The following is a 143,508-nucleotide window of genomic DNA, read 5'->3' on the forward strand; positions in this document are numbered from 1 at the left end:
ACAGCTAGCTTTACAAAAGAAGCCATCTTTGATCTTGTTGAAATCTACAGCCAAACTCCTAGCGGAAGACAAGATTCAGCCCTCAAAGAACAGATGGGCAAATTTCCACTTAGAACTACATATTAGCTTTTAATACATATGCAATACATATACAATAATACATACCATGTATTAGTGGCTTTTGGAACATACGGTGGCTACTGATTTCATTAACTTTTTTATCAGTATCTTGCAGCATACAGTGACAAACTAACCTCAGACAAAGGCTTTGCTTAACTACTTTTGAATGATAAATTGAGGCAGAACTGAACAGTATTATAATCTTTTTATGATTAGATCCGAAAATAAGGTGGGGGAATAGTGCTTTCCGCAAAGCTTGTGGATGATGTATATATCGGAACTAACTAAAATGGTAAGTGACTTTTAAATACTCAAAAGGCTGCAGAGACCAATTCTTGACTGACCACATTTTCCACATCTAAATAGATGCCAGAATATTTACTACCTGCAGTCATAACTCTTTCTTTAAGATTTTAAAGTATCACTTCTCCTTCTGGCACTTGTCACTTTTTCCTGTTCTTTCTAATCTATAGCTACTTACAGGTTTCATTTATGGGACAGTGAACAAGGACTTATTTTCCTGGAAATGTTTGTAGGTCTTTCTTAATGTCCTCCTTGCTTATTCTGTCTTGGCACATACTATATAAATATCATTTTCCCAGGAACTTCTGCTTGATGACTTCCTGACAAAAGTTGAGCTATGTCACTGTATAGTTTTAGAGATAGTGTGATACTAGGTAACACAAATATGAAATAGTGCTACACAACATCCTGCCATGATGGCGTTATTATGGCAGGATGAACATCAGTGTATAGTTTGGTTAACTGTTATTCACTTGCATTGATGAGTCTGGGAATCAAATAGCATCGGAATTCATTTTTAAGGCCTCCCAAGTCCATATAGATTTTTTACACTACTTTGGAGTTGGTTAACCCTTCCTTAATCTTAAAGGCTTGTGAAGTGATCATGTTTCTGTCTGAATTGAAAATTTCCAAGTAATATTTTTGATACATGCATGTGCACAGCTTGTTTCACAAGAAATCTTGATCAACCTGTTTTTTATCCAAGAAGCAGTTTCTCAAAGTGAATTCTGAGACTGAAAGGAATTGCTGCACTATGCTATTAATGCTACACTGCTAACACAGCATGTCAGGTATTTATACTTTGTAAATTTGGTCAAAGTACTTAAGCATTTGCATGAGTAAGACCAGCTTTTAGTAGAATGGTGACCTCACGATCTTTAAGAAACTGAAAGCCTCGGAGTAAGTGCATTTTCTTCAAAAATGTTATAACAATCATCCACACTCCTAGACAATCTTTTATGAGTGACTATATGAGATTAGTGTCATTTTGATTAGATAAAGGTAAAGAGGTATCTAGGCCTTTAGCAGCTTTTAAATAGCATTTTGCATTCACTTCACTGAATAAATGAGAGAGAAGCAAGTATAAAAAAATGCTATTAAATCACATCAAATTGTATGGAAATTGCAATGTAAATAGTAAAATGCTTTTTTATTATGGCAAAACATCATATTATGCATTTTACTTTTTTATTGCTTTTAATGCTGCTTTATGGAGCAGTGTAAGTAATAAGATTTTGCATGTAAGCGTGTCTTTTCTGAAGAAAAAATGTAGAGGGCACAGTTAGCATTCAGTCTATTTCTAGAAGCTATTTCCTTATTGTATCTCTTAAAATATCTTTCGAGCTCTACTCTACAAAGAGTTTTTATGAAGCTACAGGAATATCACCATAAAGACCTGCCAACAGAAGGATCATTGCAACACTCTCTCCATCTACACCCACTAAAATAAAACCATCAACTGTGTAAGTGTCTGTGAACTGTTAATAAAATGGGTTGTGGGCCTATTCAGAGTGATTCCAAAGAACGTTTAAGTTCCTTTTTTGAAATATTTGTCTATAGTCACTCACAGCCAGAGGAGGCACTGAGGTATGAAGCAATAACTGACATACTCTAATTTGCAAGTTCAAGAGGAAAAAAAGTCCATGGACATTGGTGAAGGGTTCTGTGCTGCCCTGCCTCACAAACTGAACTACCAGCCACTCCAGAATATGTTGTACAGATGCCTGTGTGTACAACTCAGATCCAGATTTCCTTTCAGGGAAGATTTATGCAACTTAGAAACTTAGACAAAAGCCCAGAGTGCCCTATCTCCAGGAAACGTGCATTTTGAAGAAGCTTATGACAGCAGCGGAAATACTGTTGTTAATTTATTCTCAAAATGCTTGTGTATCTGTGATTATCTTTTCATCTAATGTTAAGGATACCATTAAAAAATATTCATTTTGACTAAGCTGTTTTCTAATAAAGCAATTAAAAAACAGGATAGACTCAGTGGCTCTCAGCAAATGAGGTAAAGACACACAAATAGTCCTAGCACTCAAGAAAATCAGATGTGCTAACTACTGACTTGTCTGTACAGCTTTCCCAGTGTTTTACAAACAAAGCAAAGCACGTATCAGACAATTATAATGCTGCCTAAGTTTTAACTAATAACACGATCTCTTAGGAGAACTGATATTGTTATGGTTAGGAAAGTAGTTGTGATCTGATGAATGTTTTCTGTTAGAAAGCAAGAGAAGTCAGTGGAACAAAGCAATTTGTTTCCTGTTCTCTCCTCAGAAAACAAATGAGAGTCTTGTCTAGAGAGACCCACCACATTGCAGAACCATCATGCCAATGTCCACACAAAGCCAAATGGCACAAATGGAATAGATGCTGGAATATACTTCTTTCTTCCTCTTCATTTTTAGATTCTCAAGATTGTAAATCACATTAGAGATATGATCCTTTAAGTAGTACTTTTTTTAATCACAAAACTGTTGACGTAAGGAGAGAACAGTTATCTGAAAATACAAATGCTTCTTTCAGAACGATCTCACATCTTGCAGCTGCCCATACTGATTTTTAAAAATAGGAGAAACATTTAAAGAGCGTGTGCATGGTCTGCATTTCTGATAGCTGTGGTTTATGTTTGAATCATAGAACTTAATCACATTACAACAGTGAACCCCTTCATTTACTTTGCTAGCTACAAAAAGCATCATAAAGCTAGCATAAGAGCAATAATTCAGTTCAGTCTGGTGAAATTCCACTCAAGTTACACAAAGGATGAAATTAAACAAGAGGACACATGGTCTGTTGTTGTTGATCAGAGCAACTTTGGTATTCTGAAAAAAAGGAATTGCACAATATAATTCAGGATAGAATTTCACTTTGTCATGTCACTAACTTTAGGTGATAGAAATATGTTTTTGGAAGTACATGACTTTTTTAGGCTCTCCAACTGCTGCTGGAAGCACTGACACAGAAGACTGTACAACTTAAGAAGAGAGCTCTACTAAACAAAAGCAACTCAGACTCTGAAAAAAGAGTAGTTACCGGTCTTATCTTGCAAACATAAGCTAAATCACTGCAATAAGCAGGAAATCAAGTCCATCTTCATGGTGAGAATGACATAACCTGGAAAACAGAGCTTTAACCAGGAATTACAGAATATTAATGTACAGCTTCCAGTAATTTGTATTAAACTGTGCATTTCAGCTGCAATTTTTTGAATGTTAATGTCATGATTTTGCTCAACTATCATGAACTGTCTTTTCTTTAGTTGGATTCCACATACTCATTTTGTTGCTTTCTTCTGTTCAAAAAAAGACAGTGACAAGTTTGTGCTACACACAAGCTAAGCACTTACTTGCCATGTTTTGGCTGAGGGAAAAGGAGCAGGGAAGAAGGAACATCCCTCTTTACTGTCAGGAGTTGAGATTTTTTAGCTAGTTTGAGGTAGCTAATTTGAGTTGATATGAACCTTCCAGCTACAACTGCGCAAAAGTTACTGGTGCAAGACTTACTGATATTTTCCAGCTCTGTTTTGGTGTCTTCCTACCCTTGACATGTGTCTTTTTTTGTCAGGAGGGACTTTTACACACTAAAGTCTAAGAAACCCTTGTATGTAAAAAATGATTAGAAAGCTGTTTCATAAGCAAGTGTAAGTATACTTCAGCAAATCACAAGAGGAGGCATCACTCCAATAACAACTCAATTTTAGAAAGAAAATATTAGGATATTAAATATATTGAGAATATTAAATATATCTATAAATATATGGATGCTAAAGCATCCATTTCCTTTTTCTTTGCTTCAGGGGACTGAAACTTCCCTTTAATTACACCACAATCACGAACCACTCCTCTTTATCCACCACAGCTGCCTCCAACATTAGGACTCAGGATTGCTTGCTACAATCAATGACTGCATCAAAGACTTGTTTATATGCAGCTTAAAGGAGGAAAAAGCTCATTGATATGTGACCTACAGTTTTATAAAGAGAAAACATATCACTAAATGATCTTCAATAGTAACTACAACATGCCAGCTGGAAAGCTAAATGTTACAATAAAACATACTTTCCAGACACTAAGATAGTTACTTCTTATTGCATTAAAAAATATATATATAATTTTTTCCAAGATATTTTGTGAGTTCATGGTAGCCATCTGCTTGATATATTCATTTTCAGCATAACTTAAATTCTGGCAGTGATATCATGAGTTTTTTTGGTTTTATTTTTGCAAGTGATCAGTCTTGTAGCACCACCCACTGTAGATATCAAACAATTAAATGCATTTCCCCATTCCAGTACATTTTTTTTCTGTCTGCAGAGAAGCTTTATCTCTGAAGAAGGTGGTTAATTTTGCACAGGTAGTAAAAGCAATAGATTCAGGCTCGAATTAACAGACCACTTAATAGATGCTTAGGTCACCTCTTTAAGGGCCTGATTCCAAGTACATTGAATTCAATTGTAAGCTTTCTTTTTAAACTATGAGAGATGAACATGGATACACCATTGTAGATGCTCTTGAATTGGGGTGTACTATTGCAGTGTGAAAAACATGACGCCAAGAAAATCACCATCATTTCATATGAATTAGTTTTCCTCTACTCCAGTAGTGTGCAAAAATATTTTGTTTTCTTGTTGGATTGCTTCTGTCATACTTCCTAGCATGCTAAATCTGCCTGTAGAACAAAGACCAGCAGTCTCGAGCTTAATAAATACATTTATTATATGAGTTCATTCACATAATTAGGTTGTAAGTAGTTTGAACTTCAGAATCCTTAAAAAAATCACCTTCCAAAGGGAGATTGTTAACAGAAAAATTAGCTAATCCAGGAACAAAGTTTAAGATCACCTGTGGAAGAATAAATTATCTTGATTCCATGTTTTCAGTATTTCAATACTTTCAATATTCAGAGGATTGAGGCCCTTTTCATACTAAAGAAATTTGCATTAATAGCGTTACCATATGGTATAAGATTAAATTCAGCACTCATCAATTATAGCTTTTATCAATGCTGCAACTATATTCTAGAGTTTTGCATTCTTTGTAATCACAGTAGCATGAATTCATTTCATGTATTATTTCATGTAGTCAGTTTCTTTTTGAATTTATAGTTGATGCCTGACAATGCAAAAGGGAAGTTTAAGGGTGATAGCATAAGGAGGTTGCTCTGAGGTGGTTGCTCTGAAAACAGTTAGCTTCCTCCACTGTTACAGAAGCAGAAAAAACAGAATGACTATCTTCTCCCTAGCTACTGCAACTGTCTTAAATGTTTCACCAGGCTGTCCTGACTCCCAATAAAACATTTTCATAGTCACACCTGACAAGTTTTGTTCAGCTGCTAACTCAAGTCTCTCATATTTCAGGAGACTGTGCAGTATTAACAAGAAAGTCTGAGCAGAGACTAAAATGATTACTTAAATTTTCATTAATATACACTTCAGCTACAGTTGCTGTTTGACTTCAATCTTAACGTTTTCCATAACATTGTGTTTTGTTTCTTTAAATGTAGGAATTACAAAACTGGATTAAATCAATGGTCCACCTAAATCTTGTTTGATTAAAAAGGCTTCAGAAGTTGGCTGCTGAAGTATGCAGCTAAGAAATAATCAAACTTCTTCATAATTCTTCTCCTGAACTTTAATAAACATTTGTTTAAACTCTTTGTCAAAACCTTTACCTTGACAAAGTTTAACTTCTGTTATTAGTTCGTAACTCTGGATAATCCAGATAAATATTTACAATTAAAACCCTTTTAAATTCTTGACTTCAATCATTTCCAGTAGCTACTAGTTCCACATCATCATGACACGTTTTTTGTTAGTTTCAATCTTCTCAAAAATGTAAGTTCCCCAGTTTAGTTTTCTAAGACATCTCAGTTTCTTTCTACGTGTTTACTTTCTGAGCTAACCTCCTTCCAGTTTTCACTTTCTCTATTTGGAAGAGTTTTTCCTACGACTTATTCTTGTCATCATTCTCTGATTCATTCACAATACTTCAGAAAGAACATATGTGGCCATTGCAATATGTACTTATTAGTTTCTTTTTTCTTTTTGATCTATACTGTGTTAACTGAAATATATTTTATTAATTTCCCTACATTGCAAAAATTTCTCTGATAATTAGGTGGAAAAAAAAAAATCAATGAAAAGGTTTTGAATAGCCTAATTAAAAATAATAACTTCATTGCTTGTCCAGTTACCATAAAATAAATCTGTATTTGTAATCTGAAAAAAAAAATTGTAAGCTTTATTTTCCTTTTGATTTGACAAACACTTTCAGACTTTTTCTGTATGAACTGAGGCAAAGAAGTACACAGGTCCAATTTTATTTTCAATTGCAGATCACTTTTAACCTTCAATGACAATAGTGCATTATTTAAAATTATCCAGGGCAGCTCTGGGTTAAGGGCAGTGGCATATGATCGGAACTTGCATTGATAATTTAGAGCAGAAAATATTTTGTGGCTGCCCCCATGAGGTAAAAGCGTGCACTTCTGCTGTCATTTATATTCTCTGAATAAAGCTGGAACTGAATGATCAAACCCCATTATATTCTAAGCATAGCTCTTTGGACTAGTCCTGAGTTGCTCAGAGGTATATGTTTTATAGACAAAGTCTACATATTTATGAACCTCTTAAAAACCTACATGCATTATGTACCTGATAGTCCACCGTTGAATTGTGTCAGCATTCTTGCAGTCTGGATCGGAATAAATTGAACTGCAGCTTTGCATGAAGGGTTATAAATGAGTAACCTTGCTTATGCTGAAAAGTAAGGCCATTTTATGAGCACCGATTTCAGAAATGCTATCCTACTACAATGCCCTTTAGCGTCAGGATTTTTAATGTGAGAAGATACCCTCCATCTCCACATTATTGGAAGTTCCTCTCTCCCCGCTCGGCTCCGCCTGTAGGTTGGATGCTGACAATCTATAATGGTTATACACTAGAAGAAAGCCATTTTCTCCCTTAGACAGATCAATGGCAATCTGGAACTTACTTAGCCTGTTGTGCCCTGCTCACATAGGCATTTGTTACCTTTATTCATACAATAGTCTGACCAAAGTAAATGTATTAAAATACTGTGCTAGTAACTTTGCATCTGCTCCAAGTAATTATCAGAAGCTTTTTCTATATTTTCCCATTAGTTTTAACCTGCGTATAAAGCAATATCATTTTACAAATAATAGCAACCTTACATTTGAAATTTCTAACATACCACAGACACATATGCTCTCCAAACTTGATAGGCAATGTTAACAGCTTAACATTAATAAATATGAAATATTAAGGCAAAAGAATCTAATACACACACCCACAAACTCTTCAAGGCAAAATAAGTATTGACTTTTTTGGTGTTCTAGGGGAAAGAAGTTTAAACAGCACTGCCATGCATACAACACTGTGACACAGGCATCACCCAATTCAAAGACGAGTAAGTCAATAGTCTTTTAAATGATTCAGTTTTAAAGGATGAAATTAGCGGAGTGCTGCTTACAGCATTGCTTATGTATTTTCATGCTTCTTCAAAAAATCATTTATTTATGAGATATACAAACTTGAAAGGAATTACCACTTTCTTTCCCAGCAAGATGGAGAACCCTATATACATACAGTACATACTTACTCAGTCTGTATGCCATGAAGGTGAAATATAAATGAAGATCTGTATAGACAGCAGGAAAGCCTGGAGAACCAGGATCTGTCATCCTCGCAACAAAAAGGACATGAACGTGGCCTAGAGACGGACTCTTGCTTGAACAATCTTGCAGCTAATTGCTTGCTGCCAGGGGTTTAACAATCTGGCTGACAGAGTTCTCACTCGTGGCAGCTCGGCTATCTGCAGGGTAAAGTAGTCTCAGCAGCAGCAGCAAGGCTGCAGCAAAGAAACAGATAAAAGTGCTTCGATGCTCCAGTGTCAGCAATACAGAAAATCCTTTGACTAATATTAGATGCAACACAAATTGCCTGAAAGAAGTCTTTGAATAATGAACTTAGTGCTCACAATACCACTCTTTGAATTTCTCCATTTTATTTTTAAAATGGTGATATTTTTATTCACCTTAATTGGGTAATTCCTTCCACATCCAGAATTTATCAGTGAAAAGAACATAACATACTGTGGCATGCAAGGCTACCATGATTTAGAGTCCAGATAATCTCGCGGTATTTAAATAGCCTTGGCATTAACAGCAAGCTATCAGTGTAATTTCCAAGGCTACATAAGAAAAAGATGCAAACGTGTGGCCTTTGGGAAGCTATGGAGAGAAACTGTCCAATTACTCCAGCAAAATTAGGGTCAGCCTAAAGCAACGCATTCCTGATGGGGACCAACAGTCTGGAAGCTCACAGCTGTTTTCCCCTGCTCTAAACTGAGTTCTCTCAAATCAACCATTTTATAGCACCACTCTTTGGTGAACTGCTAAAGATATGGGACTGTACATTTTCAGTAAAGGCAGCTAGCATTGATTTTTTTTTCTTTCAGTATTTGTATTAGTTCTTTTCATTAATAGGAGTACAAAGTTTGAATGTTCTATCACAGCAAAACATCTATTGCCAGGGTGTCATCATTGTCGCAGTAATTCTTCCTTCTAAGGTACCACTTCAGATAGGCTACTTCAAACAAGTTTATAGGCACAAACATCTCCAAAAGCATCATTAAATTGCAACAGCCCACCTGGTACCAATTGCTGAGGTTTCCAGCTCACAGACTGCAAAGTCGCTGCATTTTGTACAGGGTGCTACATAGAAGAGATTCTGCTTTTCGCTTCTGATGGGCGAGAAAATGGTGTTGCCCTCTCTGAAGTGGAAGTGCAGGTGAAATCAGAAGATGCAGGAAGATGAGGTACAGTGATCTTTGATGTTAAGTATTTGTAAGAGCTGTTATTGCACTGCATTACTTATCTGAAACGCTAAAAAATCCCTAAAGCAACACGCAGGCCCTAGAACACCTACCTTATGGTAAGATTAATGCACAAGGGTCACACACAGAAAAACTGAATTGTACCTGTGTAAGCACCAATATGACTGTAACTCTGAATACATCCATCAGGTTTAGCACTGCCAGTTGCATTATCAATTCAGTGTGCTTAAACATGTGGGTTTTAAACAGTGTCTGGCAACATAATGACATTATGAAGTTTGTAACCAGCTTTTTACCAGACTCACCTAAACAGCTTTTTATTCCATGGGAATACTTTGGGATTTGAGAGTGGAAATTGCTGCTAATTATTTTATTGAAATACTGCTACCACTTATCTAGAAAAGCTCACAGATCCAAGGCTTTCATGTCTTTGCATTCTCTTTCTCTGAACACATCCACACCACTAGATAAACTTGGCTGATCCCCAAGTACTGCACCCCTCGCCCAAGACCCACAGGCCTCAGACTGTAGTGTGTGCAGGCTCACATCCTTTTTGTGCCTCAGGACCATTCAGAATCACAAAACTAGGTTGCCCGTTCTGCTGACACAGCAACATGGTGAGCAGCAGGGTATTTCTAACACGCAACATCTGCGTTCTGGTAAGGAATTGGAAGAGTTATCAGATGTAGCTCCTCCCAGCTCCATGAAGATGCTCTCAGGAACAATAGTGTCTTGTATTGAAATCATTATCTGCAAAATGGTGATAAAATAGTTATGAGGTCTACAGATGGTAGTGACACTACAGTTAGGTTTAGAAGAACTATACACACTTATGCATCCAGCTCCGAAACAAAGCCAAATGACACAATGCATTTATCTTCTGGGTTTTGAGAGAGACTTTTTCTGGCAAACCTATCCTTCCAGGGAGTACAGCAACAAAACTAAAACACATACCCACCAACACACCTCAGTCAGAGCTCCCATGAACATTCTGCAACTCCTACAAGAAACCAGTTGACACAATTATCTACTTACTGTAAAAGCTAGCTGTGTATTTATGTGTGAGAAATCTGTGTGTCTTTTCTATTTGTTTCTCCTTTATCCATTGTTGAATCAGCTCTTTGGGGCTGCATTCTTTGAAGAGCTTTGAATCCTGCAACTTTAAAAGATAACTATGTGATAGGAAAAAAAGAAAAATAAAAAGAAAAAAAGGAGGGTTCTTTTCAGTCATGAAACCAGGCATTTATTTCTTAAAGTTTTACAAATATGATTTTAGGCAAAAATGATAGGGGACCAAGTTTTCTATCCACATAAAAGAATTCAATGCATGCTCAGTACCGTTGCAAAGCAAGTTGGTTTCAGTATCAAATACTGCTCACTTGGTCATGGACCAAGCTCTCAAGTGCTGTAAACAAATATAAGTATTCAGCTATACCAATTTACATCAGCTTTCGGCAGTATTTCTATTAGCTTATACCAGTCTTCCTGCAGCACCAGTTTAGGATCAGGTTCAGTATTTCCCTAGTTAACCTCTTGAAAAGCGACAAACACCACAGCCTTCTTTTGAGAGTTACTAACTGTAGATCATGACTGTCACAGGCATAACCTGGGCATAACCTGTGCATAACCATGTTGCATAACTGCTTTCATGAACAGATCAAGCACCTGTTTTCCTCCACTCCTATCTCACTGGAAACCAGTTCGAGAACCCTCCTACTCTGAACAGTAAAGCCTCCTCCCAGCATAGGAGAGATTTCAGGAATATGAATACATGCAACTTTTCTTCGATTCCAAGTTAATTTTGAGAGGGGGGGGGGAAGGAAAAAAAAAAAAGGACCAGGTAAAACAGTCTTATAAAAAGATCAGGCTATTTCAGTGCCTCATTTACTTTACATACAGCGTGACTGGTTACTAGAAACATGTTCTTTAAGTACATGAAGAATTGCTGTCCAGCTACCTTTTCTCCTCCAGAGCATTAAGAGTTTCCTACACAACTGGTTTTGTTGGTTTAACTGTGCGCATAAGCTCTTTTTGTATCCAAAAAAAATTTCTTTTTTGTTTCCCCTGAATTCTGCGTTAGTCTTAAAATATTCCTGGTATTAGCCGGTAAGGCACTTTAGTAGTATAGCGCTTCCAATCCTTCCCGTATTTGCTGAAACAACGGTGTTCATCCCTAATGCAACGGTGGGTTAGCAGAATAGCCATATAAACAATGTAGAAATAAGGCAAAATATGCACAAACCCACAAGTCAGGCAGTAGGCTAGGGAGCCCATCAAATCTCCTGTGTAATTGAAATGGCGAGCCCATCCCCAGAAGCCAGAGGTCATCAGTTTGCTGTAGTACTTTGTCCCATCCACGGACGTGTAGGAGCACTCAATATATTCCGGCTTCTTTCCCCATATCTTGCAGTTTCCATTTGTACGTCGAAAGAGATCTTTCTGGTGGTTGGTCACTCTGAAGATATAATAGCCAGCCAATCCCAATATCAAGATCCCTACAGCATTAGCTGTGCCAAGCTGGACAGGATGGTAAACCAAATATAAACCCTAGGGAGTAGAAAAGAGACAATCAGTGATTTACTTCAAATACATCTTTTCTCAACCCTGAGCGCATGCTCAGGATGCCAGACTTGGATTCCTTGACCTACAGCGACCCAAAATAGATGAGTAGAAAGAATAGGAAGATCCACTGTACCAGTAAAACCATGGAGATTTTTCAAAAAATTCTGCATCCTGTATTCCCTCTCCCTTTCCAAAAATCACATTTTTTAATGTGGGAACAATAATGAGGGAAAAGTAGTGAGGATGCATACCAAACACAGCAGAAGAAAAGAATCGTAAAGGGATACAAAAAAGAGACCAAAAGGATTTAGAAAAAATATACAGACATGACAGACAGTGACAGAAAGGGGCACAAAAGAGGAGGAGGAGAAGAAGAAGAAAAGATGTCAACTGCATGTTGGGACAGCAGGCCCTCCTACAGGTGAATTGTTCCCCACACAGGATGTTGTAATGGTTGCTTATTTTCAAAATGTCTAGAAGCAACTTAAGATGCAAATAAAAGTGCTGGGGAGAATGTTTATGAAAAGTTTCTTCCCTTTTAGCCCAAACACTTATTGTACCATATTTTTACCTGCAGAGTATAGAGGTATGGTAACCAAACACAGTCTCCCCAGCCCAAGTACCATCCAAAATGATCGTGGCAGATATCGATGGTTTTCAAATACCAGGATTCATTCCAGAAGAAGTCCAAAACATAAATACCCTGAAAGAGAATGATTCTGCTTAATAACAGAGCATTGTCACCAGTCATCCTGTTTAAAACCATCAACTTAATCTTTCCGTGCTGTCTTGTGGTAAGCTCTCAAAACTGACCTGTGTTTTTATTTTACCACCTCAAAAATAAGGTATTAAGAGGAACATATCACACAGAGAAGGAAGAGCTAAACTACATCTATATAGCTAAAGCAGTAATAACTAATGCAAAGCAATATTAACCAAGATAACTAATGCAAATATTCTCCATGTGCTACTGTAAGGACACACCACTCAGGAAATGAGCCTGCATCTGACCACCCCTGACTCTCTTCAACTTGGAGTGTCATGCATACCAAGAGTGAGAATAGAGCTTCTATCAAGAGGACCCCCATTTGCACATGTGAATGAGTAAATCCAAACTATTATCTCCATTTATTACTTGGGGTCTCTTTCAGGGGAATGTACAGAACCTGACTAGCAATTTTTAGGTGTGGAGAGATCAATAGTTATGCCCTCCTCACATTAAAGAAGTGGAGCTAGATGTAGTGCTACCTTTAGAAAAAAACTGCCCCAATCTTGCTCCAACTGAAGTCACAAAGTTTTGCCATTGTTCTCTTTAGATTCTAGATCAGGCTATACCTGTTTCTAGAATGCAGGTTCAGAAAAACTTCTCTTAATTTAAGCTTATAGTGAAATCTGCTGATGCAGGCAGGACCATATGACTGGTAGCACTATGAATGAGTGCACTAGAGCATTGTCAGTGCACTCTGAATGAGTACAAGCTCCCAAAGAAACAAGTCCCAGTGCACCATCACTGAATGAGGTTGTTTAATCCAAGAAAAATAGTGTAAGTTCAATTCCAATGCAGGGAGTTTTTCTACTTCAATACTAGTTTATTTACAATTTGGTTTCTTATTTTCCTCCTCCAAATTTACCTGAAGGACATTGACAAGGATCATGGAGTTGGTTACTTTACCATGCAGCTCCTGTTGTTTAGCAGCATAGGAAAGGTTAATTAGAGTCCAGGCTACAATACCAGGGCGCCCATTGAAGAAGAGCTTGAAATCAAACCACTTTCCTATTCGAGGGTTAAATTCAATCCCCATCATGTAGTCATAAAAAAAGTTGCCAGTGAATTTGCTGGAAAGCATAAGAGATTACAAGTTAATGCAGTTATACACAAGTTCAGGTAATTGCTCTTCTGTCTATATATTTCACTTGATTTCCCAAGGCACTTAATGTAAGGGTAATAAAAATCATAAAATCAGGTCATGTTTGCATTGGACAAATTGATCCAAAGTATTACATTAGTAAAGATAAATTTTAGCTTCAAAAGCATTCTATTTTACACTCAGTATTACTTGTGAACCACCTAACTATAACCTTATCCTTAGTCTCGGATAAGAATGGATGTATCCATGACACTGAGGCTTCCACAATCACATGACATGCAGCAGGAAACACAGTCGATGGTGCAAATGAAGTAAAGAACCACAGTCCTACCTTGGTCTACCTATCTGTGTCAATAACATACGTTCTTTCATTACTATTCTGTGCAGCATTCAATGTATATGTCAGATTTCCTAGTATTCTCTCATTATTAAAAACCACATACCAGTCTTTAGCATTACTAGGAAAAAAGTAGCCTTTAATCATTGCAAATGTGGAAACTACATATCCCAGGATGTTGGCACACCACAGAAGAGGAATCCAATTGTCAAAAATTATGGTAGGTGAGAAGCAGTGGAAGTAACAGGCATTTGCAAACCAAATCACATGGGTAATGATCCAAGCCTGAAGTCCATTGATTTCATACTTATTTACTACACCTAAGAAGTGAAGAAAAAAAACACAAAACCCTGAATGTTACCATGATATCACACTAGTACAGCTTTTCACCCAGAAAGCTCAATCAAGTGCTCAATAAATGAGCAAGTTCTCCCCGCTTCCCTTGAATTTCACCCTCCCAAATATATTTCTCACATGGCACCTTCACAAAGGTTTCATTATACTCTGGTGTAACCACCAGGCTATGTTAGACTGTGCTTTTTTCTTCACTCTCTTTTTGCAAATAGCAGATTTGGCATCTCTGCTAAAACTGACCAAGGTCTCAAGTTACTCTCTGTACACTTAGTTCAAGGCAGTTTTTTTAGCTTGAGTCTCATAGGTTACATTAGCTTGAGTAGGTGTAGCTGCATTGCAAAATACTAGCAATAGTCCCCCACTGATCTTAAGCTCCAAAATTATCAGTCCGAATTTTTCCACCATTGCTGGAGTGGTACTAGCCATATTTTACTTAAGGATGAATTAATCACCTACTTGCATGATCAGTATTTTTACCAACACTAAGAAACAGAAATTCTGTAAGTTATTCTCAAAGATGAAGGGTTTTTTTTTGTTTTTTTTGGTTTGAAGTAAACATAAGAAAGGTGAAGACATTTATGTCCATGTTTCCTCCAGATATATATGGGTTATTTAAACATTTTAAGTAGAGGAATACTATCATTTAAAAATAAGCATATAGTGTGGGTATATTCTAAGGAATACCTTACCAGCAGGAGTAACAGCACCTTCCTGTATACCTCCAACATATCCAGGAAGAAACTTATGGCAGAAATCAGGAATGAAGACATACAAAATCACCTAAAAGAGAGAGAACTTATTAACAGTGAGAAACTAGACAAACCCAAAGAGCACTGTTGCCTTCACACACATACCAAAGATAATACTCAGCAGTTTCAATTAAGCATTGGTTAAGCAAATATTGCAAGATATAACTGATGTGCTTTTAGACTAGTAATGCATCCAAGCTACTAAGCCATTTTTTTTACCCTTTAGGTACCTCACATACAGTTATCATTCTTCCTTTGCAGGGTGGAGGGAAAATTTGCTAACTAGCTTCAGGTTGTTATCCTTTAATTCTGAAGTTAATCGGTATTATATGCAAGTTGCTTGGCAAATTGGTAAAAATGGGAGAAGTTTGGTAAGTTTGAAGATACTTCATATATCAATGTCCTTTTATATTCTGTCTACAGAAAATTCTACCCCTTCTGCAGCGTTAGTATATAAAATTTTTCATGTATTTAATTAATATAAATGGATATTTTTGTTATTATTCTTGCTTTTTCTTAATAACTATTTTCCATCAAGGACTCTTCTAGAACTCATTCTTCTATGCTATCTGACTTTACATTTGTGTAAAATGCTCAGACCACAGAGTAGCTATGGGAGCAAGCAATATTGGCATGCATCTGGCTGCACATTTTCCTACTCATTGCTGGGCACAGTGTTTAAGCACAGTGTTATATCATACTAGGTAACAAAAAACTGCTTGTGAAGCAAACTTTCTTCACAGGAAGAGTAAAACTGGTACCCCAACCATTTGAGGATCACATAACCTCTTGGCATTTTTTGCTGGATTGATATCATTGACATCCGACAGATTATGTTTCAATTACCTAAAAATTCCATATAATTCGAGTTAGTTCTACCCTTGTTTCCTCTCAAGCACAGATGCATGTGCGTGCTTGAACACACAAACACACGCACACTGTCCTACCTTTATTCAGTACTGCTGCTTACAGCTCTACAGCAACTGACATCCATCGTACTAGAACAGTGTACTCTGACAGCAAAGGAATATTTGGGCCTGAGCTTTGTTTGGATTCCAAAAAGCCATGTAAAATAAGAAACATCAAAGAATAAAAGCCAGTGTGACATTCCCTTATCTTTCATAAAAAAGGACTAATTGAACAGCTGGTTTTAAAGAAAGAGCCACTACCATCTACATCATGACTCAACAGCATACCTGGAAAGTGACCCAAAGGATATAGATGCCAGCAGCCTTGTATGTCAGTGTAGGAGTTTTGTTCCAGATGTCAGACAGATGTGTATTCCCCATGAGCAAGTCAACAAGTGGATTGATCAGGGAGCACTGGTACTGGTCACAGGACATTATGAAGTAATATACAATGAGTGGTGCAAACATGAGCAGGAAAAGGATGCTTGCCAAAGAAAACCAGTCTACTTCCCTGTAATCCAAAACAGAACATTTATTTTCCAACTTTCAGTTGGAACAATGGGTCTGATTAAGACAGACAGATTTTTTCAGTGGACCTTTTAGACTAACCAGGTGAAAACTGGAAATATTCTGAAGGCACAAATTTCTTTGGGTCAAACAGTTACATGTTAAAATACTTTACGAAAACTGTTATAAATCTATGCTAGTGAATCAGTGCAACAGAATAGACAACATCTCTCCCCTCCCACCCCACCCCCCCAAAATCAGACTATTATTGCCATCAAATACATCAAGACAGTAATTGGGGGTATAATTTGTAAAGGGTTCAGTTAGAGGTGGTAATAGAGTCACAAGCATATTGAGCGAAGCTTGGACACACAGAAAAGACAGACTCTGGACAGCCAGAAATTGAACTTGCTCTACCACACACTGTCTGTAGTGGCAAGCAATATAAAAATGCACATCTCAGTTTCCAGTTGCAATACAATACTGTAATATTTGCACAATACTTTGAGGACAAGAATATGGGTCATAAATCTTACTACAGCAGGAGATGTCAGCTGGCAAGACCACAGATGGATGTCTGCTTTATAACTCTGAGCAAATATTTTGTTACGCTTTTGAAGAACAACAAACGTTGCTGATTTTTATGATGAGTTTTCCTTTATGCAAGCAGAAGTGTGTTTTAACCCAAGCCTTCTGGCAAAAAAAAGTTGTTTTATGCAACTGGGCGCTGGTAGGTGGTTTGAGATACCTAAACAAAGATACCTTCTTTGCCTTGCTTCTAAGTATCTCTTTAAAAGATAAGCATATTCAATCAAAACAAGCTGGCAAAAAAAAATTAGACTTTAACACGAATTTCTCTTCCAGCTGAGGAGTAACAAGGCATTACAACATTATGCCACTCAACAAAACAATGAAAGTGTCAACACACTAGCACATGAAAGGCAAAGCAAGGCAATGTTTTACATTACTGTTTACAACCTGCTGTAAATGGCATCTCTTACTACAACTCATTCTATGGAAGATCAATGCAACCATCTTTTATTAATAGAGTCAAGTTTAACAGGAAAGTGGCAACCACAAGAGTAGGTGTGAACCAGTCTGAAATACAGCGACTAATTAGGGTTATCAACTTCTCTCACCATGCTCTTCCCCACTGTCCTTGAGATGTTTCAGCACCATTTTGGACACTTTTGTGTTTTCTTTCTTCAGAAGATCTTTTCTCCTGAAGGGCTGCCATGCTTCCCTCTATGAAAGAAAATATTTGTGGTATTACTCCAGCTGGTTCTCAGTAATTCTTTCAGTTTGACTGAAGAGAATCACAATTAAAAGTTATTAGAAACTATTTTATGGCCTTCTGATTACAGGAAATTCGAGAAGGGGTTAGGAAGGAAAAAAAACACCCAAACTCTTACAATCTTATATTCAGCAAAACATTACCAAACCATTGATGTCAAAGTACTCCATTAAACTTGGTGCTAACTGGAAACGTCTTTTAAGTCATACTGTACAATACATGGCTTGTTACTTATACATGAGATGCAAAGGGAGGGAGGGGGAAGTGTTCTGCCACATTCTTATAAACCTCTGAAAATGAGGGTCTGCAATGAATTGCCTTTCCCAGAGTAATTGCTACTGCTGTAATATCACGTGTATTGGATCTTGCCTAACTACATATTTTCCCTAGATCCCTTGCTTAATACACACTAGCTACATTGAAGAAAACAAGATGACAGCTATAATCCCATCTGTATCAGAAATGAGTCAGAATTGAGAATGACATACTAGGTAACACCTAATTCTCTGTGGAACATGCATTACAGTTTTTTTTTTTTTTGTGCTTTGCCCAAATATTTCTTTTCTTAGGGATCATTATCATCCCATAATCTGAACATTTGGTAATCCCTCTACCAAAAGAAAAAGAGAAAAATCTTTTTCCTAAATTTTGTTTTTGTGTTATGGGAAGATATGGATTCTAAGCCACATGGAATATTGTAGTTTACTATTCAGAAGGGAATTTGCTAACAGTTGTTAGTTTTGTAGGTTTTCAGTCTTTGATAACTAAAACCCAAAACCTGCTCTTATTTCCACTGAAGCAGAAATGACAATACAACATATTAAGAAAGAGGAAAATGCCTGGATGCCAAAATAGAAAGATCTCAAACAGGATCAGGCCAACCACAAGGATAATGCGCCATCCTCACATTCAAAATATATAGCACGTTCTGTATAAATCTCCTCCCCATCATACATTTGAATTAAAATGCTTATTTTCGGAAGTAATCGGAAAAGCAACACAATGCCCCCCCTCACTAACTTGATGAGGCAGAAATCCTAAAGAAGTAATGCAAGAAGATACCTGGGGTGCAGGAAGCTTACATAACTTACTATTTTCATAATCACAAGTAGAAATATTAACCAGTAACCTGTTTTTCAGCAGAAAGATTTTTAAAATACTGTCAAAGGTAAAAAGCTGGGCTTGGATTTGAGCCAGAAGTCTACATTTTTCCAGGTATCAACACCTTCACAACAAGGTTTCTAATGCAAGTAATGAATCAATCTAAAGATAAGCATGTATAAGTACAGGAAAGGCAGGAGATTTACTGTACCAAGGTTAGGAGTGTGGGACCTTACTCCAGTAATTTTTGTTAGTTTAGCTTTACATAGCACCACAAATTCATACTGGAAACAGTTACAGCACCAGTAAGAATTCTGCAGAGACAGAAAGGCTCTCATTCAGGAAATAACAGAATCAGAATAGTTTAGATTGGATAAGACCCTGGAAATCATTTAGTCCAACTTCACCCCTGCTCGAAGCAGGGCCAGCATAGATCAGGTTGCTCAGAGCCTTGTCCAGCCAAGTTTTGACTATTTCCACGGATTCCCCATGACATTTCTCATTTGCCAGTCCTATTGAGGAAGGGGACATAAGAGATCCAGCACAGAGACCCTAGCAAATTATCAGAGAGTAGATGGAAGAGCCATAAAATTGAGTCCTGGTCATCGGGGTTCAACTTTCTTTTAGGCTCTTAAGTAATGAAACAGACTGGTTATTCTGCAGAGCTCAGCATATTGGACTTGAACTCTGCTCAGGCTGTTGAGCACTTGTAAAAAGCCTGTCTGCTGCTGGCAGCACACGGGATTTTGTGGAGGCTCATACGCACCCACTTTACCATTAATCCTACCAAACAGTGCAGAAACATGACAATCATCCCATTACTAAAACTGTGAACTTGGTAATGAGAAAGGCTGGTACTGAGTCAGAGCGCATGCGGGATCCACATATTCCACCTGTTTAAAGATCAGTAACTGCCAGTAAGTTTCACCTTTCTGCAAGGTGCTTCGAATGAGCGCTTGCCTAGAGCCTTCCCCTGACAGCTCCGCCCTGGTGCTGGCAGCCGAGAGCCTCTCCCGGTTCAGAAGTTTTTCCACAAATCTTAAACGCCCGCTAATGTTTCCGAATTATGACTCCTACTAAAATCTTACTCACATGTTAAACACTTATTAGCTATTGAAGCTTCTTTATATACAAGGTTCCTGTTACCCCTCTAAACTTTAATAGGTTCAGGACACTCCTAACACATTGCTTTCCTAACTCCTAGTCAGCTTCTTAACAAGAGCCTGAAGCAAAATTCACAATTTAAAAGTCACCTGCACAGAAAAATCCAGAGACATACTCTTCATCTGAATCCAAATTTCAAAGTTTAACAATGAAATACTGTGTTAAAAGTAAGACCATGCCAACCAGTCAGTTCACTCTGAAGTGCTCTCTTTCCTTTCAGTACCCAAGCCACGTATTTAATACACAGTTCATAGGTTCAGTTTCATACAAAGTAGAGTCCTTTCAAGCATCAATATTTCACAGTTGTTTGATGTTTTTCATCAGCATGCTCTGGAAATACTGAAATGGAATTGTGATTAAATAAGAGTAACAAAAACCCATCATCAGATTTTTTTTCCTATAAAAACACGATGGACTAACATTTTTCAATATAGATTTAAAACAAGATCTCCTAGGTGAAATACAATACTGTATAAAATCAAATATTTTGCATACCAGACGAACACTGCAGCTGGTTACCGGGGCTAATTCAGCAGATTCCCATCAGCAAAAATGACGACGCTTTCCTATACCCTAGGCTCTGTATACCAAACACAAACGTCCGGGGGAATATCATGAGGGTGGAGAAAAAAAAGAGCGGAGGAAGTTAGCAGCAGGCTCCAGAACCAGGAGATGCTTATCAGATTTACCACAAAAAGCTACCTTCCAGCTACACTTTGTCCTCCCCCGCCGAGGCCCAGCATGGCTCGCGGTGAAACACGCACCTATTAAGCGCAGCCCGCGGCCACTCTCCTCCTCCTCGTCCCCCGCGCCCGGCCCCGCCGCGCCGCGGAGCCGCGCCTGCGCCGAGCCGCCCGCGGGGCCGCTCGCCCGCACCGCCTCCGCCCTCGCCCCCGCCCCACCGCCCTGCCCAATCCCCGCCGCGCGCTGCCCAGCCCCGCCCCCGCCGCGCCGCCGCATTGGTGCGGCGCGCTCAACCCATGGGCTGAGGCCACCGCGCGGCTGGAGGGGGGCGGGGCCTGCCCTGCCCCCCCCCCGCCCCGGGGCAGCCTCACCGCGGTGCTCGGGCGCTGCCAGCGAGCGCATCTAATTGGGGGTTGTTCAAATAGATCCTTACGGTCCCGCGTCTTTGTGCTGTGCTTAGATTAGAAACCGCTATATGCAACACTTCTCAGAGTCTTTCACTTGCACAACGCAGTGTGCTTCCGGGGCGTTTTCAACCCAGAAGTCGCATTTTTGATTATACTTCGGAGCTGCTAAATTTCACAACTTGTATTTCCAGTCTGCTGATAATCAATATTCTTCTTGTGTCTTCTTTCATCTGGATACTTGTGAAAGCATCACCTTTCAGTGTATTTCCTTAAAAAAAAAAACCCAAAACACACACATTCAGTAAATTACTATGTTATTACAGTTGCAAGGAAGGATTTGTAACTCTGTTTCCTAGAGTGTAATGCCAAAAGCCAAATATGAAGACAATTAAAATCTTACTGAAAAGCAAATTGCATGATTCTAGGAAAGAACAGTGCACATCTCCTTTCCACACAGGTTTGTCCAACAGGAAGAAGCGAGAGAGAGGTCGCGGACAAGGAATGATTTGCTTGGACTCTCACAGAAGATGAGAAAAGGAACATCAGCCACCAGGCTTCTCACCACCCGTTACATTGCTCTAGGGCTTCTGCACAACTCCAACTCCTGCTTATGTGAAGAAGCAAGCCAGAAAGAGCAGGGTCATCAAGATAATGGAAATTCTGGTAATTATCACCTGCACCTGTGAACTGCTTCCCCTCTGCTCTTCAAGGTACAGCTCCTCAGCTTCAAAAAGAATTTCACATGCAACCTGCAGGATCAGGAAGTCGACCATTTCCGTCCCAGTCACGATGACACACTATCTCCTTGAGAGCAATGTTAATTAAGGCAGATCAGCTTGCGCTTTTAAAGTAACAATCACAGATGTTTTGCTATAGTGATATAGATTCAAAACCTGATGATTTAGTTTGTAACTGTATCAGTCAGAAGATTCAGTAAAGCAGGCATACTGTGAACACTGGTTGCCTCAAATGATTGAGTCAGCCATCATGTAGGCTGTAAGCTTACTAGAAAGAACTAAGATTTTGAAACAAGCTGATTTCTATGGACACTCTTTAGTAACAGAAACAGCTTAGAAAGAATCCCATATGTAAGGAGGCTCATGACAGCAAATATATGAGGGATACCAGGACAGGAAGTTAGACTTATATTCTAGACATCCCTACTACACTGGGATTTGCACCAGCTGCTGTGATGATGCACAAATTTGAAGAAACATGCAAAGCTTTGAATCCAGCTCTGAATTTCCCCACCATCTTGAGGCCTCACATTTTGAGCTTGTTTTTGAGGGCTACCTTCTAGAAGTTGTTAATAAAAGATTAATGTGATAGGTGCTAGTTTGTTACATCAAATCGGGAAGTGATTTTACGATGAAACTAGGCGCTAATTACGGGCTAAACCACAACATCCTGTAATGAGGGCATGTACCCCGCCTGAGATAATTAAGTGGAGCCAGCGAGGCGGCGATGTTAGTTTAGATAGCCTAATATGGCAATGGCGAGGTCACACAATTGTAAAATATATGCATGACCTGAGGGTCACCACACACAACGCAGAGGAAGACTCCAGCCTTCATCCCCACGACCACCAGAAGGCTGAAGAAGACCCCCTAGCAACAGCCGGCGCAACCGCAGAAGTTACAGGAAGTGCCACATATACCCGGGGCTGGAATCGCATATAAGGAGACTGGGGGGGGGGGGGGGGGGGGGATCGCGCGCGCCGTTGGTGGAGCAGGAGACTCCCCGGCCGCCCAGCGCTGTTTTGCTTACTTGTGACTTGCTCAATTATTCTATTAAATTGGAGTTTATGCAACCCGGCCCGAGTGGTTGTCAATTTGTCGCGTTTACCTATAACATTAAGATAGCATTCCCCATGTGCCAGTGGACACTGAAGTTCTTAAATGATAGAATTACAGACAGTGGATAAGGGATGTAACAAAAAAGTCCCACCAGAGGAGTCACACTTAAGATTTTGGCAGCAGTTCTCAATGAAACTGCTATTCATTATGTTCACCGTGCAGGATTTTCTCACAACAGCTGTGCCAGAAACATAATAGAGCAAAAAAGCTTTATTGCATCTCCTCAGCTACAAATGCCAGCACCTGGCAGGCAACACCTACTAATAGACTGCTTGTAAAAACAACAGACAGGTTGCAACCCTCTAATGCCCTATGTTTTGGCTGCTTGCTCGCACCTACCCAGAAAACGCCAGGAGCTGAATTTCTCAACAGGGTTTGCTTCGGAAAGGGCTCCCCGGCTGTCAGAGCCACGGGGCTTATCACCGTCATTGCAGCCTGCCGCCCTTTCTCCTCCTGCCCGCTCCAACGCGCCTCACCAGTGCTGCACACGGACAAGGGCGGCAGTGCCCGAAACGAGCACCAAGCTGGGCCTTTAACCCCGCCGCTTCGTGGCTGGCCTCCCGCCCCGGCAGCCCCGGCTGCGCCGCGCCGCGCCGTGCCGTGCCTTGCCCTGCCCTGCCCGCGCTGCCGCCCCCTTCCTTAACTCCTTCCGGCCTCTACCAGCCCCCCCGGGAGCCGCGGCTGGAGGCCCCGGGAGGGAGAAGCGCCCCTCGCGCCCAGCACGGCAGCTGCGCCCCGGGGGCGGGCAGGGAACGGGCCCGCGGTTCGCGGCGGCGCCGCCCCGGAAGCGGCCGCCCGCGGGGCCCCGGCTGGGGTGGCGCTGCCGGAGCCGCCATGGGCACGGCGGTGACCGTGGCCACCTGCGCCCTCAACCAGTGGGCTCTGGACTTTGACGGCAATTTGGAGAGGATTTTCAAAAGTGAGGGGGGGCCGTGGCGGCGGGGCCGGGCCGTGGCGGCTCCGTCCGGCCCATGCCGCCTCCCGGGGCCCCCCCGGTCAGTGGGAGGCGTTTACGCCTTTAGCCGTTTTTAAGGGCAATAGTGGAAACTCCATATTTTGGAGTCAGGCTTCCGGAGCCGAGAGGCTGTGAGGTTGCTGAGAGGCTGTGGCGGCGGCGGGCCCTGGCGCAGGGGGCCCGGAGCGGCGGCCAGGGGCGGTTTGGCCGGCTGGGGGGGTTGCTTACGAGGTTTAATGTCAAGGCAGGACTCTCACGCTTAATCAAAGCTTTTTTCCAGGTATTAAAATTGCGAAAAGCAAAGGAGCAAGATACAGGCTTGGTCCAGAGCTCGAAATTTGGTGAGAGCATTTTGATTATTACCTACTTGATATATTTCCAAGAGATGTGTTGTCCAAGAGCAGAATTACTAAGCACTGAAGAATGGCCAAAAAGAAAATGAAATAAGGAGTACTTTGCACACAGTCATTTAAAACATGTGGCTGTCAGTGCAAACAAAAGCTTTATTACTGTAGTTGCAGGCACTAGATTGGTTCTTTTGTCTTGAAAGTTTCCCTGGTACAATACTGCAGGAGGTTATTCCAGTGAATATTCCTCCCGGTGACTGTAGTACTTTGGTGCTGCCTTTACTCAGGCTCTTTTGAAAGGAATATCCCAGCACCACTGAGGAATTTGAAAAGCCAGCAGTAGGGCTCATGTTTACAGTATTGCTTCTTTATGATCTATATAGGTTGTGTATATGTATGAGATGATTTTTGTCCGAAGTAGTCTTGGTCCCATGGCTCTGATGCTGATATTGTCTGAAAGTATTGTTTCCCATGTTTTTACATGCAGTGGTTATGGCTGCTCAGATCACTATTACGAGTCTGATACACTTCTGCATTCGTTTCAAGTTCTGGCAAAGCTTTTGGAGTCTGCAGCTACTCGAGATATTATCTGTGACGTGGGAATGTAAGTCTCGTATAACTATGATGACAGGGTAACTGTTTACAGAAAATTGACTGTGCTGTGTAAAGAGATGTTCCTGGATAGTGAGGACTCCGCACTGTTATGAAAATATCGTATACTCACTGGTTCTCTGAGAGTCTTAACACACCGAGTTGAGAATTCTTTGTTGAACTCTTTATTTCAGTATAGTGTGCAGCTCGAGCTGGGTGCCTCAGAAGAAGGACCCGAACAGAAAATTCCCTGGGTATTTCTACCCCTGCAATCTCAGTTACCCATCCCTCATGCAATTGTCCGATGCAATAGAAATATTTAGATCTGGGGTCTTTTCACTCTTCACTGGGTATCTTCACTGTCCCTGGGCGGGGTTAGTTTTCTTACCTTGTGGAGTTAGTTTTCTTCTTACCTTGCAGTTACAAAGTCATTACAGATAAACAAGCACTTTGTATTGTGGTGTGGCGATAGCCTAAGGGTCTGTAGAATTTTCCAGTACAAACATGCTTGACCATTTTCTAGTGAGCTAGGCCTTAACCCTACTGCTAAATTTCTTAACATGCACCAAACTTTTAAACATGCTGTAGGAACTACAGCTGCGTATTTTTAATAGTAATCTATATAATAAAACTTTCTGCTCTGATTTCCGTGAGTTGGACTGCAACATACGAGACATTCTTATATTCTAACTTTTAAAGAAGGGGGGAAAAAGGTAAGATTCCTAGTGGCTGAGGAGAGAGAGACAGAGAGAGAGAGAGAGAGACAGAATAATTACTGTTTTTTTATTGGGAACCTAAATGGCTGGGCCCTATTCCCTAGTTGCTTTAGACTTATCACTAAAATGGGTAAGCTTTTGGGTAAGACTTTCAATTTATTTCAATTTACCTGGCTACCCAAGGGCTTTATAAATTGCCTGTCTTTCAGGAATGTCAGGGTTAACGTAAGAAGTGCTGGTGCTCTGTGGTGTAACTTGCTTGAACTGCAAGCTATTTTACAAGTCATATATGTGTATGTCAAAATCATTGAAACCGTTGTAAGCTGCGTGCAGACCATGAGCTGTGATAAGCTGTAATTGTAAAATTAACATATGTACACACATTTGTTTATTAACATTTATATAAATAAATGTATAAAGATAGCTTTCTTATTCTGAGCTAGCCTGGTAGTATCATAGGTAGTCAAGTTTGATTAAATATACTAGCCAATAGCATTTTTCTTCTCTGCTTGCATTTCTCAAGCATACCAGTGATCTGGTAGTAGATGATGTATCTAAGTCTGATGGAACAGTCAGTAACTGACTTTTGCAAACAACTTTTTGAATAAAAGAAGCTAATACTTGATATGTTATTTTATTTAGCTCCCTGTAGTGATACAGTGTAGAAGTACTGTCTTCTAATAGATTTTCTGTGGTGAGGTAGACTCTCTAGCTTTTTTTTTTTTTTTTTTTGGTTCATCTAATGAGTTTAGCCACTGGTAAATCTGCTTCTTATCTTCACAGGCCTGTTATGCACAGAAATGTTCGCTACAATTGTCGAGTGATCTTTTTAAACAAGTAGGTAGTTCTTTACACATTTTGTGGGATGTGCATTAGCGTATCATTTCAGAGGCCTATTTGGCCTCTGAAATTTCATGGAAAGTGTGAAAAAACATTCCTCAGTACAATGTAAAGAGATGCAGTCATCTTCCTAGCTACTAAATTTTAGAGAGACAATTGATGCTTTCTGTTATCTCCCTTTTCTTTCTGAATTTGTAAAAACTAAATTTCCGTTGATTTCTGAAAGACTTCCTAGATCCCAGGAAGAAAACTTGAAAAGTTTGCAGACAGGAACAGTAAAAAATGATTATATGTGGTTAGATATTTAATGCGTATCGTAGTAGGAAAAATAAGGAGTGACTTGCTATTTAGAAGTATTTTTATTTAATATTTGGTTGCACATCAGGTCTTAACTCACTGTTTCTGTTTTGTATTATTTCATGTTTTAAGAAAAATTCTTCTGATCAGACCAAAAATAACATTGGCAAATGCAGGAAACTACAGGGAACTTCGATGGTTTACCCCATGGAACAAAGCAAGGTAGGCCAAATACTATGAAAATAGTGTTAAAAACACAGCTTGTCATTTGCAGCCACAGCAGAAGGATTGAAATCTCTATTGCAGCACATCAGTGCTGCTACAGGGTGAGCAGCAAGCCAAAGTCAGCTGAGCTGCATAATGGCAGCTCAGTTAGAAAGCTTGTTAAATATAATCACGATTGAAATTGCTGAGCTTGACAGAAAAGTGTGGCAGAATGATTGAACCAGTGCAGCATTGTCATTTTCCTTATGCCTACTGTCTCAACTATATGCAGTTCAGGATTAGGAGAGCCTGTGTTTAGAAGAGCTTGTATTTACCTGTTCCAACTGCTGCATCCTGTTCAGTATTAAACTGGAAAACATTGTGAAATTGGTAACCTCTACGGTGCTCTGTTAGAATGTAATGACTCCAGAGGATGGAAGTTAAATACTTTATGAGGCAGGATGACTGAGCAGAATATACTTGATGCTCATCTCTGATACTGTTTACTCATCATGGAATAAAAAACATGATTGTAGCTTGATAATGTTAGTAAAGTACTTCAGAAAGAATCTCTGAGAATCTGTCCTCTTAACCACAATCAATTCCAAATTAGTTCTGATATACCAGCATGATAACCCTGAAAAAAAACTTCTTTTTTTTAATTTGGTGTTTGACTTACCTAATGTGTTCTTTGTCAGGTCTAGTTAATAGTTAGGAGGAAGAGAACATGAAGGCTGTGCATCTATACCACTTACCAAAAGTTTCTTCAGTCTCTTTTTGTTAAGCAGATGTTATTTTCTTTCTTTGCAATCTTTTAGCTCTTGGGAGGGTGACAGCGTTACTCCTACTCAATTATTTTCAGCAACCTTCGTGCTTTTTTTCCTCCATAAAATCAGAATGTCTCCACTGAAGGTGTTTGGTTGATGGAGTCTATATCAGGCTTTAGCTTTAGCCACAAGACTTTTTCTTTTAACACTGAGAAGTACTGGGAAGTACAGAAGCAGGCCTTAAGATGCCAGAAAGGCATGTTAGACAAGTTACAAAATCTGAAGCTTTTTAAATTTCTGCTTATTAATTGCTTACCATGCATTTCTGAACCAAATTGGGATGTTCTTAGCTCATAATCTTAACATTTCTGATAATTTCATGGAAAGTATGAAAGTCCTTTTTTTTTTTATGTGTGTGTATATATATATATATACATACATACATACATACATACATGCACACACACACAGTCTGTACAACTTAGATGCAATTTTTTTAACCAATGTTAAAGTTAGAAGGTGATGCTATGTGGAGATTGGAACCAATTTTTGTGCTCTGATTTATAACTATTTGCATGCCTGTATTTTAGGCATGTGGAAGAATATTTTCTACCCAGGATAATTCAGGAAGTGACAGGACAGGTAAGTTTAAAGGATTTTTTTTCTTTTAATTTTAAATTTAGTATCTTCTAGATTCACCAATTTAAACAAAGAGAATTTATGGAATAAAACTATAGTAGACCAAATTCTGCTGTCAGTCACATTGTAAATTCAGTAATTTCAATGACAGCTCTCAGTTACATTAAATGAGAGCATAATTTAACCTCTTTTATGTTAGTACTTGGCAAAAGAGCAAGTTCAATATTTCCCTCAGAGTTATTGAGGATTGTGCTGAGTAGCACAGGATAAGACAAGTTATCTGTGCTTGAGACTAGAAATGATGGTGTGATTTGAGGTTACAAATTTCAGAAAGATGTTATCTGTCTTGATTCAGAAGGATGTCTAAAACTCGTTGCTCCTTCCTGAAGTATGAAGGTGATTTCTAGCAAAAAACAATCTCTGTTTTGTAGAGCATTTAATTCAAAAGCAGTGGTCCTGAGGTAAAGCCTGGATTGGAATACCTATGAAATTTCATTACAATTCAGATATTTGCAGTGTAGGGTTTTCTTTACTTTAACTCAGTTGAAATGAAGAAAGGTACATTGTGATTGATACTGTGTCACTCATTTCACAAAAATAAGTGTTCGACTTTTTGTAGGTTGGTAGCTAACTTTTTGACTCGTATGGAATAGATTCTTCCATTACATGTATGTCAGAATATTTTTGTTTTTTGTCAGGAAACTGTTCCTTTTGGGGATGCAGTGCTAGCAACCAAAGATACCTGCCTAGGAGCAGAGATATGTGAAGAACTCTGGGCACCAAACAGGTGAAGAAGAAGAAGAAATGAAAAGTAGGAAAGTAGGATAAAACATACCCTTGAGCTGCCAAAAGGAAATGTTTTAAAAAAAAATTACCTATGATTCCTCTATGAGTATATCCTTCAGAAAGTGCCAGTAAGCTAAGGGTAATGAGGAGCAGGAAATGGATCATGGCAAAGATGTAGAAGGAAAGAAAAAATAAGAGCAAGTATGTTATCTGTCTTTGCCCTTTTTGGCACTGATTTTAGCGGTAATGACTGTGTTGGTATGCAAAGACAAGTTGGGAGAATGGTCTTATGAAGCACTTTGAGAAGCTTGTCCTAATAGGAGACTCTGGCAAGGCGAAGAGCAGTGTCTTACAGATGTTGGCCTAGCAGAATGGTAAAAGAGGTTTTAGATGGTGGAGTTAAATTGCTTTTACGTAGAAGCTGGGAGAAAAATATAGAATAGATGCACAATGAAAAAGGCAACCAGAGGAAGAGGTGACAGAGGACTGTAATGTTCCTGTTCCAGATATTGTTCAGCTTTTAGTTGACCGTGGAGTGGAAATGTCCTCTGGGTCCCACTCTGTAACTTGGTCCAAGGCCAAAGTGACGAAGTTATTTCAGTGGTTCTCAGGGTCTTGGGAAACACTGGGAGGGGCAGCCACAATAAAGCAGAAGTAATTTGTTTCAGTCGACTGGTCCTCCTTGGCTCAATGTCAAATTACGTTCTTCCCCAAATGGAAGCGAGTGGGATAAACTATCCTTTCATGATTTTACTCTGCAATTAGGCCTAATTTCTGGAGTATCAATTTGGCCTGGTATCTAATCTCATATTATTCCCATTTACTATACATAGTCTCAAAAATTTGGGAGACTAGGTCTTTTTTGTTTTAATTATTCTTTTCATCTTCAGCTTTTATCAACTCCTCTAAACCATTTCACATTATTGAGTTGAGCTTTGTTATATTGGACAAGCTAGAGCATAGGCTTATAGGCAACATCACTTTCAGATGTATCATTTATTTTTCTGTTTAGCTGTTAGCTTAATCTTTCTACTTTATTTTTAACCAGCATTGGATAATTCATAAAGATAATGCAGAAGTAAACAAGTAGAAGTTACTGAGAGAGAATAAAGCCTGGTGCCCTTAAGTAATATTTCCTGTTAATTATTTTAGTTCCTGTTACAATTTGAAGGTTTTCCCAATGACAAAGAAGATCCTAGTCACACAGGTCAGATGCAAAGAAAAAAGAGAAATGGTTGAATTAAAGCAGTTGTAATTAACACAAAATAGATAAAATATTCCTGATTTTTTTTTCAAATTTCTCAATTCTAGTAATTAATTTCCTTGTAATTGCAGAAAGCGTGATGTTTTAGACAAAGATGTAGTTTTTGGCATTTGAAAAAAAAATGCAGTATAATTCTTCTCCTTGTCATGGATCTATTTGTTTGTACTTTTGGGTTTACTAAGAGAGAAGGAAAATGGGCAACTGACTTTGCAAGAGTATCTCAATGTTGGAAACATTTCCTTTCCCCATTGCAGACCAAGATTATTTTATTTTCTTTTTATTGATGACCCAGACTTCTATAGACTTAAGTAGAAAGCGTTCATTTACAACAGAATGAGTAAAAGCCCTTCTGTTCTCTGAAACCACTACCTATGTTTGACAAATATCCATGAATTGCACAAAACCAGATTTTTTTTGAGCCCTACCTTTGTTTGAGCTAAGACTTGCATAAAGCTTGCAATGACTTAGAGAGACTTTTTTTATTTGTCCATGGTTTTAAATGATACATGTAGTGTACCTTCCCAGCATTGCCAGCTGAACATTTTTCTGCCTTTCGCTTTGACAGCCCTCATATTGAAATGGGACTTGATGGGGTGGAAATTTTCACTAACTCTTCAGGGAGTCATCATGTGCTGCGGAAGGCTCACACCCGGGTGGATTTGGTGAATTCTGCCACAGCAAAGGTAGATGCTTTTAAAAAATAGATGCTGTTTTTGATTATGTACTTTTTTTTTAAGGACAGTTTCCTCTGCTGTGACAGGACATAGTGCCCTCTTCCTATATGAGCTTGGTGGCCGTTGCTGGTTTCTTGTTTCCTTACCTGTAATTACCTCCCCTAATTGAATCAGCTGAAGCGGAAGGGCTCCCCAGTTGGGGAACTGTACTTCTTTGGGGTCCTTTTAAACTCAGACATTAGGTTTTTCTTTCCTATCATCTCCTTACTTAAAAATGTATTTTATCTTTTTACATTGAAAGCTCTGCTTATTTCAAAAAAGAGAAGCCTTTCAGTGATTAGGCTGTAACTCTATCTCACAGTTAGTGATGGGGACAAAACCAAACCGATGAATGTATGGTAAGATGTGAAAAGTGATTAGTTTGTGTGACTCCCTTGTCATAGTGATTTAACATGCTTCGGTTATATTTAACATCATCTGCTCTGTCCTCAGACATCCAAACAGCTTCTGTTGTCTTCTCCCTGCTTTTCTCAATCTCTGTCTTGAGACATAGCATTTCAAGCATTTTGAAGTGTTGCCCTCCACATTTGGGCTAAGGGAACGCGCTTTTTGCTAATAACAGAAGAAAACTCCTATCTTCCAATAGCATAGAAGGGATATCGCTCATCTACTATACCTATGCTATTATTTTTGTTGTGTGTATGGTGTGCTAAGTACTTTATCAAATGAAAAAAGAGAGTCCCAGCCAGAAATCGTTCACAATGTAAAGACAGAGGAAGAGTATAAGAAGGACAGGAACAGTGAGATAAAATTTTGTCTTTTAACGCTATGTTTTTGTTTTTTTATTTTTGTCTGTTTGTTTTCCTCCCAGAATGGTGGAATATATATTTTAGCCAACCAGAAGGGCTGTGATGGTGATCGTCTGTATTATGATGGGTGTGCCATGATTTCTGTGAATGGAGACACAGTTGCACAAGGATCCCAATTTTCTCTCAATGATGTGGTAATATATTAGACTTATAACTTAACTGTTGCAGCTGAAATTAGTAGGGCTGCATGTATGCTCAAGACTTTCAAGAAATTCTGCTAATGCTATGTCCATGTCTCTTTTAGTCTAAATAGATATGATTTTACTATGCTATTCAACTAGATCCAAAGCTTTTCATAGTTAGATTGACTAAACCTGATCTACAGTAGCTCTCCTGCTTTTGCAAGGGAGGAAGAGCTGTCACAGGGGAGGAACTTCTTCACAAAAATGTTTGTGTATGCAATCACTATGTTTAGGAGAAGCCCTGTTAATTTATATCTGCTTATTTAAGCAAAAAAAGGGCAAAGATTGCCATGTTCTAATTATGATCCAGTTTGGTAGACAAAAGGTTTGATAGGATGAGCTTTACTTCAAAATCCCTTTCTCAGTAGATTTGTCATTGCAGCTGTAGATTTTTTCATGTCATGTGCCAAACTCCATCCACAGTATGCTCCTTACCCTTTTCTCCTGTCCTCTGCTACAACTGATGGTGAACCTGTTGTTCAGCACTTGACGTGCTAGAAGTTTGCTGTGGGTTGTGGTCATCCTAGTGTACTTGATGAATTGAGTTGGTTCTGCTCACTTTGTAATGTAAGTAATTCTACTAAGTCAGAGATGACTTGTGGGTAAAGTTAGCATAAAAAGGTATATTGAAAAAAGTTGCGTATTATTTTTCTTTTTCAAAATTTTTCTGTAGTCTTTTCTTTCCTGTCAGAGACTGTTTATCTGTGCTTGTGTAGAATCAATCTAATGTTGAAAGCCTTTCTGTAGGAAGTACTGGTTGCCACATTGGATTTAGAGGATGTTCGAAGTTACAGAGCAGAGATTTCATCTCGTAACTTAGCGGTAAGAATTTGTTACATGGCTTACGTTTGTAAACTCTGCCAAGTTTGAATAGTTGTTGAATTCAAAAAGCATTTGCTTGTGTTGGTTTTCACAGTATTCCATAGCATGTGATGTTTTATAGGCATATTCTACATTAAAACTGATGTCTTCCCAATTCTTCTGTACTATTGCTTAGGCAAGTAAAGTGTGTCCCTATCCCAGGGTAAAAGTGGATTTCGCCCTGTCATGTTCTGATGATGTAGCTGTACCTACTTGTATGCCAATTCAGTGGAGACATCATAGTCCTGAGGAGGAGATCTGGTAAGCACATATTTAATCTGTTGTTTGAAAATGATTTAATAAAAATTAAAAAAATGGAGGTGAACATAGTATCTGGCTTATATTTAAGTATGGAAAGTATGCCATCAGAATAGCATAGTAAATGTGTTGCATTATTTAGGTCTTATCTCATAACCCTGTTGGAATGCATATATTTTGTAATTTCAGCCTTGGCCCTGCGTGTTGGCTTTGGGACTACTTAAGGCGCAGCAAACAGGTAAGAATAACTCATTTTGTTCTTTGCTTTTATGTATATACCTTCTGTGCTATGGGGACAGTATCGGTTGTTATCCCATGCTGCTCTTAATGAAAAGTGATGTTGTTAATCCAAGGTACAAGGTTAGCACTTTTCACTGCTGGCTCTTTCAAACTTAAAAACACTATGCAAACTATGATTTTAGTGTTCTCTCCAGAGTTTCCCTTAGGATTCAGTCATGCTTCCTTTGAAAGCAATAGTCAAACTTATTTACTAAAGGGTAAAATACTGATACTCTGGTTTTCAGTAAGAAAAATGGCATAAGGGAGTTGGTGTTTAAAGTAAGCAGGATGACATAAAATACTGAATCAGTTTACTAGTAGATTATATATGAAAGATTTGGTCCTTCAGCCTTCCTGGAGGGTAAAGACATGCTGGCAGCTTGTCTAGCCAAAAGATTTGTGTTGACTCCTTGTTTGGTTATCCAGTTGACAGATTAATAGTCCAGATGATTTTTGGATATCCAGTTGAGTTTGAGAGGGTTTGCTAGGTCTGTTTTTTTTTCTAGTAGACTTGAATGATGCATGCGCAGTTCTTTCACAGGAGTGTGTTTCTGAGTGGTAAAACATATTTTTTCCCAATGATGCTTTTTGGAATTTCTTTCTTTGCTTTGTTTTCAAGGCAGGATTTCTTCTACCTCTTAGTGGTGGAATTGACAGCTCTGCTACAGCTTGCATAGTATATTCCATGTGTCACCAGGTTTGCCTAGCAGTCAAGAATGGAAGTAAGTATATATGCATGTCTGGCTAGTCATTCTTATTAATGGTTAAGGACAAATTAATATTAGCTAGGTGCAATAGATGCACAGAACAGATGCTTACATATGTAATTCATTAAATATAGCCTCTTGCCCAGTTTTTCCAATGGAATCCTTTGCATCCCTTCAGAAATCCCAGCAAAAACATGGATCCAGATTTCAAATTTTCTGAATTGACTTAAGTTTTCATTTTGGGTTTTGGGATTGGTTGTAAAATTCAGACTAGTTTCTTTTTAGAGTATTGTTCAAAATGTTGTCTGACATAGTTTGGGGATTTTGGTTCGTTGTGAGAATTTTTCCTCTCTGTTAAATTCAACACTGCAAAACACGATTAGAAATGGTTCAAGCTCTTAAATTGGATTTAATTAGCCCTAACATGTTTAGCTAACCCTTTATACATATTGAATTGTATTTTCTGTGAAGATTCTTTAAGGTGCAGAACAGCAGAATTTAGAACTTCTATGTTCAAAATTAGAAGCCAAATTGGTAATTCTTTTTTTGAAATATGAAAAAATGTTTGGAGAGTTAAATGATGAAGTTACCTTTTTTGCGAGGGGGAGTGTAAAGCTTAGGTGGAATACTGTAAAACACTGTGAGATTTTCTAGCAGATGCTATAAAAATTAGAATACAAGAAATATTTACAAGATGTTTGCATATCCTGGGTAACAAGAGCACAGCAATTTCCTTTCTTGTTCTATTTCTTCTGCTTTGTCCTCAGATGCAGAGGTGCTGGCTGATGCGCGTAAGATTGTGAATGATGAGACCTATGTCCCTGAGGATCCTCGAGAATTTTGCAGGCGTATCTTCACCACTTGCTATATGGCTAGTGAGAACTCCTCCCAGGATACTTGCAACAGGGCTAAACTTCTGGCTGAGCAAATAGGCAGGTACAGATTGAGAACTGCTGGGAAAAAATCATGTTCTGGCAAAGACTTTCATACAAAACTTTCAAATGTTCTGAACAATCAACATGTAGGAGAGTAAATGTGTAAGCAGTAAATGTGTTAAGTGGGAGTATCATACACATCATTATTTGTGTAATTGTGCAGCACACTTAGCAGTGTTTGGTGAAGGACATGGAAATTTGGAAACAGACTCTGGAAAGTGTTACGCTTTCCTAAGGCTCTTCAAACCAGATCTGAGATGGTAGCAGGCTTAAAACATCTTTTTACGTTTTCTTTAAATGCTATTTAACATAATTGGACTGTGCTAGTTGAGTCATTTCTGCTTTAATTCTTCTCAGCTATCACATCAATCTGAACATAGATGTGGCTGTGAAAGCTGTTGTGGGAATTTTCAGCTTGGTGACAGGTCGAAGTCCCTGTTTTTCTGTCTACGGAGGGAGCAGCAGAGAAAATCTGGCACTTCAGAATGTGCAGGTGTGTTTCGTGTAGGCTAAATCTGATTAGATTCTTCTTTTGGAATAACACAAAATGGTGAAGTAGCAGTGGGACCCTTCATTTGCTACTTGTCTGTGAAGACCTGAACTTGCTGTGGTGTGTCCCTGAAGATTCAGGGCTTCCATTAAATGCTTGTCCGCAGCAGAAATCCACAATCTGATGCAACTTGGGAGAGGTCCAAGATAATTATTTATTGTGATTTTTAAAACCTCATAGGATGGTTAGAAGGAAATACTATGTCCCTATATCCTATTGAAAGCATTGGTCCTGATGCTGTTTAGAAAAACATAGCTATAGATAGGTTTCCAGGTCAGAAAAATGTGCAATAAACTAGTCTAACAGACAAGTCATGAGTCCAGTAGGAATGTTGCAGGTCAAGACTTAAACATGTTGCCAGAGCTACGAGGTGAAGTTTATGCAGTGCTTATATGTACTAGACTTTTCTTTGGTGAATGTTATCAGCATTTAAGAGGCTTTATGTGAGATGTCAAGCTTACCCATTCCAATGCCTAGTTGTTCTCAGTTTTAGAAAGTAGATGAGAAAAATTTTTTTACATCAGAATGTATCCAGTCTTTAATGGGTTTAGCAGCTTGCTCTCACCAAAAAAGTTGCTTTAATTCTGGCTAAAATACTGTTGATTATCAGGTTTAACAGTCAGTTTCTGTTAGCTGATCTTTCTTTCCCTGCAGTTATAGAAAACTCCAGCAGTCTTCTCTGGAAGCAAACATTGGATCTTTTGTTAGTTTTTTGGCAGTGGGGTAGGCATCTGTCACAGATGAGTGTGGTGACTTGCTTAACATCACACAAAGTTGTGGCTACAGCTGGAAACTGAATTTTGGGTCTCTCAATTTAGTGCTATTACCATCCTTAGAAAAGTTTGAGTTTTAGAACAGGGACAGAAGCAAAGAGAAATGCTTACTTTTTTTTTATATATATATAATTAAATGTCTTTAGCCTAATATTCCATAAAAGTGTGTCAGTCAGTCAAATGGTTTATCTGCATACTTCATCCCTCATGGATCTTTACCAGTGCTTGTGGGAAGCAGAGAATCTTAGTTACTCCCTGTTTTACAAATCAGAGTAGAATCAGCTTGCTCAGCCATGTAAGTCTGTGGCAGTGTCAAACACTGAACCTTGCTTTCCTACATGGGTGTTCAGGATCCTATCCCCAAGACCATCCTTCTTGCAGTAACACTTAGCCCTCTCGCATTATGTTCTTTCTGAGTTTCTTTAGGGAATTGTTAATAAAATTGACTTGGATTTGTGTTTGAATGGGGAAAAATTATTTTTGCTTTATAAATTTGCTTCATTTTTCATTTTGCTTTGTAGGCTAGAATAAGAATGGTCCTTGCCTATCTGTTTGCTCAGTTGACCCTTTGGACTCGTGGGATGCCAGGGGGACTTCTGGTGCTAGGATCATCCAATGTGGATGAAAGGTTGGTGAATGTTAGAAGTCTAAAACCAAGTGAACCGAGAACAGGTCACTGCAATTATCTGCAACTCTGCCAAATCCCAATGTAGATTAGCGCTCAGAAGAGGCAACAAGCTAAGCATACACTGATGGCAGAAGACGTAATGAAAATAACTGAATCAACTCAATGGCAAATTGTGTATTTTTCAGAAGTTTAGAATCAAAGTATTGCCACAGTTTTCCAATAAACTGCTGTTCCTTCATTGGCAAGTTTCAGTAGAGCTTACCTGTGCAGTTACCAGGTTAGCTTTCCTATCTGTTATTTGGTGCATTTTCAACTACTCTATTAGGAACTAAGTTGTGAACTTTATAAGTTGAAAAATAAATTTAAAAAATCTAGACTACTATTACTAGAGCTGGCTGCTCAAGATAAATGCAATCCCTGTAAGATTGTGGGACTGATAACCTCAAAAGGTGGGAGTGTAATGAGCATTGATTCTGTAGGGGTTTTGGGTCTTTTGGGGGGGATCAAAGCAGTATTTTAATTATTTTACACCAAATATACTACCTTAGCATGGACAATTTCACAGTGCTTCTTAAGTGTTCAAAATACCATCTTCCACCTATTGGCAATTTCATGGCTTTAGGATAGCTCTGTTGCAGCTGAACACCTGTTTGTCCCTTACATATAAATACATAAAGTGTTAACAATGTGTAATCTCTCTGTCCCTGTCTTTATACTACATGCATATTATATGTAATATAAACTATTTATATATTATACTAATACGATGCTATTACATACTATTATTATATAAAATTTCCTTTCTTGCTCAGTCTCCGAGGATACTTGACAAAGTATGATTGTTCAAGTGCTGATATCAATCCAATTGGTGGAATCAGCAAGACTGATCTGAAAAACTTCATACAATATTGCATTGAAAATTTTCAGCTCACATCCCTTAGGAGGTGAGTAGCAAAACAGTGATGACTGGGGACTTCTCTGTATTTGCGTGCTGCATATCGTGGACTTTCTAGTTTGGATCTCTCTGCCGCAGCTTAGCTCCATTAGTAATATTGCAGATGCTAATGAAGAAGTCTTCTGCACATCCCTCTATCTTTAAATGATTGTCTGCACTTGTACAGGACACTCTAAATGGCTAAGGGCTGAAAACATTACCAGTCTAGAGAGTTATTGTATACAAGAATTTGTGTTGTTAATTCCACTGAAGGAACTGCATGGGAAACTAATCAAAATCTGCTGTAGGAAAGGCTATATTTAATTTCAGGGCCCTTCTGGACAGACTTTGAGTGAATGGAGAACTATAGATTTCTAACAGTTTAAAAAAACCCCCCACAAATTATCAAGACTTCAGCTGTAGAAGTGATTGTGCATATGTAGCTTAATTCTGAAGACTTCATTCCATTTGTCGTTGTCCCTGTTTGGACAGATGCTAATTTATGGTTTTGGTATAAGCACTGATTTTTAAACCTGGAACAGCTTGCAAGTGTCAGCACTTCTTTAGAGCTATCTAGTCATTTTTCAGTTTATGCCCTGAAAAAGTTTTGAGTAAAGCATTTGATTTTTAACAGATCTGTCAGCCTACTAATGTGACTAGGTAGAATTCATGTTTTTCTTTTCTCCTCCCTTTTATAGTATCATGTCAGCTCCTCCTACTGCAGAGTTAGAGCCCTTGGTGGATGGACAGTTGTCTCAAACTGATGAGGTAATGGGCAGTGACTTTAAAATGCTCTGGTAAGCCTTATCCCAAAACTTGTTTCTTGTCCAGTAACACGCTATTTTTTGTATGCCCGCTTACTGACAAATGTGTCTCCTCCTAATCCTAAACAGTCTTTAAGCCACTGACAAGGCACTACTATCCCACACCAGCCTTGTCTATGTTGACAACAATTTCCGGAATATAAAATTATCCCCAAAAATTATTTGCTATTTTGGGCATTTAGAAGGATGGGTGTTCTGAAATTTTCTGAAATTCAGTCCCTCTTAAAGTTTGTTAACATCAAAATGGATTCAGAGCCTTAAACTGCTTTCAAAATGACTGGTGACAAAGCTCTGTCCCCTCCCCATTCTATTTGTTACCCACTTCAGTGAAGAAGGACTGATGAGCCTAGCATCTACCTCTGAGGGCTATAGGATATTGCAAATTTTCTGGGAAGGTAAAGAGTAGCTTAATTAGAATTTAATAAAATATATTCCTGTAAGAATTTTGACTCTCCCATTCCAGAGATCCCTTTTTTTTCCCCTCCTTCTGCTCAGTAATATTGTTTTCTCATGTTGTTTTGATCATTGGCATTTTCATTTTGGTATTTCTTTGATTAACTGGGTTTTTGCAGTTGCTCATAAAATTATTACTAATTTGCATAGTTGAGATTTTCAGTGGCTTTCTGTGTGTGATTTCAGGCAGATATGGGGATGACATATGCGGAGCTCTCCATCTATGGCAAATTAAGAAAAATTGCAAAGGCTGGACCATACAGTATGTTCTGTAAGCTGATTAGTATCTGGAAGGAGATTTGTACTCCAAGAGAGGTAATATCTAAAATGAAAAACAAAAATTTTTTAATACCTATGTCATCACAGTGCATATTTGGAGAAAGGTCAAACAGAGTTCCTTTCACCTGAAAGGAATGGTTTAATTATTCTCCTGTGTTCAGAAATACTTTGCAGCTGTAACAGAATATGCTGGAAAAACTGTTATGGAACTCTTGAATGTAGCTGCTGTCTGTGCTGCAAATTGTTGGACCACTACTTTGGGTACTTTGAAAACAATTACTTACTGAACTACAACTCCAGGAGAAAATTCTTCTCTGAAATATATATGGCCAACTACTCTTGAAGTCTTTGGTTATGTATTCTGAGACAGAAGGTGGCTCTTGCTCTGAAAAATGCTTAGAATATCTACACCAAAGAGGGATGTGCTTTGTTGTGATGCAGTCTTTGCCTTTGTGCAGAAAGGAGGATGTTCAGATTGTCAACTAAAATTGCAACCATCTGAACTGCAGAGGCTACTGTTTACTTTTAGATTACTTGCAAGACATTTTCCTATTGGTAAATGTTAAGATGTTAAGTACAGGGACTCGGGTGTTGTCTGAAATGGTCTAAATGCCTCTTACGTAGACCATCATCCACAGTGGTTCATACTAGTAGTGGTAGCTAATTTATATAAATGTTAATGGAAGAAAAGATACATAAAGTCTCCACAATATTATTCTCATCCAAAATTTTAAATACTAAAACTTCAGCTGATTGAAAGCTATATTCTTTGTACACCAGGTGGCATCAAAGGTTAAGCATTTCTTCAGGATGTATTCCATTAATAGACATAAAATGACCACTCTCACTCCTGCCTACCATGCTGAAAACTACAGTCCGGATGACAACCGATTTGACCTGAGGCCTTTCCTTTATAACACTACATGGTCCTGGCAATTTAGGTGTATAGATAAAGAGGTAAACACTCTCCTCATCTCGTATGATTTTATATTTAAAGCCCTCACAACAGGACAAACTCACTTCCAGTAAACCTCCACCAAAAGACTAATAACATTTAGGATAAGGGTTAATACAGAAATAGTTATAATCGTTCTTTTTGCATAATTGTGAGACTAAGGATTCCCTGGATTTAATGTTGGTTGTTCTTTCTTCATAATTGAATACAGCTTGTCATATATGCAGGAAAGCAAGAAGAAAGAAAAAGAGAATATATGTATTAAGGCCAGAAACCAACAGTTTAGTTAGGCCCATACTCATGAAGTCTTGTGCCAATATGGAGAACAAGTTATGTGCTTCAGTAGCAGTTCAGGGCCTGTCTGAAGGGATCTAATTGCAGGATTAAGACCTGACCTGTATGTGTGTGGGGAAAAATCAGTAAGAGCTAGCAATTCATTGTGAATGATTTTCACACCTGCTTCTACAACAATCTCCTCTCTGAACTTTGTCAGTTGACTCACAAATACATGTTTGCCCAAATACAGCAACATGTGATGGTTCAGTGTTTAGTTTGGGCACTGTGAGGTGTGAAGGGGCTCAAGCAGTTATCTGAACTGTGATCTGCTTAGCTTTGGTAATTTTCAGTCACACCTTCAAAATTATTTTAATGCATTTTTTTATGGCAGAGGTCCTGGGCTGAGGAATTATAGCACCTTGAAGTTTTCTCTGCCAGAGATTTTACACCTCAGTTGCTTTTAAGAATATGTTTATATATGTAATAAAATATTAATTCCCTCCACTGTGAAATGCCAGACATGCTGTAATAGTGTTTTATTCCCTTGAAAGTTAGGATAAAAGCTACCATTTTAAAAAGCTGCTGCATTTCTTCTTGTAGGTTTGTATGTTTTTTTTCCATCATTTTGGTCTTTCTTCCCCTGAAGTTCAGCACAAAAGTTCTTTTGACCTCAGTGGGTGTTGGGTAAAATATTTTTGTAGGGTCAGGACTGAAATTTAATTATGTATACAATAAATGTCATTAAGATATTTTAATGATCCAGGATATTATTGCAGTCTTTAATTAGATTTCTGTGTGGTATTAGTTGTGCATGCAAGGGTATTAGCCATTTCAAATTGTTCCTGAAAGGTGGGAGTCAAGTTTGGGGAAGAATCCATTATTTGGGCAACAGTATTTCAGCAGTAACTTGAACTGATAACTTATTACTATGGAAAGCTTTTTGCAGGACTGGAAAATAATGACTTGCAATAATGTGAGTTAAATCTGTCCTATTCAAGAAAGGGAATGCTGTAAGAATTTCCACTTATATATATATTCAGCACAGTTGTAATTCTGAAGAGAATCACTCTCTAGAACAATGTCTCACTGATAATTGTGCTCCAGAGACTTAATCTGCACTTAAGTTTTTCTGGTGTAGTAACAAGAATGTGAAAATGTAGCGTATACTCTGTGACAGTTTTGCTAGAAAAAAACTTTATTTAGGTAATTCCAGTTTTTCTGGTAGAAGAGTCATTTTACAGCTAGAGCTCATTTGTGAAAGGAAACTAGTTTGAGTGCTAATGATAAAATTTGTTGCATTTGTGGAAAGTACTTTTCCACTTGGGATGTTTGAAGTATAGTCAATTCAGTTATCCACTCTTTCAAGTGGAAAAACCCTCTGCAGGTGCTGCAGAAGGAAAAGAGTTAAGAGAAGGAGGTTGAGGTGTTAGCATTTGCTGGGAATTAACCAGATTGCACTTGGGTCTTAATGTCATTCAGCTTTACCTGTCTTAAGGCTTCACATGGGCAATGAAATTTGTCATAGTTTAAGGCCATTCCAGGAACTCCAGTGGCACTGTCTGAGGCTTCTGGCTTAGAGTTACATTTGGGGGAAAAGATGCGTGGCCAGAGCATGTACTTTAACAATTTCTAGGTGCCAAAATATTTTTTGAGCTTTTAATAGCTGGCATAATTTGAAAGAGCAGTAACATAGCTCAAAAGAAAACTGACACAACTGTCCTCAAGGATTAGATGTCTTCAGTCAGCCTTCTGCTTTTTCCAGTGCTTACTGGACACAGCACAAGAATAGCCATATTTGGTCAAAACAAAAGGTCTCTCAACCTGAGTATCTTCCTGCATCTATTTCATGACCAGTAGCAGGTGTTGAGGAAAAATATAAGAACAGTGTGTTTATAGTATGATCCTCCCTATATATCCCAATAGTCTTTGGGGAACATAAAACTGAATTTCCAGAGTCAGAGATAATGTGCAGACCATCATGTTTAATTGTTGCTGTTAGTGTATCCTCCATGAGTTTGTCTAATCCTTTCTGAAACTACTTGTATTATTGGTTGTAACAACAGCCCATCTAAACATAAGGTATTCCCCATCTTAAAATTTAAGAACAGTGAAGGTCAGTTCTTATAACTTGTTTGTGTGCATAAATGAGAAGTGTTTTCCTTTGTTTATTTTAATGATTCTAGGCCCTCTGTTGTTAGGGACAGGGTTCAGGTTAGGGCCTGATCTGATCTGACAGTTAACTGTCTTTGAAAAGGGCAGGCCTGCCTCCTTCCCTGTCTCTCCAGGCTTCTCTTGAGATGGCTTTGGCGCTTGTCTCACTCCTTGGTCAGCCAAATCAATTCATTGAACTGACAGAAAAGTAGGAACTGATGGGAGCGTGCAGCTTGGGGGGAGGAGAGAGGTTTGACCTTCCCTTTTGACTGCAACTAGCAGTCTGTTTAACTGGAGCGTGTCCCACTGTCAGTTCCTGCTAAATCTGGGCTCTACACTGACTTGTGATGGAAGTGTGAAAATGCAGTCGTTAAATGCAAACTTGTTTTTATTATTGAATCCATTTCTTGTTAACTTGCAGGTGTTCAATCTAGAAAGAAAGGAAGGAGCATCTCATGTTGAAGATGTGGACTGATTGCTCTTTCTTTTAATATGGTAATTAATTTGATAAACAAAATGTTCAAAACTGGAGTATCCTGTGATGATGAGCAGTTACCCAAACAATTGTTGAGGTGACCTTTGCAAACAATATTTGTAATAAAGTCTTTTTTTGATTGATGACTCTCTGATTTGTTCCCAATGCACTTGAAGCCTAGTTTGGCTAAAGAGTCATTCATTAAAGATTTGCTCCAGCTACTTGAATTAATTGCCGTTAGTTGAAAATATTTGGTCAAGCCTATCAATCATAAATAAGTGTAAAGGAATCTTTATTGTGAAAGTGTATACATGCACAGATATTTAGTTTTAACTGGATCAAATGAATAGTCTAGATACGATTTTTTGAGTAACTTGTCCAACTGAAAGCATAAAATTTTATCGTTTCTGACACATGCTGTTGAGAAAAAAAGATCTCATTTTACTGTGTAATAAAGTTGTAATTTTATTATGTTAATTGACTCCATATTTTACATGTTTTTTTTAATCTACCTAGGATTAGCTATATAGACTGGTCCAGCATTTTGAATAGCCGCATAAGAATTCAGCAAGGTATTGGAACGTAAAACATATGAGTGAAACATGAGTAGTATCCTTGAATTTAGCGGGTTCCAAATTGGAGTTCAGTTTCTTGTTTTGAATCTACTTGTTGTGTAACTTGTGACAATTCGTTTTAAAACCTCTGACCTCATTTTTTCAGAGAGGAACAATGCCTATTTCATAAGGATGTTCAAGGATTGTTTAATGGTTACTCTCCTCCAAGATTCTCAGCTGAATTTTAAAGATCTTAAGGATTATAAATAAAATTGATGCAGTGTCTCTTCCATCCTGGGATTTTTGATGAATACAGATAGGTTGGTGTTGAGCGAGTGAAGAGTTAACAGGACTGAAAAAGTCTGCCAACTGATATGCTCAAGGCTGCAGACTAGAAGAGTTAACAGGACTAAAGAACTCTGCCACCTGACAAGGCCAAGGAATCTGAATGGACCTGCAGGGAGGGGAGAAACGATACGGAGGTGTTGTGGTCTTGCCTCACTAGCAGGGTCCTTCCAAGCAGACAAACAGTCCTGTTGTTATGAAACTCGCAGAGGTCAGCAAAAGCAGTGTTTGCCCAGAGCCCCAGCCGTATTAAAAGAGACTTGGCAGCTAAGAGAGTTTGAGCAGGGACGGGAACGTGACCTGACCATCCTCTCCAGCTGGACTGTGAGCACTCCCCCCCCTCCCCTTTTCCTGGGACGCTGGGTTAAGGTAACTCCTCGAGGTTGAGAGCCCTCTCACTAAGAGAGTGAACCAGAAAGCTTTCAAGCAGGGATAAGCAGAATTACTAGCGCAGTAACTGACGGTTTCGGGTTATCCTTTCTAAATCAGTAATTGCATTATTTTGGGTTATCCTTTCTGAATCAGTAATCGATGATTTCAGGTTATCCTTTCTGAATTAGTAGTCGCATTATTTTAATGGATGTTACTAATCTAAGAGCTTGCGTGAGGAAGTAAACGTAGTTTTTTTTATTATGTTACTGTCTCAGTCGTTACTACCAAACCTTCGTAGCATGACAGTTGGTGTACCTGAAATAAGAAACGTTTTCTAGTGCATGGCATCTTGAATAGAGAAGACACAAGTTTGGTAACCATGCCAGTTTTGTTATTACCACTTGCTCGGGCGCTCGTTGTCGAAAAGCTGAGTGTGATTTGTTATCACTGACTGTGCAATCAGTAAGTAGCTGTACTTGCCCATGCAGTCACTTTACTGCTGGAATCAAGCTTGTTGGGTGTAAAGCACTTGGAAATGGAGTGAATATTTTAGAAATGAGGTATCAAGCCAGCTTCCTTTACAGATCAATTAATGTTACCCACCTTCCAATCATTGTTTACAAGAGCTGTTTCAACTTCACAGCTTTGTTGATCTCTTCAATGCTGTGGAAAATTTAAAAAGGAACAAGGACAGGTTTGTTCCTTCATGTCAGTCCCTCTTCTGCCTGATGACTTAATGTGTGGTCAGTTCCTTTACTTTTTGTCATCCTGAGGTGAAAGATGCGCTTTTAATAGGGGAAACTAGAAATGCCTTTGAAGTTCTGGGCAAACAATGCTACACCACTATAACAGGGGAGCTTAGATCTAGCTCACTGTTGTTGAAATGGCTGCTAATGGAAAATATATCTGGTGAAGGGCATACTCTCCGCAGTTGTTCTCCACAATCCAGAGAGTAGAATTGATTCAAGTGGAGTTAAAGATGCTGCATTGTTCTTGGTAGGGTTATTATATGGTATTGGTTTAAATACATAGCTAGTTTACGCTATTAGAGATTGATTGTGCTAAGAATGTGTATGTTCATCTGAAGGAAAATGGCAGCTCGCACTCACTTTTCTCTGCAGTTGAGTGTTTCCAGTTCTTTGAGCCAGAGATAATGGATGAATTTTGAACAGAAGTTCTGGAATCTGTTGTGTATTTGAGGGCTTCTTTATTTCTCTTTTTCTGAAGTTACTGCTTCCCTCTTCTCCTGACAATCACAGAAGGGGAAAAGAAGAAGAAACCTTGATTTCTTTAAAATAAAAAATAATAGCAAAAATCATCTAACTTAACTTCTAACACTATGCACTCACTGCTATTCTGGTTACCCTGAGCATTTTGAACACTTAGTGAGAAGACATGCATGTTTCTTAGCAACAGCATTTTGTGTGTGTGTGTGTGTGTGTGTGTGTGTGTGTGTGCGCGCAAGCTGTATTTTATTTCTTATGGGCTAGTGCTGAATACAGATTGTACTAGTCCACATATATTTTCCTTTTGCTGTCCCGAAAATCTCACAGTACCTCTTCCATCTGACACCTCTAGTTCAACATTTGTCAACAATTAGTCCAGTTTTACCACCACTTTCCTGCCTACTGAAAATGGGAAATAGGTGTGACATGCAGCTGTTGACATGCTCACTTTTACCAGTGATGACTATTTCAGTAAAGATAATGTCGTGGAGTTTTTCCCTACATCTTAAGCTCACAAAAAATTCATGTTTCATCTGACCCCAATTCATTTGGAAACTAGTGGAAAACAGAAATGAAGTCTGATTTTTCCCTTAGCACAATGTACAGCCATTCTTGCAGCTAAAGGCAAAACTACTCTGCTGTCAATTAAACAGTATAGGATGGACTTACTCTGGGATTTCCAGGCTGAGCAGTAAAACAGATGGATTGATTTACTTTCTGTTTATCGTTACCTTGCTGTGGCCTGTAATACGTGGGAGAGAATGTTGTAGAGTTGTCAAAATATCCCAACTCATGCCATTTTGAAATTGCGGTCTGACCAAATTAAACAATGAAAGTGCGTGTGTGAAAGGGACCATGGGGAAAGGGAAGGGGATGGATGGTGGCAAAAGACAAGCATCTTTTAATAGTCCGAGTAGTATAAGGAGAGTATAGTAGAGCTAGATTGAAATGCATTCTGTCCTTATTTGCTTCTGTGTCACCCAACTAATTAAATACCTTCTGGGAATAGGGACCTTAGTGTTATGATTATTTTAAAATGTGTAAGCAGCAAGTGATCATTTCTAACTTCATTTTTACCTGACTTACGATAACAGCTAGCTTAGGTACGTTCAGAGCTGTTTACAGAGAAGAGACAAAATGGGTAGTGAGAGCAGTTGACGTAGCTGGACAGTTGGAGCTGTTTTCATAAGGCTTTAGCAAAATAAACTAGTCATCTTTTCCAGCCTGGTAGTTAGCAAGGAAGTCTTTAGATGAATTAAATCTCTGTGGTTTTTTGTTGTGTTTTTTCTTACATGATTGGTTATCTGAATCTATGTCTGTGATATACCTGCTCTTCCCATAGTCCTTTTGAAGAAACTCTGCTTGTTCCCATCCTGAGGTCAAGTCATAAATCTGCTCTGGTATTCGACTGTGGGAAGGTGCAAGAGCCTTTGGCTTGTCCCCTACTAAAGGCCAGCAGTTATATGAAAAATGACCTCTGCCTTCAGACCCTAGTGTATGGTAGGGCTTATTTCATGACAGGTTTAGCTGAGGTGGAGAGCAGACTTCAGGAAAGCTACTGTTTCTGGACGTTATTGTCTTGCTGTTGGAGCTGTGACCAATACATGCAGTGTTTGTTACTGTCAAGGACACCATACAGCTGAGCTGTTTTTTGTAACGCCTTCCTGCTATCATTTTCCGTCTAATTTCCAAAACTAATACCAACACTGATACAGCATTTTTCTAACCCTTCACCCCTGTGAGGCAATAACTACCTTAAAAGCATAAGCAAGGAAACAGCAATGGTGCTGGAGTTGCAGATGATTATATCAAATTTACAGCTGCCACGAAGTGAAAAAGCTGCTGTCCCTCATGAAGGGTTTTCCTGTTAACGCCGTCTTGGGTCCCCTCTCTAAACTCGGACGAAGAACAACGCTTTCTATCAAGGATGCGCTGTTCTGTCTTTTAAAACCCCCAACTTTGAACAGATTAGTTTCAGAGACCGCGGGAGGTGGGGGAGGGACGGTGCCTGAGGCGGGCCCCGCGCCGCCTAACGGCCGCCTCGCGCCGCCTGACGGCCGCCCCGGCAGCGGTCACGTGCAGCGGGCGGGGCCGTGCCGGCGGACTGCCCCGCCCCGCCTCTCCCCTCGCCGGGCGGCCCCGCCCCGCCCCGCCGCGCCTGAGGGAGCGCGGCGGCGGCGGCGGCGGCTGCTGCTGCTCATGGAGCCGGGCGCGGAGGCGGAGCCGCTGCTGCCGCCTCGGAGCCGGCCTGCGGGCGCGGCGCGGCGGCTGTGGCGGGCCGGCGGCGGGGCCCGCTCGGCGGGCGCCCCTGAGGACGGTGAGTGGCGCGGCGGGGCCGGTGCGCCGCGTAGCCCCCGCGGCCGCGGCGCTGCGGCCTCGGCGCTGCGGCCTCGGCGCGTTGTTCCCCTCCGAGGCTCGCGGCCTCGCTGTCGCCGGGAACACCGAGGCGGGGGGAGCGGGGGGAGCGGAGCCGAAACTTCAGAAAGCAGCGTCGCCGCCTCCTGCAGCGCGGCCGGCGGCCGGGCCGGGCCGTGCTGTGCTGCCGCCCCGCGGCTCCTGCGCCGAGAGCTGCGGGGCCCCCGCTCCTCCGGTGCGCCGCCGCTCTGCTCAGCCCTGATTGAGCCTGAGAAACTTCTTTTGTTTTTTTCGCACTTAAGAGACTGAAAAGCTCCCGCTGACATTCAGCGGACGCGTTAGCTCGGCCCCCCGTCCCGGCGCAGCTGCCCGCCTGCCGTCTGCCCCCTCAGCTGGGCATGGGCTCTGCACGGCAAGCTGGGCAGTGCTTTACTCATCAGCTGTGAATAAGCGTCACTCGCTGTGACTAAGAGTTGCAAAATTAGGTATCTTTTGGTAGCACGCGTGGAGCATGCTTTTTTTTTTTTTTAAATTGCGAACTGCAAAAATAAACGTTTTATGGTAATTTTTGTTTTAGTTAACGGCAGTTGCTTAGGCTTTGCCCTTTCGGAATCGTTGGGATCAGCGCTAAGCTTGTACTGCGCACTATAAGAATCTGAAATTTTTGCTCCTTTTTTATATTCACTTAACTAACACTGTTCCTTTAAACAGCTTTATATTTACCTCACTGGTGTGATAAGTCTTGAAAAAAGATAGGATTATCAGAAGCACTTTGTTGCATGAACTCTGCTTCTCTTGTGCTTTTAATGTTTAGTCTTGCATTGCGGTTTATATCAGAGGCAGTACAGAAATGTGTTGTTGCTTATGTTGAGATAAGCGATGATGTTTAAAAACTGCTTTCAGATTTCCCAGAAAATTGATGCAGCTGAGTCCTGCAGAACACAGTCATCTGGGACTGAAATTGGTGGTGCTTCTGGCATTGTTCATCAGTAGTAGGGAGAATGTCGTGCTAACCTTGGACTGACTCTCTCATTGTACCCCTTCGTATGATCGCTGTCTCCTGGGAGCAGATGGCCTGAACTGCTGCTGGGACTCGGTTCCTCTCTGGGAAGGTCGCAGTAGCATGTATTCTGTGTGTCTCTAGCCCTGTCCGTTTGCTCTGAGGGAGACTTTTATTCCTCATTTAGCACTGACTATCTTTCTCTCTCTTGTTGGGCTAATTAATTAGGTAAATCAGTTACTTTGAACTATCAAACGTCAAGCAAAGATAAAAGTGATTGCCCTTCATTCTTACTTTATATGTATTTTAGTGTGAACTTTTCATTAATGAGTTTTGAAATGCTCTACAGTAACTAATTTGGTGAGGGTTTTTTTTCTTTATTTCACTTTGTGTACTTTCAGTTCTTTCTGTGTATTGAACTCTGATCTGTTTGATATGGTAATAACTCTGAGCAAATATTAAAAAAAAATTAATTCTGTTCTCGTATGAATGAAAACTTTTGATTTTAGTGAGAACAAGATCAATCCAAACTTCAGTACATCCCTTAAATGAAAAAAACATAAAATACTAGTGTCTGATCTTTTTTCGGCTGAGCTCGACTGTATACTTTATCAATTGAACAGAAATGGTTTTTGCCATCCCATTTAGGGGTGATTTTTTTTTTTTCTTGATAAAGACTGATGAAGAAGTAGGGTCACAAAATACAAGCTGTGCTACTTATGGCTTGTCTCTGTGTGGAAATATCCCAGTCCTGTGATAGCTATTTAATTAATAGTGTAATTTAGCTAATTAACTTAAATGTAAGGGAGTGTTGTCACAAAATATAGGAAGATGAATGACATGGTTAAGTTTTTTCCACTTTTATCTCTCTTGAAATGGGAGAATTTGGAATATTATAAAGAAATATGGTGACCTTAAGAGCTGGAGACGCTTATGGCATGGCTTTTTCTCTGTCTCTGAACCCTTAGGCACGTTCTGCTTCTGTTGATCTGCTCATCCAAGGAACGACTGATTTCTAATGAAACTGTGTGTCCGATGATGAACTTGGGTGCGCTTTTAATATGAAAGGCGGTATTTCAGTCTTATTAGAGGTATATGGGAAGTGTTTAATAAGAAATGACTACTCCCAGTGAGTTTGTAGGTAGTAGAATATAGTTAAAGCTCTGTGCAAATGTGCACGCAGTATGTGTGTGTCAGTGTGTGTACATATACGATACATATATATGCATATATCTGTAAATTTATACATGTGTGTACATATGCATATATGCGAACACATACATAAAATGAATTTGAGAGAGAAATACTGTGTATACAATGCAGAGAAAATTAAATCCTCCTTCCCATCCTCAGAGTTCATATTCACTATGTGACCATAGTATTTAACTTTGTCATTACAGTAGGTACAGCTTCATTACCTATAACACTTTCTAATTTAGTGGCAGAGAAATTTTTTTGTATGTTTGTACTCACCTGGTCCTTTGTTAGGGCAGGAGCTGCATCTTTGCTTTTTTCTTGTGCTTGTTCAGTGCCCTTTATCATGAGAACCTGGGCTGTGGTGCTTCTGTTAACAAAAAGCAAGCTCTAGGGTTTGTCCAAGATACAACAAATGATTCTTATTTCTTTTTAACTTCATAGCTACTGGAACTGATAATGACCTTTATGTAAACCAAGCTGTAGTATTTATTGAAGATGCGATACAGGTAAATATAACTTGTTTCTTAGCTATTATACTTCCCATGCTAGATATTTGCCATACATTCTGCTCGTTTTTAGATTTTCGCATGTTCAGGCAACTTCCACATAACATCATCTTGTTTTACAACGCAAAATCAGAATTGCAGATTCCTGTGATGTGCAAGTTTTGGTGAACTTCTGCCTAGAAAAAACATAATTTTCACGCAGTAATTATGTTGAAATATATAATATCTTCTCCTTAAGCTTCTTGAAAGGGATGCTGGTTTGTTTTTGTTTAAGAGTGACTGGCCTTGTTGCTATGGGAAACTATCTGAGCAAACCCTATAATTTGCCTCTAAACCTAGCTACTTACCTAAATTAAGAGTTGGTGCATTTTGAGCTTAGCTTCAGGCAAGATGCTGGAATTCTGTTGCTTTATCTGAGCTTATCGCCTCTGGAAGCCTTCCTTCATCCTCTTTTGCCTTTACTGGCCTTTATTGCATATTCTTAGATCCTGTTACCTTCCTGGTAGTAGCCCTAGGCAATGGGAATGTTAGAAGACGTTTCTTGAGCTTTTTTGCTGTATTCAAATAACTTTTGTTTGGGAGATTTCTGAGGATCGTCAGATGCATTTAAGGTCTGCTCATGTTTCCGGAAGCTGGTACTTGGAGGAGGCAGAGTAACAGCAGCGCCGGAGTGGCTGCAAGGAGCAGCTGCACAGATTGTGGCAAAAGCAGGCCCATTCTGAAGAAGGACAGGCTCTTCCTTAAGGCAGGTTTTGTTTAGAGACTTAGGTTGAAATCTAGGCTAGCTCTTATTTTCAGAATTAAATCATTTGCATCTTACGGCTTCTTGGATGGGAAAGACAAAAGGAGACCCTTCAATGGAATGATTGCTAGAGAAGTGAGCTAAATGACTGCACCTCTTTAGCTAGTGGACAAACAACAGGCACTGAATTATTATTACAGATGCTGTTATTTGTAAAATGGTGATAGTAACACTTGCTTCAGATGGCTGCAGCAACGTCTGATTATCTGAGCAACTGCTACTGTGTGATCCTTAGGTTAAGAAGGTACAATCATTGGTGAATGCCGTGTTAATAATAACATGTACAATAATTTCTGTATCTTACTGTGAAACTGAAAGTGTCTCAAGATTTGAACTGTTGTTGATTAGGGTTTGGTTTATTTTGGTAACTTGATCTTTGTCTTTGAGACAGAGACCAAATGTAATGTTTGAATTATCCTTTTTGCTTTCTACTTTCAGTATCGGTCTATAAATCACCGTGTGGACTCTAAATCCCTTTGGCTTTATCGGTGGTATTACTCAAGAATTTGCCAGTGGTGAGAACTTGGTATTCTTTTTCCATTTCTAGTTTAGAAGTAAGTTTTAAAAAATTTATTCTTCATCCCTGTTAGTTAATTAGATAATTGTGTTTTTATCCTTAAAAGAACTTGCTCAAGGAAATAAATAGATGATTACATGTGCACATGGTAGAAGCAGAAAGTAACAAGACATGCAAAGATGTGGTCATGTCGATGGCTCTTTGGAATGCTGTAGGACTGTTGCATGATTGACTATTGACATGAGTGGTGGATTTACAGCATCATGTGTTCAAATTCTTAAAGTTTCCATTTCTAGCTATTTTAAATAGCAGTAAGATTGTGTGCTGATGTTAGTTTGAAAAGGAACACCACCTAATATTTGATTGTTTTTATTTTAATGCAGACAACAGCATCTTAAGTGCCGTGTTGTGGTGTAAGCCATTTGTATTAAATATAACATTATAAAAATTGATATTCTAAGAAACTTACTTTACTATAAATATTTTTTTCTGTTCTTCCTCTGTCTCATTTTTGTGTGTCATTTTTTTAATCTGTATCCAAACAGGATTTTGAGTTTAACCATTACTATAATCCTGGCTTTGGCTTTCATTGAAACACCTTCTTCACTTACTGTCACATCAGATATACGATATCGCCTTCCTCCATGGAATCCCCCGTGCGGCCTAACAGAAAGCATTGAGCTGCTTTGCTTCCTTGTGTTCATGATTGATGTATCAGTGAAGGTGAGTGTCACTTTTATCTGATATTGAAATACTAGGTGTGCTGGGCAACTGAGTAGAGATAGTCAGTGTGTTTATTCTCTCTTTTATATATTGGGAAAAATGACTTAGAAGTATTATGCGAGTTTTAGATTTGTATGATGAGATTGCTTTGATATATTGAAGATTTACTTTCTGGAAAAATTAGCAAGTGCATTTTTTTAGTTGAAAAGGTCTACTGGTATTTCTTAGAAATACAAACTTCTGTTCACATGGAATCAATGATTTTGGCTTGGCTACTTGTATTAAGCTATTAAAAATGGGATCTGCAATAATCAAATATGTGCCAGTTTATAAAAAAAAAAAAATTAGAAATTGAACTGTTCTTTGGATACTTCTTGTTTCTGGAAGGTCTCTTTTGTGGTTACTAAATAGATGCAAACGATTCTTCACAAATGGGCTGTGTGCAGCTCTCACTTCCATTGACCTTTATTTAGTTCCTGTAGAAAAAAATCTCTGGTCAGTGTACTTTTGTTCAGATTTCAGGGAGATCTTTATGAGCAGTGATGTAACTATCAATATTTGAAAAAATATCAGTGCTGACTTTGTTATTGGAATTTATTATGAAAATAAACTTTGTTTTCCAGAGTTATTTAATTGGATGGGAAGAATTTCGGAAAACTAAATGGCTGATGGCTTATATCCTGACATTAATTGTTTCCCTTGCTGATTGGGTTGTATCGCTAAGCTTTTCTTGCACAGAGGTAAGAACTGCCTGCCACTTGCTGTAGAAGCAATCAGCAGGGTAGCTATGGAGAGAGGCAGAGGAGGAGAAGCTGCAAGGACATATTTAATAGGGCTTATGTGTTATGGTTATGAATTAAGTGGAGGGTGAAATGGCTCATTTTCAGGCTTTTGGTAGCTGGAGAATATACAAAATTCATCTGTAAAATTAAATAAAGCTTTGCTGTTATAAATAGCCTGTTAGCATTCAAAAAATACAGAGAATCTGGTTGCATAGCAGAAATTTTGTCATACAGTTTGAGAGAATTATGTTCTTGACTTGATTCATCTGCAGAGTCTGAATGTGTAAATGTAATGATAGCGATATCTGGGTAAAAGGTAATTGTACAGTATAACAACTGCTTTCTAAGAGAAAGAGCTGTAATGTTCAAAACAATTGTAAGTTTTCAAGTCAGTCATTATCAATGCCCTGCAGATATCTTTCAAACCTTTTTCAAATTGTCTGAATTAACCATGATTAGGTTGGATGTGGTTGCTACTCTTAATGGTCCACTGTTTAGTTTTCCATGCTTCAGTGATTGCTGTTTACCAGGATGTGATACAATAATAAGGAGATCATCTTAAAATGTTGAAAGAACATGTCGCTTAAGTTTATAAGCACCTAACTTGCTTTGAAAATATGCACGTATCCTTTTGATATTCAAGCAAAATAAATATAATACGTCCAAAAGTAGTTAATTAACTAGGCTGAAGATTGTGTTTACAGAGCAGGGAATGTGTCTTGGAAAGAAGTGACTGAAAAATCTTTCAGCACGATAGTGGACAAATAGTCGAGCAGGACCTTCCAATACAAAGTGTGGCAGAAGGAGTAGTTTACCTGCTGGGATGTATGAACAAGGGAATACTGAGGAAGAAAGTGATTTCTGCTGTTATACATGGGCTTGGGAAGACTGATACTAAAATGCAAGATATTAAAATACTTGAAGTTGCAGATGAGTCACAAATGATTTGAAAGCTGGACAGAGCATCTTGAATGCAGGAATGGAACAGCTTAATTGCTTTACCATATGCTAAAGAAAATTGAGATGATCACCTCTGATTCTTGTCAGAGGGAGAAAATACTGGGCAATAGGAGGCGCTTTGGTCAAAAAAAGAAAAACAGAAGAAGGATGAATGGCTGAAAACTGAAAATGGACAAATTTATTTTCAAAATTTGTATCTATTTCTTTATTGAAAGTAGCTTGCTGGTGATTCCCTTCTTAAAATGGACCTTGGCAGAATATATGAAATGCCATCTCTTGACCTTTGTGTTGTATTTACACAGCAGTAAAGTTGGATTATTTATGAGTGGCCTGGTGAGGCTATTAAAATTTCAATGTGCATGGTTTAAAGCAATCTCTTTCTTTTAGTTTCAGGCATCCTATATTTATAAAATCTCCTTTGCATTTTGTGTGATTCAGCAGGACAGATTTAGCTTTTGAGCACAGCCTTTCTGTCACATTGTTAATTTTGTTCCTATGTGTTAATTCCTATATTTGAAACGAACATGCCTTAAAAAATATTTGTGATGCTAATATTATAGGAACTCAATATTCAATCTGTTGGTCTGTTTTTGCAGAGTGTGAGAATAAGAAGAATTCTTCGGCCTTTCTTTCTCCTTCAGAATTCTTCTATGATGAAGAAAACATTAAAAAGCATCAACAGCACTTTGCCTGAAATGGCAAGGTAGGTAATAGCATAGTAAACATCCTTTCACAGCATATGTCTAGTTACTCTCAGTATTCTCATGTATGTAATCTGAGTAACTTGATGGTCTAGCTGAGGTAAGTGGGTTGGTGAGATCAGGTGGTGATGGACTGAGGGTTGTGGGAACTTCTTTCTCCTAAGTCTGTTCCAAATTTCTCTGGAATACATGTGATATGACTTTGTTTACATGACAGATACTCTTTTTGATGCTAGTTGAGTGTTTTTTTTTTTTTATTAATTCTGCATGTGTTACATACAGCCTTTTTACAAGGGAAAAACTGAAGCATCAGCTAGTCAAAGGTCTATGTCATGTTTCTCCAATGCAGCCTCTCAGAGATGTGGGTGGGACATACATGTTCTTTTCTCCTGGTCATGAATGCCAAACAACAGGATGCCTTTTTACACTCATCTTCTATAGAGTGCTTTGCTTCAGTGTTCATTTCTAAGTGGTATTAGCAATATATGTGTTAAATCCTGTTGTCTTATTAGAAATTTTGAACTGGAAATCCATCAGGTGAAATCATAACCAGAGAGCATGATGCTTTTTGAAGGAGATTTATCCCTGTGCATATAGGTTATTTATATGTACAGTTTATAAAACATCTATCCTTACCTGTTACGTTTTTAACCAAGTCCCAGGAAAATCAAAGGTGTATGCAAGCTGAGATGTTGTATCTTGATTGAAGACATAAATATGATCCTAGCTTTAGAAAAGCAGATGCTGGAATCTCACTGACCTCACAACTAAGGGGTCCTGAAGGGAGTTGGGTTTTTCTTGTTTCTTTTTTCCACTGAATCAAGACTTAGATGTCTGTTATCTCCATTTAGTTTCTTAAAAATAGTATAGGGTTTTTGTATATGGTGTTCTTAGCATCTTTAGCAGAAGAGCTGATATTAATGCATATGTTTTCTTTCTGATAGTGTTGTTCTGCTACTAGCTGTTCATCTGTCTCTCTTTACCATGTTTGCCATGCTGCTGTTTGCTCGAACAAAGGTAACCAATTGTATTTATGCTGTGGTAGATCTCAGTGGTTTTTTTTTCGTTTTTTTTTTTTCCCTCAGGTAACTGCTGCATGTGTGGTTTTCTAATCAGACTGGTGAAACTTGTTTTCCCTGTAAAGGTCATGTTACTTCATCAGACTTACTGGGATCAGTTTAAAGCCTGTTTAGAAAGTTTTAAAGTGCGCATGTTACCAATGCATAGTGCTGTTTGTGAAGGTGTGCATTAGAAGGCCCCTCAAAATAGTGTTATAATCTGTTTATCCTTTAGCTAAGAATGTTTTCCAGACCGCACTTTGTTTCTAAAGTGGCAACACTCTTCCCATCCCATAACTGATTTTTTTTCACTCTTGCTGTAAGCTGTGCCACATTATTTTATAATTAGTCTAGCTCTGCTGCTTATAGCAAGCATAGATGGCTCAGTGCTAAAGTCCTGTTAGCATCCTTATTTGCTTATGGTGGTGGTCCCTTGTATTGTTGCTACTGATGTCATTCTTACAGTTGTGAAATCTGAAATCTGCCTGTGGCAGAGGCTACCCTAGACAAGACCCTTCCAGTTACTTTCTTTACTTCTGTTGAAACCTCCCATGCTGTTGTCTGTCCAAGAATTCTAATGTTGTCACTTTTTTGTTTATATTATGTCACTCATTTCTTTTTCCCTCTCCTTATCTAATTTCTTGCTTAATTTAATTTCTTCTATGTTTTCATATCCTGTAGTCTCCCAATACTTGTTTCCTTGGCCATGCTTTGCTAGCTTTTCACCTGCATTGCCCTGATCTTTTTGACTTCTAATTTTTCTTTCTTCCCCTGTTTCTTCTCTTCCCGTTTCCCAAAAAGCAGATTTGAAATTTTGTGGTTAAAGTGATTTTTGTGTTCCAGTGCTTTGGTATGTCCCCTTTCCTGTAATATTTTTATGAATTATCTTGTTGTATTAAACTCAATTTTTTTATCCTTACTTTTATAGGCCTTCTATAAATGCGTTCTTATGATCACCTAGATTTTGTTGCATACTTCTCCCAGTAATATTATTCTTCTCCTTAATCTCAGTTTTGTATCTTTGTTCTGATGCAATTTGCACTTAGACTGCCTGTAGTTTTTCTTATGATCAGCAAATTCCTCAAATTCCTGTGTTACAGAATTTCTGGAATTATAAGCAGAGATCTTTACCTTCCTCACATTTTCCCTTTGTTTACTTGCATGCTGTATTCTTGAGTTATCTTTGTATGTCATGTCTGATTTCAATTATAAACTTTCTCAGCAGATGGGAATATATTTTTGTGTGCCTAAACTGTATGAATGTTGTATAAACTTAGGTGAAAACTAACAAATTGTAGATAGCTGTCTATCTTTCCTTTCTTTGGTTCTCTAGCCTAATATCCATATGAACCAGTTTTGTGGTATTTAACAAGGCAAAATACTCAGAATGTTTTAAAAATACATTTAATAACAAAATTAATTCCTCTGGCTTTTGCAGTCTTATGTTTGTCCTCTAAAGCTACATTTTTCCAGTCTTCTAATCAGATTCAAGGGATGTTTATTCTGTACTGCATGATTCATGTTTGCAGTCTGCATTTTTAACTGTCTCTACTTGAATTTGGGGGAAAAAAAAAATGCTGCTGATCCAAGATCTGCCTCCCAGTACGTTCTTGTCGAAAATTTTGCTGCCATCAAAGTTGTAGCCGAGTGGCTGATGTTTGTATTGAGCCACAAAATAATTTCAATGATTATAGTTACCAAAGTACTTGAAAGTACTTTTTATATTCTGTAGAACCTTTCTGTATTTTTTCCCCCAAGATGCTTAAACTGTATGTGATGTTTCAGTTGATACTGTATGTGGCATTTTGAATCTTCATTCTTTTAATGCATTTTTTTCAAAATAGAACAGTTGCATGTTTTCCAAATGCTCTCTAATTCTGGTCATGTATACTAATGGTAGTCATAGCACTCTCCTTTTTACTGTGATCTAAACTAAGGTGCAGTAAGGTGTGGGCTAGCCTCGTGCTCATACTTCAAGCACACCTTCACCTACTTTACTGAAGAGAGACCTAAAACTTGTCTGGCTGTGCTCTGTGCAAATCTTGAGCTTACTGTAATTCAAAACAAAGCCTCCAGTCCATATGTAAGTGACCGGAAAATGGAGAAAATGTCTGTTCCAAGTAGTGTGAGTAGCTTTTGTGTAAATAACTAATTTGGAGGGTGTCAGAGGCTTTCTATTCAGAGCTCAAAAGGGAAGTGAAGTAGACATGACCCATGCAGTGAGTGTGCTAGTAAAGCTGTAGGTGTCTGAGAGCAGCTCTTGAGCTGTACTCAAGAATCTTTTGCAACACAGTAGTTAGTAAGGCAGTTCTCTGTTACTGAGGAGGCTGAGGAGTCACCCAACTGTCACCATCCATGTTTTGTTTCTGCTCTTCAGTATAGACAAGATCTGTTTTAATTTTGTCCTCAAATTACGTTTGGACAAGTCTTAGAGAGCAGCACAATTTAGGGTTGTATTAGTTTTCCTTCCACAATGGAGTGCAGTGTGATATAGCTGGAATAAAAAGCATGCAGCTTTATAATGTGAGTTGAGACCAAAGGTGGTATTAGTCTATGTTTAAGGTCTCTTATGTTTGTGATTTTTATCATGGCTAGGGGGTCCTGCTAGCTCCAGTACCTCAATATTTCTCGCAGGCTAAGAGATGATGCTTTTTCTATCCATGAAGGGTGGCTTTTGGTTCCTGTACTGCCTGTTTGTGACATTACTGTCCTTCTGAGGCATATGTCTGAGGCATAGCTAGACCTCATTTCTGTTTTGAACCTCCTGTGTCTGTCTGAGCTTGCTGTTCTTCCTTATGTTTTAATGGTCATTAATAAGTGAGGTGATTGCACTTCATTTCTACTCATTGTCTGAGTTTTGTGCTTGTCTCATGCTTCTTGCATGTGTTAGATCTGTGTTTCAGAAACTCATTTTTAACTGATTTCCTTGGTAAGACAGTCTTAGTGATTCTTCAGTGTTGTTCTGATAAAGATGAACATCTCTTTGACTAGGATGGCCAGCAGGATAAGGAATGGGTGGGGTATTTTCGGAATTTGCCAGATTCACTGACTTCACTGCTGGTGCTGCTAACTACTGCAAATAATCCTGATGGTGAGCAATCTGTTTCAGAAATAACTCTGGTCTCTATTTTCTATGGATAGTAGAGTAAGATGTCTCCAAACTGCTATAACCATTCTTTTATCTGATAGCTCTTCTCATTGCTAGAGGAAGTTTCTACAAAGATATTTCTTGCCTTTAAGTAACTCTTAAGATTTTTGTCTTTTCTTTGGTATAATTTAAATATACAGCTCTGAAGTGGAGCTATGTAAGAGTTTTTACCAATTTTCGAAAATGGATAGAAGTCTCCTGTTTTTTTCCTCTTAAGCACAAAAATTCTTAATTTCTCCTGTTTTTGAATTTGATACAGTGATGCTTCCTGCATATTCTAAGAATCGAGCCTATTCAATCTTCTTTATACTCTTCACTGTATTAGGTAAGTCACCTCTTGTCTTCAGTAATTTAAATGCACTGTAACTTATGATAGGCATATCAGCTAAAGAGTATTTTATTTTTCTAGAAACATTTCATCACAAAGTTATCCTTTTTTGTTTCTTCCAATTACCCCATAGTGTATTGCAAATTAATTGTCATGGAAGGTGCTCGTTAATGGTGTGGCTTTTTTTTTCCCCCCAAACATAATTTTTGGAAATCAAACTTGGGAAACCTAATTGTTTTGAATTTTAAGGTCCGATTAACTTAAACACTGAAACGTCTTTTCAGCTCTTAGGATGGAAAATTTTGTTAAGTTTAGAAATCTTCATTAATTTCTGTATTCAACACAACCATCTTTGGAAAAAGGATGGTTGCTTTTGTAGCTTAGTTCATTGTTTGGGGAATATGCTTGATTTATCAGGTAAGTGTGACTTTTCTGTGGTAACTGTGAAACCTTTCTAATACTGTTTTGAAAGAGAAAAGTTAGAATCCAGGTTTTGTACTTTCCAAAATGTGGAACCGTTTAGATGTAAATAGTCAGTGGCCTAAAATAAGAGAAATATGATACACCTTTGAAAAACAAAAATGTATTTCAGTATTTTTCACTGCCTTTTTTTTTTTTTTTCCAAAAGGCAACTTGTTTCTGATGAACTTGCTGACAGCAATAATATATAACCAGTTTCGAGGATATCTTCTGGTGAGTAAAATGTTCCCAGTTTCTGTGTCCTATCATAACCTTTAAACCCCGAAGTTCTGAGTATTTAAAGTTTAAACTGTATAGTAAGCAGCATGTCCATTCCTGTTGTAGATATGGTTTCAAGAGACTAAAGATTCTTTAGATTAGTATTCATTCTTTAGATTGGCGTAGATTTCTTCCCCTATATGCTATTGTAGCATGTTCCCTTTCCATGAGAAAACTACCTGCTTGTACCCTTGTGTCTATGCTGAGGATTTACAGCTTTGACCATTATAGTAAAAATAATCAGACTCTTATTAAAAACTGTGTGTGAACAAGGACTACGAGTAATTTAAGCTTGGTCTGTATGTGGAGAACCAGTTGTACTATTTTAATAGCTATTGTTCCAAATCGCAGCACTGAAAATTTCTCTGAGCAGCACAGTATGTGAAGACTTCAATAAGAAAGAAATGGTGACTGAAACATCTTTTCCATGTTTTGTCATTCCACTTTGTGATTAGTGGGGTGGCAGGCATGATGACAGAGTGACTAGGGCAGTCTGCCTGTCTAGAAGCTAGATTTGAGTCTTGGCTTGACTTTACCAGAGGCAGTTGCCTATAAGCTATCTGCATGTGGGTACCTGGTCTTTTGAACTAGGATTTCAGAGGAAATCTAGTGCAATGATAGTCTGTTCCTTGTGTGCCTGTGCAAACCTTGATCTTTATGGGGTACTTGATGTAATTTGTAATTAGTTTGAAACCACTGAATTGCTGCAAGATTTGGATTCTCTGGAAGTACTTAGGCAGCAGATGTTAAGGAACTACTAATCTGTTTTATTGCTTAATCTTTCTTCCTTTCTTATTGTGCTATGATATAAAAATGAATTGCTGCCTGGTATAGTAATTATTCTTAGTATTCATTTTCAAATAAAAGGAAACTGTGCTTACTCTCCATGTGATGATAAAGTCATTGGTGTAATGCTTCTGGAAGATGCCTGATCATGTGTGATTCTTCCCTTTCTGTGGAATATCAATTGCATGTGTAGTGTAAGGATTTTTTTTTTTTTTTTGACCCTATATATCTATATTGGAGAAGTGAAGGCTGAGGAAGTAAGTGTACTTTGCAAATTGTGCAAATAAGAGTGAAATCTGTGGTGGCAATTTGTTTCTTGGTCTTGAACTCATTACTAAAAGAGTTCCTACTCCTTTATTGACAAGATGTGTTGTAGGCTTTGTTGCATTACTTATGCTAGTTGTTTAGTCTTCACAATGTAAAAAATGTAATCTGGATTTCCTTTGCAGGAAAGGATGTAAGTGCTTTTGTTTTCTGGATGAGATAGCACAGTTGAGCAATCTTGAGAGGAGTTGTCGTGAAGTGAGGCAAAAGTATTTTAGGAAGCAGGAACAATGTAAGTCAAATGGAGGATCTTTTTAATTGAAACTAACTGAGATGATATTTCAAGAAGATAAAATCTGTGAATTTCCCCTCCGATACCGAAAAGAAGTAACTGACTGGATGGAGGATTAGGAGGCTGCATGGTGCAGCTGGAGATCTCCAAAGTTGGATTTATTACTAGCAGTGAATAGAAAACATGTGAGTGCATCACAGTTCACTGGATGAAACACACTGATTAGGAGAATTAACAGAATGTTAGGCTAGGTATTAAAATGCTTTTCACAGTGATGGTACACAGCTGAATGCTGGTCAGGCAGTCATCAGTCAGAGGGACAGCTGTCAATCTCTTGCTCCTCAGAACAGGCTGAGCTGTGATCTTGCTGAGGTGCTGTCTTCTAACTGTGTGGGGTTTTTTGTTTGTTTTTTTTAAAAATTGGATTTTATAACTTTTGAGGTGGAATTTTTCTCTTGAGTCCTTGAGTTAATACAATTTGTCAACAGGTTTGCTTCCACCTGTTTATTTTTTCAATTTCCTCCTGCATAGTTTGTCTAGTTTCACAGCTCAACAGCAATATTTTTCATAAGGCTGAGTCAAGGTATTGGCTGTGCTACACAAAATCAGGCCTTGTGTCAGACAGCTAAACCTCTGAGCTGCAGATTTTGCTTTTTTCCCTTTATGCCAATATGATAATGGTATCTGTAGCTTAGAATGAACAGCGGTACCCCACTGAGTTCCTGTTCTTTTCTTATGTCCATTATTTCCTTTGGTTACATTTTTGAAGAACTTTAGATGTGATTGCCCTGTGTGCCATTTATATGTAGTCCTATAGAATTCCTTCAGCCCTTCAGAGCAGTGAGCATGGGAGAGAGAAGTGGTGACCAGGACTTGGGGGAAAGTGAAGGGGAAGCTGCTCCAGTAGAGGCCCAGGGAAAGGGTGAGGTTTGTTGGACAGTAAAGCCTTATGCAGTGTTAAATGGGAGGAACAGCCTCCACCCTTTTGTGAGAGAGAGGTATTTAAATGTGCAAAGAAGAATGTGTTTTGCTTTCCTCCTCCTCTACCCATTCCTTCCCTTCCTTCTTCATTTTCCTCTTCCCCATGTGAGAGTATGCCACAATCTGACTTCCAGTAAGGTAGCTGAGAGGCATATTGAAAGTGATTGCTATGAACAGTTTAAGTACAAAAAACTTGGTGGATCTGACTTTTGCATTTTGTTAGGATCACAAGCTGTTTAACTCTTGCCTGTTCATAGTAGCATGTGTTTGTTTCTGAACATTCAAACTTTGCTGATGCCATGTCTCTAAAATAGGCCTGTGCAGGCCAGAATTAAAAATAAACCCTGGCCTGGATGTTTACTTGAACTCCCTTGCCTGCTTGCTTGCTCTCTTCCTTCCTTCTCTTTATGCAGAGTTCTTGGAAGAAGCGAGTGCTAGCGACTCTTACTCTGATCTCTAATCACAAGTCTGAGGGGGTGCCAGAGGATCAATTTATCAGCTGACCAGAGGTCCTAATACTGCAGGGGGAGAGGGGAAGCCCTCTTCTTCCCCAAGTCCTTCTGGTAGGAATGGGCTTCTCTGGTTTCAGCCTTTGATGTTTTAGTGGAATTCCTTTAAAATGTAGAGTGCCTATCCAATTGGACCCAGTATCTGGGCAACTAAATGTAGTGCCTAAAGATGGGGATTTTGGAAGAGGGAGAAAGAAAGCGGTATCTTGCTTTCCTGAAAAATTATTTATAATTGTACAGATAAGGCCCATTCTGAGGCTTGCAGTAGGTTTTATCTGAGGGCTGGGCAAATAATTTAGAGGCCTTTTCATTCATCTCATCTTGTTGGATTTCTTTTAAGCTAGTGTAAGTTTGTTCTTTCTTGATGTTTCTGCTGTGCAGAAATCGGTTCAGTCCTCCCTCTTCAGGAGACGCCTAGGAATCCGGGCTGCATTTGAAGTACTTTGTCCCCTGAAAGAGACTCCTGCTAATGCACAAGAGTAAGTGAAGGATGTTACAACAGCTGCAGTTACAACAGTAGCTAATCAAGGATAAAATAGTAGCTTTTTGGTCCTCTTGTTTAATGTATTTGCCAAGGATACCTATATGGGGAAATGACAGTTTGTTGCTTGCTTTTTTTTCTTTCTTTTTTTTACTTCTTTCAAGATGCTTATAACATGCTTTTGAAGTTATCTTTGGGACTTTTATGGAGTCTATTTCCTGTTTATTTCTACTTCTAATTTTATCTGCTTTTGGAGGGAGGGAAGAAGGGTGGGATTTGCATTTGGAACAGTCATTTTTTGTCATCAAAACAGTCACTACTCTGTTTCAGGATATCTAAGCCAGTCATCTTTTCTTTTAAATAGGTTGTATGTCAGTGCTGGGGACTTATTTCAAGTGCTGCAGAAGGTTGAAATGGATTCTCGTTGCAAGCAAGCCATCACGAGAGTAAGAACTGAATTTTCTTGATGTTCATGTTGGTGACTATCAAACCTTCTGGTGCAACAGCTGTGGAGACTGAAGTGTCCTTAATCACAGCATAGATATAAGCGTTGTAGCTTTCAGCTCAAGCTTCCTCATGCTGTTTAAGAGTGTGAACAGAGGCCCAGCTCAGTGTCCATTTAAGTTTTGGCCTTGGAAACAAGCTGTCTCTAGTCCACTATCCAAATGGCTTTGAACTGCAAACTTCTTTTGTTTAAAGACTAATGGACAATCCTCTCCTTTAGAGGGGAGGACTGTGAGATGGTGGCTGTTTGTGTGTGTTGAACACTTTTGTTCTCTACTGATAGAGATGATTTTTGAGTCAGGTGATAGGGACAAAAGGAGGTTCCTTGGTAGCAACAGTCTGTTTTGTTTTATCCAGTCTTGTCATTAAACTCATGGAATTGGATCCGTGTTCTAAACAGCTTTTTAAAACTGTCCTGATTTTACCATGAAAGAGAAGCTGTTTAAAAATGCAGTGATCTAGACTAGTAACTAGACCAACTGAACTTGTGGCTCTCAAATCTTCTCAGAGGTCAATGATTAATCTTATAATTGCTGCTTCTTCAGCCAGGGTGATGCAGGAGACATTCACCTGTAGAGAAGTGAAAGGTAATGAAGACTTCTGTTTTGCAGAGCCAAATTTTTCATTTGCTGTACTTTCTCTCTAGAAGTAACGCACGTCTCACTGGTCTATAGCTGCTTTCTCCAGGAGCTCCCTTGTACCATTTGAAAATGTCTTTTTTTTTTTTTTTTTTTTTTCCATTGGATTTAGCTGTGCTCTTCTGTTTGGTATTAAGACTTATGTCAGGCTACAGGAAGAGTGCTTTTGTTTAACTGAAGACTTAACTAATGCTTCAATTCATGCCACAGTTTTCAGGGATTAAAGATATTAGTTATCCCTAATAGGAGATATGAGATGCAGAGATTCTTGGTATGATATCTGAAAAATTGTTATCCAAAAGTAACATTGCTTTTGAAGAACACAATTGCAGTAGCATTTCCTTGCAGCAGCTTTTGGATGTGTATATTATATGAACTTCTGCCCAAAGGTAATGCCAATTTAAAGCTGATGGTCATAGAAGGCCAGCAGCTGGCAGGCTCCAGTGTGAAGCCTGGAAGTGGAATGAAGAGGTATATGTGTGGTGTTGCCCATTATTGTCCGGGACAGGGGCTGTGTAAACAAAGTTGCCTGAAGATAAACACCCTGCTCTGTAGTTATGCCAAGCTGTCCATTGGATTCTTATTTAAATGCTTAAATCCAGTACATGTACTATGCTCGGAGTTAGTGTTTAGCATGGCTGGTCTCTGGTAGTATGCTATGAAAGTGTCACCTTCACATTACCATCAGTAAAATAATTTAATCCTTTCAGAAAATAATGTCTCTAGAACAATGATAACTAACACAGTATTTTCATTCCTTGGGTCATAACATACAAAAGGCAATACTAGATGAGACTAAAATTGAAGTCTGTAGTAAGAGTATGCTCCTTCTTAAACAGCATGTGATCCAAGAGAGGGAAAATTGAAGGGGCATGACAAATCCTACAGTCATGTGGCAGGTTACTGATGAATCAAAGCATCCTGAAGCTTGCTCTAATACCTTTTGGAGTAGATTGTATTACATCCCCGTTCCTAGTTTTTTAAGATAATCTGAGGGTGTTGGCACTGTCTGTAGCTATATCTAATGCAGGTGTTGATCTGAATCTTCTCTTTCATGTGAAGTCACTCAAAACATGTTCCTGTGACCGGCTGTCAGCTGCCCAGTTTCAGAAGCTCTTTGAAGAACTAGACAAAGATGCCATTAAACAAGTATGTATCTGACAATTATTTATGAAGTACCATAACTGAATGTTTTTTGAACAAAAATGAGTTATAGTATTATGCTATAAAGGCATGAAATTAAACAGAATTTAAAAATTTTTTAACACAGGGTATGATAAATTGTCATTGATCTTAAAATGTTTGTTAATTGCTCATATAGTCCCAAATGGCATTGGCTTTGGGGCTTTTCCTGAGTTATTCTGGAAATGCCAGGTAGTGCTAAATGTACAAAATGCGTATTGTTCTTTCTCTCAGCATTTTTAAATGACTTGGCTAGACAAAATAGATGAGGTGTGTGGGTGTGCGTTTTTGGCTTTTTTGTTTTGTTCAATAGGAAGATTATTTACAAGAAAGTGAGGAAGAGGACTTAGGCTTGCAACATATAGTTTCTGAAAAGTGTTGTGACAAATAATGAGAAGTAGGTTTGTGGGAAATTGTTTTCCAAAGAATTGTGACACATTTGCTGTCTTGCTGTGACAGACCTGTATTAAATACAGGCAGTGCATTTCCCTCATAAATGTGGAGCCTTAATTATTCACTTGAAGATGGGCAGGAAATGGTCTTCTCAACTTGAAAAAAAAACTTTCAGGGGTTCAGAAATGTTGTTTACTGCATTGGAATGGAACTAAGACTTTTGAATCTCTTAAAGAAGATGAATATGGGGAAAGGGGAAAGAGATGTGTAAAATTAGTAGCCTGGTGGTTGGTTTACCTGCTTGGGGCATGGGAGAAGTTGAGTTACTTCACTTCTTGGGTATTATCTTGTGTTGTGCCATAATCACCAACCTATTTGCTATTCAAAAATAATGTCTTGCTAGTGATAGCCAAACTGGAGAGCACCTTCCTATGTTGTCAAACTTAGCGCGTAGCCTTGAAGTTTTGTTTTGAACAAGTCTGTTTCTTTACTCTGAAATTGTGTGGTTTTTTTCCCTGCATCGTTATTAAAGTGCTTATGCTTAATATCTCAGCAAACCCTTTGTGCTCTTCTTTTCAGCATCCTCCTAGTCCAGAGTACCAGTCACATTTTATGCGGAAAATACAGTTAGCCTTTGGCCATCCTTACTTCGGCTACTTGGGGAATGTTGTAGCTCTTGCAAACATTGTTTCTATCTGTGTAAGTAAAGGATACATGTATTTCCCCCCCCCCCCCCCCCCCCCCGCGAATTTCAGTTCTGTTTTTGTTCTTTAGTCTCTGTTCTGAAAACCACTTTTTGCTACAGATGCCCATGTTTGACATACTTTAATCATGCAAAGTGTTAAGAGAATATCTACAGTTAAGGAATATATTCTGAGCTACTTAAAAAGGTCTGTGCAAATATAATAGTATAACAGTGCAAATATAACAGATTGCCTTGTTCTTGTGCTTAAAATCTGTTTTTGTGCAGCAGTGAAACACTGGGCTCATCAGATTTCTTGTTGTTTAAGGTGGTTTTGGTGATGGATGCAGATAAACAGCCTTCTGAAAGAGATGACTTCTTCCTAGGGGTAAGGTGCATCCATGTTTCTATGGTTATTGCTGTTCCCTGAGGTGTTTAATTCTAATTCTATTTATTTATTTATTTTTAATGTGAAGGCTATCAACTGCTTCTTCATCCTGTACTATCTGCTGGAAATGTTGCTGAAAATCTTGGCAATGGGGTTAAAAAGATACTTATCTTACCCAAGCAATAGATTTGATGGACTTCTGACTGGAATTCTGCTGGTAAGTTTTCTGGTAACTTCTGTATTCCTGGATTTGGTGTCTAGGCTGATTATGAATTGGAAGAGCTAGTAGAAATGCTTTTTTTACATGATACTTTTCAGTGTGCTGAATTCAACTACTTTAGCCAGTGTTCTGGTTTTCAGTGGCTTGATCAGTTTGGTAATGATGGTGATGAATGGTACTCTTAATGTTGCCCTTTTGGAGGTAGACTTCTTGAAACTGGAGAAGTGAGCTTTCTTGTAGGCAGCCTTTTAATGTTATTTGGAGAAGTTCAGTTCTGAAAGAAGAATCATCACATAAGGAAGCCTCTTACATAGTTAAAGATCATTTTGCTTTTTGGATTAAAAAAGTAGCAGAAGATAGATTATAATTTGATAAATTTATTATTACTGTTTGGTAAAAGTCTGAAACTCATATGGCAAGTGAGGCCAAATTGAAATGTAGTGTAATTGATTGTGCATTTCTATATGTGTTACCACCGAGGTGGGTGTGTACGTTGGATTAATTTGGGGAATTTATAGTTAATTATGGCAATTTCAAAGTTTTAAAGTGAACCAAATTAGTGGTTTAAAGCTCTTGAGAATGTTTCCTGTCAAGAAATTTAAATAGTTTTTGAAATTCTAAATTACAAAACTCTGTTTTAACTTTTTTGCCTAACCAAAGATTTTGGAGATTGCAACTTTTGCTGTGTACGGATTTCCTCATCCTGGCTGGTATGTGTTCTTCATGAAATGTTGTACTTTTCCTGGATGCTGGGGGGGTAGGGTAGGGCGTCACATATACATATGTATGCAGTTTATATACATGTACATGTGCGTGCACACACACACACTTATGTCATTATGTTACGATTGTCAGCATGATTCATAACTTACCAAACCTAGGAAAAGTTCCCTCATCTTTGTAGTTGCTAGAGGCTAGGCAATATAGAGAAGTGAAAGAAAATTATTTGATGTTTTCATAAATCCTAAAGTTCTATTTAGCTCTTCTGAGAGAAGGATGCATTTGTATTTCTTGAAATCTGATTTAGAATAATGTCTTGGCAGACCCACACTTATCAAAAGGTGCAAGAGGGGGAATATGATATAACATACACAAGCAGCTACTAACCTGATAATGTTTCAGTATCAGACTCTCTAAGCCCAGTTGTATGGACTCCCAAACAACCAACCAAGCCCCCTCAACACTATAGATTGAAGTCTTACGTTTTGTTTCATGCTGAAGAGCTTAGTTTAAATCCATGGGAATTTTTCTACTGTTTATCTACATTGGAATAGCAAGCGATAGTGTTTTGGTTTGCATAAGCGCAAGTAGTACTTTAATAAGTATGTATTTTTCGTTATCAAATGCATGAAAATCATTGTTTCCCTCTTAAAACTTGAAAACTGTAGCCACAACAAAAGAAGGAATCAGTGCACTTTTGGAAGGCTTCCTTGAGTTTCTTCCTTTGAGTTGAGTGTCTTTGTGGTGTGGATCATGATTTAGAAATATCCATCTGTGTTACCAAGGAGTTTTGCAGTATTGTCTTTCCTCCCTGCCACCTGCCTGCATTCCCAGCAAGAAGAGCATCCAGCATGCCAATGTAAATGCCAGCCAAAACTCAGGCTGAGTTAAAGTGTATGCATATTGCTTATAGAATACATGCATAAGGAAAAAGGCTGGCAAGCCAGCTTGTTAGCCTAGTGCTTTGTTTGAAGCCTAGCTTCAGCCAAACACATCCTGAAGGATTAATGTGTGTTCTTTGTATAGCTAGCAAATTCCTGAAGTATCTCTCTATAGCAGTAATTTTGTTTAGCTTTGTTTTCTGAAGGGACTCTCTCTGGAGCTCCACTGTAAGAAGGAAGGTCAGTTACCTAGGCATGTTAGTACAAACATACACTTTGAAGAGCATTATATGCATATTTAAGATTTTAAGCTAAATGGATCTCTTCTGTCATCAGTCATTAGTGTTCACTGTAGCTGAGATTTCTGTTGAGTAAATTGACTTGCTTATACCAATTATAGATTGTACATGGGCTATTTCAGGTTTGAAGGGACTTCAGGAGGTCTCTAGTCCAGCCTCCTGCCCAAACCAGGGTCAGCTATGAGATCAGACCAAGTTATTCAAGGCTTTATCCAGCTGGGTCTTAAAAAACCTCCAATGATGAAGACTGCACAACCTCACTGGGCAACCTGTGCCACTGTCAGATTGTCCTCATAGTTTAAAAAGTTCTTCCTTATAACCAGTGTGAGCCTGTCTTGTTTCAACTTAAGTCCATTGTCCCTTGCCCTCCTGCTATGCCCCACTGTGAACAGCCTGGCTCCGTTGTCTTTAGGACCTCTTGGTAGGTATTGCAAGGCTGTTGCCAAGTCCTTCTGAAGTCATCTCTTCTCCAGGCTGAACAAGTCCAGCTTCCTCAGCCTCTCCTTGTAGGGCAAGCATTCCAGCCTCTGGCCATCTTGTTGGCCCTCTATTGACCTTGCGCCAGTTCATCAATCACCTTCTACTGGGGGGCCCAAAACTGGATATACTATTCTGGTCAGTCATAGATTATGAGGAAATGAAACTTTACATACAGAAGTGAAACTTTCTTTTTCACAAAACTTTGAATGTCACAGATGTTAACCAAAAGTTATGGGGAATTTGCAGCTACCTGCAGTCCAGAAACTTTAACTGAGTCTTTCTGTCATGGGCTGCTTCTCTAGTTTGTTGTACTCTTTTGTCTTTCCTAGGAGACCTGAGTTGATGGGCTTGCTATCTCTGTGGGATATGGTTCGACTGCTGAACATGTTAATTGTGTTCAGGTTCCTGCGGATTATTCCTAATATGAAGGTGTTTGTTTTTCCTGTCCACGCTGCTGATTTCTTTATTAGTTGAATGATAAATCTTGTTAAAGTCTCTTAGAATAATGTGTAATAGCTTGTAATTCTCTTGCATCTGAGTGGGATTATAACTCAACAATCTTGACTCTAGCTATCTGTCCAGACTGTCACACAGCTCCTCATTAACTCACTCTTCCTTCAGCTATTTTTCTCTGTTGAGATGGCAGGGAAGTTCTGCTGATCTCGCTGCAATTGATGCTGGTATTCTAAAGTGGGTAGAGAAATACATCCAGAAATACTGGTAAACCTTGTATTGGGATCCATTTTTAAATGGATGAGTGTCTTTGAAGGCACAGTACTCAGGAGGTGGTAGTCTTCCTCTTGCTTTATATTGTCAGACTTTTTGGTCATGCAAAGGGTTATTTGGGAAGAACTCCTTTTTCCACTTGCTGTTTAGGTTAAAACTTGAATCTGGTTCCCGAATACCCATATTTGAATTGGAAATAACTTGAGGAATTTGATTTGTTTGTTACAATACTGCACTTAGACTTGCTTGAAATGTAAGCCCAGATTCATGTCAGGTGCTGGACTTGTATCTTAGTTAATACAATATAAGTATCCAGCTGATGTAATTAGAGGTCATAATGTCAGTGAAAAGTGTCAACTAGAAATCATGTGGGTCAGTTGTGGGGCATTTCTGGTTGATTCATTGTTGTGTCTTCACTGTGCAAATATCCCTTTAGGTCATAGTACTTGTGTGTACCTAAAATACATCATAATGTGCATGTATGGAAATGAGTGCAGTATTGTTCATTAATTTTACATACCTCAAGGAAATATCATTGTGTGAAAGGTGATTGTGTTTAGATGTGCATCATTTTCCTAGTTGGTATTTCTTTGTCCTTTTACTAAAAGTAACTGGAAAGGGCTTGAAAGTTTGAATGTAATACATACAAATTTCTGCTTTGCTTTATTTAGTTCATGGCTTTAGTTGTGACTACACTGCTGGATCTGGTAAAAAACTTGAGAGCCTTTGCAGGAATCCTGGTGGTAAGTCATGATGTGAGATTGTCGCCCCCTCTCCCCCCACTTTTTTTTTTTTTTTTTTTAGTAGCATGCCATATAATGCAGGTGTGTCTTCAACGAAGTAAATCAGGGTCTTTGGATGAGAATTTCCATGAACAGTAACAATTCACAATAGCCAGCCAGTTCTTTAGGCATGTCTTGCAAAGATGCAACAAACTACTGTTTTGTTATGGGCAGCAATAACAGGTGCAACACTATGGGTGGCAATGCCTAATGTATCACTTTCCTTTAGGTGTACCTTTAAAGAATTTTTGAAACGTCTCCTTCGAAGTGCCTGCCTCAGGCTGATGTTCTAGTTTCCAGGAAGAGTTCATCTGATTCTAAAAGTAGCCTTGTTTTCCTTACCTTGGCTTGCTTATGTTAAAGTAAATAACAAAAAATAGCTGTTTTGCTGAGAAGGTCTTCAGATGGCATGTTGGGACATGAGGATTTTTGAAAGCCTCTGTGGTCCTGTTTTAGGTGTGTCTGGGATATAGAACATATACTATGTGAATGTGATTAAAAGCTGGATCACAATGCATGATGTCCATTACTCTTACTAATTCTGCATTTCCTAACTCCTAAGTTCCTGGCTTTGCAACTATATCTTCCTGCCATAGCATGTGAGGATTTTTTTTTTTTTTTTGGTTGGTTGGTGTTTTGTTTTTGTTTTAATATACCTTAAATTGAAGTAATGCTTAGAGAGCAGGATTTGCTGTGTATTAGATGTTGTCTAAAAAGTTGTTCTAATATATCAAAACAACAACTTCCTTAGCATACAATTTAGCCAGAGTATTGGATTTTGTCATAACTAATCTCTGCTTTTAACTGTTTGTAGGGGAGGGGCTTTAAGTTGCAGCCTGCAGAGGTCTTTGTTGTAATTTCAAATAAGAATGATGATTTAGGCAAAGATAAGTGGGTAACAACTTTGTCCTGCAGCATAAGTCACACTTGCCATTGGGAGCACCCCTTGAAACTGAAAAATGCTTCAGGAGTGCACAGACTAGGAAGTTAGTCCTTGCACTGAAAGTAAATCTTAGGAGCATGAGTTAAGTACTGATATTGTATAAACTTTTTTTTTAACCAGTATATAGTAGGACCAACTTTAGTATAATGAAGAACTTCTGATGCTTCTTCAAAATAAATAAATTCAATGCCCATCCAAAACCACCATGCAAAATGTTACTTTGCCTTGTGGTTACTCAGCGTAATTAGCTGTGTAAAGGCTTTAACTGATGCTCTCTGTTAATTTTGCCAGTTCTTGTTTGAGTAAGTACACCAGACTGCAGGAGCATACATTTGCTTGTCCCTCCTGTCACAGGCTGGTAGGGTGGCATGATGGATAGGTGAGGGAGGCAGTTATTGACATTGCTGCTGATGAATCTGACAGAGCCCCAGGAGACAGCAGTCTTTGGGTGACCTCAGCTGGGCTTGGCACCAGGACCCCAAAGCGGTGCTGTGACTGGCATGGCTGTACATGTGCTACAGCATTCCTCCAGAAGCTCTTTTCCTTCCTGACAGACATAGCTAGGATGGCAGGAGACTAGTATATGCTTGATTTTTATTTTTAGGAATTATGCTTTGGCATTTCAGTGTGGAATCCCTGCCTTTCTATATGGTGCTTTCACATAGTGCTTGTGAAGTGGTTTAAACGTCTGCTACAGATTAGTCCTTAATGCCAGGAGTATGAGTAGTATCCTGCACCAATTGTGAGGCAAGTCTCTGGCAGAGAGCTTGCAGTCTAAGCAAAGTGTTTGCCACTTCCGTTAACTTAATTTGCTTTTACTTGAGGCTAAGGAGAGACTTTTACTGAGCTTCCACCATAGTGAAGTGTGACTCCGTTATTGGCCAATGCAAAACATCTTTCCTAATATTAGCATGGAGCATATGCTGATAAATTAATGTAACTTATTTTTTAGCTAAACTTTCAGGTAATGCATGTTTTAGATTTAATATTTTCTGTCAAACAATTAAGTTGGCTTTTACTATTGTCAAGGCAGATGCTCCATCTTCTGGTAAGCTGTGGAATGGTAGCTTCAACTTCTCCAGTAGTGTTCAGGGTATTGTGATTCTATAGCACAGAATAGTCTCTCTTTTCCTCCTCCTGGGCCCCCTCTTGAGACTATTTAGTAGCAAAATACAGAACTGTGACTGATGACACTTTCATTAGAAAATTCATCTGGTTTCAAGCAACCCTGGACAAATGGCTCTTTACTCAGAGAAGTTAGGAAGTTGCAGGTCTGGAACAGTCTTTGCTTTTAAGATAAAACTTGTTAAATCACCTAGGCAACTGCTGAAGACTGTGAAAGCCAGCTCTTTTTAAAAGTGGTTTGTATTCCTAAAAAGTAAAGGAGACCAAAGCTCCAAAATTGTTTGCGCTATTGAAGCCTTTACTTTTAGACTAGTCCAACTTTTTTTTGAAAAGCTATGGATGTAATATAATATATTAGCTTATTCTTGTCCTTCAGTTAGGTTTTGTAAAAGCTTATTTTCACTGAATCTAAAACGAACAGAAAGGTCCGTAGATACCTGAAGATTTTACACCTATAGGTAATGGGCTTTTTTAAGTCACTGCTCTGCAGTGTTAATAGTTAAACATCAGCATTCTGAGAAACAACTGTAAAATAGATCATAAAGAAAAATGATTTAATGCATTTTAACAACTGAAAGTTAAACAGAATATTAAAAAGTATGAGCAAACATTGAAAAAGTGTGCAGGCTTTAAGAAGTATTTTTCACTTAGCCTCTGGAATTGTTTTTAACCATGTTCTTCGCCTGTGGTACTAACATAAATTCCATTCCTAACATAATTGCATTGTTTTCTTGTTTAGTCATAGAAATATTCAGAACTAATGCTTACGTATGTTCCTTCCAGGTGGTTTTCTATGCATTTGCTATAACTGGCATAATGCTATTTAAAGGTGCTGTTGTCCCTATGGGGAATATCAGGTAAAGTTCTAAACATAAGTATTTGGAAAGATTATTTTAGTTTTTCAAAATGCTGCTGTAGCTCTGCCTTTATGCTGCTGAATTATTAACTAAATGCCCCTATCTTTGTCTCCTTTTCTGTACTCTCTGCTGTTGTAGCGTATTTTTAATTTGTCATATGTAAAGCATCTGTATCTCTGAGCTTCTGAGTAGTTTGTGGTGGTTCTTATTGTTGAAGCCCTTCCTTTAATACTAAATAGCACAGACCTTATTTGTTACACTTTCAGTTCCTTCTTGCTGTATTGAAATTGCAGAAATGCTTGTCTCAAGGTTGACATTTTACCCCACTGTTGATCTGAACTATTTGAACTATTACCCATGTTTTCTGCCCACATGAGGTACTTAACTTCATACAAGGTACTTAAAAAAAAAACAAAACAAAACTTACTTCTACAATATAGTACATAGACAGCTCTGCTTATTTGAGATCCTAATTCTATTGTAGTATCGTCAATACAACATCTGGTAATCGCACTCTGCAGTGTGGGACCTATGAGCAGCTGGAATATTGGCCAAACAACTTTGATGACTTTGCTGTGAGTCTGATCATCGAAGAAATCCATGCCCCTCTTCCTCTCTGCTCGCCCTCTCCCCTCATTTTCTGAGGCTTTTAAGTATGTAATATAGCCACTCAATTTCTGTTTTCTTTAGGCAGCAGTGGTGACCCTCTGGGATGTGATGGTGGTGAACAACTGGCAAGTCTTTCTGGAAGCATTTTCAAGATATTCAAGTCCGTAAGTAGCAGTAATAATATTGAAACAGTCCCATATGCATCTAACTTGTACAGTAAATGAACAAGAATTGCACACACAGCACAATTCCTAGCGTCTGGTAAGAGGAGTGCTGCTTACCTGTGTCTTGTATCAACTCGGGTAGCTAAGAAACAAAGCTAATACTTTATGGACATCCTTTAGCTCATGTAACTTGGTACTTGCTCTGGCTCTTGGATGCCACAAAATCTGTGGTCATGTTTAGAAGGGATTGGAAACTGGCTGGGTAGTTGTCATCTTCCAGAGAAGACTGAATTACTTAAAGTGGATTCTAAATAGGTTTGCAACATGTATTGGGTGGGTGGGAGTTACTGAAGAGCCCATCTCACGGAAGAGAGATTAGTGAATCACTGTAATCAGTTCTGAGCTGCTTCTATATTTTCTCTGTGACTAAATAGTTCATTGTAGACTTAGAACCTTAGAGATATCTTTCATTTGTATTTTATTTTATGGGAATGTTTGAACTGGATAGTCTCTGAGTTTAGTTGTTTTCCAGTGATACTTTTGCTATGTGATTTCTGTGGAGTCATGATTTCACCCATGTTTGGGAGCTAGCAGTCTGAATCCAATAGAAGGAAATGTTTTTTCACCGAGTGTGCAGCTAAGTTGTGGAATGCCTTTTTGCAGGCTATTGTGTGTGATAAATGTTTAATGTGGTCCAGGGAAGTCTGGGCAAGTCATGAAAGAGAAATCCATTGGGACCTGCAGTGAATGGAAATGAGAACCTCTAGCTCAGGAAGTCTCTGAATGGTTGCAAAATGCAAATGGTTGGAGGTTGAGAGACTACTTGGAGGGAGCCTCATAGGTATTTTGCCACATTGTTACATGTTTTCCTATGCTTCTGTATTTGACTAGTCTGAGAGACACATCTTTTGCTCTGATCCAGTATGACTTCTCCTAGGCTGTTTTTCTTTCCCTTTAGAACTATATTTACTGGTGGGGAGAGAATCTTCTTGGCTAACTTAATGAAAGGTTTAGGATTTTTGTTCCAGGCCATCCTTTAGATCAAGAAGGTAGTATTACTAACTTCTAACGAAAAATGTGTTTTCCTGGCTTTCTTCAATCACTTTCAGGCTATGGTTATTTATTATCTATGTTATTTATTTATTGTCTTTTAATCTGATCTGCAGGTGGGCAAAGACCTATTTTGTAGCCTGGTGGTTGATTTCCTCTGTCATCTGGGTCAATCTCTTCGTAGCTTTACTTCTAGAGGTAAGGAAATGTGTTTGTCTGATATTAGGTCCTTGAAGACTGTTAATTCTCTTGTAAACCTATTAGAAAATTCTTTGTTTTCTGTATTTTTTTGGGGGGAGGGGGGAGTGAAGACATCAACACTGGGATGAAAAAAAGGCTACTCATCCTAAAGAAGACCTAATAATGTAACAAAAGCATATATTTAACTAAATGTGGATCAGAGATTATCTGGTTAATAGCCAGCAGTGGGAGGGTAAGAACAGTAATGAAAAAATGCCATTACCATGCAGTTTCCTCATTGTGAGCATCCTTGACTTGTTGCCATTCTTTACGGGGTTGTGATATTCATATTAGATGAGGCCCTAAATGAAGGTCCCATCTGCTTTGTGCAGATGTTGAAGAACCCAGAGAAACCAGAGAACTACTTTGGGAAGAGTAGGTTGGTTTTGTGTGTGCATACTTATCTTTTCTCTGCCTGACCTTCCCTAATAGACATTGTAGCAGCATTTTCTTTGCTAGACAGCTGTGTATTTTGCTTGAGACTGTCACAAATCTTGTTGTGTTTCATTGGTTGTATACATTTGTCATTATAGCTTGCTCACTATAAAGTGTCTTTATAGTACGTGGAAAAAAAATTTGTAAATATTACAGAGTTGCTTGTTTCTTGTATTAACTTTAACACTAGTTATCTGAGTTTCAGTTTTTTTCCGGCTGCTTTGTCAGCAAATTCCCGCCCTGCTCTGTATTGTTACCCTCCTACAAAGGCAATCAAACTGACACTAGAAGGGTGAAACTGATAACTTACTTATTTGGAAGATTGTCCTCTAGAGCACAAGTGGGTTCTTAAAGAAGCAATGCCAGGACAAACACATAGTTTTAATCATCTCTTGCCTCTGTGTACTTTCCTGCAAGTCTAAATGCCTTTGAATTGTTGATACTGCATTTAACATTAATCTTGGCCATCTGCTCCAAGTTAATCATTGTAGTCTTCTACAAGCAGTGGAAGAATTGGAATACCTCTAGAGGGCACTTCACCCCATCTTAAAACCTGTGAGAAATTCTCTTTTGGAGATGTCTGCTTTTTTTTTTTTTTTTTTTTTTTTTTTCTCCTTCCCTTGACTGCATAGAGAACTGAAGTTTACTACTGGAGGCAAAATGGTGAACTTTCAGACATATAAAATTAGGTGAGATGAATCTCATGTTAAGCCTCAGTATTATCTATGAGCAATTTGGGAGAGACTTTCTAGCTGGGAGTCAACCCTGTAAGTCGTCTGCCTGCTTGCTTCTGCAGGGCTGTGACCAAAGATTGCTGTGGTAGCCAAGAGGTAGTTGTGGAGAGGGAGAGCAGGATATCACTGTTTTCCTTCTTTCCCGCCCCTCTTCTCCTGAGCTGTTTGTCTACTCCCTAGGTCTTGATTTCTCAGTGTAATTCAAAACAGACAAGGGAGCATGAGAAAACCAGAAGTTGAGTCTAAGTTGCAATGTCTGGACTAGGAGTATTTATATTATGGGTTTTTTGGTTCTCTCTTTTTTTTTCCTCTAAAGAGGAAAAAATTCAAAGCAGGTAAACTCTTATGGGTACTTCAAACAGTTATTGTGAGGAGACAGCTCTTGCTGTGAGTAGTTAGAAGACTGCAGGACTATTTTCAGCTCTACTGTTCTTTCAGTGTGTGATGAGAAAACTATTTCATTCCTGTACAACAGACTTGAAAAAGTAGTGAACTACAGCCAATAAATATACTTATGCCTAAATAAATCACTGTTCTTTTTAAGGGTGTACAGATACAATTTGCCATGAAACAGTAAAAAGTAACACTTCTACCAGTTGGTTTGTGGCTGTGTTCTGCTCATGTGTACAGCCTGTGTTATGTATATGACTTCTTTGTTGTACCTATCTATCAGATGTCTATGAACTCTGTCAGCATTTAAATTTTGATGCATTCCAGCTCTCTACTCTGCCGTTCTCTGTAACAAAAACTCTTCAAGACCTAAATATATAGACCTCGCATAACCTCTTTTCTGATGTCATTAGAAATAGGCTTTAATTTTTTTCTGCTCTTTTTACATTCCAGAACTTTATTCACAAGTGGGACCGTCGCTGTCATTGGGAGCCTCTCTCAGACATTGAATACCAAAGGACAGTTGAACTAATGTTCAGGTAAGTTATACTGGGCTTGATAATTGATCTAGTTTTCCAGCTGATGTTTAGCTCTCCTTTAAAGATAGTGTGCTGACTGCAAGAGGGTAAAAAGGCTCGACTCTTATTCTGTGCCTGCATTAATCTGTTAGCCTGGAAAAGCCCAGTAAGTGCTTTAGTTAGGCCTGCTCTTACCTGCTTTGATGGCTAACTCTTATAAACTCTTTGCCCATGTCCTCTTGAGAGAAGAGGTGTTAGAGGGGAATGGTGCTGAGAAGAAAAGGGAAGATGAAAAAAGTGATGCGCATTCTTGTCTTATTATGAAATTGTGGGTGGTGAGTTGATACTTGATCATCGTGCACAAGCAGAACTTCTGGTGCAGATTGGATATTCAGTAGTGGTATCAGGAACATGTTCTCATTTAAGCAGTTTTTCAGGAAAACAAATCCATTGACCTCCAGTTGTACTGTACTGTGTGCAGGAAATTGCTTCTCTGCTCCTTGTGGGAAAACAGCTGCTGGTTTCCACGACACATCTGTAAAAGGATGGATCACTTGCAAGTGGATGCATCTTTAGGGAGCATCAGCTTATTGTGATTTTAATTCCTTGTTTCAGTCTTGAAAAGAGCACATGTTACATCTCAGCTCAGCGATTTTTTATTTATTTTTTGGTGCAACACATGCTGAGAAGTCCCCTATGCTGCCCCTAACAAGTCATGGTTTTTCTTTGTAGAGATGTTTTGGAAGAACCTACAGAGGAAGAGCTAATGGAAAGACTGCACCAGCATCCACACCTGCATTTATGTAGGTGACTGATTGGTGGGAAGGACTGATTTATTTAGACCTCTGTTTTGTTGAGATTGTCAGCTGGAAGAAACTGAATGGATTTTCTGTGAGATGCTGTAATAGGGGCTTGCAGGACAATGTGTAAAGTTTTGGTTGGCAATTCTCTGCAGGAGGAGTTTTTAATTATTGGCTTATATATTTTTTTCTGGAAAAAAAAAAGTATTTGAATCCTGCTTATTTGACTTGATTTTAAGTTGCAATTTTACAGCAATATTGCAGCCGTTATTTTTATAAACTATTGGTACCAGAATATTTTTATTTTCTTTTTTTAAAAAGGGAAAGTGTTAAAATGACAGTGCACTTTAAAACATGAACTTTGTGACCACTAAGCCTGCTGCTTTTTGCAGCACAAAAAATGGAACTGCCTCTTGTGGTAGGAGAGTGTGCCAAGGACTGTGCCTTGCAATTTGTGAATGGATTAGGCAGGACTAGAACAAGATCCTTAACCCTTTTTGTAATAATGAAAGATGAAACACTATTTTTATTAAAACATGACACCAGCATATTTTACTTTCTAAATTTTCAGGAGTAGTTAATCACTTTGGAACACAGCTGGGTTCAACTCACTGTTGATCTTAACAACAAGGAGTGTCTACCTGGCACCTCCTCTCTTTCTTTGTTTTGGATCTAGGGTTCATGCTGGTTGCATCACACTGATAACTTTGAGAATAGTTATAACTTTGAATGGAACAATTATACTCATGGTTTTCAATGCAGTAAAATTGAGCTCTGCTTCAGAGTAAATATTCTCATGTTGCTTTTTAGTGAACTCTTCCTTTTGCTTTCTTCCAAGTTTTGTTCTTCACTGTATCGTATTCCATGAAAAGCTGAAGGGAATGAATTTTGGCCAGAATGTAGCATCATGATCACTGTGAGTCTTCCCCTTAAAGGTGGGGGGAAATGGTTGAACGGGATAATCAAGTGCTTAGCAGCTCAGATTTTCTTCTGAGTCCATGGGGACTTGAAAGTGTTTAACCAGTGTTGCAAGATCTTGTTCTTTTATGGCTTTGTGGTCACGTGCTGTATACCACTAAGTCTGGTGACCTGGGTAATACTTGTCAGGTAAATAACTTTGACAACAAATCTGCAGTCGAGAATTAACAGTAAGTTATAACTGCATGCTTTTCGTTTATCTCGTAGTATTCCACCAGAAAAGGTGTTTCTGTTTGGATCTTTGTCACATAACTAGAAACTCACTATGAAGAATAGAATTAATCCCAACTACTATTTTTATATGTAAAAATGAAATTACCCTCTGTGGTGGTGATTATCATTATTTGAAGCACTTGCAATTAAAATAGACTTTATTGTGACCACATCTGCATTGACAAGGGCTTGGGGTGTGTGGGAATGGACTTAAATTGCTTCTATTTATAAGTTACTTGATCCACTTAGATAACAGTATTTTTGGAAAGCGTGCCAGGCAGTCAACCTACTTACTTTTCCAGTTTATCACCCTCCTCTTTTTTCCACCCATCAGTCTGTTCTTTCTTTCCTGCATTAGCAAGAGGAAATTCTCTGGGATGATGGTCCATTTGAGCTCAGCAGCATACTTCTATATTGTTGTCTTGCTGTTGTTTAAAAGTTATGTGGTGATTCTTGTCTGTTTCTTTACTTGCTGCTTATTTTCCTTGTGCTATGGAACAAAATACAAGTGGTGGAATTTGCATATGTGTAGAACAAATATGAATTGAGCTCTGAGCCATTCCAACAATCTGTCCTTACTTCTGTGCTCTTGCTTCTTAAGCCATGTTGTTATTTGTGTACACCCTCTTGTATCTGTTCCATAATAATCCTAGTTACTCACTTGCACTGGTTCCAGTGGCATTACCATTTTCTGGGGTCATGCACACATAGCAAGTAGATAAAGGCATCAGCACAGTGTTTTCCTCGATTTTTGGTTTGTTTCTTTCAGTATAGTTTTATGTCAGGATGGTTTCTGCTCCTAGCATGACTTAGCTAATACTACTAGTTTATTGGCACTTAATAATGGAGGTTAAGTACTCTATTTTACCTTCTTGCTCAGAATTTCTTATTTGCTTTGTTTTCTGCCTTTCTGAATTCTTGGAAAAGTAGCTATATTTGCCTTGCTAAACAGGAAGTGGCCAGTTCCTATCTGCTTGCCAGTTTCACTTTCTTTGGTTCTTAACTTTTTTGTTGGCCTTTACATTCCACTACAATCTACCAAAGCAACATGAATTAGTGTGGCATTATCATAAACCTCATAAATGTCTCCAGTGTGCAGTCTTTGCGTCTGGACAGATATGAAGGGGATACTTTTAGTCTTGTTCTTGTGTGTTTCACGTTTGTGTAATAGACTGAGAATGTAACTAGAAGTTGATACAAAAATGCGGTATCTAATGTCAATTATACTGTAAGATATAAATGACCACATGATACAAGTCTTATGCAATAATTGTATAAATCGTGAAAACGCATGCATGTAACTGGGTAAAGTTTGAGGTTTATATAATTAAAAAAAACCTTTCCTTCTTAAAATATGGAAATCATTGAGATGTTGAAATGATTCTTGTGGTTTCTTTTTGTTTCTTTTGCCCAGGTACTGATTTCTGTCATGCTCAGTATCCATGCTCCCATTATCTTTACCAGTTGGAGGCCCACAAAAGAGGTTACATGCAGGTGGGCCATAACAGCCTAGTTTCAAAATGCAGATCTTAAAATATGCAGCTCAGTTTTTGTTCATTTCTAGAGGCACCTGGAATCATCTGTAGGTACTTGATATGTTTGATTTTCCAGATGAAACTTCCTTGCAACTGAATCTTGAGGGTGCTGGGCAGCTTTTGCACCATTTGCATTTCAGTCTTGCTGCATCTGCAAACTAGATATTTCTTCGTCTGATTTTCCTGAAAGTATCAACACGGTAGGCATTTATATCAACTCATAGCATATCAAATGGATTGGATTTCACACATAGTGTAGCAGTCTGTGGCATTCTTTTGAAACAGCTTCTGGTTTAGCAGGTTGGGTTTTTTGTGTTTACAGAACAAAACCAATTCTGTGTCAAGACAAAGGCTGCTTAGGTTTGCTATCCTGTCTGTGACAGTGGCTGTTGTAGATGCTTAGGTGAAGCCTGTAGGAGCCAAAGCAAGTATAAGATGATCTTTCTCCTTTGTACCTCTTGCATTTTCTGACAATTAGCAAGCTTGGAAGTTCCTGAGTTTGAAGCTTCATTTGGACCTCACATTTGATAGCTTATGGTAGACCTATTGTGATGAAATTTGCCGCCGCCTTCTTCTTGCCCATTGTCTTGGCCTTCACCACATCCTGTGTTGATGAATTCCACAAGTTACACATTCTGTGAGAGAGTATTTGACAGACAACAGTTCTGATGGCTATGGCATTCACCAGAAAAATGGAAATAGCATAAGTTTTGTTCCTGCCTGATTAAATAAGCTCACATTCTTCTAACTTTTTTTTCCTGATCTGTTTTGAATTTATATTACCCAAAGATTCAGTAGTGGAAGGAGAAAGGAGACACGATTGAGGTGTTCAGTATTTCTGTTGAAAGAAATGCACCTCACAAGCACGCTTAACTACAAAGAAACTTACAAAGATCATTCTGATCAGAGCTGCAGATAGTGCAGCCAGAATAATCTAGTGACTGTGTACAAACTACAGACAGAGGAGAAAACACACTCTCTTGGGTGTTGAGGGATTAAGTAAGTAAAGTACTTGAAGCACGTTATCTCTGCATTGTAGTATTCGTGTACATCTCTTGACATGTTTAGAGAATGTTGCTTTTTCATCCCTCCAACTTTTCTTTTTTTTTAGCTTCCAGAAAAATATAGGGAAAAATGGGGCCTATAGGAAAAATGATGTGAAGTATTCATCAATTATCTCTGAAATGAGAGGCAAAGGTATCTTTTAATTTGTGTCTGTTAGAGAGTTTCTCTTCACCTGCCATTATATTGCAAGTAGTAGCACCTGTGCATAGTGTTACCTTTGTGCTATTGCTAAACATTCCTTTAGCCAGATGAGGTCATTTTAGTATTCCAACTGTTTGTGTCTTGGCTTTTTATTAAAAACAAAGTAAAAATAGAAGTCTGCCTGCTTTTTTATATAGGTTTTAATAATCTTTACTAGATTTTTTTTCCATCAAATAAAAACCTGTTCAACTGATGGAGTTTTCCACAAATCAAGTGGATTTCACTTAATCTGCAGTCCTTATAAACATTGCGACATTAATTATGTGAAATCTATGTAGAAATAATTTGGGGGAGGAGGGATAGGACTTGGTTTATACTTCACCTTTAAGTTGTTCATTTTATAGGAGGCTACTAGGTTTCAAAATGACTTTGATAAACTAGAAGAAATTGCCAAAATTATTAATGTAAAATTTAATAAAGATAAATGTAGACTATTAAACTTTAGAAGTCAAATACAGAAATACAAAATGGGGATTAAGTAGTATTATAGAGAAAATATAGTGTTTATAGTATACTACAATCTGAATGATCTAACAGCATCTGAAAGAGATCAGAAGAAAGAAAAGAAATTGTTTTCTTCAAAGAAAATTACTTTGCTGTAATTTGTAATAGTACTTCCCTTTAGGCCCCACCATTCCAGTTTTGGTCCCTGCATTTTAAAATAAACAAGTTGGGGGAGGCATTTGTTACAGGAGAGCAATAAAAGGCATAAAAGACTTGGAAGGTGTGCCTTGGGAGGAATTTTGAAGGAAATGATTTCTTCAGTCTTATGGAAGACAGGGTTTTAATCAGTATTCAAGTAAATAAATAATTCTTTAAAAGGAGCAATCTGCTTAAGTTCTGTAAACTCCATGTATGGCAATTGTAGGACAAGCTGCAACTAGTTGAGCTTTCTGCAGAAAGATTTGTTAAGTATGAGGGATGCTTCCTGCCTCTGAGCACTGGAATCTGGGGACGGTCGCAGAATCCCCTTCACTGAGGGCCTTTTAAGAGGGGGGTTGACAGTCACCTGCTACAGCTTTGTCTGGATGTTTGTGAACCTGCCTCTGCAGGGGGATGCATCAGCTGGTCCCTTAGATCCTGTCCTGCCTACCTTTTAATGATTTCATTGGAAAGAATTCCTGTGGCTGTAACAAATCTAGCTTTTGTTGTTATAGCATGTGCTGTTGGTTCTTTCTAATGGCTTACAAATGTTTACAGTGTACATGTGTTTTACAAGTAGTGATAGCAAAAAATATGCTCCTTCAGCCTCCCATAGTCAAGTAGCAAAATGAAACTTAGTTGTCTGTGCTATGTTACTAATACCCAGCCAGCATCCCTGAGTCACTGGACCATTTCTCCACAGTGTATACAGTTCTCCCTGCTGGGTTCCTTTTAACTTGATTTCTTACATCCCCTACCTCTTTGGGCAAGAGGCAGAATGTGCCGCCCTTCCAATTTATGCATTTGCTCATTGGCTAGCCAGCCAGCCAACCAAACAAATCAGATAACTGTTGATCTTTCCCTTGATGTGAACATTTATTTGGGCTCTCTGCTTTACCTTGTTACCATTTGTCACAAATGTGCAAGAGTCATACATCTTTGAGACTTTAGCTCTTTTGTCAAACTTGGTTGGAATTTGGCCAGTGAATTTTAAAAGTTATTACCAAGAGACTGATGCCAGTGTGATTCTTAGGACGAAGCAGCTAGAAAATCTTACAAAAGGTAGTGTTGCCTTGTTAGGTACTATGCTGGTTAAAATGGGTATTATGTTTCAGTGGTTCCAGAGTGACTTAAGATCTGAAACCTTTGAACTGAGCACTTGAATTCTGTTGGGGGAGAAAAGGGGATGATCTAGAGATTGAAGTGTCCTCACTGTCATTAGTCTGTTTGTAGAAGTGTGGGCTAATGTGCTTCAGAACTGTGAACTGGGTTTTGCTGCATCCTCCAAGGATACCATCACTGTTTTAAAGATGAAATAGATAATCTATTGTTTAAGTGACTGAGCTAAGATAATGGGAAATCTGTTCCTAGTCCAGGAATAGACACCAGATCCTCAGACTTTCTTAATCATAAGCCTCATGTTTGTTTCTGTACTAGAATCATTGACTGTATTTGTAGAGCTACTATTTTCCCAGCCATAAAATGAGAGAATATGTTCATGGAAAAGCCTTAAGGCTGAGATGACGTTCCTCAAATACTAAGTACATAGTGATGTGTAGAACAAACTGCTGAAGTGGCCACCTATAATTATCTCCCATAAAGGATATGAGAAGAACTTCAAGACTGTATATAAAATGCAATCACAAGGCATAGTAAGTATATGTGGGGTTCTAAGTGTCTTAGTGGACTAAGAAATTGTTCTAACCCTAGAAGAAAAACTGGTGTGCAGTTACCTCCAACGTATATACATTTGTTTGACAAATAAAGCAAACTGCTTTTTCATGAATTACCCATGTAACTTAGAGGGAAGACTGAAACGTCTGTTCTGACTTACAGTTCCAACCCTTTATGCAGTTCATCTGTATTAATTTTCACGTCCAGTTCTATACTTTGAAGTCTTCGCAGTAATCATGTCAAAAAAAGTTTGCTGATGTTAATTTTTTTGTTAATTCAAACTGTAAGTTAATGAAGCTGATTACAGCTTGTCCTTTTCTTTAATGCTAGACATTCCTTATAACAGTCTCAGTCATCTTTTTTTCCATTAAGCTAGCAGAGCAGGTGTTGTCTTTGTTCTGTACAGATACTTCCATGGTCCTCATCATTGCACTATTTGAGTACCTCCCAAGTACTTTCCTGAAAACATCCTGCTGGGATAGGAAAGTATTACTATCCTTATTTTACAGATGATCAGCTGAGATATTTGGTGATCTGCCTACAGCCAAGCTTGAAATCCGTGGGAGAGTTAAGAATCAAACACAGAGTCCCTGCTCACTGCCTTCACTGAAAGACAATACTGCCTTCTTTCTTTGCAACAGCTGTGAACTTCAGGTGTATGTTTATAAGATGTTGACATTTCCATGTTAATTGCTTTATAATCTTAGTATTGCCTGTTCTTGAATGCCTGATTTAACTTCTTATGGCAAAAAACCCATCTTGGAACCTCCAAACTTCCAACTCTGTTTATTCCCCATCCTACCAGAAAAGGAGGACTATTACTGATTTGCCATCTGATTTACAAATATTTAATAGAGATGGTCTGGGACTGGCACGTGGGCTGGAAGTTTAGTAAATGTAAGTAAACTGCAGAATTCCATGTATGTATCTGATATTAAAAAAAAATACAGGATGAACACCCCAAAAACCAATTGTTATTTGACAGCTCCTATTTTCACCGCCTTCAGACCTGAAACTTGCTTTGAGATTGCTTAAGCCTTTGTTCAGGCTCATCTCCCTTCATATTGCTTTTGCTCTGTTCTCTGACATAAGTGAGACAAAAGTGAAGGATCTGATTTCTCGGAACTGGTGAGTGCCTGCAACAGCATATTGAATTTTGAAAACCCTATCCCAAATGGCCAGTTGTCCTGCACGATCTAGCTAAAAAAGGATCATCCTCATTTGAGAGAATGAAAGATGATGTCAAAATAGAAAATGGAGTACATCTTTAACACAAAGTTCAGTACTGTAGCAGGAGCGTGTGAGTGTCTTTGTAATGTAAAATGCAATCTCTAATATGACTACAGGTTGCTGGGCTGAATGCAGAAATTACTGAGTCAAATTATAAGGATTATGTTACACAGCCTATCACATTAGGTAAGTGCAAAAATCCCTTTTAGTCCTAAAATTTAAACTATTGTTTCTGATTCTGTCTAAAACCAGATTGGGTTGTCTTAGCCTTTGGAAAAGAACTCTGGTTTTGAGTGTGATGCCAAACTGAAACACTATAGCGTTGAACTTGGCCCGATAGAGTCACAGTGATCTTGTACAATGAGCATCCTGCAGAGCTGAGCCAGAAAGGTAGTCTAGCCTATATTATTTTGTTAGGCTAGGTCTCCTTTCTGCATTTTGGATTGAATTGGTTCCAAAGGTAATGTGCTGAGCTGTTGCCAGTCCTTTTTTTTATTATTTTTTTTATTCAGTAATGATCTTGGAAAGTAAAATTTAAGTCTTTAATGTGGCTTCCCTTACCTATTTGATACCAGTGAGAATAATCTTGTATTTCACCAAAACTACAAGTGTTTAGTTTCCAGCATCCTGGATAATTAGTGGTTTCTCTGAAAAGACCTGAACAATTGCTTGCTGTAGAAAAACCACTGTAAAGAGCTTCTCTGTAAAATTAAAGGTAAAGTTGTTAAACCCAGACAATAAAACTTGGATCAAAGTAGCCAACAGAAGGGGCCATAAGAAGAGCAGATTGTTCTTTAAACTTCACCATGTTGTGCAAGGTATTACCTCTCTCCTTGTAATCAGATTTCATGAAAAAGCAAAGCTATTCTTTCCTGATGTAATTCAATCAGAGTCCAAAGCTGGATCAGCAGGAAGAGCACCTGCTGTGCTTGCTTTAGATTTGGATGACAGACCCCAGTTTTCTGATAGCAGTTGGTTAATCCATAACCTAAGCATGTGGCCACAGCAACACCTGCCATGCAGGTGAGTTTTTAGCTTTGTTAATATACAAATATAATACAGACTTTTATATAAAACTTGCACACATACGTACTCAATAGTGATCATAAGTAGGAGAATTTAATAAAATGAGATCATAAATATCTAACTTTTTGTGTTCAGCAATCAAATTGCCCATATGTAATTGAGGTTTGAAATTAACTTGCTTGCTGGGGCCTCTCTAGGGTAGATTACATAGACTAATAGAGCATATTTAAAAAAAAAGAGGTCTTTGTTCTCTGTTTCTTTCTCCCTTTTTGTCTACTAGCCTTTCCTCCTTAACTGTGTTTTGGGTTGGTGCCCACTGTAATATCTTCTTCCATCAAAACCAGTGCTTTTAAATTAAGCACACATTTGAAACATCTGCATGTTTGAGACCCTCCACAGTGACTATTAAGCTCTTTGTCTCTGACACTTTCCAAAATCCTTGCTTTCTCCTCCAGCCTCCTGAGTGATCCTGATATAGCCCCCTGGAGATCTGTAAAGCAGGGTCCTGTACTTCCTAATTGTGCAGATACTGGGAACTGAAGTGGGGGTTGAGAGTTTGGATCTAGGCTCAAATTTTCTAAAATTTTGAACATAGTTTAGTTTGACTTATATTGTATAGGGGGCCACTGTTAAATGTCTATCTGGAGGACCTTAAACTGGAGATTCAGTTCTTCCCCAAAGTTTCATGCATGCAATTTCTGATTTGTACAGAGTGAGGTGTTACCTGGCTTTTAACGAGGCACTCCTGAAAAAGTGCATGAGGAGGACTGCATCTAGCCTACTAAGTGAGAGGAAGGTTTAAGTTAAATCCCATATAGATAAGATGATAGTTCAGGTAAGAAAATGGGTTGTGAGCCAGGGATGTATGCAAGAATCCCACGGGACGGCAGGCAGTTTCATCTTCAAGAAGGATTTGTCCCAACTATATGGTGTTACAGCTATGTTAGCGAGCAAATAGACTTACCAGAAAACATTTTGCAGAATAAAGTCTTGACTGAATATTTGCAGGGATCACCTCTGCAACTTCATTGCTGCGGTTGCTGTTTCCCCCAAGAATTTTATATTAATGTGTGTGTCTCATGAGAGTATGAAGTGGTATTATGGTGCCCTGCAACCTGCTGTGACACTGCTTTTCCATGGCCTTTGACGATGACTCCATTGTTTCACTATATGATTGAGATGATTACCTTCCCTTATAAGAGATGCTTTGAGGGCTATCATATCATTGGATCTGATTGATGTCTGTCTTGTGCCTTTTGGTGGTGCTCAGGCTCAAGTGAGATATGTGTAAAATGCTGCCATTTGAATTTGGAAGTGCCTTACTGTGGAGGTGGGCTTAGCAGTGGCGTTAATGGGGCTGGAGCCCTCTGATTAGCAACGTCTGCTCTGCTGTGTATGCTTCATGTCCTGTTGTGGGGCTATGGTCACAGCACTGCACAATCTTTCTATCTGTCCTATATCATTTTAGCTGGTTAATTACAACTTTGAAATTAATACCCCTGTGGAAGACCATGGAGTCAGACCCAGTGCTCTACAAATACTATTGAGATAAATTTTAAAAAGCAATCTAAATGCTATTTGTTGGTATTGATAGTATTGATAATAGCTAATGATTAAATATAGTGTTTTTTTTTTTGAGCCCATTTAAAACTGCAATGGGAAGTACTGGTGCTGGGCAGTTATAAATTGAGGAAGGCCTTAGAGAATGTTGAATGGAATCTTATCTATGGAAATACCATAGTTATGGAAAATCATATATATAACTTCAGACGTTGCAGTTTCACCTTTGTTTAACTGGAAGGCCAAACTAACAAAAGAATATGAAAACCAATATGCACATCTCAGCCTGAACTAATTCTGTGATTAAATTTTCTATGGTGCTTAGATCATATGAATGTTAAAAGTGGGTAGGAATTGAGCCCACTGTGTTCTTCCTGTTCTTGTTTCCATTTTAGGGTATGAATGAGTGCATAGGAATAAATAAAACAAAAAGTGTATCTTATATTCTACTAGATAAATTCAAGGTTTAAAAAGTAACATGCAGAAGCAGTTTAGGCAGTACTGTAGTGGTTTTGTTAATATTGCACTTATTGGCTTATTATTTGTGTGCTATTATACAAATAAGAGAATTACATTAGGAAATAAGTAAGCAGCTGAGTTATGTTACCGATTGTGGAAGGTGCTGGAGGGACAGAGACTGCTCTGTAAGCTCCTTGGGGTAGAAATTGTATCTCTTGCAATATGTGAAGCAAGGAAGACAAGGAAAGATCACTCTTTCCATTTGCCAGAGAAGGAACCAAGACAAAAGGAAGTTGACTGGGCACAAGAATTTCTGTGTCAGGACAGGGACTGAACCCAAATCTCACACCTGCACTTTGTGGGAGCAACAGGTGGGAGTTCTCCTCTCAGGTGTTGTAATCTCACTTTCCACCACCAACTTTCAGAGGTTGGTAGACTTCAGGTAGCAGGACAGTGGGATGGGTTCATCTGAATGCTGGCAAACACAAGGGCAAGTTCAGCCACGTAGAGGAACAGCCTTGCTTCTTTCCCCTGCCCGGGGAAGAGGTGGGAAACCAGGGCAGTCTTTTCTCCTGGAAGCAGAACCACAAAAGGTGCCTCTCCGAGGGGAGGCCAGCTGTGGGTGGGTGAACGTGGGGCCTGACAGTGCTCGGTGGGAGAGTGCAAAGGGAGGTGTGAGGAGATAGCAGCTGGAGCGGAGAGCAGGGATATATAGAGGAGCTAAGGCTTGCCTTTGTGTGTTCGTATTTAGTGTGCATTTATAAGCTGAATTGTAACACTAACTATGAAAAAAGTGAGGAAGAGCAGTGAGAAAGTGAGAAGACGGAATAAAAACCAGAGGACAATTAAAAAATTAAAATTTGCAAAGACAACCTCATGCCTGGCCAAACAAACAAAAAAGGCATTTTACTTCTTTTTGGTCATCACAGGATGTTTTTCTTCTATAGTTGGGGCTTTTGCCAGCAGAGGGAGTTCGTGACCCCATTTTAGGCTCAGTGTGTGCCATTTGGGCTGATCAGCACTTCTGGATGCATTTAATGGAACATTCTCAGCATAGGCACTGGGGCCTGAGTTGAAGGGTTGGGATGCAATGAAATTAAGTTTTATTTGGCCAAATCTAAGAAGAGATGTTTTGAAGCAATGCATTATCAGTGCTAAGCATCTGTTTGTACTGAAAGTCTGCAGCTTAAACACTTCAGCGTTGTGCTTGGAGTATGAAATCAGAAACTCCTTACACACTGACCAGTCTGGTTTCATTGTCCCACATGAATGAAATGTAGGTAAATAGCATAAACTGCAACTGAGTCTCAAAGCAATCTCTTTGCTTTGAGAATCTCAGAAAGCAACATTGAACATAAATGTTTTGAAAATATCAGCCCCTAAATTTTAACACAGTCACCAGATTTTCTTGTACTGTTTAGAGAAAGAAATTAGTTTCTTTAGGTTTGTAATGCATATTCCAGGACCTGTATGTTCTGGTGGCATGGACATCCTACTATTTCTTTTGTGCCAAAACAAGAATAGTAATGAAATACATGAAAATAAGCACTGCTGGGCTTCCTTTAAACCTATGACTGTGGTTCCTCTGTTTTTTGACAGTAAGCTCTCAACTGAGTGTTCAGCCATTGATCTGCCAGGTCTTATAGCATGTTCAGCTGATCATTGAAAATGTAAACCAGATTTTTAAGCAATTAATTGTATAAACTGCTCTTGTAAATTTAAATTATACTAATTTGAGCAGATACGCCAGTTGCTGCCCTAGGAATATGGATAAACTCTTCAGAATTGAGTGGCTTGAGTTTTTTTTGTGTGTAAATACATATTGATACAAAAATTTTTTGCTAGTTCCTGGAATTTCTTTAAAACAGCACTCTGCAACTTTATGGCAAGGAAAGCTAGAGTGTTTAAACATTTGAAGACTTCTCTTAATTATAGGTGGGATGAATCTCAAGATGCAAGTAACAGCATTTCCCTTTTTTTGCTTAAACTTGATGGGATACCCCTTGTGTTTATATACCATTGCAAACTTAATTTAGAGTAGTAGTAAGGACTAAAACAACTTGTGCTTTGTAAAGAAACCAAAGAAAGGAACTGAACAGTGCTTGAGTGAAAACAGTGAGGGAATCAGCGTGTCTGGCATTGACATAATACTGCGAAATCAATGCTTTGATCAACTATAAAGCATAACAGCTGTGTGAAAGGTTTGCTGTGGTTAGCTGGCATTATCTCTTGTGTAAAGTAAAGTACATTGTAAACCAGTAAAAATTAACTGCCGGAGCACAAAGCTGTTTTTGTGACTGGGAATTCAGATAGTTTTGCTTCTGTTGGCAGAATGATAAAAAGAAGTGGGGCCATTTGCATACAGGTGAAGAGAGGCAGCGATCTCCCATGTTCCACGGAGTGCAAGTCACCACAGGTATGCAAAGTGCTTCGGCTCTAAGTGCTGTCCTTAATCTAACTTTTTTTTTTTTTTTTTAAAATATACCTGGTTAGTTATGGAGTGGAAAGAGGCTTAGGAAATGGACAATACCAAGAAAAGTCATTGGGTGGCAGCAGAGTATTTACCACTTACCATGCCATCCAACAAAGTGAAGGCAGAAAGGACTGTAGTTCTGCATAATTTTAGTGTAGATAACTGAAAACAAGTCTTGTACTCTAGAACAAGATCTTGGAATGGTATATGTGGTGAGAGAGGTCTCTGTGGTTAAGACAATAAATGTCCTTTCAAAAGTATGAGTGTTTGTGTGTTTGTGTATATATGTGTGTGTATATATATATATGCATGTGTGTAAGTATATCTATAGACTGTATTTGTGTATAAACATATATGTACATGTGCACATACAAACTATGTCCCTGCATGGCCTCTGCAGGTTTTAGCTCCGTGACAGAGTAGTGAGCAGTTATAATGTGATTACTAAAACTTGCAGCTCCGGAATTAGGTCCCATATCCCTGACAGTTCAAGCTTGTTTCTTAGATACATGGTTAGGTGGTGTGAGTAAAGCCATGGAATGGTTCTAAGTTATTTTTCTGCTGGAGAGAACCAAGTGGGTCTGTGAATGTGGCAAACATCAGCTAATTTTACTTCCCTGAAGCTACTAATGTTTTTATTGGAGTAAAATTGGCAGACTGGCTCTTTGTAAGAAAAGCATGAGAAGCAAGATAGCGTCTTTTCTCCCTGTAGGAAAAAGGAGTTGACCTCCATTCTCATTCTATAATTTAAATACTGGGTTTCTGGTTTTGCTGCAGGTTGTGGACAGTGCTTGAAGGACTTGAAAATTATGTCCTTTTTCTGAATTAGGAACTTTATATCTAAATTTGGTGTATTTTTTCATTTCAATGAAGTGATGGAGAATTCAGTTTTATTTGTTTTGTTAACATTTTTCCACTTGCACCAAAGAGGGCTGATGCTGTGTACCTCATGATGCATTTCATACAAAGGAATGGGTTGTATCCTTAAGGAGGGTACATAAAGCTGTAGCATGTGTTTGTACAAACATGCTTGTTTCCTTTTCATCATACATATCATGAAGTTATAACTTTGCTAGCTTTTGCAAAGCTGTCTGTGAGTTGCTGCTATTCTAAATAAAAATCGTCTCTTCTAACTGCCTGTCCTGCATCTCTCCACCAATTTATGCCTTCTGGAGGCGTAAATGTGTTATCGTTCTAATACTTTATGGGCAGTACTGCTCCAAGTGTGGAAACTCAGTCACTGAATGGAATTAACTTCTTTCTTTTGTTACTTTGCCCGGGTATAAGAAAGTTAAAAACAGGCAACTGTAGAGAAGTGTTCCACCAGTAGGTTTTAATTTCCGCTGTGATTGGGAGGTCCCACTAAGAATTCATGCCTGAAGCAATCCTCTGAGAAGCAGAGGCTGAATAGTGATGTGTGCGGTGCTATGCCATAGAGACATATTTTATTTTGAAGACACAGCCAGTTCTGGGGGAAATGCCCACATTTAGGGTGCTTGAAGGAAATGTAAGAGGCTGCCCCAACTGACTTCCAGAAGGTACCTTGGACAGATTGCCTTGAGAATGGCTTGCCCCTGTAGCAGGCAGGGTTTTGGTCCACAGCTCCTACTGGATTCTGGGCTGAATGTGAGCCACCAGGTCTGTACTCTTTGAAGTCAAGATCTTTACCTCTGTACTGGTGAGATCTTCTGAACTGCACTGGTTTCAGTTTGGTTCAGAAATCAGCTGGATGTAGGAGTCCTTGCTGAAGTAAAGACTCACAACCCACAGGAAGAAAGGAGGTGCTCCTGTTTCCAGGCTCTCACCGAGCTGTAATAAGATAATAAGACAATAATTCAGTAATTGCCCTCTTGTATGTGTGCAGGGTAGCGTTTCCTGGATCCCAGCTCCTGAAGAGCCTTAAACCTTTGCTAACTAGTGGCAAATGGTTTCTATGGGAGATAAGGGCTTTTGGCTCATGCTGAGTTTCATAGAGCCTATTTTTTACACCTCATTTTGAGCACTGTTGGGAACTTTGTGAAAAATGGTGACTCTAAAATGATATTACCATCTTGGTTGCACATATTACTGCTGGAGATGGTTATTACAAGTTAACGCATTAGCTGATAAGCAAGACCTAAGATGTCCTCTGCCCTGAAAAGCTTACAAAATGAATTGGGCAAGATGAAATGTGGGAAATGAAATCTGTTTAGTTACAGGAAGGTCTAGTTATTGTTTTCTTCGGTTAGTTTTACACACCCATCCCAAGAAGTAGACGCTTACCTGTGTAAATGTTGCAGTTAAAACAGTTGTTGAATGCAATGGTCTAAAGAGTAGCTAAATGGAAGGCACAAAATAGAGAATGAATGACAAAAGACAGTATTAAGGCAGTGAGATTTTGCTGCTTGTATTTGGGCCATACAAAACATCAGAAAGATGTTACATTAGATGATCTTGTTCATTGTATCTGCAGTGATTTAATTATAGTGAAATCAGCTCATCATTGACACTGTACCTTAGCTGAAGTAGTTTCCTTGTCAGTTTCTGGATCCACGCAATTCTGTGTGTATTGGATTTGCCTGTACAGTGGGCAAATGTCCCCTTGAGCAGTGTTTCATTATTCTGTTCCATGCTCTGTGACTAACCTTTGCAGAATGTTGAGGTATAAACTGGAAATGACGGGAATGATGGTACTGAGGCATAACTGTACGAACTCCTATGATACCTCTCTGTGGAACTGACTAACACTCATACTAAGGATACAGTCGTCAGTAAGAACAGGATGGTAGAAACAACACTGAGCTTTGTATCTTGTGAGAATTTATTTGAAGCCATTTTAGGATTATGTCAGCCTGTGGTAAGGGAATGGATTGATGATAGAAATGTAAGGTGACTAATGGAGGTCCTGTCAATTTTTGTTTGCAGTGCACATGACAGAACTTTTCTTTTGGACAAAGACAATGTCTGGGGAGAGTAGGGTTGATATTGGGAAAAAGTTAAGGCAATCTGAAGTCCATTATAACTTCTTGCCCTAGTATTGATGTCTCATGTCCTTTTCAAGACTCTGTTCTGCTTCTGTCTTTTTGTGGAATCAACCCTCTACATCTCAGCTTTGCATCCCTTAGTTAATTTATAGTTTTTTGGAACAGATTGTCTCTGTCTTTCATTTTCTTCCCATTCAGGAATCTGTCAACCTGACTGCAGAAGAAACACAGTACCTATTGTCCTGTGCCTATTTTACATGCTGACAATGGTAAAACTTATTTTCCCACAAGTTTGCATTGACATTCTCATCTTCTCTAGGGGTTACTTCAAGAGGATAACACCACTTCCTGCCATTAAACTTCCTTGTGTCAAAGATATCTGATGGTTTTCAGTGCATGGAAAAGGGCAGTTGGCAGGCTGATAATTGCATGTGTACCTCTGCAGGCTGTTGTGAAAGATGCTATCTTGGGGCAAACCTCTAGGAAATGTAAAAACTTTGTGTTTAAAAAATTAGCATGAAGATGTGTAAGGTGAACGCTGCCTAACGTATAGAGTCCTTACAGCTTTAGTGACTACAACCAAAAGTCAGATCTGCTAGTAACACTAGCAGCAATTCCTGAAGGTTCCCTTGGATCTGCCTTGGATTCAGTCAAAGTACATCAAACCTGATATGTTTCAGAGGGTATTCTTGGGCTCAGTGACTTGTCTTTTTTAATGAAAGATCATTTAAACTATGAAGCTTCTGGCTGTGTAATTAGGAAAGTCTCTACACAAGTTTTTGAGCAAACAGACAGAAGAAGGTACTGTCATTTTGGAGAAGGTCAACATAAGCCTTCAAAGTATTTATATATTTTTGGGGCACTTTGAGATTTAATGCAGTTATTCTAAAGTGACCTCTCTGTGTATACAGGAGATCAGCAATGCAATACATGTGTGACCACGTGAGCACTATTAGCATCTGGCAGTTTGGGGTGTCTTAGTGTTCTGGTATGTGTACTGTACTCATAGCAGAAGTGATTTCCCAGTAAAATTGAAATGTGGAATTGTAAAGAGTAGTTCAGCTCGAATGTGCACTGGGTACAAGCTATAATATTGGCAGGTAGTGATACAGTTATCACTGCATATGGTAAATATCTGTTGGTAATCCTTGTGATTATATTAATACAATCTAGAACACTTCACACAAATTCTGATCATAGATGCCCGAAGAAGCATCTCTGCTTCTCTTTCTTCAGCATTAGAAATGTTCTTGTTTAAGTCCTGACTCATCATCCTCATTGAGTAGTAAATTAAGTACTTGAGGTGGCCCAGTTACATATCAGGTTTTTATGCCTCATTTCAAGTGTAGCACAGACCTTTGGAATTTCATGTGGTCTTGTATAAAAGTAAATTAATGATTATGTATTATTCATAAAATATTTCCACCGTTTTGTCTCTCTTCTCCTCTGTAAAATCACCCGCAGAGGGCTGAAGGATTTGCCTCCTACTTAATTCAGCTTATGTTCATGAATAAGCTACTTGAGCTCCCCTCCCGAAAGAATTGTTCCTGCCACATCCTCTCTGTATCTGAGTGATGGTCACACAAGAAACTTCAGATGTCGCTTTTTAAGCAGTATAGCATTTTGGAGTATTATTGTTTTACTTCTGAGCTGCCAAGTGAATGTCTTTCTGAAATGAGCAGTCTTAAGCTTTTTAGATCTGCCTGATACCTTTTGGCCCACAGAAGGGAGAGGATTAGATAAGTCTTGGTCTTGATCTCAAATTGATGTCTCTTTCTGTAGTAGCCCTGGCTGATTGCTCAGCGTGCACTTGTGAAGGTTCTTCCACTCTCCTTGTTGCAGGCTCTACTGAGTTGGGTTAAAAGGAAGACTTTGTAGTCTGAGAACATAGCCAAAGATGGATGCTTGAGCAGCATGGGAAGGAAAACAGATCCTTTTGGCATCTCAAAATGTGATAGTCCTTGCAATAACCCACTAAACTTATTCCCAGAAGACTGGGATTCTGAGTTCCTGCTTTAAGAATGGTAGAAATTCATGCGTTAATTTGAAGAATTTGTGCTTAAATTGCTTTTGAGCTGTTTTGTAGAAAATGGAATTAGTTCCTGATTCTAAGTCCACTGAAGAGTCTGAAAGATTTCCACTGATTTCAGTGACCTTTGGTAAGATGTGATATATTATGAAAATAGCAGAGAATGTCACTGTGGGTTTTTTCACCCTAAAAAGCAGATTGGCAACATACCTATAACCTATCTTTTCATATTTTCCAAGCACTTTGCCACTAAGAAAATTAAATACATCATTGTTATGAAGTTTTCAGTTAAAAAAAAATTTAATGCTGGACATTCAGGAAAGGTTTTATAAATTTATAAAAATGGTTTTCAGAGTTAAGTGTCTTCCTGAGACTTCTGCAATTTTTCTGTATCCAAATGTGACCTTCCATGTTAAATTTTGCAAGTTGAATGTTTTCCTAATTATATCTAGGCAGCTCTATGCAGAGAAGGAGCAACTGTGAACAGGTGTAAATCACTGCTAAGTACTCTGAAATGATAAATGAGCAAGACTTGAATAAAAACAAATTTGTCACCATGATTTACTATTTCAGAGATGCCAAGAGTGAATTTTTATTACATTTCATGATATAAAATTTGAAATAAGTATTTTTCAAGAGTATTGGTGATCTATTTTATATAATGTTTTGTATGTTTATGTGATTTCTAGGGTTTCTTTTGCAAAGATGGATAAATATGATTGATCTCACTCTGGAGAGTACTTACCCAGAGCAAAGGCAGTTTCTTCTCATCCTCAGCTTTTTTACGGTAGTGACTGAAGCCTTGTCAAGATTGGGCCTGTGTTGTACCAAAGTTCTGTGAGTACACAGAGCAGAAACCATCCCTGTCCTCTAAATAGACAGGACAGCATGAGGAAAGGGGCATACGGAGAAGCAGGGTGAATGATGTAATGAAATCATGTTGTAGTGTGTGAGTGGGTTTTTTTGTTTGTTTGTTTGTTTTTGTTTTTTACTGTTTTGTTTTGTTTTTGGCATGGTATCTCTTGGGGGAGACTGAATGATTTGGTGAAGGGAAAGGAGCTGGCTGAATCTGCCAATGGGGGCAAGGTTCCTTATTCGGAAGTAGATTTAGAAGGTAAGGGTTTGCATTTTCAGTATGTCACAAGTGTTGATCTGACCTTTTCAAAATTTTGGTTAATCTCCCTCTCATTCATTGGGGTGGGGTGGGGAAAACGCAGATAAGCCAGGAACTTTCTTGAATTTCAAAAACCGAAACACACAAGGACCTATTCTCTTCTCAATAAGCATCTTTGCTGAAGTGCTCAGATAAAACATGAGGGCATGAAACACTAGATTTTTTTTCTGCAGATTGGAGATGGGTTTGGAATTATTTTTTGATTTAGCCAGGAAGGTTGATTATCGTTAATAATGCTACCTCTAATGTTTCATTGTAATCTTATTTTAAGGAAATGTTTAAGCATTAAGCATTTTCCCACAGCAGTGAAACAATGTACCTTTCCCTGCCAAAGATCACATTCACATATATCCTCCTCATTCCTGTAGCTGGAAGGTAAGGTTTGGAATTTTTCCAGTAGCCAAGCTGCTAATTTGCCATCAATGATCGTTATCAGGAGGCATTTGACTGAGGTATCTCATGTTATAGCAAAGTATGGTGTTGGCAGTGTGTGATATGTTAGCTGTTTCAGGTCTTGGGGTCCTGCTGGTACTGATTTCTGTATGGCTGCACTTCATATTTGCTGAGAGATATCTCCTATGATATAATTAAGTTTTAGTGCACTGATTAGTTGGTGTGCGTGTGATATGGGATGGGGAAAAAGAGTTTGCTGGCACCCATACTATAAACAGAATACCTAATCCGACTCCTTGGCACTCAGTGGAAGTTCAGCTACTGAATTCAGTGAGAGGAGGTGCGTGCCCAATGCTCTTTCTACTTAATATACAACTCTCAGTGTCCCCAAGATGTTACAGTATTAAGAAAAGTATTACAAAATTGTTTATTGTATGCATTTATTATAATTTCTCAAACACTTAAGTGGAAAAAATGAAAACAAAGTCTACCTGAAGCTCTTACTTCAGTTGAAAAGAAATGGGATCTTTGTGTTGTGAAGGTACCTCATGGTATTTAGTACCTTAGAGTTTACTAGTAAGTGAGATTGCAGGAGCTTGCCAGATCGTGATAATGCACGAGGTGCTGCAAGTGCTCTGGACAGTGATTTGAACCAATTTCTAAAACCAACATTTAGTCACTAGTGACAGTTTCTTTAATGACAGCTAAACACTTAAAGTCAGCATCATATTTTGCATCAATGCCTTGTTTTAGCAGTGTAGCTCGTAAGCTAAGATATAGAACCAGAAGAAATTAAAAAAAATTCAATCAACCTTACCATTTTATGATCCTTCTATTTTGATTTAGTGATGCCTGCTTCATTTTGAGTTTTTCAGTTCTGCATTGTTAAGATTACATATGCCATAGGAGAATTTGTTTAAACTCCATTTTTATTGGAAGTAAAATAAAAACTGGAAATCTTCCTGTTATTCTAAGGCTTTATAACAGCTTGTTTGTACAGAGTCTAAACTTAGAGCCAAATTTGCCGTGTCCTTTAAAACAATAATAACCTCAGAATACCGCTAATAAATGCTGGAAGATTTGTCAGTGTTCAAACAAGTTTGAAGACATTGATTTGTTTGCCGTACTTAGCCTTTACGTTGATGGAGTTCAAGCTAGAATTTATGGGTTTGTATTTTCTATTATTCTATTATTTTCTGTTATTTCTATTATTTTCTAAATAATAGATCATTTATTATTAGATGTATAATGGTTATTGTTCATAGCTGTCCATATTTTTAAAATTTTCATGATCTATTAATCATTTATTAACCCTTTATAAACCATTTATAAATGTACTCTGAATAAAAAGTGTGACCAGTTCAGTTTTTTCTTCAAGTTTAATATTAAAGGCAAGTCCAAGGTCAAGATGGGCATAGGGAGGCTTTCGGGAGCTGGTGTAGTTTATATTTTGGCCAGTCAGCTGAGGAACCACGTGGAACTAAAATTAGTAAAGTGTGTGCAGTGAAGAAAGTTCACACGGTGTAATATGCTCTGGGCAGTATTAGCATTGATTTATCCAATCTGTTAATGGTGTGGTCTGTCTAGACCTTTGGAACATTCCTTAGCTCCTTATTTAATGTAGGAAGAATCATTCGGAAATTAGCATATAAATTGTCCAGAGTCAGCAGCCCTTTAAAACAGTGTTCTACCCTTGTCATGGCACAATAACTATTTTAAAAAACAAATTCCCAATCAGGCACAATGTCATGAAGAAGCTCTCAACTTTAGATTGCATGCTGAAAAGAGAGCATAAACCTGAGAAAATTTGTTAAGTATAAAATGGGGAAATGGTCAGGATTTGATTTGGGTAAGTTTTATTTATTTAGTCATGTTAATAAGGGAAGTATATTATGATGAGGAAACATCTGGCAAGGTCTATTAAAATCATATAGAAGGCTTGCATATGGAGGGTTTTCTGATTTTGACTCTTTTTTTAATCTTTCCTTGGTCTTCCACACAGTTGGTATATAAGCCATGCTGTATGCTGCATTCATTCAAGGGCTCAGTCCAGCTAGGACTCCTCTGAGAACTAATCTGCTCCTGGTACTGAACACCAAGTTGCTGGAGAAAGGAGGTGCCATGAACCTGTCAGAAGCAAATCCTCCTCCCCAACTTGTTTTTTTGTTAGCTATTCCAAGGCTTTGTACTTACTTGTTCCCAGTTTAGTTGCCAACAGTAACATCCAGTGCCCTGTTCTTAGGTTATTATTTTCCAGGAAAGATAATATAACATGGATTCAGCTTGTGAATTTGTGCAGGGTTTAGGAACTTGCTTTTTAAAAAGAGTATATTTGTATATGGAGACAGGAAAATAAATGACGATATGGCGTGGTAGGTTTATTTGACTTGAATCTGAGATGAACACACTGAGCAGTGAAGCCAGTAAAATCTTTGTACTATAACATCATGTGTTCTGAACATGCCATGTACTTTGCAGAAAAACTATTCCAGGAATGTTGCTAGAGAGTTTTATACATTTATTTAGTACTTATTTTTTGTCTCCCTCTCTCCAAAAGCTGGGTGCTTTAATCACAGTGAAATAAACTGCCTAGGCCACAGAGAGAAAAAGAAATGGAAAGTAATATTCTTACAGAAACTCCTAAATATGATCTAAAATAACATTTCTGTATGTAAGTGAACAATAATTTTAAGTAGGGATATTTCCTTACCTCCCAAGGGTTAATGCTGAATTTGTTACTGAAAATGCCTAATCGAAAAGCTTTTTCCATTCCAGAAAAGTTTGGCTTGTAGACAAGAAAGGCTCCAAGCTACTGGGTCTTAAATTTGTCATGGTCCCTGCGTCCATCCTGTTCATCACCCTGGTGTTCTGAAGAAAGCATATGTTTCAGGGATGGGGGAAAGAGAAGCTTTTTTTCTAGTAGATAGTGAAGAATGGTTTGAAAAGGGGGAAAAATTCAAAGCCAGCTCCCCCAAAACAGAATAGGTTTTCTGATGCTAGAATGAGGCATAGGAGACATTTTTGTAAACTTTGTCCCATCTTCTGTTCAAGTGACTTGAAATTTCTTTTGTTTGTGGACAGCCCAGTGACCTGATTGCTATGGCTAAACATAGGGATGCTGATGGGTGCAAATTTGCGTGCAGTGAGAGTCTTTGTAGCTGTATTAGTGATCTGCCTGGCAGTGAGGTCTTGGCTGGTGATTGTGGGCCATAAGCTTGGTGCAAAATAAAAGTCGCAATAGGAATATGGCAGAAAAACAGTGGAGCTTGAAGCAGACCACAGAAGTCCCGGGTTTTATTTGTAAGTTCCAGGTGGGGTGAGATGGGTACCCTCAGCCTTCCCGGCAGAGTGAGCGATAGCAGTTACTCTGACTCTGAACTTTGTGACTGAAGAACTTCATTTGTTTCACAGGCTTTGGAGACTCTCTGATCCAAAGAAAACCATGCTCAGAAGTGTCCGAATGTACTGAATGCATCAATATATGCAGTTTGTGCAAACGGGAGGCTGATTATAGTGCTTTTGAACAGGCAAAGGTTTGAGAGGTGCTATTTAAAAGTCTCAACACTCCTCTCTGCACACCTACCCCACCTCTGCCATAACGCTGCTGGGCCTCGCTGGAGAGCTGTGTCTGCCAGATTTGTGATGGTAATTGTGATTTTTAACAAGTACTACTTAGGGCCAGACTTGGGATTATTTCACTGACTGTGTTTGTGACCCAAGTCAAACATGATCCTATAATATGAAAAACGATCATGTTCACTACAACGATGCATGGTGTTTGTGGGGAAGGGGCGCAGAGTTATGTCCTTGCAGTCTGCATCTCATAACAGCCACATTTTGTGTGTAATCCACTGTGGAAAGAGGTCTTTGAATTTTCTTATCTATGCTCCTCTCAAGTGTTTTGTAGCTTGTGGTAAATGCTGTGTGCTTGTGTGTTTTTATATTTTCCTTTTAAAATATTTCTGCTTCAGTGGCATTTTAAATGTTTGAAGGGTTTTCCCCCCTCCCTTATTAATCAATTTAATTGGAATTATGGTGCCCATCAAAAAGTATTACTGCAAGGTGACCTGGAAATAATCATTTCCTTTCATCTATACCAAACATTTGTAGATCGTTAAAATGTCACAAATAAAAAAAATCTGATTCACAAAGAAATGGCTTTATATGAGCACAGTAAAATATGAGATTTCATTATATACAAAAAGGCTATGTTTTGTGTTCCTGGTTCACAGAGCAAACGTCCAACACATGTGGAATGCATGGCAGGATGTAGGACCCTCTAAGGGCTGTATGCAGATATGTGAAGGGGAAGGGGGGGGAAGCACTTGTGGGTCTGAGGAAACGACCCCTTTCAGTAACAAATGGAGCATGTGCTCTGGGTCTCTGGGAGGATTTGTGTGGGGATCTTGCTCTCCACGTGCACACATTCCTCTGAATCAGACAGGTGTTAAGTGAAATGGTGCCCAGAGGACGCAGCACCCTCCCATGCTATCAACAGCCTGACCACATGACGGATCCAAAAGCAGCCAAGCACAACTGCTGCGGGGTTTGCCAAGGGGTTAGATGCCAAATGCTGAGAGAGAGTATCCTTGCCAGCTTGGCACCTTTAGGCCATGTGGCTGCTCCTGGCATGGAGTTGTCATTGTAATGTGCGGGGGAGAATGTAGCCAGAAGCTCTGTCCTAATAGTTCCTTGTGAACGAAGATATCTTTTTGTGAATATAAAATATTAATTACCTTACAAATGTGTTTGGGAGGCTGCACGTGGCTTTGGCGTCTGTCCAGGGTTTATAGTGGCAAAATCAGAGGATTGCCTCCTGGCAGTTGAATTTGTTTGCCCCCTGGCATCTTGCACTGGAAATGAATGAGAGGAACTATTTGAAAACAATTGACATCTGGGGAAAGAAGTTCATTGGCTTCTGGGATTTGGATCAGTCCCTGAGCTGGTGCCTTAGGACTGGATTTAACCAGTGCCATAATCTTTTGGCACCTGTTGCAGTTTTTGGCAGTGGCATAGGGCTGCTTTGATTGCACTGTGACAGGAGTAGTGAGCATATGTCTGATGCCCATCCCAGAAAGAACAACCTAGTGCCCTTAACACCTTTCTCATTGTTTTTCTTCTACTTTCTCTTCTTACTTTCTCTTATTCTTCAAACTGCTGCTAGTGGTTATCATTATGTGCAGACAAGCATCCGTCAGCATCTCCAAAGTAAACAAACAAAAGACAAAGCAAGAGAACAGGAATAAGGACAGTTCTGTGTTGTTGTCAGATTTCAACTGCTCTTTTGTATTTGATTTTAGAATTGTTCATCTGGCCTTGAATTTTAAGTGCAGTAAACAAAGGGCTCCAGGCAAAATGATACATGTGCTGGCATCTGAGATGTAATCACAGGAGGAGTATTTTGTTTTGTAAGTATGCTAATGAAAATAACCTAATATGTATCTTCAAGAAGAGAATTCAGTGGACCCATTAAAGGAAGTCTCTGCCTACATGTCTCTGTACTGATTGTACATCTGTAAATGGCTGCCATCCAGCAAAGCTCTTAAGTGCATGCTTAACTCTCAGCACAGCTTGGCTACAGCAATGTTACTAACTTCAGCATGTGAGCTTTTGTGCATTTGGGGCATTCACATGCCTGGTGTTAAGCACATGCTTATGTGCTGTTCTGGATAACTAACTCTTCATTGTGTCTTACAGGCCTGTAGCCAGGAGTATGGGTCCCATTTCAGCCTCGGTTTTCTGCTCCTGTAGAAGGAATTGAAGATGACAATAGGAGCCACACGTCGTTCTTCTACAGTGCTGAGGTTTTTATCCTTCATTTGGACTTCACTGAAATACAGAGGTATGGATCCCTGAATAACGTAATGAAGCCTACTGACACTGTGTGTACTTTACTTTTTGTGGTCCTTTGGAAACAGCCCAAGGATTCCCAGGGGTCTGTAGAACAGTCTTAAAAACTGTTATTCAAAATGAGTTGCTTGCTTTTCTGAAGGAGTCTGGCTGTAAGCCCCTCCAGTCACCAGAGCTGTTTCATTGGGCTCTGATTGACAGACACCCTTCCTACAGACTAAATTAGTAGGTGGGCTGGATATAATGATTTTATCCAAAAAGGCCCCCGCGCTTACTAGTATTTAGTACTGTTTGTTGAAAGTGAGTCCTTAAGTAACCCATGCAAAATTGCAGGAGGGGCGGAGAGCATAATGGGAAAATGGGGATATCGTATGTCACCCTCTCACGCTTACAATCCACATTGCTGTATCACAGTTATGTGCGTTTGTACTAACAGATATTCAGAAAGTTGTATGCATTAAAATTTATCATTGTATTTGCTGCATTGTGAGAAGTCAGCATTGAGAGATGGGGTGATTAGGTTTGACGAGCAACTCCACAAATCCTTACAGTAGTTCCTGGAATTACAACTCAGCTTTGTTGTCTAGGAAGTCAACAGAGGATCTTGGGCTTCCTGTCTGCCTACAGAGTGCAAGCGAGATGAACTTTGGTAAGGGCAGCCCAACTGTAAAAACTCTTAAATGATATTTAAAGAAAATTTATTAATTGTAATCTAATAGTCACAGTTCAGAGATCTCATTGAATACCTCTGTCAACATACCTGGTTAAAAAAAGAATAAAAAGGGATAGAGAAAATTCCATCAGTAACAAGGAACTGTATTCATAGGTAAAGTCTAAGTGAGCAAAAACTGCAAAATGTTCTAGTGTATGCAGTTCAGAGTCCACTCAGGTATTTTCAGGACTACCATCTGCATCAGAAAGTTGCTGGACTAATAACTCTGATTCTCTCCAGTATTTTCTTGGTATGCCTGGGGTGTGGTTCCAAAAAAGGAGTAGCTGGCAGGTTTGGGGGGTTTTTTGTTTTGTTTTTACCTTCACCAAAGCCTGCTTGTCTTACAGGGATCAGAGTGCATCTCTGGTCTTTGGGATTTATTTATTTTAAGAAAGTTCATTTCTTGGAGTTCATGAAAATCTAGATGGGGAAAAAAATATCCTTTTGTGAGGAGGTTCTTATCTGCTGCATTTAGGTACTTGAAAATGGCTTCCTAAACTGTCCAAAGAAATTCACTTGTGGGCTAAGACCCCAAATTCCTTTAAAAATGGCAGAAAATGCAAGTTTGAGAAATATTTTAAAGTATCTTTGTCCAGCTTTTTGTCCCAGGAGGAAGAAGAGAGAAACTTAGCACCACATGTGACAGATGCTGCTCAAGATGCTTAACACATCACTGAAAGATGCTCTGTAACCATCATGTTGTGAGTAATGAAGGAATGTGAATGGGATGGAAGAGAACAGTCCAGATTTACTGTAACCGCATCTGTAGCCTCGCCACTCTCATGTGGTGTAAAGAGGTCAGCAAACTTCTGCCAGTTCCTGGAGTATGACTAAACATCTCTCTGCAGTGCAAGGCAACATCATATAGAGAGCCCCCACGTTACCTCCAAGTGAGCTGGCATGTCTGTAGTAGATTACCACACAGGGATACTAGCTTCAGTGCCAGAAACAGTAAAGCTCTGTTACTGCCATACATAGTTAATTAGCTCGGGTGTCACACCGAGCAAGCATAGCTATATTGCTTCTGGTTCTGTGGCTAAGTTAATTGACGCTGGCTTGGGGATCTTTGCCCCAATGTACAGTGCAGACATACCCAGGAATGCACTCCTATTGTTGATTGAATACTGTTTTTTCTCATAAATGTGGCAGGAGTATAATTGCAGGGTGGGAAAAGAAGGCCAATATACATTCACTTCACTTTAGAAACTAAATTAAACCTTTGACTTAACCCATTTCTATACCAGCTCCCTGCAGGCATTTCTACAGGCTTCATTAGAGCCAACCTAGAGGCCATGGAAAAGGTCTTACAAAAGACTAGCCAGGAAGCCAGTCACAGACCCAGATCCTGCTGCTACAGAATACAATCTGCCTCTTGGCACCTTGGGCTTGCAGCTGCCAGGCACTCTCCTTATGTGGTCACTGGTGTTGGCTCGGAGGCTGGAGCAGATAGACGAGGACGACGAAGGGGGAACACATTCATCACTGCCAGCAATGAGTGGAGGCAGTGCCAAGTCACTATGTAACCAGGCACATGTGCCAATTTGCTCGGTAATTGGATTGCTATTTGAAAAATTAAAGTGGTGTCTAGAAAATTCTAACCTTGGCGTTTATGTATGAAGTTTGCAGTTGAGTGGGCTGAACAGGAAGAATGAAGGTGATCAGACATAGGTGTTTAGGAAAGCAAATATAGGAAGTGATCTGATTGCTTTCCAAAGCGTTACGCTAGCCTCAAAAACAGCCACTCTGTACCAGAGAGACAAAGAGCAAGATACAGTGCAATGAAAAGCTGTAACAGTATGGATGAGCTGTAACCCATTGCTTACTAAAGAAAATTGGTGCAGACTTGTCACCTGCAAGTGATTTACATAAAGAAAAAAATATAATTGGGGGAAGGGCTTAATCTACCTGCTGTAATTATTTTCTTTTTCCAAAAGAGGAAAAAACTATTGGCATTGCTGTTTCTTTTTCCATTTATTCCGAGCCTGCAAATTTGTTGTTTCTTTATGTCTATAAAATATATTGCTCTCAAATACATTTGCTGAACAAATCCTATGCACTAATATTAAACATAGGTTATGCTGAATGGTCCAGGTACACAGAGAATTTCTTATTCAAAAGTATGCCTGTGCCACAAAGCCATTTCTGCTCCCCTTGAGGTCAAATTCAGACCTTGCTTTGACTTCAGTAGAAGCGTAATTATATCCAAAAATATAGGTACCTAAATTGTCCTTCAGGCATTTCATTATTCTTTGCAGTTGAGCTCACTGGCCACCCTTGTTCAGCTAAAAATTTTGAGCATATGGATAAAATGGGTTATAAATTACCCCTAAGATAGTATTTGTAGTTTAAAGTATAATGTAGTTGCTAGTAGACATATAAAAGTAGCGCCTGTGTTCTTCATCACTGTTAAGCGGAAACTCAAGCTGGAAGCTCTGTATTTAAAATAATAAAAAGTAAAAATCTATAGACTCATACTGAAGAAGAACTATTTGGAACTTCTGTGAAATGTCTGATTATTTCTCATGCACTCAGTGCTGGCAGAATGAGGTTAACACATGTCAAAGGAAAAGCTTAGGAAACTTTGGATTACATTTCTGCCCCTAGATGGAGTATTCTGCACACTGGTATTTTTGATATTTTGGGAGAATGGAGCTGTGTGTTAGAAGCCTTGAAATGCCTCTTGTTCTGAATTCCCTTTACAGTGTATCAAGTGCTGCCTATTGGGGCTAGAGTAACTGGGTCCATGAGACCATTTAGAAGAGGAAAATCAAAATAGGATTTGTTTGTATAATTGATTGGATACTATAAAGGGTATTGCAATTTCTTACTGTCTCTTATTTGTTGGTTAGTAATAGATAGATATGTAAAAAAGCAAGAAACCTATTCTTTTACAGTGTCACTAATTACTATGAAACATCTGATATTTACAGCTTGCAGTGCTTAATGTTTCTGTGATATTCATGGTATTCCCTTTTCTTAGTATCCTGTGAATACCATGGTAATGTTAACTGCTTGTAAAACATTTTAATAGTGACCACTGTAATATAGCAGTTGTGTGCAAACAGCATGCACCACTGGTTCAAAGGTGTTTGTAACATTTTGTTTTTGTCACAATCAGAATAAAATGTTGCCAGATTTCCAGACCTGAATCCTAGACTTGCTCCCAAGTAGGGAGCTGAAAGTAAGTTCTGCTGTTCGACAGCTTCTGTCTTTGATAATCTCTGGAGTTTCATTGATGCGTTCCTACCCAGCACTCACAAGCTTAGTGAACTATGGCTCCAGAAAGCAGGGAGCTGCTTGGGAAAAGCACTTGGCTACAGACCCTGTATTTTGTGGGGGAGGGAGGGGAACAGTGAAAATGGGGGAGTTAGAGGCCTATTTTTGAGAAACCTGGATCATTTTATAGGTGTGAAGGAGAATTCGGCTGTGGGCTCTTAGCTCAGGTATATTCACATGTGGACTTCTGGTTTAGCCCACTGTAACAGGAGGGACCAGCTGCAAAGCTGGTCCCTGGACTGGGAGCTGAATTCCTGCAGAATCCAGGATTTTGTTTTGGACCTTTTTTAATATGTTGTAAATGCCAGCAGCTTCCTAACAACTGTTCTTCAAGCTCAGAGCAGAATTTAGAGCAGAGCCTTGTGAGTGAGGAAATTGCACAAGATATCCCTTCTCAGGATAGTAGAAAAAAACCCAAAAACCCACCACAACAACAAAACCCAAGCCATCTGACTGGAGTCCTGAGAAATGCTTTCCAGCTTTCAAAGAAAGAAAAGGTCTTAATTCAGATTTGCCGGAATCGTCTAATTAGTCCCTTTAATGCCATGCACCTTATAGTCTGTGCCACCGGATTCGTCCTATAAATGAGACGATGGGCTAATTCATCTTGGCAGCAGTAAACAGACCTTGTGATTGTCCTCCTTACAAACACCGGCCTGATTTTAGGAAAACGCTTTGACCAAGCCTGTGTTCCTGCTCCCCCAACCCCTTTTCCGAGCGCTGCCTGTGCTTCTTGCCTTCCTTCTTCCCCACCAACCCAATCCACCCCGTCTCACACACGGTGACATACCTCACACATTTGCCACTGCTAACAACAACCTGTCAACTCTTTCTTTGCACCGTGCTAGGCGCCCTTTGTTTCTGCAGCCCAGCAAGCCTTGCAGCTGTTGTCCGAGGCCTGCTCCGACAGCCTGTGATCAGTCAGCTGCAAAATCCTCCCTGAACAACTCGGTATTCACAGCTCTAATCGGGCCAGCGGACTGTTTCCTCCTCTCTCGCAGTAAATCTTTATCACTTGCGCTCTGCTCGTCAGTTAGTGGCGCCAGCTCTTTGGGCCGCTCTATCCCTTTCCCATACTCTGCTGCACTGTGTGCTCTGAATGCTAACTCCAGCCTTGTTTAGACTCAGTGCTGCCTCGGTGCTGCAATCCACATGTTGGGAAGGTCTGAATTCCTGCTCCTTCCCTCCCCATCTTTAAAGCTGCACATACAGCGAGTTTATATCTCTCCAAAGGCAAAGATACTCGAAGGCTCCCACCACCTATTTCATATTTTACCTATATAAGTTAGTTACGTGATATCTATCTTGTTTCTCCCCGGCAGACTGTTATGCTTCTGTTTCAGAGCTGTCTTTGGTAGGAAGATGAGGGTGAGCTGCCCAGCCTAGGGAAACTGGTGATGGCAAGGGAAACCGTGGGGAAACTGGCACAAACTTTAATTTGATCGCATGCCCAGGGCTATTAACCTTCCTCCTAATGGTTCCCCCACGGACGGAAACACATTTCCCTCCATCCTGTCCCTGACTTGATGCCATCTCAGTCTTTTAAAAGATTTACATCAAAGATGTTGAATTGTGAAGCAGATTTTTAGAAAAAGGATCAAAGTTTGCTTTCTTAGTGTCCCAGCTGAGTTGAGGAGAGTCCCTGGAGCTTTTAGATGAGGTTTCTGTCAATCTGGAGTTGCTGAGGATTTATGTTTGTGAGGCTAAAAGCACAACTCTATCTGGGCCTGTTGCTGCTTCTACAACAGCATGAAAACTGCTGCCTCCTTTGTCAAAACCTTGCGGGTTTTATTTTCCTGCATGCTATGTTTGGACCTGGAATTTTAGATGATGGAGAGTGTAATTAAAGCTCAGTTAAATGGCGTTCTTTGCAAAGAGACTAAACTCATGTTTAAGGGAGCTTGTTTGGGATTACTATTAAAAGTAAATTACTCAAGACAGCGAGGGTTATTTCAGTTTGTAAGGAAATGGAGAAGCTCTTGCCTGAACACTGGATTGAGGAGCAGGAACTACTGAGTTTTAACCTTGTCTCTGAAGCTAAGTCCATCTTTGGCACTGGAAAATCTACTTCTCTTTCTACATCAGCTCCCCCCCACCTTTTAAGTCCTTATGTTTCAGTTGTTCCAGGTGTGTGTGTGTTGGGGGTATGTGTGAGGATTAACCAAATATAGAAATATTCCTTTAAGAGCAAAACATGAACTGGCTTTAAAAATATGTTGTTGCTATTAATTTTATGAGGCAGCTGTGAAGTAGATGTTGCTTGGAAAATCTGGGTTTGTTTCTACTCGGGCTTTCTATCCCTCAATTCTTCATCAGAAAAGTGGAAAATGTATTTTCTTGATCAAAGATAAGTTCATATATAAGTATGTAAGATACTCATGTATTTTGTGTTGGTGGTAAGGTTGAGCCTGGAGAGGGAACTTAATGCACACAGTAAATTTAATGATAATGTCAGTCAAATTGCTGTGCAGAGGAGCAATGCAATTAGACTGTATTATGCAGGTATGTCCAGTAATATGCAAGCAATGTGTGGCACTGCTTATTCGCTGAGCTCAAAATTTTAGTTTGACAGCTTTGGGAATATACCTGTCTCCTGTGTATTTATAGCAGTCTGCAATCATGTTCACTTTCTGGCCCTCCTGGTAGTTTTCTTTTGGCGTGCCCTTTTTAAACAGCTCCCACACACGATTCCAGAGGGGAGGTGTTTTGCTGCTGTGTAACCTGACCTACAGACACACTTTAGGCTTGATTTAAGAAAATAGCTCAGATTTTGCTGGTATTTGCCATAGAAGCATTCTTCCGTCTCAGCATGTTCTTCAGTGAAATTGAATGCACCTAAACAGAATTTGAATATTGGCTCTTTTTCTGTAGATTGCCTACAAGGACGGCAGCAGAAGTGTGATCTTGAATAACATAGAGTCATGCTAATAGGCTGATTGTACCATGCGTTGGGGAAAGCTTCACTGTTGAAACTGCTGTTGTGATCAGAGTCAGTTTAGTGGAACATAAGAGAATATAACATATATCTTTTAAGTAACTGTTTCCCATTTTCTGATTTACTTTCTCATACAACTCTTCTTAGTTCCTTCCTTCATGTCCCAGAGTTTTACCTGTCCTCTTTTAGTGATTTTCTTTCATAGCTGTCTCCAAGCTCCCAGTGGCTACTGTGGGACTGGTGCAGTGGCCGAGTTTTACGGTTTGGGTCTCGTGACTCTTGTCATGAGTGATGAAATGATACCTCTTATCCAGTCAACCACCCATGCTTTCTCTGTACTTGTAAGTGAGTCTTATCTATTCTGTGAGCCTTGATGGAGCTACTCTGCCTGCAGTTTGATAACTGTATCCTTTGGGGGAGGTACTGGTTGTGTTTCCTGAGCCCTACCAGCTAAAAGTGTGATAACAGAATTTGGCCTATTTTTTTCTGTAAAACAGTGCATTACCAGACAAAGTTATTTTGTGATGTGAATGTTTTCTGTTTCCTCAAATGATGGTGCTTCAGCATGTTTGGGGGAAAAAAAGTCCATCTAGCATCCTCTGCACAAAAAGCAGTTGAGCTTAGAGTTCCTCAAGAACTCAGTGTCCTTTAAAGAATCGATATTTTGTACAACCTAACTTTTCTTTTAGAAAACTCTTGATAGCTAGGAATTTACACATAACCTGGTACAGTGGAAGGAAATATTCTGGCTTCTGAATTACAAAGGAAGGAAGATGGTTCAGTAACTTCTAACAGTCTAAAATGATAGTGAATAGAAGAAGGAGAAGACTTTCTCAAAGAAAATTTTTAAATGAAAACAACCCAAAACACAGCACAGTATTTTGTATCTCTCTACACAGAATGAAGCGAGGTTCGCCGCAGCCCAGTATATGCTGTCCTGAACGTGTTGTCACTGTCCACATGTCCCAGTTCTCTTGATTGTCTGGTGATGTTTCTGCCTTAAAGTCAGGGTCTGTTGCAGGGTGCAGCTGGGATTTACTTTGGTACGGTTGTATTTCCGTGATGCTCAGTGATGTGGGCTTAGAATAATCACTTAAAAATGCTTGAAGTTATGACAGAAAATTTTTATCCGCTCTGTTACTGAGAACTTTGTACTGCAGGGGAAAACTCCGTGTAGGAGGTAAATATTCATAATGGGAGTGTGATGTTGTTTGAAGTATCTTATCTTGGCTCTCTGTTTTGAAGAGTTAACTTCAGTGTTTCCTTAGTTTTTAACCAGACCTGCATTAAAGACTTCCATAATATATTTTTCTTCTATTCAGTTGCTGTTAGAAGAGGACATGTCCATGACTGTAGGATGAACAGATGAGAAAAAGTTAAGAACAGCTTAACCATTTTCTATTCCAAATTGAAAGTGGACTTGATTTACCTTTCCTAACATAAATACACATCTGGGCTCATATACAGGAGTGGGATACTTTATTGCTCTTCTTTTTTGTTTTTAAGGAGCAATGTCAACATTTTTGTAGCTCTTCCTCTATCTGCCTTAAAAAGAAACAAAAAACAAACAAAAAACCCCCCACTCAGACCCCAGCAACCTTCTATTTGATTTTTTCCCCCCTCTAAGTTACTGATAATGTACTTACACAGTAATTCCATCTTAAAAGAGTTTTAGCCTAGGAATTTCCTTTTCTGATTTGTCACAGACTTTCCAGAAAAATTCTGCCTTGGCATAAAGTTTGCACGTGTGAAAGTTCAAAGAAATCGGTTTAGCTTTTCCTAAATGAGGAAGGATTCTGCCAAAACTGGGATTATAATGAAAGGTTAGTTTGACTATGGACAGACTAGTTTCTTCATAATTATTAGGTAATATTAATATATAATAAGTCTCAGAAAAAATTAGGGGAAAACGGATTTTATTTTGCTTATGAAAATGATTTCTTGTTTCTTTTTGGGCTACTCAAAGGAGAATGTTTGATATGAACTCTTCCTTGTTTAATTTTGTGAGGCACTTCTTGTGTGCAAACTTCCTGTGCATCTTGAACAAAAACATGTAAAGGATGAACAAAGAATGAGGGGAAAAATTATAAATGGATCCATGTGACTGCCTCTTCTCTAGACTTTTTTTTTCTCACTTAAGAAGTTGAGAGGGAATGCAGGCCATGCAGTGTTTGTTAAAGCTGATGGAATATCTTTTGCCCTCAGGGTATTTCTTTAATCAATGTTTCTTTATACCATTAGGTCATCTCCTCTTCTTTATTTCTTTCTTTCTGAAGAATCCTTGTTTTGTACATTTTCATGCATCCTGACATTTATTCTCAGAATTATGGCCTGATCACTTCCTCTCTTTCCCTCAAAATTTCTGCCTTTTTATCTATTTTAAGTGCCTAAGCACAAAGATAACTCCATCATAGTTGTCCCATTTTCCCCAGCAGTTCTCCCCCGCCCAGTGAAAAATGAAAGGTCTCATGGTCTTACAGATTTTCTTTATGCTTATTTTGGCCTATTTGCAACCCAAATACATCACCATGCTATAAGACTGCTCTCTAAGGCTCTTGGATCAATTAAAGGTAGCCCTATTCATTGCCAGTACAAACCTTTGCCTATTAACTCTTTCAAAGGGCATTTGTCATCGCAAAAAGCTGTGAATACCGTCTGGGTTCATTGATTAAAAAAAGGTATTGTTTTAAGGCTGCTGAATATCTTAATTAGTTGTAATCAGAGGGTAGCTTGTGTCTGTAAAGTGATACAGTTACCTTTCACCTACTTGCTTTATTTTGAGAATTTTAAAAGGAAAATTCTTAAATCTTAAATTTAAGCATGCTGTTTTTAGGGTTGCAGAAGAGTGTGTTTGCTGATCAAACTGTAATTTACGGCATTATTTTGTAAAGCCAGATATTTAATATTTTAACCCAGAATATGTCTCCTTGGCCTGTGAGCAGCCGTGAGAGGGTAAGTGGACTGATGCTGCTCATTGCCAGTTATCATCCTCCCTCCTCCACTCAGAAATCCAACATCTGCATTCTGGAAATGTAGAAATCCACCCCGATTCTGCAAGCACTCACACGTGTGCTTAGCTTGAGCACATGAATAGTCCTATTAAGATAGAGCATATACACAACTGTTTGCCAGATCAAGGTAGAACGGAGTAACGTTTTTTTAGACCAATACTTTATTTGCCACAAATGTGATTTCCAACTGTGAAGCTATTTGTGAATTTTTACCAAAACTGGCAAGTTGTTTTAGCTGGAAAAATCTCTCTTCTGCTCTCTCTTAAACCAACATATTTCTTTAAGTTGTTATTAATACAAATCTGTTTGTTTCTTATTTAGAGACCCTTTTGAAAATTAAAATAAACACTTTTCCTTGGGCTTTATGAAAAATTTTGGTTGCACAATGTTGCCTTTTTGGTTTATTTTGCAGAGAAAACAAAATGGTTTGTATTTCCTCTAAAACATTTCACTCAAATCGAATGGTTATTTATGTGCCTCCAGTGGAGGCATTGGGGTGTAAACAGATCCCTTCCAGTCACATGTCCCAAGAATGCAACAAAGAACTTGCATAATTTGGCCCTCACCCTATGGAGATGCATTTCCAGAGAAGATGGTTTAGAGATGAATGTTTTTCTTTCCCTGCTTGTACAAATATCTTCTTAGAGGGAGGAAAAACCACTTAACAGTGAATCTTATACTAAGTCACAGTTTGATATAAATTGTTTTTTTAGCACTTGAATAAGATACTGCATACAGTAATAATAGTAAATGGCATTTAATTTGTTTCATTATGGAAAGGGGAAGAGGTACAACTGGTGACTTTTGGAGAGTCCCCCTTATCTGTGACAAAGTCTTTAGAAAATACCTAACACTCTAACCATGTATGTCAAATTGCTTGTACAGTTTGGTCATCTGGAAAGCTGGGCAATGTCATGTCTGGGAACCACCAGAGACATGAATCTGTAACACTCGCACTCATCTTGCGGTTTACTCAACGAATTTCATTATGAGAACTCCATGCACACACCCACAGGAGTCTCAAGGTACCAGTGCAGAGTTGTGGAAATGCTAGCAGTATTGCATCCATTCTGTTTTTTTTCAGTGAATACATGTTTATTAGATAGTAAATGGTTTGAGGTTAAAATATATTTTTGATTTTTTTCAGCAGTCGAGATGACATATACAATTCTCTTGCAAGATGGTTTTGCTAAGCATGCCTGGATGTGAGTCCTTTTTCTCTCTCTCTCTCACTCTCTTTTTTTTTTTTAAGAATCCAAATGCTTCAAAAAGAAGCTTTATTTTCAACTGACCGTATAGATAAGAGTCTACTATCACCTCTGTTTTGTAGATGGGGAAAAGGTTCTGATTTAAAAAAATCCTAATTCAAGGAACTGCAGAAACTTAAGGACATGTTTAAGTGTTTCTGTGATTTTGGCATAAATGATTCTGAAAAGTCTCTCTGGGAACCTTTCAGACTCAAAAATAGAATATAGATTTGAGTTGCAGACAGTACCTCAGCCACAGTATTCCTTGCTGCAATATGTCGACATAAGAATTTTTCTGTTATACTTAATAAATGTGAAGCATGGCATGATCTTATAGGAAAGAGATTTTTTTTTTAATAGTTGATTACTTAACTCAGTGATTTATATACTACAATATCAAGGTTCATTTTGGTGGGTAAACCAGTACAGTTTTAACCTTTTTCTTGAGCTTTGTACATTTTCATAGACGTGTGTGGCACCTTTTCTTTGGGCAGGTGCCTTGAAAATAAATTTGAAGAAATAGATATGCACGTTTCTGCTATAACTGTGATGTGCGTATGTACTTATATATAATTGTAGTGTGTGTGTGTTGCTCTATATAACATTTTTAGGTGTCTTTACAAGTACAGGATGATTTATGAAGTGTGACTCATTTTTCCTTCTCCACACTGTTCCAGTGGAAGAGCTGAGACTGTGATGAGAAAAACTAGTACACATTATTAAGAATTCCGATAAAGTAGGCTGAATAAATTTGTTTTCTTTGTGAGCCTTAATCCTGTGTTGTATTGGCTTCTTGGACATGGCTAATTTATTTGGAATTCCATTCTGTTCCCGACAGCATTCCTGATTAGCAGTTTGATCACCCGGAGCAAAGTTACATACCAGCTTTCAACTCTTGTAATCTAGCAGTGTAATTTTTTCAAATGGACTCTTTTCTTTCTTTCTTTGCCCCAGCTTTCCTTCTTTTTGTGTGCAAAGAGACTTTAAAAATAAGCAGGATAGAATGAAAAATTTGTTCAAAACAAACAATATAGTTTGCTGAATGCCCTACTTGGGTCTGGCCACAAAGCCTCTGATGTAAAGTTCAGATTGGAATATGGAAACTTCCAAAATCATAGTCAGATCAGTCTGTGTTTATTGTAAGTTTAGTGTTCTGTAACTATCAGAAATGAGGTTTAAGAAAACAAATGATTAAGGAAAGTCAAAGTATGAAGCCTAAGCCATGCAATCCTACACTTTTTTTGATTAGTGTGGTAGTGGTAGATCTGATAATTCATTATTACTCACATGGCTTTAAATAGCTTAGAATTTTTTCTTAAAATTAAACGTATTTAATAAGGACCTTGTTGAATGCAACCATATTTTTGATCGTCTATCTTCAAAGTTTTCAAGACCCCATTAATTTATGGGTAAAGCTTTATAACAAGTATTTCAAATAATGTAATTTCACTTTTAAATAGAAAAAAAAGGTTAGGAGTTGTGCCAGTGTGGCATGTGAAATATTAACCTTCCATCACTAATAGAAGATAGCAATTTTTTCAATAACTACATTTTATGGGTGGCATGATATCATATTCAAGTTCTCTCCATGATCTGTAGTTTGCCAAGGCACATTTTGCCTATAGTGGATTTTAGAAACATTACATACATATTCAGTAGTTAAGTCTGTCACATACTAGACCTTGTATGGAAATTGCAGTTGTGACATGGTTCATTCCTGTCGGTACTGGCTTATGCTGTCAAAATAAATGATGAATGGGAAACCCAGATTTAATTGTAAATAAAAATCAGGTATTGACCTGTTCTCCTTTTTGGTAGGGAGCAGAAGGAGCATTCTTGGAGTTAAGCTAGAGGAAATGTAGCATGTAGCAGCCCCTTCCACAAGCGCACAATCTGCAGAAGACATGTAGTTACAGATGAGAGGGATCTGGGTTTTCCATCTCATGACATTTCTTAAGGTTCCAGTCTGGTTTTGGGCACAGTGAGAAGAAAGTAAGGTTTCAAAGTCAGGAGAGACCCAGGAATAGCCCAAAGATAGGTGGCAACAGCACTTGTCAAGAGACTCAGACTGTGTATTTATGCATGAGTGTCTTGACTGTCTAATGTTTTGAAGAAGTTGATCTGTCTTTCTGTTTTCTTTTGATCATAAATTTTATGGATCTGAAAAACAGCTCCTGACAAATATTTCATACAAGCTGGTACATGTTTTGTCAGATTTCTGGTTTTGACAAACTGGCATTTCAGTTGAAACACTATTTTGTCAAAAAATAGTAATAATAAAACTCTTGACTAGCTTGACGTGTCATGCCATGAATTCAGTGGGGAAAAAAAAAAAGTTATCCACTGGTAGAAGCAGAGCATTGGTGAAATGAGGATTTAGGACTAGATCCATTCTGTCCACCTGAATTCAGTAATACTCCTTAATTTCACCAACAAAAATCCAGAGTATCTTTTCAAGCACTAAAATTACATAGCTAACTTGTCTGTGAAAACTTAGGCAAGGTGTATACTTTCTCTGACAACTAAAGAGGAAAATGGACATAACAATTGCTTGATAACAAGCTATTTTGACCTTTGTAACATAAATTCTCAATATTTATCTGAGGCTTATTTTCCTTTGAGTAACTAGGTATTTTTTGTATTTCTATGCTCCTTCACCATGATGTGGACTTTATGGATATTACTTTTCTTTAAATTCATTGATGTGATTAAATATCATGGCATATACACAGTATATTCTGCTGCTTCTAGATCCTATTCTAATCATACTCATGGAAAAAAAGTTCTAAAAAGGAAGGGAAATAAGATGTCCCCTACTGAGCATTGTAGCATGCAGCAGCACATGGAGCTGACAGTGCAGTGACAACTGCAAAGGTCTCCGCAAGTCTTTGTCTTTAAATGCAGATCTCTTTAGGTAATCACTTTTAAGACAGATTTGTGAGTTTCATTTTATTTTCTCCTAGTCTCTTCACCCACTTTTATTATTGTTTCTCCTATACGCTTTTCTTTTTTTAATGTTTGTTTTTATCTCACTTTTGACTGTGAGGCCTTGAGGATGGGCTCGAGTTCTACAAGCACGTCTGTTTTTTTCACTGAAGTTACTCTTGAGACAATAAATATGTATAATTCAAGTTTCTTATTTCTATCGTTGTTTTGCATGGTCATGGAAATGGGTGTATCGAACTTACTGTAGTGGGATGAGTATGTTTGCTGGGGACTTTGCAGTGGAAAGCCATGGGGCAGGTGTTTGTACTTTTCTTTGACTCAAAGTAATGCTGAACGATCTTGATAAGTGCATATAATCATGAGTAATTTGAAGCGAGAATTGACTTTAGAGGACAAAATATGACATTCAAAGCTGTGAATGAATACCTTGATCTGGCTCTTTTTAAGTGCTGTTTTATTTTCAGTGTGATATAGAATGCTTGTTCAGGAGGGTTCACAAATGTAAACTGGAACAAGGTGCCTTTTTAACTCTGATAACTATAGCAGGCACATGATTTTGAGAGATAAGTGCTGGCCCTGCCCCCCAAATGAACTGGAAACTTCTTGTTAGCCATGCTGACACCTGCAACTCTTTGCCGTTTTCCTTTGTAGGTGTCCTGACTCTTGGATACCTGGCAAATACAGTAAGTCAAATAACCTATTTTCTAATTCTAGTTTATTTATATTTTGAGATATATTTCAAACTGATGATTACAGCAGATGTTATGAGATTGTTGTATTGCCTCCTTATTGCTTGTAATTTCACTGGATATTTTAAAATAATTTTAGGAAGATAATGGTATTTTAGGAAGTAGACAGCCTTATAATTAGAACTTGAAAATCAGATGTGAAATCTTTTGTTTTACATTTTTACATGCATAATATGTAATCTGTTTGCTAAGTTACCCTTCAGTGGGCACTGATTATCAGGACAATTAATTACCTGATGATAATTTAAAAGGAGAATATTACTTCAGAATAAATACTGAATTTGTCTTGGAAATAGTTTTGAATTAGAGAATTTTAATAAATGGTTACAGCAGGAGAGTGTAATGATATTGGCTATCAGAAAACACGTGTTAATAAGAAAATACCACCCATCAAGAATACTGTTCTATCATGTCTTTATTCTCTAAAGAGATAATTAGTTGAAAAATGATTTTAACAAAATAAACTCTGAACAGAGAGAGGATGTTTTTATATGCGATACAGTGTACATTCTTTGAAAAGGTAAATCATTAAAAACAATGCCAGGCATTAGGAACATCTGTTGCTTGGAAAGATTCGTTTGGGAAAATCCAGTTAATAGTGATTAATAGATAGGCTATAAATAGTCCTTTTCCTTAGTGAGTCTCAAAATACTTTACAAAGGTGGGAAGAACAGCTATCCACATTAAACTCTGTTTTCTGCAATCTAGCTGCAGAATGTTTTCGTCTGGCACATAGAATCTTCTTGCTTATGTTATACCATTACTTTTTTTGCATAAGTAAATCTGTCCTAAAAACTGAAAACTAGGTAGAAAAGTACTATCCTCCCATCTTCAGCAATTGAAATGCAGTATTCAATGCAGTATTCCTTTGTGCGAGTAAATGTGGTGCATACGAGGAGTGCCGAGGTGCCAGCCGTGGCATAGGGAGCCGTAGAGCAGCTGTTGATGGGCAGCGGGAGTGGCAGCCCACCCGGTCAGCCTGCCCCGAAGAGAGTCCTGCGCCAGGCACGGGGGCTGCACTGTCTCCCTTCCGGCTTTGATGCCTCTCGGGGACTGCTGGGGATGGCACAGGTGATGGCACTTGTGTGCCTGTGGAGGGGATGCCCCTGGAATGAGAGCATCGCTTCGCTCCTCAGTTGCCCCTGCCTAACTACCAGACTTCTGGCCGCTAGCAAGTTGAACTGAACCTCATGGCCAAGGTATGGGATATGCTGTGTTTCACGACAGTCCCACTAGCTAATGTTGAGCTCAGTAAAATCCTGCTGCTGGTTTTCAGCAAATCTGCTAGAGTATGGACAGCAGGATTGCACTGAGGTAAAGGGATATGATTGTCACAAAACATGTGTTTTTAGATGTGGCCCAGACAGACCTCCAGAGGTACAGATTTGTGCTGTTCTGAACAAAGGCAGGTATCATTGCTTCAACCATGTGTTACCTATTTGCAGTCACAAAGTGCACCAGTTGCCCAAGCAAGAATGTAATGTAGACCACTGACTGACTGTAGGTTTATAGTGGCTGTACTGATAGAGCCACTGAACAATTTGTCAGACTGTTTCTTTTGCTTTCAGATGAGACGAAGATTTCCTTTCTTCTCATCTGTGTGGATGTGGGTCTTTTAAAGAACAGGTTAGAGAAACAGCTGTCAGGAATGACATAGTTGATCTTGCTTTAGGGCAAGCTGAAAGACCTTTTTGCATCTCTTTCATCCTTTCTTTCTATAACTGGAGGTGGCCCTAGCAAAATAAATAAATAAATAAATAAATATAAAAAAATGCATGTATATATTTGTTCTTTCCAGCCTCCTGCATTTTTCAGCAAAATCTAAACTAGCTGAAGGAGTAGTCCCTTTAAATGCAACATCTTTTGAAGTCTGTAGGTATAAAAAGACAGTCATTGTTCGGTGCACCTCCACAAAGAATCCTTCTTAATCCTGATTGTGTGTATTCATCCCTTGGTTGAGCTTTCCCATGCAGAGGAATTTGAGTTGATTCACATTGCTTCATAAATGCACATAGGGTAATACATCAGACTTTCCTTTTAAGCAATCTGATCAGTTCTGACACTTTCTAACTCCATTAAAAAATCCCTATGGTAGTTAAGAGCACCCATTAGCGCAAACAAATTCCCGAAGCCCTTTAGAGTATTTGCTTTGCCATGCCATTAAATTGTTTACAAAGCCTGGAGCTTTGCTTCCAATATACAGTCAATACAATTTAGGGAATAGATGAAGATTTTTTTTCTGGTATTATAAGTGTATTTGTGTTGTCCTAAAAGACAATGTGTTGAAGCTCACAAGATTACCCCAGTTGGAACAATTGTGACTAGAAAATGGTCCTGGAAGAGTTTTGAGACTCAGAATTTTGATACGCAGTTTGGTATAATGCAGTCTTGAAAAATCAGGGAAACAGTCCTGACACTGTGCTATTACTTGGACTTTGTCCAAGTCATTTCTCTTACTGCTGCCCCTTCTTGTTTTTTGCCTTCACAGCTCTGCTTGTCCAGTTCCGATTGCTTAAATCCAGGCCCAGTCAAGGCATTACTTAAACATTTATTTAAGTTCCTTTTAAGTGTTCCCTTCCTGAACTGGGTCCTAAAGTTTGTCATTGTTCCAATGGGGACTTGGCATCAACTGGGACCTCAAGGTGTTACTGTACCTATTCCCTGATTTTAAAGGAAAAAGAATGCAAATTTCACGGAGATTTCAGGCTCTGAATCAGACTTTAATCTCTCTGTTAGATGGAAAGCACAGTTTCTGGGGCAAGGAGCTTGCTAGTTGAGTCTGGTTCAAAAAGATCTTAGCAGTTCCAGTAATTACTCATTTCATCAATCCGTCTAAATTTAAAGTGAGCTAAACCAAGTTCTTTCCTATAATGTCTACTTCAAATAGTGCTGCTTTACATTTGGACCGCCAAATAAGGAAATAGACCTTAATCTTCCAGGAGTTTCTTTCCCTTTTAGTTTGTATAACGCAGAGACTTGCTGTAACAAGAGCCCTTCTTTCTATGAAACCTGTTTAACATACTGGACTAAACAAACTATCTCCTAAAGAAAGTATGAGCGTTTTTTGTGTGCGCCTTGCTCTAGCACTGGCTCTTGAGGACATTTCTGCATTTGTCGATGTACTAATTGAGCGATGCATTTTAGACAGCTTCTGTGTTCTGATTTGTTTTGTTGTGCTTTTTTTTCCTCCCTCCCTTCTTCCCCTTTTAATTTGTCTAGGCAAAAAAAAAGCCCCTCCAGTGTTGTTTCCTGCACAGACCATTCTTAAGAGCTCGTTGGACAGCGCAGGGCTCTTGAAGTGATAGCTAATTGGTGAAAGAAAGGCCCTGATTGTCTTGAGGGAGCTGGAAAGTGCTGCGTGTGCTGCTGAAAGGGACTAGGGAGAAGGTGCCTGGTTTCGCTGAGCAGCTGCTGCTGGAGATGTTTGGAGATTACATCAGCATTGGAAAAAAGGGGCAAAAAAAAAAAGTCCAACTTCAGAGACGGAGTTTATGGAGTTTTTTTCCCTTCCAAAGGTCTTCTGACAATACTGTCATTGTCAGTATAAAAGTTGTTAATTCTTTATGAATAGCACATGGGGCCTCTTGACTAAATAGTACGTTACATGTCCCAAATCTGTCAGCTGGACTCTTCTCTCACATGCTAGTGAGATCACTTTGATTGGAATGTTACAGGAATTGCTGGGCTGGCCACACAGCACTGAATACTGCATTATATAATTAGATCTCCCAGTGTATTTTTTTCACATTACCTCATTATTCTAGCTTAAATATGGAATCAGTCCTTTTGATGATTTTACTGGTCGTAATTATATTAATACGATTCATTTTATGGTCCTGTCTCAGTGCTTATATAGATTATAAACTGTCCCGAAGGTTTCCTGACAAGACAAAAGTGGACTAGGAGACTTCAAAAGGCTTGTTCAGATTTGAATTGACAATGGAAAGAACTGGACAAGGTAAATGGAGCTGGAGCAGATTTTACCTTGGGATCTGATGAGAGAGAAATGACCTGTTGAGACTACAGTTCAATGACGATTCTTCAGAAGGCCTCATGCTGACAGAGGGGGAAAGAAAAAAAAATTCATGACAACTGATTGAGTCAAATAACTTCCTATCAAACTAGGGCGTGAATTTGTTGCTGGGATCAGGCTTGTGGACTTCTGCCAATTAAATGATCTGGACAAAGCTGGAAGGAATCCTATTATTGGGCAGTCCAAGACTGCCAGTGGCACAGTCTTGGTAAGTGAAATGTGATGGCTTACAGCCTGCTGGACAAGCTGCTGATCTGCATGTTAAGGTGTCAGCTGCAGAGCCTGCTGTATGCAACAACTGAGAGCGCCTGAATGAATATGAAGATTACTGGCCCTGCTCAGTATCCATGTGTCACACTACAGACTTGCAGAAGGAGTGGGATTTTACCCTGCTGGCTGATTTGTTGCTGAGTTCCTCTTGTGGTTGCTCCTAGTCAATTGTATCTGAAAGTGACTGAACATTTTAACCAACTATAATACGATGAATATTTGCATTTCTTGTCAAGTGACATGTTTGGGCAATAGAATTAGCTGGACAGCATCAGTGAATTAGTCACTGGAACGATCTGTTCCATGAAAAACAGATCGGTGCATCAGCGAGTGTCTGGCTGACTCTAGCTGAGTTTCAGTAGTGCAGAGGGGTGGGGGCACATGGCAGCATGGCATGCAGTGAGGTTTTTAATCTTAAACCCCTACAGGGTAGTCTCCTTTCCTTGTCTTTAATAAGCAGCTAATAGGACACTAAAGGATTTGACTACTTGCCGAAGGCCATAGTGACTTAGGATTTTTTGGTTAAGCCACCTTGCAGAATGAGATGGGTGGCTCCAAATGGACTGTCTGCTTTGAAATGGATATTACACTAAGTCAAACATCCAAAATCTTACTGCATATAAAGCTCAGTTTAACCTCTGCTTTTAAGAACTCCATTTTTCTGCAGTAAAAGTAGGAAAAATCATATAGCCTTGCCTGAGAAACAAAATTGAAATGCAGTGTCCTTGGCTCAGTCACCTTAAAAAAAAAAAAGTCCTGGCTGGGTTGATAATTTTCTATGTCATGTAAAAGTGAAGGCTGCCACTTCATAAACTGGCTTCTATATCTCTTGATAGCTCATATAATGATATCAGAGTTCAGCCTAGGTAAAAAAACATAGCATTCCCATAAAGAGTTTCTTGCCCACTCATGACTCACTCCTACAGGCTGTCTCATTAGTAACTGTTAATCAGCTCTTACCATTCTGTCTTTTGAAGCCTCCTAAAACTCAGGCATGAGAGGTGGTATGTGTTTATGCTGCAAAACAGGGTAAATGTCAAGTCAGTTGATCTCAGCCTCAGATTTTATTTATGGTGGATGACTGGTCTACAAAACAGTCCATGGTGTCTGAAGATGCACATTATTGGCCTGAAATCCAGCCAGTTAACAGTAAATTAAATTAAATGTAGACTTAACTACCCCCCCATCAGTTTCTGTGGTTCCTATTTTTCTAATGATGATTCTGCCCTTTTTTTTGCTCCTCAGCCCCACCAGACCACAAAGGGAAAGTGAAATGTTGTTTACTTGATGTGCAGACATACCTTTGATGATAAGTAACTGGAAAAATAGAAACACTTGACCAATTTTTCTTCTTTCAGTTAATCTTCGCTATTCTTAGCTGTTGTATGCATTTCTGTGAGGAAAACAAAGTCTGTAGATAAACTGATAGCTCCTTTGGAAAAAACCCAAATCTTCTATTGTCATCCTTTCAGTTATTGTTTTTTATTTATATTTGACAGTCATATTCATACTAAACATTTAAAAATGTGGATATAAAGAGGATTGGTACAGGTGAAGTGTGGATTAATGCCTTTGACATTCAGTGTTATCTCCAGCTGATGCTGATATGGGATTCATATCTTTGATTCCTTTATCCCTGCAGAAGAGCAGCTCACATTTTCCATGCAAGTAAGAGATCATGGTCTTGTTATAGACCTTACTCTTATACAGGCCAGATTTGCATTGACCTCTGTAGCAATGTTTGTAGGGCTGATGGGAGGGAATCGTCAGAATGCTATAGTGCATGAGGTACCCTCACTGCTCTCCTTAATGACCTTTGGCGGGGGGAAAAAGAGGGCTGGTAGTGGATGAACTTGCTGATTTGTAGGAGTAGTGAATGGTGGGTATATATCCTGTGGACAACCGCTGTCCCAAAAGTCAGCATTGGGCAAATATGTAGAACAATCTGTCAGTGGGCCAGTTCTGTTCATATTTGTCTGTTTAAATCCTTTAATTTTGGCCTTACGTGGGTTACAAGGATTTCACTCTGATTTTAGGAATGGTGTGGTTAATGTTTGGCATAATATTGCTCTGCATCCTATACAGGCAAAATTGGCTGGGGCACTGAAGAATTTATTAGAACATTAAAGTTTTGAGCCCCCTATATTCAATTTAATAAAAATATATTTATTTTGACTACAGAATTTATTTGGATGATTCAAATGCCCTTCATAAAAGACCTTGTTGCCTATTAAACTCTGTATGCATTCAAGGTAATTTTAATAGTGTCTTGTTTAATTTCTGTGGATATATCCTGTTTTTATCCAGTGCTACCAGACTGTTTCAAAATGGGAGGCCATACTGTTTGCACAGCCACTGTGAAATTAGGGCTATCCCTTTTTGAATGTGCAAAGTATAAGGGAAATGAGGATTTTCTTTTTTCTCTTAAGGATATGCCTGTTCTCTTTTCATGGAGATAATCGAAAGCTAGGCCCTGTGAAAGCTGGTCGTGGTATGACATAGAGGTGTCTATCAGTGTTTCCTGCCATGCTGCTGTGGATGTCTGAACAGAGAGAGGTAACGGGACCCCCTCAGTTTCCTTCAAGGAAACCACGTCAAGTCTTGGGTCGGGCATCATGTCTCTGCAGGGTGCTGTATGGCGTCACCTCGGCAAACCGGCCGCGTTGGCCATGCAGCAGTGCGCCCTGCCCTGCCATCGTCGCGCGTTGTCCATGCGCACCGTGATGGTGAGCAGCCGAGGTGGGCCCGGGCTCTCGCTCTCACGTCATGGGGAGCAGAGCGGGTTCGGGGAGCCCTCCTGGCTGCAAAATGGCTGCTGGGGGCTGCTCTGGGACCCCAAAAGGGGCATCTGGAGCGTGGGGGTCCGGCACAGATGTGTAGCATTCCGTGGTCCTGCGGGGTGGTGCCACTGATTGATTTGTCCTCTTGTACTCTTGATTTAACCATATTTTTTTTCCCTTCAGGAAAATACTGTATAAACATAATAATAAATAAGGTTAAAATATTTTTTTAAAAATTGAAAAGCTGGGTAGTGCCTGTCCTCACAAGTTATTTTCTGTTTACAAGGCAGTGAAGTGAAAGAAAAACTTTGGAGAATACCTGCTTCGTGTCAAGTACTCATACTTATGTAGGATCCATCCCAAAGTCTGTATTTCAATGGGAGTTTAGAGGATTGGCTGGAAATCACTCTAGAGTCTGTTAAAATTCATTCAGTTTCAGGTTGGTTTTAAGCAGGTACTTATGCCCTACTGATTTTGTTTGTCCTTAAGCATGTATGTAAAGATAAGCATGTGCTTAACAGCTGTTTAGAACTATGGATAATGTGAATGAAGACTGCAATATGGGGACTTCAGGACAAGAAACAAAGGTATATAGGGAGAAATGGAAAAACAATAGAAAAATACTGTGATTTTAAAATTCCTTACTAGTATAAAATTAATTGTAATTATATAGATGAAAATCCATTACAACTAAATATATTCTGTATATGTTTATTAATTTATAGGATTAATATGCTACACAGTGATTGAAATGGCAATAAAACCTATTGAATATAACACTTTCTGCTTTAAGGCATTATCCCAAAGAACCCCTGCTCTATTTTTTGAAAAGCAAGTTTTTGTAAATCCGCTGATGGAAAAAATGGTAGATTTTGTCTCAAACTGTGTTCGGTACTGTGCTGCTGTTATAAGCAACAACTAGCTTTGCCCTGTTGGGTCAGTACTAAAAGCAGATGTAATTACAGAAGCTTATAAGCCAGCTGTAATGCAGTTAAAAAAACCCCTCTCTAATATTCCACTGTTACTGAGAAAGATTTTCTTTTGTGTGACATGGTTTCTTGAATACAAATGTCTATAAATACAGCTATACATATAAAATGCTATATATAAATATATATTTATATAAAATAACAGGCAAACAAACATGGGCCCATATGATGTATGAATGCTGAACTGTTACTATGAAATTTTAACCGCATGTTTGTGTTTATAGAGTTATGTTTTGGTTTGGTTTTAGCCAAAGATTGGAACAAAAGTATGACTCAGTACGTCAGTACTATTTCTAATTTTGTGACTACCTTAGGGAGGTTATCATAACGGCTCATGTCTGAATTTCCTTCTGTGTAAAATCAATGTTATATACGTTTGGCTATAAGCATAAACAGATATGTGTGTGGGTATGTGCCTTTTCCGCTTTGTTATGCTCTTCAGTCTTTTATAGTTCTGAATGAAAAATGGCTAGGTTTAGCAGCTTAAGTAACTGAGGTTGCAAAATGATATTTGTGTTGATGTATATTAGGACTGTGTTAATTTACAGTGGCCATTCTCCTGGTACCAGTGCTACCAGTGTAACCAATAAAGAGAATTTCCTCCCAAACCACTTAGCCGTTTTTAAGTTCCGCAATTGATACTCTGTGATTTTTTTTTTCCAGGGCTCAGACTTTCTGACCTGTAAAAGCACAACTGATTGTAAATATCCTGTCCTGTGCAAATGTAATTGCTGTCTGACATTCTGTAACGTGCACAAAGTTGGCATTATGGACTGCATTATAATATGGAGAACTAATTACAGATAAGCTCATGCTCTGATGAGCATGTAATTATATTTATTGATTAAAATAAATCTACAGTTTTATTTTGCAGTGTCATTACAATGGCATCCACTTAAACAATTACTGTCAAACCATGTAAACCCAACTGCAGTAGGACTCCCTTAAATGGATCTGGTGATGCAACAGGTGGTCTAATTACTTTAGGTAGGTCCATTACAGCAAACTCCAGAGTGGAGAATCTGAAGACACAAGTAGGGATACAATTATGTTGACTCTCGCAGAAGGAATCTGAACAGCTGGGGGCCCCGTGGCTTCTCCGCCAACTGCTTACAATGAGCTGCCGCACTGCAAAGTAAGGCTCAGGGGAAATCTTGCAACTGGCTAGCACTGCTACCCTGGTTCATACACTAAGGCACAGCTCAAGGGAATGGACAAATATTGTTAGAATCTCTATAGCTAGATTCATCAAGTCATTGGACTGTAGGACAATTCAAGGGCAGAAGCCTTGTCACACTTATACCAGCAGAAACCCTGAGTAACTTCATAAAATGCATTTGTTTCATGCTTGATTGTCACCGAAGTGGATGACCTTCTGGTGTGGCCCTTGGACTCTTGGCATAGGCAGGGCTAGTAACACCATCTTTTAATAAGACTGCCAAGCACTTCCAGTTCTAAGGCCCTATTTTCAGCTGTTCAAAACTTTTTCAAAGTAGCTGTTCAAGCTAGAATTTTCCATGTTGCATTGGGTGTCTGCTTCAGGCTGAATTCTCTTCAGAAAGTTTCAGCCAGAACAGTTTAGCCTCTTCCAAGAACAAGGCTAGAGAAAAATACATTGTTTTACCCAGGCTAAAAAAAAAAATCACTGCCCATATTTTTCTTTGAAAAGATATAGTCCTCCCACTCCAGGACATGAAATTCGTCTGGGATTTTGTTTGTTTGTTGTTTTTTTTCTGTCAGAGATGTGTGACTCTTGTTCACATGAAGGAAACTACCTACTTCAAATTGAGGGGGGACAAGACCAGATCTGATGTGGGGAAATGAGGAGGGCAACGAGAATTTGGAACCTGTTTGGAAAAAAAGAAACTCGAATGAGGCTTAGATGGGCAAAGGGGGAAAGTGGACCTGTACACAGCTGATGCTGGACTGAACCATGTAGGAAGACTGGCGCTGAGAGTGAGGGATAGAGATAAGAGGGTGGATGGCACCTGCTGGATGGGTGGTGGGAATTAAGGGCTGTTCAGGCTAAGAGTCTGGGGCAAAAAAATTATGGGATGCTGGGAAGAAGTTAAGGGAGGCTGTGCGTATTGATCTGAGAAGAAAGAGCAGCATAGCAGGGAGAGTGGGAATAAGTGCATAACGATGCTGAAACCAGACCAGGCAGTGAGGAGATGAACATTGACACTGGATATAGGGGCTGAAATCCAGGTAGAAGCAGGTAAACAGTTCCCTGAAGGCCGTGCTGAGGCAGGAGAGAGACTGGACGAAATTAGGATTGTTTGTGCTAGGACACAGGGCAAAAGTGTAGGCTGGGAGAATATGCACATGCATAGTGGAGGCTGAAATGGATGGTAAGGCTGGAGCTGGGAGGCTTGGATTTGCTGAGCAAAGCGATTTGACGTGGAACAAGAAGACCAATGAACTGCAGAAGTGTGCGCTCCACATTGCAGAAGTAAAGAGGATGGGACTAAGACGGAGGGCTAAAAATAGGTTGGCAATGGCAGGGCCAAAGGAATAAGAGCTGGATAAAATGTCTGCTAGACCATCTCCCTTTAAAATATTGATGTAAATCCTGGGGCTAAAGCTTCATCATTCTTTATCCAAAAGCCAATTTCTGTGAAAACTGCTGTCAAAAATTCCTCCTTTCCAGCTACTACTCATCCTCCAGCACAAAGTGCTCTGGACCTGTGTACTCAGTTTTGCTGGTAACATGTGGACGTGTCAGTGTGGAATTAGATGCTAAGCATTTATAGGGCCTTATTAATACAATGTAGCAAAGTCAAGCACTGAGACTGAGACAGTGACAGAATTAAGGCTTTCTGTAAAATTTATGATCTGCTCCCTGGGCATGATAATATAGTCTTACATTGCATTTTTCCACAAGTTCCTTTATCATTTACTGCACAGGTAAAATGCTCTGGGGTTGAAGTTTGCAGGAGAAATGCTTTGAATATTATGGAAATTGGAAGATGGAGTGTGAAAGACAGAGCTTTGGGAAGATTAAGGTAAATCATGAGGAAATTAATTCTATCTTTGCCTGCCACTGAGTTCTGAGTGAAAACATTCAGACATATGCTTTTTTTTTTTTGGGCTGCTTACCTGGAAATCCTGGGTCTAATTTGCTTGTGTGCCAAGCACTTACAGATGCAGATACTGGTGCCTAATGCAAATACGCTGAGAATTCAGTTCCTGAGAATCTGAAGTGAGACATCTATGATAAGCAGATGCTATCTTCTGTGCCTTGATTGCAAAATGAGATAACAAGGATATTTCAAAAACATTAATCAATGTCTGCAAAACATATAAACATTAAAGGATATTAAGGAGGAAATAAATTATTCTTGTGCAGGGGACCAAACATTGACAACGAACAAAACAACGAACAAAACTCATTAAGCGTGCACTGTCCATCCTGTCCACTGAATGTGGCAGGAATCTGATGGAAGAAATAATCTACTTGGTAACTGAGTATTAATAAAAATAGAGAGGAAACAACTCTTCCTACTCCCCTTGTGCACCAGAAGAAACTTCTAGTTGCTTAGTTGGTTCTTTCGAATCTGGTAGTGGGCTCTTAACATGCCCAGTGGTTTAAGCTACTCAAGCGAGATGAGCAGAGGAATTTGTCCAGTACAGTTTAGTTTCTAGATCCTGTTCCCACTTTAAGTGTGCAATAGATGAGAAGCCTCCAGCACAGAGATGCAAGTACTCTGAATGCATGCAGAAGAAAAAATTTAAGGAGAATTAAGGTTGGAAAGGGAGACATCCATAGCATTTAGGTATATTTGGGAGGTTTCTGGCTTTGCACTGTTGGCCTTAGACACCAAGATTGCATATCAGTGGTGGGTGTGTAAATCATTTTACTGAATGAGCCCAGGTAAATTTGTAGCCCAAGTCTCATATTTACAGGAATGTCTGAACTTAAGACCAGCCTGCATGACTGAAGAGGCCAAATTCCACAAGTCCTGGCTGACTCCTTTTTGAAAACAGGCTTAGGTTCTGAAGCCAGTGAAGCAGCCTTAAGATTCTTCATCAGTGTTTCTAATTGACCATCTGTAAGGTGAATAGTCTCTCTTTTCTTTAATATCAAGAACTCTAATAAATTTAATTTTTCTTCGCCCCTAGGTTATAAAAAGTCAAAATAGTTACTGCTGGGTTTGAGGAATTATTAGCAAATAATAAAATTTAGACATGGATATCTCTCCTCCGTAGTCTTTATGTTAAGACAAATTCATGGAGGAAGAATCCATCAAGGACTATTAAATGTAGGATATCTCTGTGTTACAGATTGTTGGATGCTGGGAGAGGATATTAAAGAAGCATCACTATATGCTTGTCCTGTTGTTATTCTCTTCTTAGACATCCACTGTTGATCATGATGGGACACAGGCTGCAGTGTTAACTGGTCTGATCCAGCACAGTGTACTGGTCCATGACCCTTCCTTTGCATCTGAAAAACATGAATCTGTCAATTACATGTTTTTTAGAATGTAGGCCAATGGGACAGATACTTTTGAAGGGGCAGGAAGAACTGGTTTCTGCTGTCTGTGTCTTCAGAAAAGTGATGTCCTGATGAAAGGATGAAGAGAAAGATGGCAGTCAGAATTATGAGATAGTGGAAGGCACATGACTTTTAATATCTTCTGCACCAACCCCAGGGCCAGGCACTTCCAGTAGCATGCCTTTGTGGCTCTGGTAGTTGATGAGATATCTGATTTTATGTCTATGCTCACTGGCTGTTTCTTTAGACATGCTTTCTTTGGCGTACGTCTCAGACCGAATATAGCAACTTCCAAATTTTCAATCCCTGCTAAATGTCTCCCACCACACCTACATTTAAAAGTGTGCAGGATCTAGCTAGCTAATTTGTTCCTAGACAGTTAAACTACTTTACATGAGCTCCAGACCACAAAGTAGATTTAACATACCATTTTAAGAATATGACCAGTGTTGTATAGCAGGACATGTCTGTATCTGTCTCAGAGCGATAATCTAATTGGAGGTCATCCTTTGTGTAACCCTGCTAACATTTTAGGTTATTTTGGGAAACCCTGTGGCCCAAGTACTATGGAATGTAGTTAGGAAAAACAGTGTTTTCTCAAATATTTCAGATGTGGAATATTTATTTTGTAGCCAGAGAATCTTGTTTTGTTGCCAAGCAACTGACCATGAGCAGGATCAACTGCCAACTGTACTTGAAAAGAGGAAAAAACCCAGTTACCTCTCCTCAGTCTGCATGTGATCATACGAGCATTTACAATGCAGGGAGGACTAATTTTAAAATAAAATCTGTGCTACAGGATTCCCTGTTCATAGCCTCTGGTCAATAATACCTTTCCCCTCCACCTTCCCCCAGGTTGTATGTAATCACCATTAGTAACCAACAGAAGAAACCACTAACACTGTTGCAGGAAAACAGGCCACTTTCAGAAGCCTTTCATTTTGAAGTTTGCTTCTCCAGAGCCCTCAATAATTGAGTCTGGTCTTTAGCTCTTTGCTGAGCTTCTGGTCCAATATCAGGGCAAGGTCCTTGGGTAAATCTCAGATTTCTGCTTAGATTATTTTATTGACTTGATAACTTGAGCAAGCCTCCATTGCACGAGTCTATTGAGTGAAAAGTAGCTACTTGGGGAGTTGTCTGTTTTTATAGAAGCTTGTGTGTTATATACTGGACTTAACTTGAGAAAAGTGAATAGAGTCATTCTGAATTAACCTCAATGTTACTGAGATTCATTCCCTGCAGCGGTTACGCCTGTAATGAATGCTTCCACCTCTGCTTCTGGACTGGGGCTTTAATCGGTCAAAATGATGGACTGCCCGGTGCTCCTTTGGGAAGATACCCACCAGGGCAAACAGGAAAAGGGGAAAAATAATGTAGTTTAGTAAGAATTAGGCTTGTATCTAAGTCTTACAAAGAAGCGCGTCTAGAAACTATAAGAACATACAGGACAGACCTGTGAAATCTGAGAGTTTGAGAGGAGTCTCAGTGAAATTTTGGAGCTCTTGGTGCAATATATGTGTACTGCTTCTCATAGCATGAATCTTTCTCGGTTTCTCAGATCCATGAAATACGTGTTTATCTGCACCTCCAGTTTGTATTAGTTTATCTGTTCTTTGGTGCGCGTATGGTGTACTGCCATGCTTCACTGCCTACTTTGGAGATGATTGCTTGGATTTCTGCTGGGAGAGCACAGATATCAAATTCTTGCATTCTTTCAAGCACAAAAGGAGCTTGTCTGTGAGGCTGCTGTTCAGTCTCCTAAAGCTTCCTCTCCAACCTTGCCTCTTCTTTCCACCTTGCCTTCCTGCATGTCCGTTGACCTCACTAAGCTGTCAAGGCTCCACATGATGGCATTGCCTACACTGTGTGTCATCACCTTGTGCAGTTTGATCTTCAGCTGCTGGTGGAGATTGACTGTATGTGCACATACTAGTTTGGTTAATTTTTGTGGCCACAGATTATTTTTAAATTATAAAGTTACATGAAGTGTTTTAGTGGCTCTTGTGGATTAAATGCAAAGTTGAAGTAGTGGATCACTTCAAAATCACTCTCTATTTCAGGTTTACTTCAATGAAAATTATTATCTTTCTTCAACAAGACAAGAAAAGATATACTGAACATGAAGATAAAGATGCTTAATGTATTCCTGGTGTTTTGAGAGGAATCAATCTCCTTCCAGTTTTCCCCATTATATTTTTCTCCAGTTAAGAGTATGTGTAACTTGTGTGCTGATGAGTCTGATATTTTTATTAACATAGTTTTATTTGGGAAAACTTTTTAGGTTTCAGGCTGGATTCCAAAAATTTTTAGTTATTCCAAATGTAGGTTTTCATCATAAAAAATGGCTAAATTTACTATTGGTGCAAGCTAGTGCATGTATGTCAGTGATGAATTCAGTTTCTCTCATGTAAGTGTTACTGTAGTATTATTGGCAAGAAGATAAGATCATCAGTCCATAATGACCCCTGAAATGTATAACTTTTTGATACAATTACATGCACAAATGCATATATACAATTTACAGGCTGTGACATAGGTTGGACAGCTTGTGATAATTTTTTTTTATTATATTACTTTGAAAAGTTTCCAAAGAGCAGTGTTGAGCCCTGTGAGATCTCCTAAATATAATGATAATTTTTGTGACAGTAGTCACTATGTGACTCAGACCAGCAATCCTCTATGTTAAGTCCTCCATACATATATGTATGTGAAAAAAAGAAAACAATATGCATTTAATAGTATTTTTGTTGGAGTATCTCATGCTCTGAAAACATTAGATGCTGATGTATGAGCTGCAGTGATGCTGAAGTTTATAGCCTCCAATGAGTACTACAATGGAGTCGGCTTCTTTGCTCTTTGCTAGTGAATTATACACGGACTTGCCCAGTGGCCTGCAATACAACTCAGATGAGTAGTTACCAAGAGAGAGAAGAGAAAATAAGGAAATGCCTTCCTTTCCTTTGAGCCTTGTCGCTCTGCAGCAGCGCAGCTCAGGATCGGCAGCTCTACGTGCAGGAAACAAGCTGTGACTGTGCAAATCAAACTGGGAAGGGAAGCAAGGTGAGCTGAAAGGACTCATAAAGATGTGAGAGTTGTTTGGCTCCGGATGGTGGCCAGAGACTTTCAAAAAGCCTTCTTCACCGGCAAATACTGAGTTGTCAAATTCAGAACGTGGAAAAGTTGCTATAAAACTTTTTTTTGGAAAGATTTCTTTGTTTCCAACCTAGAATTTATGCTCAGAAGGAGTGCCTCAGGACTCCAGGGTGGTTAGTGCACTCCCCCGTGCAGCCACCTGGGATTTGGCAGACCCAAGTCCCGATCTCTACTACTCCATCTTGCTCAAGTGAGAGATTGATACCTGACACTACCCAAGGTGAGTCCCTTACTTGTGAATTTTTAGCCATGTTGAAGTCTATCACTCTCTCTTAATCAAAAATTTGAAAGACTATATATGGTGTAAAAGGATGATTTTTTCTTTTAAATATTAACCTTTTGTTAACAGAACTGGAGCAGTGGTTCCTGCCCAGTTCTCTCTTGGGCGCTACTTGGGAAGTGTATCTCCTTGAGATACCTCACAAGCTGAGATTAATGCCGCAGTCCAGTCTTGTGTGTGGAAAGAAGGGAGCCTCCCTTGAATATTTTTGTTTCCTTGTCAGTTCTTCAAGTTACATTGATGTCATTTAGAGACCGGCTAGAAATCTGTGTCAGTTCTTATGCAAGTAATAGCTTGTTGCAGTCCTCATGTGAGCAACGTCAGTGAAAAAGATGATCTTATCTATTGTCAGTTATTTCCTGACATTTACTTAATCAGCAGAAATCATAATATAACACAGGCTGTATTTTAGGTAGCTACGTATACCAGCTATGAATAGCCTCCCACAACAGTATTGTGTTGCTGATGGTAGTAGAATTATTTCTGATCCAGAACAGGAAGTATTTCTAGAAGGATGGAATATTCCTTCCTTTCATTCAATTCTTTTTCTAATATGGGAGATAGAATTTCCCAGATTAATTTAAAATGTTGACATATCTATGGTATGTACTAAATATCAAAATTTTGGGTAAGCCATTTTACATCTTGACCTCAATAGTATAAGTATGTGAAGAATTTGGACCTTTACTTGGTATCTAATAAGTAAAGAACCTGTTTGCTCTATTTGCATGGACCTTAGAACTAAATGAACGCTAAAGAAAACATAACAATATTTTTAATAACATTCACGATATTTCAGTGCATTTCCTGCAAACATTGGTTCACCAGCAAAACCAGCAGGAATCTTACAAATAATCTGCAGATTGTGGTTGCCTAAAGATTCAGCTTGAAAATACAATTCAGCCGTTTTGCAATCCTTCCTGCAAGCATCATGTAGTTGTGTGAAGAGGGAACAGAGGCAATACTGATTTTGCTGTCTAGTCACATAACAAGCATAACAGCTGATGAAGGTTCCAGTTTAGTGTTTTGCTGCACACCCACAGTCAGAAATATGTTTGCGCGTATTTTTTATTAGGTAGTTCGAATTACAGGCATGATAGGTTTTGTAAGATGGGGGACTGTGTACTCCCTCTTTTGATCACAAAAGGTATTAAATACATTATCAGCTGAAGTTTCCTTCCCCAACTCTAGTATGTGCACAATATAGTGGCTGTGGTATATTACATGCTATTTTGTTTGAAAACCTTTTGTACCCTGCACTCTGTACGTGCTGTGGCTGCTCAGAAGGTCATTATTAGTCATCCTGGCCCTGGTTCTTGGCTATGCTTTAGTTAGTTTGCACTGGTCTACTGAATCTATACAGTGAAAGTTTATCTATGAACAAGGAAATCCTTTGCTGTCACACTGTTGCCATAACAGTTCCTGTGCTACATAGGATGCAAAACTATAAGCAAAGGAGTATGGTCAAAACATCCCAACAATGCCCGAAAACTGCAATAGCCCTCAGTCACTGACAGCTGATGTAAAGCAGAGCAGCTCTGAACATGCTCCACTTTTTGCTGGGGTTTGACCTGGCAGATAGTCAGTCTCATGGTCTGGGGAGCCCTGGTTGTGTCTACCTACCTTGGCCCCACTCTGGGCTCTGTTTGTACAGTTCGGACACTGCTGAGAGCCTGGCTCAGTGAGTACATGCTGGCTAAGCTGAGACTCATTTTCTGAGTGCTCATGTGTGTTGCATGAACATTGCTTAGGCTGGGGGCTGTGATGAATATATGTATAAGCTACAGCTGGCAAGCGCGCAGCTTGCCAGAAGAAATATAAGTGAGTCAAGTACTAGAAATGTGCTTTCAGACTTCTCATGGTTTGCAAATATTACTAAACACATGTTTTATAATAAAACTTACTGGTGCACCTCATGCAAAAACAATATTAAATCATGTATCTGCTGAAGCTCTACTGTTTTTTTCCAGGATTGGAAAGTACCTAACCGTTTTTATTTTCCATAAAAGATAGTGTTCAAGGGTAGCAATAGTCCATTAACAGACATTTGCAGTTACTTGTTCTGCCCCGTTCTCACTTTTTTGCCCCTTCTTCTGAGGTGCGAAAATGGGCTATGCAGCCTTAATGGTTACCTGTGGAATAGTTAGAGCAAAGTGTAATATTCTGAGCCTCCACTTTCCCAAGGCTTCCTGAAGGAGTTTCTGTTTATCATTCAGCTTGCACTGCCTGTATTGGGTTACACTAGGAATGCGGAAAGCTATATGGGAAAATCTGTCAGGCTGTGAAAAGATCTTAGGCTTTGAAATTTTATGGTCCATGCTTGCTAATGCACATTCCATATTTCAGAGTGTCTGGCTGCCCTCAGTCCTTGTAAGGATGTGACGTACATCGTAGAGCATACGTGTATGTTTGTTACAAGCATGACTGAACTGATAAGCAAGGCCACAGACCTAGGGAGTCACAGGGAGAGGAAATCCCACCAGGGGATAAATTATAGTGACACCTGCTTGTGTTGGTACAGTTAAGGGCCAGTCACCATTTACAAAACATGATCTCTAATGTGGTTAAGAATATCAGTATAACTCTTCCACAAAAGACTTCCAGTAAAATCCAAATTCAAGAGTGGGGCCTGTATTTTTCCTAAATACAAATCATTATGAAAGACTGATCTACAGGTTAGATCTTCAGCTGCTATAAATCAATCTTATATTCAAAAGAGGATCTGGTTTAATCTATTTCAGCAGGACCTGAATTTGCAAGTTATCGAGCCCCGTTAATAGGACTTTGGTCACGTCTTGAGTATGTTCAGCTTCGCGTCTGAAACTACAGTGCAAGTAATGTGTGCTTTGTAAAATAAAACAAAAAATTCCATTTGCTCATGAAACTACCCTTGCACATACAAGATACTGTTTGAACAGTTTCAAGAACCTAAAACTGTGAACTCTACTGAAGAGGCTTTTTTCCTTATTTTTAACTTTGATTTGTTATGTAGAGTTACCTACATGTCCTGGTAAGATAATTTAAAAAAAAACACACAAACCCCCCAAAATCAACAACTTAGGAAATGGAAGGAAGTTCCCAGTTAGAAAGCTGCAACAGAGCATAATCGTTAAAATGTTTTCCTCTTTTTCCCTGTCTGCTGAATGTACCTATCAAGCTGGTCAGCTTCCCTAACTATCCACTTAAAAGATGGGATTTGCTGGATGTACAGAGGGCTAACAAATTGGATTATTTATGTGTGTGCTTATGGAGAGGGAGGTATGAATTCCAAAACTGGAGGAGTTTGTGTACACAGTCAAGTCTGTTAGTGTTTCTAGAAAGAAGGCGACTCCAGGTTTGGGAATGCAACATAGAGGCAAAGTCAGTCCCTCGCCTAGGCAGATCTAAAGCCATTTTAAGATTTTATGTATTAAAACCAAGATGGTGAATTCCACTCAGAGGGCAATTAGTAGCTATTCCACGTACTTTCAGTGTCTTGTGGTTTTAGAGAGATATCAACTTAATAAGCATTCCTCCATATATGCGTAGAAGATCAGTTTGCGTATTGGATGAAATTCTGTGACCTGGCTTATGAAGATCAGACCATATTATCATAATTTGATTGGGAAATTAATGACCATATATTTATTGCATACTCTGGCTTCTTTTTCGGTAGCTCCCTATTTTAAACAGCAGTACTTTAGAAGTTACTACGTTTTCTTCACCCAGAAAAAAAAATTTGATCCTTGGCAGCTGCTGCCCCCATTAGAAGTCATGGCATAGAATAAAACTGTGATCCTTGTGAAGGACCATGGATTTCACCCATGTTGCCTGGGTAGGTATGGGCCAGTTTGAATCCCCAGCAACACCTAAGCTGAAGCATATAGGTTCATGGGTTACGTTAAGGGGTGATGGATTAGGGACACCTTTCTCTGACATTTGTGGGGTTTTTTTGGGCTTATATCCAGACCTTAGTGTTATTCAAACCTCATACTTTTTGTTTAAAATATGAAGCAAATACATTGTGAAACTGATATATTTCCAAATAATTTTGTCATCAGGCAATTAAAATATCATGTGCTATAAACATCTCTAAGACTCTATGGATGGGAAAGTTGCCAGTTTCACAAGTCACATTGCCTTCAAAAGTACAATGAATGTACAGTACTCTGAATAGTCTGGAAAGAAAAGTCATTTTCCAGCTCTTAAAATCTTTTTTTAGCTTTTCGCAGTGCTCTGAAGTCAAATTCTGATGATTCTAAGGGCAGAACCGTTAAGCACCAATGATTTGTCAGTACTGGCACATTTAAATTCCGAACAACATACATGAAGCCATGCTTAATATTTTAATTGCATATACAAAATGCTTTTAAAGAAAAGCTAGCTAGAAAATGTGTGCCTCTTATAAAGGCTGTTAATTATCTTCATTATATTAAAAAAAAAATTCAAGTAATTTGTACCTTTTTTTACTTCATTGGTGCTGTTTTGGCTAAGAATGTGACCATGTAGACTAGGAATTTAAAAGAGGTCTGTAAGATTTGACTCTTAAATTCAAGCGTAAGCATCAAATTATCTTCCTTGACTTTGAAAACTACGTCTCACATTGGCTTGAACAAATTGGTTTCAATTTATAAAGCATTAAAAAGCATCTCTTGAAGTAATCTGTTAGCTTTAACAGAAAAGGTTTTGAGCCCCGTGCCATAGAAATTTAGTTAGAGGTCTGAACGTGAAGTGATTAATTTCAGGCATCTTGTTTTATTATTAGTCGATTGTCTCTGTGCCTCAGCTTACCTAATTGCAGGATGAAGACAATATTGTTGTGCCTCGCACAAGGTGTGAAGTTTGGTGCTGCTTCTATAGACAAGGAAGAAAGACGCGTTGAGAACGCTAGCGTCGCATGGGGAGAGCTGGGTCCTGCTCCCTGCCTCACCACTGCTGTCCTGGGGGCTTCTAGAGGAGTCATGTAGGCTCAGAGCCACAAGAGTATTTAGGCATTTCTTTCACAATGAAAGTAAAAGGAGCTCTGTTTTTCATCGGTCTGACTCCAGTTCTTTCTGCATCTCTGTTCTCACGTGTAAAGTAAAGCTAATAGCCACTTTCTAGGCAGGACATACGTATGAATAAATATGCTGAAGACTGACAGTTTCAATAAAGGAAAGGAGCCAGGGCAGTGAAATTTAGTGAATTAGAAATGCTATTTTTCAAATCAGCGTAGTAGCATAGGCCTCACTGACTGACTGATGTTCCTAAATCTCTAAGGTAATCTAGAAACATGCCCCCTGAAGGTGGACTGAGACCCTTAAGAGAAAGGCATAATATAACTTTATTCTTCGCTTTATCAGTTTAGCACTAGAATATTTCAACAGGGTGCATTAATTAATAAGCCACTAAAAATAAATATTGCATATTCCCTGAAAATTGTGATAATGAAGATCTTCAATGTAATATATTTGGAAAAAAAAACATTCTAGAGCTTGTAATCATTAGCTGAAAAGAAGAAAAAACAACATGACAATGTTAATGACCGGTTCCAAAGTAATGAAAATTCCTTTAGTCTATTGTTGCTCTTTAGGAATAGGAATTCCAAGGGGAAAACCCCAGACGAGTGCTAACAATTGGAAAATTTTACCTAAACAATTAAGATAGTAATATAATTATTTGGGAAGAACAGCAGACCATGCATGCTTTGTGCTGGCGTTCTAAATATATGCATCATTTACATTGGATAATGTGCTGGTGACCAGTTGACCCTGTAGAAGGCTATCTCAGCATAGGAAACTTTAAATAGTCTCTTTCTTCCATCAGTACAACCAGGGAAACAGAAACCAAGACTGTGCCTTGATCAGTTGTGCCCCAGTGCAGTCCTGTGGCTGCTGTTTGCTTGGGAAATTGAGTTTTGCTGGCATAAAGGTGAGGGCAAAATGCTGTTATGTGTCCCAATATTTTGGCAGCAAAACGTAAATTTTCCTGTGCTGTGGAGAAGCAACGAGCCTTTTCTGTCCACTCCTGTAAATCAGTACATCTCCAATAACACCGAACCAGTTGCACGTATTTATGCCAGGTGCAAATCTGTCCCACAGTCATATCCATATAAATGGATCCCATGGCTTTCCTAATTTAGGGGACTGATATTATTCGGATGAAGACTTAACCTGAGTGCCTGAGCCGGTGACTTGGTGGAAGTGTTAGGTACCCGTAGGCATTTGCCATTTTCTATTTTATAGGTTGTGTGTGCATAGAGACACTGTCTTGTTGGGAGAGGTGCTCTCAGATGATAGAGGGGTCACAAAATGGGATATTTTGATAACTACAGTACTGCAGAAAAGGGACTTCAATACAATTTTGGAGGGTTCCTTTAGTAAAATATATATATGTATTTAAAATGTTAGTATTTTCAGACACATAAAGAACAACTTCATCATTTTCTAATGAAGAAAAGAGGATATTTATGCAGAGGCACCTTTTTGTCTCATTTATATTAACTAATCTCTCCTTTTACTTTGTTTTAGAAGTGTGAAAGAATCCTTTTAAATGAGGGTATATTGAACACTACTGCCACTAGTGCCACATTGCACTTCCAGGATGGCATGAGGAGGAGGCAGGTAATTATGGATGTATGTGGAAAGTGTTATTAACCATTGCATTCTGAACTGCCATTCTGTGTAAGTTCACACCTGAATTTTTGCAGGGATTCATATCTGGAGAAAGAAAGCAGTAAGTCCTTCTTTTCTGATGTTCACTAATGTGGTATATAAATATGACTTGAAGCAATGAGCGTAAGATTTCACTGCAAGCACTGAGGGAATAATGGATGGGAATTAGCAAAAGAATAGCGGGAATGAATGAGGATATCTAATCAATGTTTATTCGCTTTGAAAGATGATCTCTTTGACTGAGGCTTGGAGGTACTAAATAGCTAATGGCTGATACAAATGGTTGTAGATAGGGTAGATGGCCTCAAGATTGATGGCTGACTGTTGTTGGTCTAGCTTTTTAATCCAGGCTTCTGCTGGAATGCAAAGTTCCTAGCTTGAGATCAATTATACAAGGACATAAGAAGAAAAGATAGCCATGGTATTTGTCTGCTTCTCAAACTACCCAAGAGGCGAAACCATTTTTGCTTGCAGTGACATGCCTGTTAATGCCAGGCAATGTAATGCTTTCTTATTACAATGATTTGCTTGCAGTTAAAAGTAAAAACTTTTCTGAAACACTACAGTTTCTTGTACTTTTCAAAGAATTATGAGTATGTTGTC

General features: G+C 38.9%; 3 protein-coding genes and 3 long non-coding RNA genes across 14 annotated transcripts; 5 read left to right on the forward strand and 1 right to left on the reverse strand.

The window, feature by feature from the left end:
- Nucleotides 1–10,501: 10,501 nt before the first annotated feature.
- DHCR7 (7-dehydrocholesterol reductase) lies at nt 10,502–21,249 on the reverse strand. 5 transcript variants are annotated; one of them, XM_067296258.1, is made up of 9 exons: nt 21,184–21,249; nt 20,624–20,708; nt 17,709–17,814; nt 16,351–16,573; nt 15,095–15,185; nt 14,158–14,371; nt 13,478–13,682; nt 12,418–12,549; nt 10,502–11,831 (listed from the first exon to the last, which is right to left on the reverse strand). In XM_067296258.1, the coding sequence occupies exons 3-9, from the start codon at nt 17,804–17,806 to the stop codon at nt 11,367–11,369; spliced, it is 1,428 nt and encodes a 475-aa protein (XP_067152359.1). In that variant the 5' UTR covers nt 17,807–17,814; nt 20,624–20,708; nt 21,184–21,249; the 3' UTR covers nt 10,502–11,366. The 5 variants fall into 5 exon arrangements, with proteins under 5 accessions (XP_067152359.1, XP_067152358.1, XP_067152355.1 ...); XM_067296257.1 differs by lacking the exon at nt 21,184–21,249 and adding an exon at nt 20,893–20,978; XM_067296254.1 differs by lacking the exon at nt 21,184–21,249 and adding an exon at nt 20,831–20,912.
- Nucleotides 21,250–23,836: 2,587 nt separating this feature from the next.
- Nucleotides 23,837–44,021, forward strand: NADSYN1 (NAD synthetase 1). 2 transcript variants are annotated; one of them, XM_067296260.1, is made up of 21 exons: nt 23,845–23,994; nt 24,311–24,371; nt 24,865–24,981; nt 26,468–26,521; nt 26,954–27,043; nt 28,383–28,434; nt 29,130–29,218; nt 31,047–31,164; nt 32,027–32,158; nt 32,954–33,028; nt 33,204–33,328; nt 33,515–33,563; nt 34,224–34,326; nt 35,079–35,247; nt 35,604–35,739; nt 37,091–37,197; nt 38,010–38,141; nt 38,830–38,899; nt 39,595–39,723; nt 40,468–40,644; nt 43,491–44,021. In XM_067296260.1, exons 1-21 carry the CDS (start codon nt 23,910–23,912, stop codon nt 43,542–43,544), a joined length of 2,124 nt encoding a protein of 707 aa, XP_067152361.1. In that variant the 5' UTR covers nt 23,845–23,909; the 3' UTR covers nt 43,545–44,021. The 2 variants fall into 2 exon arrangements, with proteins under 2 accessions (XP_067152362.1, XP_067152361.1); XM_067296261.1 differs by lacking the exons at nt 40,468–40,644; nt 43,491–44,021 and having other exon boundaries at nt 23,837–23,994; nt 38,830–38,928; nt 39,595–39,700.
- Nucleotides 44,022–48,240: 4,219 nt separating this feature from the next.
- TPCN2 (two pore segment channel 2) lies at nt 48,241–86,768 on the forward strand. 4 transcript variants are annotated; one of them, XR_010884122.1, is made up of 27 exons: nt 48,241–48,358; nt 51,035–51,099; nt 52,340–52,416; nt 52,964–53,141; nt 53,765–53,881; nt 55,480–55,586; nt 56,529–56,601; nt 59,634–59,733; nt 60,050–60,115; nt 60,747–60,811; nt 64,070–64,167; nt 64,534–64,615; nt 66,374–66,460; nt 67,466–67,585; nt 67,897–67,956; nt 68,045–68,173; nt 68,837–68,886; nt 70,886–70,985; nt 71,954–72,025; nt 74,916–74,989; nt 75,474–75,564; nt 75,680–75,762; nt 76,929–77,010; nt 79,065–79,150; nt 79,862–80,845; nt 82,535–82,855; nt 86,747–86,768. XR_010884122.1 is itself a non-coding variant. In XM_067296262.1 (25 exons), the coding sequence occupies exons 1-25, from the start codon at nt 48,241–48,243 to the stop codon at nt 79,938–79,940; spliced, it is 2,259 nt and encodes a 752-aa protein (XP_067152363.1). In that variant the 3' UTR covers nt 79,941–82,473. The 4 variants fall into 4 exon arrangements, 1 of the variants encoding a protein (XP_067152363.1); XR_010884121.1 differs by lacking the exon at nt 86,747–86,768 and having other exon boundaries at nt 82,535–82,614; nt 82,732–83,999; XR_010884120.1 differs by lacking the exon at nt 86,747–86,768 and having other exon boundaries at nt 82,535–83,999.
- Nucleotides 86,769–105,887: 19,119 nt separating this feature from the next.
- LOC106498318 (uncharacterized) lies at nt 105,888–106,807 on the forward strand. Its single transcript, XR_010884125.1, has 2 exons — nt 105,888–106,043; nt 106,703–106,807. It is a non-coding gene; the product is annotated as an uncharacterized lncRNA (long non-coding RNA).
- Nucleotides 106,808–115,676: 8,869 nt separating this feature from the next.
- Nucleotides 115,677–124,044, forward strand: LOC106498317 (uncharacterized). Its single transcript, XR_001294943.2, has 4 exons — nt 115,677–116,353; nt 116,476–116,533; nt 120,173–120,204; nt 123,490–124,044. It is a non-coding gene; the product is annotated as an uncharacterized lncRNA (long non-coding RNA).
- Nucleotides 124,045–124,178: 134 nt separating this feature from the next.
- On the forward strand, nt 124,179–129,208 carry LOC136992080 (uncharacterized). The gene is made up of 2 exons (XR_010884123.1): nt 124,179–127,129; nt 127,640–129,208. It is a non-coding gene; the product is annotated as an uncharacterized lncRNA (long non-coding RNA).
- Nucleotides 129,209–143,508: the final 14,300 nt, after the last annotated feature.

The sequence above is a fragment of the Apteryx mantelli genome, chromosome 4 (assembly GCF_036417845.1).
Source record: "Apteryx mantelli isolate bAptMan1 chromosome 4, bAptMan1.hap1, whole genome shotgun sequence".
Taxonomy (NCBI): domain Eukaryota; kingdom Metazoa; phylum Chordata; class Aves; order Apterygiformes; family Apterygidae; genus Apteryx; species Apteryx mantelli.

What these genes read in the sequence shown, in the direction of transcription:
- DHCR7 (XM_067296258.1), bottom strand. Translation starts at nt 17,806, where the DNA reads ATGGCAGCCCTTCAGGAGAAAAGATCTTCTGAAGAAAGAAAACACAAA. An exon ending in GGACAGTGGGGAAGAGCATG is followed by an intron (nt 16,574 to 17,708) that starts GTGAGAGAAGTT and finishes TTTGGATTACAG; the next exon opens with GGAAGTAGACTGGTTTTCTT. An exon ending in TCCTTGTCAATGTCCTTCAG is followed by an intron (nt 12,550 to 13,477) that starts GTAAATTTGGAG and finishes ATTCTCTTTCAG; the next exon opens with GGTATTTATGTTTTGGACTT.
- NADSYN1 (XM_067296260.1), top strand. Translation starts at nt 23,910, where the DNA reads ATGGGCACGGCGGTGACCGTGGCCACCTGCGCCCTCAACCAGTGGGCT. An exon ending in TGAATTCTGCCACAGCAAAG is followed by an intron (nt 31,165 to 32,026) that starts GTAGATGCTTTT and finishes TTTTCCTCCCAG; the next exon opens with AATGGTGGAATATATATTTT. An exon ending in TTAGGTGTATAGATAAAGAG is followed by an intron (nt 40,645 to 43,490) that starts GTAAACACTCTC and finishes GTTAACTTGCAG; the next exon opens with GTGTTCAATCTAGAAAGAAA.
- TPCN2 (XM_067296262.1), top strand. Translation starts at nt 48,241, where the DNA reads ATGGAGCCGGGCGCGGAGGCGGAGCCGCTGCTGCCGCCTCGGAGCCGG. An exon ending in TTATTGAAGATGCGATACAG is followed by an intron (nt 51,100 to 52,339) that starts GTAAATATAACT and finishes TTCTACTTTCAG; the next exon opens with TATCGGTCTATAAATCACCG. An exon ending in ACAAAGATGCCATTAAACAA is followed by an intron (nt 66,461 to 67,465) that starts GTATGTATCTGA and finishes TCTTCTTTTCAG; the next exon opens with CATCCTCCTAGTCCAGAGTA.